The sequence below is a fragment of the Macaca mulatta genome, chromosome 20, assembly GCF_049350105.2.
Source record: "Macaca mulatta isolate MMU2019108-1 chromosome 20, T2T-MMU8v2.0, whole genome shotgun sequence".
NCBI lineage: Eukaryota > Metazoa > Chordata > Mammalia > Primates > Cercopithecidae > Macaca > Macaca mulatta.
The window spans coordinates 65813827-65958005 of record NC_133425.1 but is presented as its reverse complement, the minus strand read 5'-3'; the positions used below and the strand labels follow the sequence as shown (position 1 = coordinate 65958005).

At 39.7% G+C, this 144179-nt stretch overlaps 1 long non-coding RNA gene across 1 annotated transcript; it reads right to left on the bottom strand.

Moving 5' to 3' along the window:
• Nucleotides 1–77917: 77917 nt before the first annotated feature.
• LOC144337696 (uncharacterized) lies at nucleotides 77918–143510 on the bottom strand. The gene is made up of 4 exons (XR_013411127.1): nucleotides 143429–143510; nucleotides 116823–117075; nucleotides 82263–82401; nucleotides 77918–80331 (listed from the first exon to the last, which is right to left on the bottom strand). It is a non-coding gene; the product is annotated as an uncharacterized LOC144337696 (long non-coding RNA).
• Between the last annotated feature and the right edge of the window lie 669 nt (nucleotides 143511–144179).

Below are 144179 nucleotides of genomic sequence, written 5' to 3'. Positions count from 1 at the left end.
CCACAACATTTTCCATTCTACCTCATCAAAACTACTCTTGCTTGTAATAGTGGCCAAAAGTCCCCACGTCGTCAATTACAACAAGCTTGACCATGATCCTCTAAAGCTTTCTAAAACCTTCATAATCACTCTGGGAAGGGTTATGCTATCTTTTTCCTCTAGTTTCACATTTCTTAAATTCAGTAAAAACCCATGATAGCTATTTGTTGCACAGACTATTCTAAATAATCCAAAGTAATGGTTTTCAAAATGTTTTCCACAGAGCCCTAAGGTGCCTTGGTGTCTACCATAAGAATCGGATATGGGGTTCAGGGCCTCTCTCTCCTGCTTAGCCATAAAGTCTCTGCTTATATCTGTTTCATATATTGAATTTCCTTATAGGATTTGATTTGAAAAACTAACACTGAAATCATATAGAGTCTTTAGTTGCCTATCAGAGGGGCCAAACTGTTCACTTAAGAGTCCTTTCTGGAATAGAAGACAAAGCTTGCACTGGGCTAGCTTGATGAAAATAGCAGTAATCAGTAATAAGTAAAGTGGTCTACTATCAGCTGTTCTGGTTTACTCTGACAAGAGATCCCCAAAGTATTTATCCCATCCAATAACTATATATTGAACACAAACACTGGGAAGGTTTCTACCATAGGGTATAGAAAAGCATATGTTAAACTCCATCCTGTCGGGAAGCTCACAATCTAATGGGAAAACAGAGCACACATCCAAACAGCAGTAACAAAAGGAAGAATAGGATGCATGAGAAATGTAAACAATGACTATCAGATCTAGCATACCAGGAAAATCATTTTAAAAATAGTAACTGTTATTTATGAAAAGTCAGTAGGGCGCAGTGGCTCATGCCTGTAATCCCAGCACTTTGGGAGGCCGAGGCAGGTGGATGACCTGAGGTCAAGAGTTCGAGACCAGGCTGGCCAACATGATAAAACTTTCTGTCTCTACTAAAAAATACAAAAATTATCCACGTGTTGTGGCGGGTACCTGTAGTCTCAGCTACTCGAGAGTCTGAGGCAGGAGAATTACTTGAACATGGGAGGCAGAGGTTGCAGTGAGCTGAGATCATGCCACTGCACTCCAGCCTGGGAAACAAAGCGAGATTCCATCTCGGAAAAAAAGAAAATCTACCCTGATCCAGTTGCTCTATATCCATTAGTTCAAATCTTCACAAGAACTTTGCAAAGTAGAAGTCACTATCCCCATTTTACAGATACAGAGGTTTAGAGGAGTTAAGTAACTTTCTCAGGACCACACAGGTAACATGCAGTAAAACTAGGAGTTAAATTCAGGTATATTAGATACAAAAGCCAGTGGCCCCCTAAGCCCTTCACAGAGAGAAGAAAAGTCATTATAAGGACATGGGGGTGTCTCACAGAACCTGAAGGGTGTAAGGCTGGTAGGTTCAGAAAGGAATTAAAATGAGGAGGAGGAACATGGTAACGGACAGTGGTAGCCCTTTCTGCCCATTGCTTAACTTCTCTATGTACTCTCTCTTCTCCACATTTCCCATAGTGGGAGCAGATGACCGTGACATAGCTACTGAATTTACATGGTTCAGGTGCACTTGCTTGAAGAGAAAACGTCTAGCTTTACCTGGGTTCTAGTTCCTAATATTCAGGAAAAAAGCATGTTTAGGTCAGTGCCCACATTCATCCAATCAACAGTTGATGGGGAACAAGCGTTTGGTAGCACAGAGAACTATGTGGTAGCTTGTGGAAGGCAGAGAAATGTATTCTAGAATGTAGGTGGGTTGAAAGCTTTTTTTAAAAAATAATACACATTTCCTACAGAATCTGTCTCAGGCTCACAGAATTCAAGAGCTGATGAGGTTCTTATTGCTAAAGTCTGGCAGTATCTCTTCCTGATCAAGGTAACTGAGAAAAAGAAATTTTGCTAAAAGAAAAGAAAATTCGATATACCACACACCATCACTGTTCCTCTCTGAAATATCCTAACTTCATGAATGTTTGAGCTCTGTTGCACAACTAATTTTACCTGAGGTTAGAATTATATACTCAGAAAGGCCATGTATATATTAATTATAGAGGAACTCGGAAACAAAAAATGATATGTTTAGCTTTGTTATGCTCAGATACATGCAGGAATGAAGAATAGGCAAACACAAGATTAAAAATTTTATGAACCCTTCCAACCTTTTCTTTGGGTAACCAATATAATCTAGTTAGGACATGCCATAGGGCTATGACATATCTCAACCTACTCAATTTTCAAGATCAAATTTAAATCTTACAAAGCTCCAAGAATTCATTGCACTGTAAACATACTTACAAATACACATTGCATCAAACATTATACTTAGTAGTGAAACTCGGAAAGCATTCCTTTGAAGATGAGAAGCAAGGATGCCCACTATCACATCTTCTATTAATAATTGTATTGAAGGTTCTAGTCAACACAGGAAGAAAACAAAATGAATTACAAGTTATAAGGATTGAAAAAAAACCTTGTCATTATTAGCAAGATATATGATTATATAGAGAGAAATTCCAAAAAAAATTAGAGATAAAGTAGTTGAGTTTTTAAAATTTTATGGATTTCTAAAATTTTATGGATTTGCTATACTAGCAACAATTTGTTTTTAAAGTAATATTTTAAAAAAGAAACCATGTGACACCTCCTTTTAGCATTATGGCTATCCAAAAGCACTGAGGGGGTCCGTAATTCACAACTACTATATTCTGAATGGGACATTCTTAAGGCTTCATTGATCTAACAAGTCATAGAGAGGGTCTCAAAGGATCCAAGACTTCACTCTTTGAATCACAATCATTTTTTCAACACAACTTAAAAAACTATGTAAATTTAAAAAACAAAGGAAGTCCAGCTTTTATTTAAAGTTCAGGGGTACATGTGCAGGATGTACAGGTTTGTTACATGGGTAAACATGTGCCATGTGGTTTGCTGCATCCCATTAACCTATTGTTAATCATTAGAAAAACGCAAATCAAAACAACGAGTTATCGCCTTACACCCATCAGAATGGCTCCTCTCAAAAAGAATATGAAAAATTTACAACCCTTGTGCACTGTTAGTGGAAATGTAAAATGGTGAAGCCACTATGGTAGATGGTATGGCAGTTCCTTAAAAAAATAGAGATAGCATATGATCCAGCAATTCTACTTCTGGATATATATCTAAAAGAACTGAAAGTACAATCTGAAAGAGATATTTGTCATCCATGTTCACAGTAGCATTATTTACAACAGCTAAAAGTGGAAGCACCCAAGTATCAGAAGAACCAAGTCAATGGATGAATGGATAAACAAAACATGGTATATACATAGTGTGGAATATTATTCAGCCTTAAAGGAAATTCTGACATATGCCATAACATGAATGAAACCTATAAAACTGTCACAAGAAAACGAATACTATGATTCTACTTATATGAGGTATTTAGAGTACTTAAATTAATTGAAGCAAAAAGTAGAACGGCAGTTGCCAGAGGTAGGCAGGAGGAAGAAAGGGAGAGTTATCTTCTGGGTTCAGACTTTTGGTCTCACAGGAGGAAGAAGTCCTAGAGACTGGTTGCACAACAATGTGAATATACTTAATATTACTAAACTGCACACTTAAATGGTTAAGATGGTAAATTTTATGTTATGTATATGTTTATCAAAATTAATCTTTTAAAAGGATAGTAAACTCTCTTCTTCTAGTATGAATGTTAAGTAGTACAACCATTTCAGGAAAAAAAAAAAAAAAAAAAAAAGGTTTGGCCTTATCTAGTAAATTTGGTGTCCAAACTCTATGATGTAGGAACTCATTTCTGCATATGCCTTAGAGAAACCCTTGCGTATTTAACCAAAAGACATGTACAGGAGTATTTTTGTATGAATAACAAACAAATTCAAATGTCTATTAACAGTAGAAAGGATAAATTGTGGTCTATTAATAAAATGGGATAACATACAGCAATTAACTTGAGTTATTAGCTGCATGCAGCAACATCAATGAATCTCAAAAATATATCGTTAAAAAATGAAGCACTTTACAGAAGAATACATGCCATGTAATTTTATTTACGTAAAGTGCAAAAAACTGTGCAAAACCAAGTCATACATTGTTTTTGGATACATATATGTATTATAAAAAGATATATAAAATCAAAGGAAGAATTAGCGAAAGACACTGGCCACCTCCAGGGGACAGGGCAGAGGGTACACACATAAATAAAATGGATACATCAGTATTTGTTGTATTACTCATATTTAAGTTGCACATATGCATAATTTTATATGCTTTTATATGCATAACATGTTTCACAATTTTAAAAAGTGCTCTTTTTGGACTTCATTGTGTGTTCTAGTTCTAGTACAGAAAGTTATATTCATGATGTTGCCCAAAAATTACGAACTTTGAGATTAGACAAGTAAGTATTTAAGATACAATCCCTACTCTAAAAGAGTTCGTAATGGGTAACAAACAGATGCCCTCTAACTGTAATAGAGCATAAGAACTAAAATAGACAAAGAAACTAGCATAGTTACTTATCTTTAATAGCAGATGAACAATAAATATTTGAGTGGTTTATGGAGGCAAGCTTCTTGGAGGAGATGAGTCTCGTATGACTTTGAAATGGTAATGGGATTTTCTCGTTGATTTTAATGAAAGCGTGCATAAATGGCACTTTGTAAGTTTCCTAGAGCCTTGCTATTCTGTTTGTTTGCTTGCTTGTTTGTTTGTTTGTTTTGAGATGGAGTTTCACTCTTGTTGCCCAGGCTGGAGTGCGATGGCGCAATCTCGGCGCACCACAACCTCTGCCTCTCAGGTTCAAGCGATTCTTCTGCCTCAGCCTCCCAAGTAGCTGGGATTACAGGCATGCGCCACCACGCCCGGCTAATTTTGTATTTTTAGTAGAGATGGGGTTTCTCCATGTTGGCCAGGCTGGTCTCAAACTCTCGACCTCAGGTGATCTGCCCGCCTCAGCCTCCCAAAGTGCTGGGATTACAGGCGTGAGCCACCACGGCTGGCCGAGCCTTGCTATTCTAAATGGGGTTATGGACCAGCTATATTAGCATAATTTGGGAATTTATTAAAAACGCAGACTATTGGGTCATGCCCGCAAAACTTACCAAATCAGATTCTGCATTTTCGTAAGATCCCCAGGTGATCCACATGCACCTTAAATTTGAAAAGTGCTGCTCTATGGTACATTTATGTTATATTTAAACAGAAATAGCCATCTAAAATGTTTTCTCAAGAATGTCTAAAATGTTCATTTTGCTGCCTTGTCTCTGTGATTTGATTATACTTTATCTATATATACATATATGCTTCATTTAATGTATGTTATTTTATATATACACATATACATTATGGAAATATGCTATACCCAATTTTGGCTCCCAGATTCAAATCCTTCCTCCCAACCCTACTTCCATAACCTTTTTACAGTCTGGCTGACCACGAATTTCATTCCTTATTGTTTAAAAGAACACATTCCTTAATTCTTTTTTTTTGAGACGGAGTTTCACTCTTGTTGCCCAGGCTGGAGTGTAATGGCGCAATCTTGGCTCACCGCATGCTCTGCCTCCGGGGTTCAAGTGATTCTCCTGCCTCAGCCTCCCGAGTAGCTGGGATTACAGGCATGCTCCACCATGCCCGGCTAATTTTGTATTTTCAGTAGAGACAGGGTTTCTCCACGTTAGTCAGGCTGGTCTCAAACTCCCAACCTCAGGTAATCCACCTGCCTCGGCCTCCCAAAGTGCTAGGATTACAGGCATGAGCCACCGCATCCAGCCGCTACATTCCCTAATTCTACAGAACATAGTCATACATTGCTTACAGATAGGAATATGTTCTGAGGACTTAGTCATTAGGCAATTGCATCATTGTGTGAACATGTACTTACACAAACCTAGATGGTATTGCCTACTGCACACCTAGGCTATATGCTATAACCTATTGCTCCTCTACTATAAACCTATTCAGTGTGTCACTATACTGAATTCTGTAGGCAACTGTGAAACAATGGTATTTGTTTATCTAAATATAGAAAAGGTAATGCACTACACTACGACTTTCAGATGGCTAAGACATCACTAGGTGATAGGAATTTTTCAGTTCCAATATAACCTTAGAGAACCACCATCACATATGCAGTCTGCTGCTGAAGGAAACATAATGTAGTACATGACTATATACAAGAAGTTGTTGTCTGAGAACTTATTCAGAAGTGACTTGAATATCTCTTCTCTATAGAGCAATCCATCCATTAATTTTTTTCACTTATTAAATGTGACATGTCACAGACCTAGTCCAAGCTCTGGGAAAGCACCAGTGAACAAGACGGTGTCCCTGTTCTCATAAAGTTGGCATTTGGATGGCGAGTGAAACGCAAAAGAACGTATTATTATATTAATGTTTTATTCAATATGAAGGCAATATTTCAAAACTTAAATTGGCTGAGTTTTCAAAACAGAAAGTTAACAGGTTTGTAGATTTCTGTCTGACATGAACTCATAGGATCACAGAATCTTGGAGCCAAAAGGTACCTTAGAGAATATCCAATTCAACAGCCTATTTACACCTGATACTTAGAGATGTTAAAAAGCCAGACTGGGGTCCAAATTTTGTGAAATTACTATGAAGTTCATTTATTTAGATTATTAACTGTATATCTAAAAAGTCACGTTCAGCAGAATTTCAAGTCATAGCATTAGTAACATTCCAAGAGAATGTGTTAATTTCTTGTTCTTTTCTCTCAAGGAAACCGATTACACTAACTTTGAGTTACTTATATTCACAGCTAGCACTGAACAGATTTAATAAATATAAATTTGGAAACACAACCAAAAGCCACAGTTTGAAAGAAAAATTACAGAACACAGAAGGCTCTTTTGAATTGTCAAATCATAAAGAGGAAACATTGTTTTGTTAATTTAAAGCATGGCTCTTTGGCTATATACCCAGTAAAGGGATTGCTGGGTCAAATGGTATTTCTAGTTCCAGACCATGGACACAGGGAGGGGAACATCACACACCGGGGCCTGTTGGGGGTTGGGGAGAAAGGGGAGGGAGAGCATTAGGACAAATACATGATGCAGGCGGGGCTTAAAACCTAGGTGGTGGGTTGATAGGTGCATTGAACCACCATGGCACATGTATACCTATGTAACAAATCTACACTTTCAGCACATATATCCCAGAACTTACAGTAAAATTTTTAAAAAATTTTCAAAAAAGAATACTATGAAGAAAAATAAATAAAGTATAGCTCTTTAAGCTGAGCTGTTTTGCCTTCATTTAAGCACCTCTTTGTTTTTATTGGAAGACTAATGACTACTGGCATTAGAGGAACAGACCTTAATGGGGAGAAAAACAGCCTTGAAATACAAACTAAGCAAGATTTCTTGGGTCGCAGGTTAAGTTCATCACATGCAAGTTCAAGTTCTGTGGGTAAGATTCATTCAAAAGATTGGATGATATTTTCACATCATAAATATCTGAATTTCCACCTCATATCCCAAGTCGTTCCCAGCACCTGTCTATTTATCAGTTACTACATAATGCACCCCATTCTTTTCCCTAAGGTGAAATTACTTTGGAGGAACAAAGGAAGAAAATTTACACTAACACAAAAGTTGTGCTCTAGCATTTCTTTTACTCATTCATCACACACAAAAAAAGCCACAGTATTCTGATTTTAAGTTTTCCATTAACAAGAATCTTACATTTTTTATTTTCACATCACGTGAAACATAAAAAATGTTGAAATAATAAACTTCCAATCTTCAAAAAAAAAGGTTTTTTCATCAGTTTGTAGACATTTTGACTATTATTAGGTCCCCCAGGAACAGTGAACTATCCTATTTTTCTGTGGTTTCTGAAAATATTTATTCCCCTGGTTGGGAAGTATTCAACCCTCGCCATTTTTCTTGGGAAGAACCCATTATATAATAAGGTATTTGTCTTTCCCTCGGAGCTGGCTTCCCAAGAAATAAAGAAAACATGCAGAATGCTTTGAAATGATGGTGGAGCACATTTTTAAGAGGAAAAAGAAAAAAAAAAAAAAAGAACAGATTCTGAGAACATTAGTCTGACCCCAAAAGAGAGAAACACTTGTAATCAATTTTCTTTTCATTAATGCAATAAATGCCGCCTGCACTTTGTGTGCCTAAAGAGAACCATTCTGAGATAAAGGATGTCTCCCCAACCTTTTATACTGAACCGGTGGTTTCCCAAATTTAATATGCATGAAGAGTGCACGTGAGCCCTCTTAAATCCAAGAGCCAAACCCTGCCTGTGCAATAAATCTCACCACTACTCCACTATTAGACAGGGGATTAAAACTAATCTAGCAATCCCCAAACCAAGCAGTGAGTGGATTAAAATGCAAAACGCATGGGAGTAGGAAGATGCTTAATGCTAAATAACAAACATTTCAATCACAGAAATCATTTTTATCTTCTTGTTTATGCTAAGTAGATACTATTAGACTTAATATCTGTATTAACACAAGTGGAGAAAGGAAACAGTATTACCAAGACCCAAGTATTTTAATGCCTTAGAATAGCTGGCCCAAAAAACAAAAGCAAACAAAAATGAGCTTGATAAAAAGACTACACTGTGATCTTTAGATTAATTGTTTACTCCTTTAAGGTCAACTCAACAATGCTTGACCTTTTTAATTTTCCTTTAAGCCAATGCAGTACACACTATAAAGGTTGAATCAAGAAAGACAAAAAAGTTTCCAGGGTTCCCAGCCTGAAACTGGAGCAGGCTCTCTCTGAGTAATGCCTACGTAATATTTAAGTCAGCAAATGCCTTAAGCGTCATCTTCTTTGCCAGATTATCACAGTGCACAATAGAAGAGTCCCTGTTGCAGTGAACCCAGAAGAGGCCCTTATGAGGCCTGCACCCCGTAAAGCTGTAGCTGATTGCAAATGTAGGAAAGTGAACATGTGCAGGCTCTCATTAGCACTGTCTATCCAAAGAACACAACACACACACACATCTGGCATCTCCTAACGGCTGTGGAACCCATTACACACAAAACCAATGACTTCGCTCCAACTGCAATCCATATAATGCTGGAAGGAAATCCATAAAGTTTTATCTGAAATACTGTTGTACCTTTCAACTCTGTCATCTTCCTCAATTTTCCACTCCTGGGTTCTGTTATACCCTCTCTCAGACATCTGCGTTTCAACTTGAATCCCTCCCCGGGCCCTTCCCTACCCCCACTTCCCTATAAAATATTCTTCAAGTCTCCCCTCCTGTACCATGCTATGCGATTCCCACCAAGTCAGGCTCAGTCTTTCTTATGTAGAACAATTGCTACAAATGGTTGTAACACTGACATGGAGGTTGGTCCTGGGATGCTCACCTCATCTCCAGCATTTGTTTCCAAACACAAAATCTCGGAGAAAAATTGGACTATTATACATAAGTGCAGTATAAAATGGTAGGTATGTACGCAGTGCTTGGACTAGCCTAGGCATTCATAACTTGTTTTCAGTTTTCAAGTACTGGTATTCATTTCATTTCCTCTTAACCAAGTCCTCATGGTTCAGAAAGCCTTACACATTACACAGTAGTGAGGAGTTACGAATTAACACTTGGAGTTATAAAATAGGAATAGGAAGATATCTGATTTCAAGCATTGTGATGCATAAGTTTCTGCAGTGAAATCGCTAAATCATCTCATGTTTGTAACAACAGAAAAGAGAAGTTTAGATTCGATGTAATTTGTCATATATATGTGTATATTTATATACGTATACATGTATATATGTGTATATATGTATATATGTACGTTCATATATGTATATATGTATGTGTATGTGTGTGTGTATATGTGTGTGTGTGTATATATACATATATATATATAGAAAGAGAGAGAGACTGGAGTTCACTCTTCTTGCCCAGGCTGGAGCGCAATGGCACGATCTCGGCTCACTGCAACCTCTGCCTCCCAGGTTCAAGTAAATCTCCTTCCTCAGCCTCCCAATCTTCCTTATATTTTAAAGGGTCATAGAATCACTACATCTTAGGGAAACAATAAAAAAAAACTAGGTACTGGGAAATTCTTCAAGCATGGCTCATTCAAAATGATGTGAACTTTCATTTATGAGGACAGTTTTGTAAAAATATTCCAATGTTTCTAATTGCTGATAGCATATCTGTCTCATCAGTGAAGATCACCAACGAAGTCCAAGGGATTTTCAGAAATCACCCCAACCCCTCAAGAAAATGGACTTCTCAAAAAGCAGCTGATTTTGTGGAAGGACTTCCCAAATCCCAATCAGTTGTCCAGGGCTGGTCCATGATGAAACTTTCACCAGTCTTTACCAAGTTATCATAAAGCTAAATTTGTTTAGTATGCAGACAATAATTGTTTATTCTAAGATGATCTCCTTCCTATACTTCCAGTATTCAAATCTCTTTTGTGAAGAGATGATTACAATAAGTGACAGTTGGTTGATTTATTTTCTGTTTGCTTTCTGGGTTTTGTTTTTTCACTGGGACACATCTTTCTTGGAAAAATTTTAATTGACAACATTTTGAAATTTAATGATCCATGAAGTCCAAATTGCTGGGACTTTGTGGAATAAGAAAAATGTTCTAGGGACGAAGTTTTCATCTTGCTTTCCAAATACTAATCCATCTCACTGGTCTAGTAATCAGATGAGAGGATAAGAATAAATTGTTGTGTTGGCTTAGTTTTAGCTAACTTGGATTTAATAACCAAGAACAATCACCATGACAGAATATAGTTTTCTCATTGAGATCCTGATTGATAGATGAGTCAGCTCATGCAGGGATTGATTCTGTGATAGGAATAGAGAGAACAATAGGAAAAAGGTATGCAATCTGGGTGCATAAATCCCCACACACAACAATCTTGAAAATGTAGGCCTGCCATTGCTGATTATAAGGTTCCCCATCCTCTTGTTTCCACCTTCCTCATTGTTGCTTTGAGAAGCTGGAAGCTTACTTACCTTCTTGAGGTTGGAGCTGTGTGGCTCTCAAAGGCTTCGAGAATTTCTCCACGTTCTCATCTGCCTGCTGTGAATTTCACTGCACATATACTGCTGCTGACCCCATGTATCATGGATCTAGAAAATATTCACTAGAAACTCAAATGCCCATTTCTCATCTTTATGTGTTTTTTGTGGGTATGTGTATGTGCGTGTGATCTTACGATGCTGTTTTTAAGAAGATACCATTTGTCACTTAGAAGCCACGTAGTATTTTATTTTCAGGATCCTCCAAAAAAGCTGGGAAAATCTCATCTCCATTATTTTTAGGCACTGTCATAAGTTTTAATATGGTACGATACCAAAAATGATGACAGTGTAGCAATTTGGGGCCAATCTATGGGTATCCTTTATCATTGCCTAGTGCACCAAGTTATTTTAAGTGAGGGCATTCAATACCTACAGGCATTCCTAGTTGAAATTCCAATTAGAAAGGAAAATAAAGGACAATTGTACAGACTGTTAAAAGTTGGACGATTCCAAATAATACGGAGAGAAAGAATGTCTGATGGCTTTTTGGATCTCTTGAGTATTCCAGATGATACTCTCTACTTGCAATATGTTTTAAACCCCTAGGAAAGACCATTTCTATGACCATTGAAGATGTACGTAAAACATCATCCAAAGAAAAAGACATTATACAAAACTGGTCTTAAATACTTATTGGCCACCCTCACCGTGCCAAAAATGACATCCCAGTACCAATCAGGATGATCAGAAAGGACCTCTGGAATATGTGGCTCTTTGACGTGGTTTTTAATCAGATGTCCCCCGAACTCGGCGCTCATGAATCACAGAACTGAAAATGATCCTCAGTCATCACAGAATTCATTCACCTCCCTCTGAGAGGAGCAGCACAGAAAGCATTGAAATCAAACCACCTGGCCTTTCCTTTCAAACGCCCTGAGAATGTGCCACAACTCTGCTTTCATCCCGTATCCCAACATTTCACTGCTCTTGCTGGCAGAAGAGCATTCTCCCCACACGAGGACGTCTAACCTAAATCCTTCATGCTGCAATGTCCGTCCATTCCCTTTGTTCGAAATGACTGTTTCTTCTCACACCTGCTCCCCATTAGGTGACTATTACATACTTCTGGGTAATCATTCTAGAGGAGAGAAAGGCATAAACTACTGCAGCTGAGGGTAGTAGCATATTTTTTTCCATGCAGATGTGTGAGTCATCATCAAATTGTGAAATCTTTGTGAGTAGGAGCACATGGGAAAGATTGCCTTTTGCCAACTCTTCTCTGATTACATGTTATAAGGAAATAGACAACAGAAGTGCAGTTAGAAACAGAGTAACATTGGACCTACAAACACAAACACATACACACACACAATTTATGGGCTTTAGTTGGAATGAAACAAGAATTTATAAGCTGGTAAGTGCCTTCTGTTCTAAGCACTACTGGGTTTCTGATGCTTGGATACCATTTCTTATGCCTCTGCTATCTAAAGCAGGCTATCGTCATGGGTGCATGAAACCAGTCTAACTTGCTAATTCTGCTAAAACTCAAACCTGTCACTCTGGTTGTTTTATGCCATATGGTTGGAACAACCAGTAAATAGTATGCTTCATAGGTTAACTGTTCTGAAATAATTTAGATATAGCCTTGAGGAGAAAACGATATGGTTCTGCTTCCTGAGGCCATGGGGAAGCAGTGTTATCTAATACTGCTCACTAATGCACTGTGTGCCTAGATAATCCACATCTTAGAAACTCCCAATATGGGTCACAGATTGGCAGCATCAGTACCACCATGAAGCATGTTAGAAATAGAGTCCCAGGCCTCCCTCCAGACCGATGCATTTTTTTTTTAAGATGGAGTTTCACTCTTGTTGCCCAGGCTGGAGTGCAATTGCACAATCTCGGCTCACGGCAACCTCCGCCTCCCAGGTTCAGGTGGTTCTTCTGCCTCAGCCTCCAAGTGGCAGGGATGATAGCCTTGAGCTACCATGCCCAGCTAATTTTGTAATTTTTGTTTTTTCAGTAGAAACGGGGTTTCACCATGTTGGTCAGACTGCTGCATCTTAACAAAATCCCTAGGCACCTCATGAATACATTTAAATTTGAGAAGCACTGGCCTGCTTCACTCCTCAATGCGTCTATTTCCTCATCTATAAAATGGGTATTGGCCGGGTGCAGTGGCTCATACCTGTAATCCCAACACTTTCGGAGGCTGAGGCAGGAGGATCACTTAAGGCCAGGAGTTCGAGACGAGCCTAGCCAACATGGCAAAACTCCATCTCTACTAAAAATACAAACATTAGCTGGGTATGGTGGCACATGCCTGTAATTCCAGCTACTCAGGAGGCTGAGGCACAAGAATCGCTTGAACCTGGAAGGCTGAGGTTACAATGAGCCATGATCACACCACTGCACTCCAGCCTGGGTGACACAGTGTGACTCCGTCTCAAAAATAAAATAAAATGGGTATCAACTGACACCTGTTACTTACTTTGGAGAAAGAAGGATTAATGTCAGAGGGTTTTTTTTTTTTTTTTTCCTCTCCCAGGAATAGTCTCTACATAAACACAACATGGGGGAGTCATTTCATTTGCTGGAACAGGCAATGACTGAACATTTTTTGGAAGAAGAGCCAGGACTCCTTCCTAGATATAATACATCTGTCCTTCATCCAAACTTCTTTCCATGGCCTTATGGCTCCAGAAAGCAGCAGAGCCGTTCAACCCACTGCCTTTGGAGAAACAACCAAGCCTGATCCCAATGGAAACAGCTTTCCTGCTCCCTGTCTTGGCTGTCAAACACAAACACAGACACTCTGTGGGTGAAGTCAGCCCAGCTGGATGTCTGCTGCTGAGCCATCTGCAGAACAACTTGCAGACTAGTAGCTTGACTCTGGCTAAGACAAAAGGCAAGGGGGAAGCTGGGGCAGAAAGGCCACAGCCTGACTCCAGGGACTTTCCCTCTCAGTCCTTCCTTAATTCCTTCCCTCGGAAGGGACAAGAATGGAAGAAACAGATGAGGACTTCATGCAGCTAGAATGCTTTCATGACTGTCAGGCAAAACCCTAGCCAGATGCCCAAGGGACACTACAGAACATTCACATCACACCTACACCCCAAGAGCCATGTCACAGGGACAGAAAGGGGCAGCCCCAATAGCATAAAAATTCAGAAATCAAGAGGGCACTGAGGCCGGGCACGGTGGCTCACACCTGTAATCCCAGCACTTTGGGAGGCCAAGGCAGGTGGATACTCGGGTCAGGAGTTCAAGACCAGCCTGGCCAACATGGTGAAACCCTATCTCTACTAAAAAATACAAAAATGAACTGGGCGTAGTGGCGGGCACCTGTACTCAGGAGGCTGAGGCATAAGAATCGTTTGAACCCAGGAGGCGGATGTTGCAGTGAGCTGAGATCGCACCACTGCCCTCCAGCCTGGGCGACAGAGTGAGACTCTGTCTAAAAAAAAAAGAAAGAAAGTACTGAATCACTCTCTCCAGTCATAATCCCGACCCTCCCCACCCCCAAGTTTGTCCAGACACTAGACAATAAACCTTTTAGACTTACCAAGAAACAAAAACAGATTGAGCCCTTGACCTCCCCGTTACCAGTTCTCTTACATCTAAAGACCTGGGTTAGAGAGAGCACATGATTTCTCTGCCAGAGAGACAGTGGTAGACTCAATTTCTTTAGGTTGAAGTGACCTGAATAACAATATCAAAAAATGTAAGATCAGTCTTCCTGACTTTGGAACCACATAGACAAGATACTGTGAATGTGTCATTTGATTCCACTAGTGAGTAATAAAGGCAACCCTGAATACTAGTAAGGTAGGAGGAAACTAACATGGAATTCTGAGTGTACACACACACACATACACACACAACACAACACAGACCAGGCTTCCAGAGGTGCCACAGTTGTTCCGTTCAAGCCATGGAACAGACCTTAGCATGCTAACCTGCAGAATAACAGCCACCCAGATTTCCTCCCAGCCTGATCCCATTTCATTTATCCTCTTGACCTCCTTACCTCTTACTCTTTCCTTTTCCCTCCTTCATTTTATCCCATCAGATTTCAAGATTGAAAAAGGGGCAGCTTTGCGAAAATGAATTGCTATAATCAACAACCAAAACACCAACAATAAAAGGCTGGAGATCAAAGGAAAACACCCTCAAACAAAATGATCTGAAGAGTTTCAGTGAAAGGAACTATTTCCAGTCCAATGGGTTTTTTAAATAGACAACATGTTGTGTATTTATTGTGTACAACATGTTGTTTTGAAATACATATTCATTGCAGAATGACTCAACAAAGCTAACATATGCATTACCTCACATACCATTTGTGTGGTGAAAGCACCTAAAATCCACTCTCAGCAATTTTCAAAATAAGATACATTATTAATATCATCACCATGTTGTACAATACACCTCTTGAACTTATTCCTCCTAACTGAAATTTTATATTCTTTGACCATCTCTCCAACTCCCAAGTAGGCACCATTCTACACTCCAATGAGTTCAATTTTTTTAGATTCCACATATAAGTGGAGTGCTGAGGTATTTGTCTTCCAGGTTCATCCATGCTGTCACAAATCACAGGATTTCTTTTTTAAACCTGAATACTGTATACTAACTGGATATAGTATTATATATGTACACATCATACTTTCTGGATTAATTCACTCACTGATGGACACTTAGCTTGATTCCATGTCTTGGCTACTGTGAAAAATCCTGCAATGAACAAGGAAGTGCACATCTCTCTTCAACATACTGATTTCATTTCCTTTGGATATACACCCAGTAGTGGGATTGCTGGATCATATAGTAGCTCTGTTTTGAATATTGTGAGAAACTTCCATCCTGCTTTCCAGAGTGACTGTGCTCATTTAGACTCCCATTAGCAGCTCCAGCACAATGTTTCCATTCTGGCCCCACAACAGGACAGAAATCAAGATACAAAGGAAGAGAAACATGTATAGAAGAGATCTTTCCCCTTTCCTCCCTCATTAAACCATGGCTGCCTCCATAAATGGAAAGAAGACTGGATATGAGCGTTCTATGATGTTTCAGACGCTCATTGAAAATTACACAGTTAAAATAAAGACCAGAGTTGATGTTACCATTTCTGCCTGAAGCTTATCCCGAAAGTAACTCTGGGGGAAAAAGTGTTCTCTCTCTAGGATCCAAAAGTCATGGAGGTAGGTTTGATGTCCTACTATGTCCTACTACTTGTTGCCTCTAGGTTGGGAATTGTCATGTGGTTTAGATGCCTTAAGATTCTTCCAGTGTGAGATGTGGGAAACTGCCCCTTGTGAGTTGCTCTGCCTTCTTCCTGGTGCCAAATACCATCCTCAACCTCCAACCTCCCACTCCAGGCAGCACATCCTGTCTTTGGACAGTCCACCATGCCGGTGTCTGCCATCCAATAGTCGCAGGCCATCTTCCCTCAGGCTCCCAACAACCTGGGAGGCTTATTAAGGAGACAGAAACAGAGGCTCAGAGAGGTTAGTAATGTTGCTTTCAGCCACAAAAACAATTAAGGGGAGAGTCAGGGTGCCTATACTTTCAAGTTTGATGGGTTCCAAAGCTTGTCTTCTAAGCCCACAATGCTATCTCCTTAAAAGGACAGAAGGTTCTCCCTTCATCAGGGGCTGATTCATTCATTTTCTTCCCCTGAAAGCCTCCATGTCCCAGCCTGGAGTTGCGCATGCTGCATGATCTCGCCCTGGTCTCCTGGAGATAGCGTTTCCTCCTTGCTATCTTAGAGTAGGCAGGAGAATATGATGTTTACAAGAAAGTGCTTTTATGGGGGTGAGGGGAAAGCTTGGATTTGAATCTCAAGTCATCTACCTATTTGCTGTAGGACCTTACACTATACCTCCTTATACCTGTTTCCACATCCTTCAAGTTGGCATAGTAATATTCTATTTCATGGTAAGATACAAAAATCAGTTTTCATTCTAAACCTAGAATCTAAAACAGTGCCTGGCACAAAGAATAAAATATGTATACACTTAATAAATAAAAACTACCCTCCTTCTTCCCCAAGATTGTCATGATAGAAATGTGTCGTCAGGGAGCAAGAAAAAAAGACCCCACCACAGTTCAAGATGCCACTCAAAGCATAACACTCAGGCCACTGCCTATTTGGTTTCTACGTTGGGTCTGCCCCACCCACCTTTGGCTTTCACTGGACTAAAGACAAAAAGGGTCTAATGCATTCCTGGCGTTTTTTCAAAGCATGGCAGAAGTGAGTCGGGTTTATAAGATTAATTCTTTTCACTCTAGGCAGTGGGTCAAATCAGAACCTTCACTCAACCAACTCAGTGGATAATCTCCTTTTATTACTTTCAATCAAACTAAGTGTCTGCAATCTGTACAATGGCCACTAATTTAGTCAGAAACAATGATTTGTAGAGCATGATTATAAAAAGATGAGACAGAATGCAAGGTCCAGATAAGCATCCTGTAAGTTTGTCCCTATCTCATTGCATAGAAAGCTTCCATGACCCAAACTACACTGGGGACATACAGCTGTTCTGCTACGCTAAAAATCAAAGAAAGAAATAGACATTGTTCACAGATCAGTTTCTTATTTAAATAAGAGAAACAGCCTATTGGTTAAATTCATATCCTTTGTCACACTCACATGGAGCGATCCATCGCTCGTACAAGTTTAACATGAAAAGGTTGCATTGTGTAAAAACCAGAAGCTTCTTTTAAAAGATAATAAAATTCTAGTTACACAACTGGACAACATCACAAAGCCATCTGGATTGTGGAAACCACTCTCTTCCTGTGATGGATAATAAGGCATGGGGTTTTGCTTGCTTTGATTAATTTCAGAATATTGCAGAGAACCCGCATAATCCCTAAGATAGCAAAGGAGAGAAGGAGAAGCGATGGGCAATGATAAAAGCATAGTAATGGAGCAGGAGCTGTATTTCCTCTGCTGTAGGAAAGCTCCCCCCGACACCCCTTCCCCCCCCCCAACAAAAAAAAGAAACCAATTTCATTTTGGCAAGTACTAACCACAATAAGAGTCGACACACAAAAATGTCCTCTGGCTCTGGGGCTTAAATTATATGCACCGAGGCTGAGCAATGCAAAACAAAAACTATGAGATGTCTCCATGACTGTGATCAGATATATAACATAGCCGGAAAATGTACATTTCCCTTTTTTCAAATCACAGCAGCCATTATTTATACAAGTACTGAATATGGAAAAGGCTCTGACAAATTTACAGTGGTGTTTGGATGGATGAGGATGGCGGATGATGGATGAGGGAGATGGAGGATTCCCTTATTAAAGCATCAAATTCTTCCCTAAATATCAAATAGACATCTTAGCCACAACTGCACTGCTTCTTGCTCAAAATTACATAAACCAACCATGTTAAATGTTTTTCTTTAATAGGAAAAGGCAAGATTTTCTCCTAATAAATATTGTTAATTTGGACTCTGGCATTAAGTACCTTTCCTTTTTTGCATAATGTGGACTTCAAAGTATATGCCTGTCAAACAAGAATAAATGTGACAATTCACAAATATAAATGAATGCCAGCAAAAATCTGAGGTGCATGCAATCTCAAGCACGCTATTTTGTTCTAAACTTTTAGTAAATAATTTCAGTAGATATAATCTTCCAAATGTATTTTTGGTGTCTTTTTGACAGGACAGAAGCTCTGAAGGGGTGGAAACTCACCATTCACTATATGATTTTTTTTATCCTGTGCCCAGATTTTAAAATATACAGAACGTTAGAAGCACTGCAGTGCCCACTAGTGGACATATTAGAATCACAGCTGCATCCTGTACTCATTCAATGAAAACCAGTCCAAAGTCATTCACCATAGTGGAGTAAAAAACAGGAAGAAAGAGGATAAAATAAAAAGCATCTGCTTTAAAAACCGTTTCCATGACCATTCACTTCTTATTTTATCTTTGCAATGATAACAGAGGCATGCACAAAGAGAAAAACTTTCTTCTGCGACATTCAACTTTTCTATCATTTGATCCTATTGTAAAGTCAATGGTACACAGAGGTGTATTTGGCGGAACTGAAGATACTTTTTAAATGAATAAAATGCTCTGTGTCTAATGAATCTTGCCCTGGAAGGCGTTAGGATATAACATTTAAAAGTTCGTCTCAATAAAAAGAAATGCCTCTTTACAAATTCAAACCAAATCTATGCCAGTCAAGTTACCCCTTGTTACTTGGGGCAACCCTTGCTCTGTAGCGATTTGTTAGCACAGTCTCCTTTAATAGTAACAGATCCTGTCTACTCAGACTTTGTAATGACATCACTAGAAAAAAATCTCTGAGTATTAGCACAATGTACATGTAATCTAACAGCAATCTGATTGTAATTTACCAGCGAACAATGTTTACGCATTGTGTTACTGATTCCTTTTTTTAAAAAATGAAAACAAGCCTCATTTTGTATTTAAATGTTTCTGTTTAAAAACAATAGTGATTAAGTCTCATAAAAAATATATTTGACAGATAAACCAAAAGTTATTACTTTAACTTGATTTCTAACTAATTCGTTGATTTTTAAGCAGTTATATGAAGTCTCTTTTAAAAGAAATAGGAGATAAGACATTTATAAAACATCATCCATAAAACTGTAAAACAACACAACATTCCTAATTCAAGTTGACCCAAGACATCTTATTTAAAAGCATGAGTGTGTTAAAAGAACTAACACAAGCCATGGAAGCTAAGGCTATAATTGTTTTTAAGATTCTAGAAGTACATAGAACGTAGGCTAGATATTTTATTCTAACACATGTGAACTGGAGATATTATAGTTTATCAGCAAACCATCTGGGCTTTACTGCTTACTTTATCTGATAAAGCACTTTAATAGACTTAATCTGCATTTTGGAGAAATGAGGAAACATTGTAAAGACCAATGACCCACCCCAGAATTTATTCCTCAGGTCTAGTCCCCTGCGCTTTGTTGTACCTGTTTCTCTAAAAGGTCTCTGCCCCAGCAGCTTTCACATCCCTTAGAAGCCTACAATGAGGTACCATTCTACTGTAATAAACAGTGTCACGGGGCAGTGGGGAGAGGAGGGAAAATTAAAAAGCGGTCAAAGATAGTTTGGGGAAAGCTATCCTAAGAGAGAACCTTTTAGGAAAATTAGCCGGGCGTGGCAGCATGCGCCTGTAGTCCCAGCTACTCAGGAGGCTGAGGCAGAAGAATCACTTGAACCCGGGAGGCGGAGGTTGCAGTGAGCCGAGATGGCGCCATTGCACTCCAGTCTGGGCAAGGGAGCAAGACTCCGTCTCAAAAAAAAAACTAGCAAGCATGATCACTTTTCCCTCAGCCCTGTAAGAGTAGGGAGGACAGTGATCTCGCAATCCTGGAAAATTCAATAGGGGGCAGGTAGGCGGCGTGGAGCCTCCTCCCCTTTGCCTTGCCTTTGCATTTTGTTCTTGGTTCAAAGCAATTAACTCGTCAGACATTTTCATGGGTTGTTTCTGGTAAGGAATAAGTGTATGGAAATAACAAAATACATTTGAGGGGAAAAGGGGACAGGGAAAAGTCAGTGTATCTCCTAACAGCATTCCCCAAATTCCCAAAATACCATTCCCAACTACAATTGCAGTTACGTGAAGAAACAAGAACAGGCAGTAAATAAACTATGATAAATACCAAGAAATGAGTCTTCCTACCTTCAGGAAAAAGTCCAACAGGGCTTCTATGAAGTGAATCAAATTTTGCCTTGGCACCAGGCTACAATATCAGCACCAAAAATGGGACACTTTTACTTTAAAAAAACTGCCTCTGCTTTTTCAATGGTTTAAATTACCTGAATGTGTTTGCAATTGGTGGCAGCTGTTTGGCTAACGTATGGTATGGATTTTTTGATATACTTAAGGGATTTTTTTTTAACTAATCAGAGAATTCCCACCAATACCACTCTCTGTGCTTTAGCTAACCTCTGTTTTCAAACCCTCCATTAAGAATATATATTATTGGCATGTCTTCTTGTACTCCAATTCTTCCTGCACTATATAATTTTTACAAGGATTGTTCCTCAAATTGTCTTTTATGGAATACTAACTGCAGATTTCAATAGACATTCCTCAAAAAATGAGGGAGCTCAATGGACAGGTGAGTTTGGAAATCATTTGCTTAAACAGTTTGTTTACTACAGGTAAGAGCCTTGAATATACTAATAGAGGCTGTGAACCTCCAACAGGTTAGATAGAGTATGTCCTTGGACATTCATTTCAAAATAAAGCACACATTGAAAATTATCAACTTCAATCCATATAGTTCAATACCATAGTAATAGTAACAATACTAATAGTGATAATAGAGTAGCAAGTAGGCCCCAAAGAGCACAGCACTAGCACTGTTCTCAGCACTTTACTGACTTTACCCCTTTAAATCCTCACCACCGCCCCCAGAGGTTCCCTAGAAATGAAGAAACTGAGTTCCAAATAAATTAAGCTACTTTCCCTGGCTGCTGTGTGGTGGAGATGGGATTTCATCCCAAGCACATTTGGAGACTATGTTCCGAAACACTTAGAACACAGAGAGGAACTGGGCACAGGAAATAATTGTACACGTACACTGGCTGGAGTTGCCAGGTTCTTCTCCGGACCTACTGCCTATGTCTTAGCCTCCAATTTCTAGTCCTCTGCTCCACTCTCATGTGAGCAGCTGGACTCCAGCAGCAAAGCCCTCAGTGATGGCTGACCAGAAGCAGCATTGAGGATCCCCACATCCATGGTGCCTTCATCCACGGCAAGCAGAACACAGCATGATAAGGGAGGATCTTTGCTGGGCTTAGGGAACTGGTGGGAATGGGAGGAACCAGTGTGCGCTTCCAGAAAAGCATGTTTGACTGATCCCCTCATGCAGCTGCTGGAAGAGAAAGTCTTCAAGGTCCAGTGAAAGACTTGAAGACATGGAGAGCTATACTTTACTCATGGATGGCAAGACTCTATTTCAAGATGAAAATGTACCTTCCAATAATATATTAATTAAATAGAATATCAATCAACACTCCAGTTAGAATGGCAATAATTAAAAAGGAAACAACAGATGCTGGAGAAGATGTGGAGAAATAAGAATGCTTTCACACTGTTGGTGGGAATGTAAATTAGTTCAACCATTGTGGAAGTGTGGCAATTCTAGAACTAGAAATACCATTTGACCCAGTAATCCCATTACTGGGTATACACCCAAAGGATTATAAATCATTCTACTATAAAGACACATGCACACGTATGTTTATTGTGGCACTATTCACAATAGCAGAGACTTGGAACCAACCCAAATGTCCACCAATAACAGACTGGATAAATAAAATGTGGCACTTATACACCATGGAATACTATGCAGCCATAAAAAATGATGAGTTCATGTCCTTTGCAGGGACATGGAAGAAGCTGGAACTATCATTCTCAGCAAACTAACACAAGAAAAGAAAACCAAACACTGCATGTTCTCACTGCATGTTCAGTGGGAGTTGAACAATGAGAACACATGGACACAGGGAGGGGAACATCACACACTGGGGCCTGTCAGGGGGTGGGGGGCTAGGGGAGGGATAACATTAGGAGAAATACCTAATGTAGGTGACAGGTTAATGGGTGCAGCAAACCACCAAGGCATGTGTATACCTATGTAACAAAACTAAATGTTCTGCACATGTACCCCAGAACTAAAGTATTTATACATATACACACACACACACACACACACACACACACACACACAAATATATATATATGTGCTCCAACAGGGCATTTCTTAGCAACTGGCTAGCAAATCCTAATATTCATATTCATATAGAAGCAAAGAGTAAAGAAGAGTCAGGTAATTTTTAGAAAGAATTAATAAGGGAGATGGTCTTTTCTTCTTACCTCACTAGATATCAAGAACTTATTAGAAAACTATAATAATTAAACAACTACCTAATATTAACATAAAGCTAGATATGCAAAACTTAGACATAGACATGTGGGAACCTGTTATATGACAGAACCACACTGCAAATTGATGGGAGAAATTACAGACTATTCAACTACTGGTACTGCCACAATCAGCTCCCATGTACCAAAGTAGAAAATTAAACAACTTTCTTTCAAAACGAAAAAAAATGAGTTGTATGTGGATTAAAATTTAAACATGAAAAAGCAAAATCATCCAACATGAAGAATGTAACATGGAAGAACAGCCTCAGGACATCTCAAAGGGAAGAATTTCATTTTTTTTTTTTTCTTTTGTAGAGACAGAGTTTCACCATGTTGCCCAGGCTGGTCTCCAACTCCTGGGCTCAAGCAATATGCCCACCTCGGCCTCCCAAAGTGCTGGGATTACAGGCATGAACCACTGCAGCTGGCCTAAGAATTTTTTTTTTTTTTTTTTTTTTTTGAGTTAGAGTCTAGCTCTGTCACCCAGCCTGGAGTGCAGTGGTGCAATCTCGGCTCACTGCAAGCTCCGCCTCCTGGGTTCACACCATTCTCCTGCCTCAGCCTCCTGAGTAGCTGGCACTACAGGTGCCCAGCACCATGCCCAGCTTTTGTGTGTGTGTGTGTGTGTGTGTGTGTGTGTGTGTGTGTGTGTGTGTGTGTGTATTTTTCGTAGAGACGGGGTTTCACTGTGTTAGCCAGGATGGTCTCGATCTCCTGACCTCATGATCCACCTGCCTCAGCCTCCCAAAGTGCTGGGATTACAGGAGTGAGCCACCATGCCCAGCCCAGCCTAAGAATTTTTTAAGCTAGACACAGAAAGCACAAACCATCTCGGTTGCACTAAAATGTAAACGTTCGTATGATAAAACTCACCATAAACAAAGTGAAAAGACAAGCCACGGATCAGATGAAAACATTTGCCACGCATATGGTTAACACAGTATTGTGATGCAGAATTTATGAAGAATTCCCACACATTTATAAGAAATACTTGATTTTAAAAAATGGGCAAAGCAAATGAACAGGGAATTAACAAGTCTACATGAGCAGTTAGTTTACGAAAAGATAGTCAAACTCACTAGTAATCACAAATTAAAACAAAAATAAAATGCCATTTAAGGCTTAACGCCCATTGTTTTAAAGAAGAATAAGTATGCCTAATTACATCAAGTGTCAGTAAGGAAGGAGGAAATTTGAACTTTTACATACCAGAACTTTGCAGGGAAAGATTGGGGAGCATCTGGCAATTCCTTAAAACTAGTTTATTTATTCAATGGAATATGATATAGCAGATAAACTATTTCTAAAAGTGTAAACATGGATAAATCCCCAAAATAAAATGCTGAACAAATTTTTATTTTTATTTATGCATAATGAAAACATAAAATTTTTATTTTTATTTATGCTATCGAAAACATGAAAAAATTATAAAACATGTATTATTTCTAGATATATACATTGGTAGCAAGAATCAAAACACCCTTGGGAATGAGAGAGACAAAATTAGAATAGTGGGGACCTTTAGGGGAGAGAGAGGGGGTTTGGATGTCTGTAATGCCCCCCCCCTTTTTTTTTTTTTCTTTTGAGACAGAGTCTCGCTCTGTCGCCCAGGCTGGAGTGCAGTGGCCGGATCTCAGCTCACTGCAAGCTCTGCCTCCCGGGTTCATGCCATTCTCCTGCCTCAGCCTCCCGAGTAGCTGGGACTACAGGCGCCCGCTACCACGTCCGGCTAGTTTTTTGTATTTTTTAGTAGAGACAGGGTTTCACCGGGTTAGCCAGGATGGTCTCGATCTCCTGACCTCATGATCCGCCCATCTCAGCCTCCCAAAGTGCTGGGATTACAGGCTTGAGCCACTGCGCCCGGCTGTAATGCCTTTTTTTAAGCAAAGCAATAAATATGGCAAAGATCTATAAAAGCTAGCTGGTAAGTAATATTTTCTATTTCATATATTTGAAATATTTCACAATTTAAAACTTTTAAAAAGTATTAAAGATTCAAGGAAGTGTAGACAACACAATTATCTCTACAGTAGGCTGACCAGGAAAATAATTGTGTTCTTCTAGTCTGAGTGCCCAAAGGAAATTAAGTTTGTTGAGTCAAAAACAGGAAATCGTCTCTCACTAAACTATCTCAGGATTTGATGACATTTGGGGGAGTTTTGATGGGGGTCTTTGTTTCTAAGGGATATCTCGGCCCCTTTGAGAACTGCACAGTGATGATCCCAGGTGGAGAGAAGGCAATCATCTTGTTGAGGGCATAAGAGTCAATGTGAGAAGGAACTTTGTGAACTCGGCAAGCAGGTGAAGAACATGTGCTTCTTGACCCAAAACTGCTCTGTTTCAGCCACAAACTAGCTATATGTTAGTAAGCATGTCACTTAAGCTCTCTGAGCCTCAATTTTATTACATGGAACATGAAGGGTGTGGGAAGGGTGGTAAAAGGATTCACACAAGATTATTGCAAGAATTAAAGAATACTAATATATATAATGGCACTAACAGCTGAATAATTTTCCTGAAGATATATTCCATGTCACATGTTATTCTTACAATGTGACATTGACACTGTGCCGGGAGATGAGGTCTATGTCTCTACCCTCTGTCACTCTGGTGGTAGTGATACTGTGTGATATCTAAGGCTAAGTTATAAATGGAAATACAGCTTCTGCTTGGCCTTCCGTCTCAGATTCTCACCCTTGGGATCCAGCTGCCATCTTGGGAGGAAGCCAAACACCACGGGAAGAGACCATATGTACATATACTGGCCACAACCCCAGCTGAAGTCCCAACCAACAGCCAGCATCAACCACCAGACATGTGAATGAGCAAGCCTTAAAAAGATTCCAGCCCCAACCTTCCATCCATCCCAACTGATGTATGAGTGTCCCCAGGAAGCCCTGCCCAAACTGTAGATTCATGTGCAAATAAATGTTACTGTTATTTTAAGCTCCTAAGCATTAGGATATTTTATTTCGTAGTAATAGATGACTAGAACAGTGCTCCTAAACCATTATTATTATCATCATCATCATGTATGAAAACAAGAAGGATAGACTACCTTAGAATTCTCCAGAATTTAAAAATCCTGTCATGTTCATGGCTTTGATATAGCCTATACCATTTAAATGCTACTCAATATTTCTTCTTAGAACAACTCACTTTTTAAAACAATTATTTTTACTAAAATTAATCTTTAGAAAAAAGTTTTGATATCGATTATACTTGTCTAACATTTTGTTAAATACTATTAACTATTAAAATTTCTGATTTTAGTAGCTGCATTTTAAAATATCAATATTTAAATAAGTCTTGTCATGTATTAAGCTAAATATTTGATGGTTAAAATTTTAAATAATGTTTGGCTATAAGCGAGTCAAAATGATCTTGAATCACCAAGAACTAGATGACAGCAAAGGACAGGATTCATTTACCTCCAAAATTCTATGGATCATATCCTGATTCAATCATTCTGTTATAATCTTCCCTGGGTAAATATGTTTTACCTTTATAAACTGCTTTAATCAAGAAGCATACTTTCCGGGTATAACAATGCAGTCAGTGGCAGCAAGACTGCAAGGGAGGAAAAAGATTTTGGAGGTGGCCTCGAGGCAAGAAATGGGTCATAATACCCTGTCCTACCAATGTCAGGAGCTAGCCCAGCAACTAGAGGACATGGATTTTTCTCCGCAGGAATCAGGATTTCTCTGCCACAGCACCATTGACATTTTTGGACCGGATAATTCTCCGTGGAAGAGTGGATGGGCGCTGTCCAATGCATTGTAGGATGTTTCGCAGCATCCCTGGCCTCTACCTACTAGATACCAATTGTATACTCTTTCTCTCAGTTATGAAAACCAAAATGTCCATAGTTGGGAAGCAGAACTAGTTCCTCCTTGAGAATCAATGACTTACAATACAGTTGGAGGAGTGTTTCAGAGCCCCCACGCCTGTCCCTGCCCTCAGTAGGTACAAGAGAAATTTTTGATGATGATGTCAATGATGATAGTGACTTTCTCTTTCTTTGCTTCTTCAAGGACAAACTCGGTCTTTTTTTCTAAAATAAAAGCCAAAGATAATGTTAAAACTGTATCTTGTGTTGTCAGCTCCTTTTCCTTTTTTTTTACTTAGGCCTTGGCTAATAAACAGAGCAAGAAAATAGCCATTGGCTGATAGGCAGATCTTCCCACAATTGCATACAAAATCTGCATGTGTATCCTATCCACCATCAATATTCACTTGCAGATTGAAGGAAGCACAGCAAGGTGCGTGGGTTCCTTGCAGTCCTTATCTTAATTTGCCATACATTGGCTCTGTTGTTTGATGGAAATTTTGATGGTGAATGGAGTTTCATGGCTACAATTAAGTAATATTTTTCAAAGGAGACTGGAATAACCACTTCCAAAGGTACAGGCACCTCCTTGAAATTGTGTATTCAAGGGGAAAATTAGAAATGACATTTAATAAGAGAAGATCATGCCTCCAAAAAAAAAAAAAAAATACCTCAGTTCAGAATTGACAGACCCAGGGTCTGGGCTATCCAAAGTGCTGAACATTGTCATCACGGGAGGTTGAAACAGTCAGGGTAGCAGAATCTGCTGACCTCAATATCCCACAGCTCAGTAGCGACATGCCACACGTATGAGGATGTCAATGATACTGAGAGCCAGCATTCATTGGGTATTTCGCATGAGCCAGACACAATACCAAACACTTCACTTGCACTGTCTCTTAGCATCCTCACCACCCCATGAGTCGACACTGCCATCATCCCGTTCTCACAGATTAGAAAACTGAGGCTTAAAGCGCTTAAGTAACTTGTCCACGGTCACAAGTCTAATAAGTTATAGAGCCAGTTATACACACACACACACACACGTACATATACATACACATACAAATACATCCATACCCATAGATATAATGTTGACCTACATCAGCAAGTAAAACAAATCTCTTCCTAGACCAGGGGTCAGCAAAAATTTTCTATAAAGGGCCATATTAGTAAATATTTTAAGCTTTGTGGGCCATATGGCCTCTGTTGCAATTATTCAACTATCATGTATCTGCCAGGTAGGTCCATGCACATACTGCAAAAGCAGCCACAGACAACACAAAGACCAACGAGGACGACTGTTTCAATTAAACTTTATTTACAAAAATGGGCAATGGGCTAGATTTGGCCCATAGGCGGTAGATTCCCCACCGTTGTCCTAGACCAATAGCCCTCCAAGTGTGGCCACAGATCAGAATCACCTGGGCTATGTATATAAACTGCAGATTCCTGGGCTGTAGTCCAGAACCACTGAATCACAACCCACTTCTATTTTAACAAGTCCCCTGAGTAATTTGTGGACAAACAAACCTTTGAGGACCACTGTTCTAGACCCAGTTTTTCCCCAGTCCCCATTAAAGTTGTCCTTCCAGTTATCAAAGATAGAACACCATTCAACAGACAAGCAAGCCAAGTGATACAAACCAAGAAAGGAAAATTGGCTGCTTGTCGCCGCTCACCATCTTTATCAAGATGTCAAAATACTGACCCGTGGCCATGATTCTCCTAGCTGGAAGATATCCTTTAGTTTTACTGATAGAAAAATCTCATAAATCAGAAAAAAAGCTTTTGTTCCCAGTGGAATCACACTGATCTTTTAATCAACTTGTTGCACACAAACACACACACAAAAGACAGTTTTGCACTGCGCATACCTCGTTTTAAATCTGAAAATTCAGTCGTGCTCAAATGGCTTTCATGTTATTGAGGGGAAATGAACACAGGGCCTTCAGAAATAAGAGGGATGGAACAATACGTGAATTTGTACAGAATTCGCCAGTACACATGCTGCCTGCTTCATGAATACATGAATGCAACTCGTTTTATCTTTTCTTGTTTCAGAACTAAAGGTATTCACATAAATCTGGATCTCCTTTTCTTTGGGGAATTAAGGCTGGCACCATCACTCTGTGCCTTTACCTATATCAGCATGGGAGAGAAAAGGCCAACCCTTCATTGTCTTTTGATAAAGGATTGAAAAAAGTGAACAGGAGTGGAGAGAAATGAATACTAAGGCACACGCTGTAATAGAGCTGACCAGGTCGCCATCCACCTGGGATAACACCCCTTTCCAGCTGGCAGGCACCAGTGATCTGGTTTCAGTCGCCAGCACCCCAAACTTATTAACTCACTCTGATCTTCTCTGTAATGCCAGGAGCCTCCCCCACCCCACCTTGTATCATAAGACTTTAGTTTATAGACCCCTTTGCTTCATCTCACTTTTTATACCTTTCCTCTGATCCTACTCCACCAATGACCCAAATGCCTCCAAGGCACAACCCTGCCAGTGGCGATGGCAGTCCCCCTCTGAATGCTGCGCACAGCTGGGATGTCCAGGCCTGGTTGTAAAGCCTGACTCAGTCCCACCACCAGGGTCCCAGGGGACTGAAACGTGTCTACATATCAAACAGCAGTTGGCTTCCACTGCTTCCTTTTTTTCTCCCACTACTTTGTATCCCATGGCCACCACGGTTATTTTGAAAGCATATTTTAGAGCTGGGTGATGACATTTAAATAAAGTAATCTCAATGAGGAGTTAGGGATTAATAAAAATGTAGCAGAGGGCCCACAAGGTAGCACAATTGTAACAATTGGGGTTAAACTAGCACTGAGCTCATGATGCATTTTTATGTAAGTGAATCATGTCTTGTGTCTACACTGGCAAGTAAAGTGGGCCCTTCAGAGTTGAATTGAACCTGATCTTGGCTGTGCGTAATCATGAGTCAGTTAATTAACCTCTGTAATACCAGACCATTTGAGCTCCAAGGTTCCTTTCAACTCTAAAATTCTAGGCTCAGGTCAAGTCTATTTGAGTAGGCACACATCTCTTACAACTGGCTTTTCTGGTGAACTTCCAAAACATTTTTTTTAAGCAAAGAAATGCTAAAATGGACATGGACCAAGAAATTTGGTGGAATACTTTAGCAGGAGCAGCTACATTATCCTCAGATCTTTTACAAAACTGGATCGTTAAAGTTGTCCCAAACTGCAGCCTCTGTTACATGCTTAATTTTAATTGATAATGATTTTTTTTAAAATAGACACTGTAATTTTTACCAAATGTTTCAGGACAAAATGGAATCTTTTTCCTAAAATGAAAAGGTGTAGTGATCAAATAAGTGAAGGTCTTTAAAGAGTTGTTAGAGGCAATGCTGACGACCCAAGCTATCTGATTTTCCTAAAATTAGGGCTTCCTGTTAGTCCTTGGGACACAGTGGCAAAGCCACCGGAGGTTCTGTGAATATAAATAAATGCAGAATCATTATTCATTGTCACAGAGGGCCTTACTATATTCACTGTATCACAACCGCATAATAAAATGGGGTGTTATTTTAAAAAAAAAAGGCAATAGAGAAAAATCAACAGTAAGTCAACAAGTATTCACAGAATACCTACCAACAGCATTGTGTTAGATGTGGGATGAGTATAAAACTTTGACTTTGACTTTGTCTTCAAGGAGCTTATGATTTAGTTAGAACAGCGTAACAAATCTCCACCGAACAACACAATAGTATATACAATCGAACACTAGTGAAATTTTGTAGACACTGTTCCCAACTAATTCTACAAATAAGGAAATCATAAGCAAATCTGCCTGCTTTGCAGATTTAGCTAAAACCTTTTATTTTAGCACCATAGAGCCTCTCTTCCATTGCACAGCTTCAAGTATCTGCATTTAAAAAGAGGATTCTGGCCGGGCACAGTGGCTCATGCCTGTAATCCCAGCACTTTGGGAGGCCAAGGTGGGTGGATCACGAGGTCAGGAGATCGAGACCATCCTGGCTAACATGGTGAAACCCCGTCTCTACTAAAAACACAAAAAATCAGCCAGGCATGGTGGCGGGCACCTGTAGTCCCAGCTACTTGGGAGGCTGAGGCAGGAGAATGGTTTGAATCCGGGAGGCGGAGGTTGCAGTGAGCTGAGATCGTGCCACTGCACTCCAGCCTCGGCAACAGAGCAAGACTCCATCTCAAAAAAAAAAGAGGAGGATTCTATGGCTAAACCTATGGCCATCTGCAAAAATAAGCGTGAGTACTGCCAGATTCAAATATTCAGTACTAAAAAGCAACTCAGCTGACCCAAAGCCCATTGTTAAAATACCAAATTTAGCCCATATATGAATGGTAACACAACATTAAGGAGACAAAAAAAAAAAATGATAAGCCTGTCACTAGTCTTCTGAACTTACACGTTTTAACATTCTTAGAATTCAAACTTACTGGAGCATTTAAACATAGCTATATTATTTGATCCTTTATTATTTCATAATACCCTGTGATTCCTATTCATAACTTTTCTGTTTCCATAAGCCTTCGATTTGCAAGAAAATTTAACACATAGCAACAAAAATATCTTAATAACTATTTAGTGCTTTTGTGAACATTCTCTTACAGAAACCTCAAAACAAACCTGTGATGTATCATTATCCACCTTTGCAGGTTGCTGAAAGAATCCACAGAAATAGGCCGGGCGCGGTGGCTCACACCTGTAATCCCAGCACTTTGGGAGGCCAAGGCGGGTGAATCACGAGGTCAGGAGATCGAGATCATCCTGGCTAACACAGTGAAACCCCATCTCTACGAAAAATACAAAAAATTAGCCGGGTGTGGTGGTGGGTGCCTGTAGTCCCAGCTACTCAGGAGGCTGAGGCAGGAGAACTGCGTGAACCCGGGAGGCGGAGCTTGCAGTGAGCCGAGATCACGCCCCTGCACTCCAGCCTGGGTGACAGAGCAAAACTCCTTCTCAAAAGAAAAAAAAAAAAGATAATCCACAGAAATAAAAGCTAATGTTTATGGAGCAAGTGCTGTTTTAAACCTGCACTGTCCAGGACAGTAATCACAGTCCCACATGGATATTTAAATTTCTTTTTTAATTTTTTTTTTTTTTTTTTTTTTTTTTTTTTTTTTTTTTTTTGAGACGAGTTCTTAGTCTATCAGCCAGGCTGGAGCACAGTGATACAATCACAGCTCGCTGTAGCCTCAACCACCTGGATGGACTCAAGCTATCCTCCCACCTCAACTTTCTGAGTAGCTGGGACCACAGACATGTGCCACCATGCCTGGCTCATTTATTATTATTATTATGTGTAGAGACAAAGGTCTCATTATGTTGCCCAAGCTGGTCTCAGACTCCTGGCCTCAAGCAATCTTCCCACGTTGGCCTCCCAAAGTGCTGGGATGACAGGCATGAGTCACCACACCTGCCCTAAATTTCATTGTCTATTAATTAAAAGTAAACAAAACCAAAACTTTAGTTTCTCAATCACATCAGCCACATCTTAAGTGCTCAATAGTCACATGTGGCTTGTAGCAACCATATGAGCAACGCAGATATAAAACATTTCTATCACAGCAGAAAGTTCTACTGGACAGCGGTGTTCTAGTCATTCTACAAAGTGCTCTATAGGCATTCTCTCATTCGACTATCCCAACAACTGCAACTGCCTCAAGAAGAAGGTACTATTATTAGTACTATCATGATTATTATTCACTTTACAGATGAATTAAGTGGAGTGATTTGGCCAAAGTGAGAGTGGGGCAGAGATTCTGAGTCTACCCCAGTGCTGCTCAAGAATTCCCTGCCATGACAGAAATATTCCATATTTGCAATATCTAAGATGGGTGCCACCAGCACCATGTGGCTATTGACCATCTGAAATGTAGGAGGTGTGACTAAGGGACTGGAAGTTTGATACTTTTAATTAATTTAAATACCAGTAGCCACACAGGGTTAGTGGCAACCACCTTGGGAAGCTCAGATCTAGCCCCTTTTCTGACCCTTCACCCCCACTGTATCTAATGCACTGGCCATCTCATCATTCCTACTAAGTACATCAGAGGAAAGACGATACAAAAGAAAAAAGAATGAGCCTGTTCAAACCATAGCTTGGTGAGAAATTCCCTGGAGCTGAGCCTTCTCTTTGATTTCAGGCCCTAAGGCAATCTATGCTGGGAGAGGTAGGATTAAATCTAGAATGGGGCCTGACACAGTGGCTCATGCCTATAATCCCAGCACTCTGGGAGACCAAGGTGAGAGGATCACTTGAGTCCAGGAGTTTGAGGCCAACCTGGACCTGGGCAACATAGCAAGACCACATCTCTTAAAAATATAAATAAATAAATTAAAAAGACTAGGCATGATGGAGTGTGCCTGTAGTCATAGCTACATGGACAGCTGAGGCAAGAGGATCACTTGATCCCAGGAGTTTGAGGTTGTAATGAGCTATGATTGCACCACTGTACTCCAGCCTGAACAACAGAGTAATATCTTGTCTCAAAAAAGCACAATCTAGCATGGAATCTCTTTTCAATATTTCCTCGATATTCTGGAATTACCTTTTTACACGAGAGCCGATAAAAGTGCACGTAGCCTATGTTTTCCATGAAATGCAATTGTTACAGAGCAACCCGATGAATGACAACATGGGTCAGACCACAATTCTCCAGCGTGCTCAGAGGACCAGGCCAGGGGAGCTGCAAGCCAGACACACAACTCCACAGTGGTTCCGGCAAGGAAGGCGAGATGGGCTGGCCTCAGTTCTGCAGACGCTTTCCCCAGCAACCTGAAACCTTTGCTTTCTTATGTTTTAAGGTATCTAGAGCCACCTATTTGGCTTCCCTTGGGTCATTTGTTCTGTTATCCACTTTTTATCTGCTTGGCATTTCACACAGATCTTCTAGAAAACGTTGCCATGGAATATTTAACAAGAGGAGGAAGCAAGCTCAAAACTTTCTACTTACACACGGATTACTGCACGTTTACGGAGGCCCAACAGTGTTTCTTCCTCCAAGTTTTATTATCGGATTGTGATTTTAACTATCCCTCCCAACAGATCTTCTGTCTCTATTCAGCAAATGCCATTCTGGAAATTCACATCAAATTCTAATGATAGCTTATGCGCTTCGAAGCTGAAGAAACAGAGCTGTAGCTGGTAGAACTGAGAGGGACAGGCAGCTCTGCCATGTCAGAGGGAATCTGCTCCTGTCAAGCTTCCTCTTGGGTTCCCCCCTCAGCAGAATTAGCCACCAACATGAATGTTAGAAGTGAAAATGCCAGCCATCATTTTTAATTTCAAGCATGATAAGGTTGAAATAATCCAAGAGCTCATTCCAGACATTTGGGACATTACCATTTGGCTATGATGGACCCAACCTTTGGAAGAACAGGTCGGTTTTGCCTCAGAGCCTTGGCATAAACTCCATCCTTATTTAGCCAATTCTAAAGAATAAGCATAGCAACATCTTACAAACCTACCTCACTTCTTAATCAAGAATGCCCTCTGAAAGCCAAGATTAGAACAGTTAAATGCAGTGACCTAGCTTGCACAGCGTATGTCTAAGTTGAACAGATCGGGGGAAAAAATATAAAGGCTTCTTCTCCAATCCTACCAGCCTATTACTTTTCAATAGATGCATACACACACAAAGGGTTTTCTGAATGTAGGAAAACAAGTTTATAATTACATAATTATGCAGACACACCACAATTTTTCTTTTATGTTACCTTTATCTTTAAAAGGCAACAGACACGGCTGTACTAAAAAGCAATAAAGCATGGGTAATTTAATACCAAATTACATCCATATTGAAAAGTTTACATGCAGTTGAGAGCAGACAGAGGTCAGGTTTTCAACAGGACTGTCTTTAATTGTGGCCATCAGTTTTAGCAATCCCGATCTCCGGATCAAAGACAGATATAATGGGCTTCCTCAACGCTGAATAGTGAAAGCAGACAGCAGGAATGGCGCTATCTGGCACCCAAAGGTCATAAAAAAAAATTACCAGAAAGGTAATGTGTCTCATTGTAAAATTATATACCCAAGGTAAAATACATTTTTTAAATCATTCTCCCTTGCCCAGTTTCCAATGAGCTACTTGAAGTGAAGATTTTTTTCTGGTGGGGGAAGGGTCACTCCATCACAGGTGCAAGGTTTTCCCTCCTTTTCCTCTAATAAATGTACAACCTTTGCATAAATCTTTAATTTTTTTTTCAGTTGCTTTCAATCATGATTTTCTCCAACCTGTACAGCAATCCCTCTTTCTTTGAGGAAGGGTAGGTGAGCTGAGACGGGGTTTTTTCTTCCCCTTTTCCTTCCCTCCACCAAATCAAATGAGAAGTAAATTATCAGCAAATCAGATAGAAACAAGTTTCCTGGATCTGCAGATTTATTCTCTAAATGAAGCAATTTCATCTCTGCTGGCTCTGGGGTGGGAGGTGCTAGCATGGGAGGGGGGATTTTAAGTAGCCGGGGGGACTAGAACAGGGATGCCGGCTGGCGAAGCATCCCCACGCTTACGTGCACAGACCACTCAAATCTGCACCAAGAGACTACTTGAGAGAATCCATCTTTTTTCACTTAACAAGATACAAAATATAAAACACATTTGCCTCTTATTAAACTTCTGCTGTAAGTGGTTCCAGGTCCACCATTTTTAAAGAGAGGAGAGGGGAGCTGAGACCCCCTTGGGAATTTCAGCAGAGTGACTGGAGATGAGGCACAGGCTGTGAGCCTTTATTACTTTAATTTTATTTTTTTTTCTAAAAGCACAGAAGGAATAACATTTTAAATCATTAGTGTTTGCTTTAAGTAGTTATTTCTTCCAACTGTAAGAATCTCTGCTCCCAGCGTCCCTCCCCATTAGCACCCCTCCCAGATCCTGCACAAAACTGCCCAGATGAAATTTCCCTCCACCGTGCAAATCTGGAAGGTGCTTTTAAAGAATTTCAGGTTCTGAATCAAGGCAGCCATGGAAGAAACTGTAATCACAGTTTTTCCTTAAAGCACTTGGAGAATAAGGCTCTTGTATTTGTGGCACCTGAGACTGAAAGCTAACTATGTCATCTCAAAATTACTTCAGTGGCAGCAGTTACTGTTATGATAGAACACGATCTTCTCTGTTAAAAAACAGAGTTCTCAGTAGTTCCCATTCAACTCAAAATGCTTTGTGTGAGTGACATGCAGAGCGCTTTTAAGTGGTAAAGTGCAAAACCTAAAATTTTTTTTAGAAATCAAATGAAATCAGGCACCTTATTTAATTTAAGACGATTTACAGTTTCTATCAAGGGAGCAGCAAAAGGTGAAGAAATTTGCAAAACCAGGAAAAGAATCTCAATTCTATGCTTCTCAAGTTCAAAATGGCAGGAGGCCATACGCAGGCACAGACTTTTTTTTTTTTTTTTTTTTAATGTTCAGTGTTCCCTTTCATGATCTGGTGGTTGGTTTGCTGCTCATGACCCAAAGATATAAAATAAATCGCTGATTACTTCTGCATTTCAACTTTGCTCTGCCAAGAGAAAGATCCTCCTTGAGGCAAGGTTATTTTCATCATCGAAAAAGACCACGTACCAATAGTGCCATGTGACCAGCAAGGCCTTTAGTGATGCTGCACAGCGAAGGCATCCCTTTCAACCATGTTTCCTCTGATATATAAAGGACCCACAAACCAAGCCAGAATTCTACAACAGGTCATCGGGATGGATGAGCTGTGTTCTTTTGGCCAGCAATAATCAGATGCAATTACCAAAAGTGGGGTGTAGTGGTATTTCACACTCATCAAGATTTAACAAATGCAGTCTGGCCTTGCTATACTACCCAAACCACCAGGCTAATGGCACGGATACGCCTCCTGCACCACTCAACTTCAACACCATGACAGAGGGAGGTAATGGATGGCTCTCCGCTGGCCTGCACATTCTCATCAGCATTGGAGCTTACTTGTTGGGCACCAACAGGGCATCCAGCACCATCCAATATGCCCCTGCAGTCATCAGGCCTGAAGCGAGGCATACCTTCCATCTACCGCACAGAGAATGAAGGCCGTTCCTGTTGCAAGCAGAGCAGGAGCTAATAAAAAGCGCCAAGCTTGGGTACAGATACCAGACATCATGCTTGCACAATGTGTGGAAATAAAGAATTGTAATTATTGAGAGAGTGCACAAGGGAAAAGGGAAATAGTTTCTTACAATAGAAAGAAGAGTAACTTTGTATGACAATTTAACAGAATTCAAGGGAAATGGAATTCAAGAACAAAGAGCCAAGAAAGCTGTTCGGGACAAAGCGGCCAGTGCCATAAATGTGGAGGGCAGGGATCAACAGCCCGCCTTTGCTCCAGGGAACCCCCAGTTCCTAAATGGATAGGATGGGAGGGATGGCCAAACTCTGTCCCCTGAAAATAAAGACTTGCTTTTTTTTTGTTTTTGTTTTAAGCATTCATTTCATGTTTAAATGACTTGGGAAATTTAAGAGAAATCCAGTCTTGAGAAGCTTAATAATGCAGAATATAGGCTTATAATTTCATGTGGTTACTGAGTCCACGCCTCCCCGGTACCTGCATTTCTTCATGTTCTGAACAGGAAGAGATCATGAAGAACCAGTGTGTAGTGATATCAAGGAACAAGATCTAATGACTAGGACAAGGACATGGTTTAAACATAAAATACAATCAAGGCAATGAATTAAAGGCAAACGGGTCTGGCAAGCTGGAGGCAGGCTGAGGACTCATTTCAGAGAACCCAGCACTGAGGAAGTGGTTCCTATCTTGGTAGAAGACCCTGCCACATTCATCATGGTCTTCGGTAAGAATGTCCGTGCTGGGATCTGCACTGTCTGAATAACAACAATAGTAGTAACTTAAAACAGTTGTCGCTTAGCATGCACATCAAATGCTTCATATTATCTCATTTAATTCTCAAGTAATTCTGTCAGACCAGTACAATCTTTATGCTCCTCTCACAAAAAATATAGCAAAAGCTATGATACCATCTGGAGATTTCAAAGACCTCTGTTAAACCTGAACTGACACAAATGAGGTCAACCCATCTGGGGTATTTAGAGCAACGAAAAAGCCAACCTAAATTTATTCCAAAACCTGGCAGATGTTTGTGACACCACTGACTTCCTTACTCCCCACGTCCAATCCATCACCAACTCCCATTAGTTCTACCTCTAAAGCAAGGTTTCTCAACTTCTTTAAAAGACTGAAAATTATTAAGTTAAGCCTCCAGTTTAAGAAAGTAGAAAAAGAAAAATCCAAAGAGAGTAGAGGGAAAGAAACAATACAGATAAATGCAGAAATTTGGTAATATTTTTAAAAATTTTACATCAATAAAACCAAAAGGTGTTTCACTGGATATTCTGTAGGTTAGCCAGGTGATGTAGCTACCTTAGCCCAGCTTGGCTGAGTTTGCGGTAAGCTGATGAATCAGCTGAGCCCTAATGGTCTCACTCATATGTCTGGTGGTTGCAGCTTGGGACCCCAGCTGAGATTGCTGGTCTCTGCTCCATGTGGTCTCTCATCCTCCAGCCTGGGCTTCTTTGCATGGTGGCCTCAGAGTTCCAAATGGCATCCAGAGAGGGAAAAGCTTAAACGTCTAAGCATTTTTCAAGCCTCTGCCTCTGTCACATTTGCTGTCACACCATTGAACAAAGCAAGTCACACAGTTAAATCCACAGCCAGTATGGGTATGATAATGGGAGGCAGGAATATTACTGCAACCATTTGCCACACCCACACCAGGTAGCCGTACCACTGGTTCTGCCTCCTTGCATAGCTATTCAGGGGTGAGTTAAGATCTCTGAGAGTCAGTTATGATCTCTGCCACCAGACCATAACTGCTGCTTGAGTCCAGCCACTTTAGAATTAATCATGGTAAGTATTCTACAATGGAGAGTATAGAAAAGCAAAACAAAACTAGAACTATAATTTTTAACTTGCTGTAGCATTTTCAAGGAAGCGATGTTGAGTTCATTGAAAAAGAGAAATTGGACCCAAAAGTGAAAAATTCAAAGACTCATGGCTGCAAGCCATAAATAAATCTGATACCTCTTTTTGAGGAAGGCCGTACTGGCTCCAACTCTGAAAACAAGGATGAGAGATACAATTATTTGTCCTGGATGCTTTAGGTGTTAGTCCACTTCAGTGTCAAAGGGTTAAGCAAGTACTTTCTCCTTGACCTTCAATCTGATAGCAAAAGGAAGCCTAACCTTTTCAGGCAGAAATAGGTATGATTGACAAGTCAACCATGTCAATTGCAATATCAAAAGGATGCTTTTGTTTGCCCTACATATTAACTGGACTTTTTTCTACTTCAGTTCCAATTGTATATTAACATGCTGTTGAAAACTAACTATGTGTAGCTAACATAAAAACTTTTGTATCTATTCAAAGAGGAGGCTACTAAGGATCACAATTTCCTTTTACAAATACCAATGTTTAAGGTCAAGTGCAAGTAGAGAGCTCAGAACTACTGGTATTCATTGATGATGTTCAATGAAGTCAATTTGGAAGGTGAATTTGAGGAATTTTACTAGGAGTTTTCATTCAACCTGAGTAATTCACCCATCTTTACTCATTACATTGATTATCAACTATCTTGAGTCTAGTTTTTTTTTCCCCCTAGTGCTGTCAAATACTCTATTAATGGACTTTATACAGAACAACTGTGACATCAAGTGGCCAGCATACATCTCCGTCTACTGGCAGTTCCATCAAAATGGAATCCAGGTTCAATTTTCTGTAAGCAGAAAACTAGACAGATCCTTGAGTCACCATCAATGGTTTTCTCAACCAAGAAAGAGGGTAACATGATGTTAAAATTTTCTCCAAAAATTATTTCGATGGTCAAAAAAAAAAAAAAAGTCTGCTGTGCTCAAAGAAGCAGCTAATTTGGAACACACATTTTTCTGGCAGATTTTATATCAGCAAGCTTTGAATCTGAATATAAAAAGCCAGGATTTGCTTTCTAGACAGAATGCAATTCTAAAATGTCATGCAAATTTCTTTTTGGAGGAACAAATGCAAACATTTTGAGAAGACCTCTCAATATGCACATGGCTTTGGGGAAACCATGTGTAAAATACTATTTTGCCTGAGGCAAACTATCTCCCACATTTGTTGAAGAAGAAAATAATAGCCAATATTCTGTATGACTGGTGATGGTATGAATGGTTTTTATCTGCATGGTTCTACAATACATTGTCAGCTGCTTTTCTGGGAGTTCTGAGAAATCACAGGATCCACAAACCGTGCACTAGAGCATGTCTATTTTTAATATGTACCCTCAAGCACCTAGTATAGAACTGAACATCCTAGGGACACTCAAATACTTATTCCCTAACTACCACGTTTACCAATACTTCCTCCCCACAACCTCCTGCTGCTGCTTTCCATATGCTGAGATGAAGAGATCTTTCCTTTGTCTCCCTCTTCCCCGATGTACAAACACTCAATAATTTGCTACCTCTCCCCACATGTTGAAGTACTGGATTCATTGGTATTGCTTTCTGTTCCACTACCTCATTTTCTTGATTCCTTTTTTTTCACTCTTTGGTATATGCACAGGTAACAAAGGTATCAGACATTGGACACAGGCTGTCTAGCTGTCCCGTTCAATAGAACCTCTGCAGTGACCGAAACGCTTCACAGCTCCACTATCCAGCACGGCTGCCACCAGCTACAGGTGGCTATTGAGCATGTGAAATGTGACAAGGGTGACTGTTAGAGAAGATAGTTAGGCAGACTAAGCAGCGCAGGAGAGAGCCTCCCCCACCCCAGGAATGTCAGGTGACCATCAGGAGATGATCAGGCAGTTGTTAAGCTGTCTCTCTAAAGTAATAGTTGGTCACAGCCAGCAACAGGGAAAGGCAGTCGATAGATAGGCAGGCAGGCAGGCAGGCAGGCAGGCAGACAGACAGGCAGGCAGACAGACAGGCAGGCAGGCAGACAGACAGAGAGGCAGGCAGGCAGGCAGGCAGGCAGGCAGACAGACAGACAGACAGACAGACAGACAGACAGACAGACAGATAGATAGATAGATAGATAGATAGATAGATAGATAGAGAAAGAAAGAAAACAAACATACACGGAAGCTGGTGATCAGCAACCTCCAGATAAGATCTCAGGAGGTGGGTGAGTGGGCTCAAGCATGCACACTAAGAGGCAAAATGGCAGCGTTTAACTGGTACATGATCTTCCTCTAGGAACACTCAACCGATAAGGGAAAAATGCCGCAAATGAACACGTGCACAACCTGAGTAAACACACTGTGCTCGCTCTCCTCCCACTTGCCAGCAGGCCCCTGTGTGTGGGAACAGTCCACCCAAAGGGAAGAATCGGAGGGGAAGAGATACAAACCGGGGGATCATGCCAATGTATTAAAACCCTAGGTCGGCCGGGCCCCCTGGTGGCTCACGCCTGGAATCCCAACACTGTGGGAGGCTGAGGTGGGCGGATCACCTGATGTGGGGAATTGAGACCAGCCTGAGCAACATGGAGAAACCCTGTCTCTGCTAAAAATACAAAATTCGGGGAGCATGGTGGCACATCCCTGTAGTCCCAGCTACTCAGGAGGCTGAGGCAGGAGAATCGCTTGTACCCGGGAGGCAGAGGTTGTGGTGAGCCGAGAGCGCACCACTGCAGGCCAGCCTGGGCAACAAAAGCGAAAATCCGTCTCAAACCAACAAACAAAAAAACAAACAAAAAACATGTCAAAGACTAAACAGCACACTTGGATCTCTCAAGTTGCCCACCTGGCCCTCCTCTAAGTGTATATTACTTCCTTTTGTTCCTGCTCTAAAACTTATTAATGAACTCTCACTCCTGCTCAAACCTGCCTTGATCTGTCACTCTGTCTTACACCCCTCGGACAAATTCTTTCCTTCAAGGAGGCAAGATTCAAGTTGCTACATGTGGATTCGCCATTACCAATATGACCAAGGAAATAATTTTTGAACTTCATTTCAACATAATCAGCAAAGTTAAACAGCCATACGTGGCTAATGGGACACCATATTGAACAGCACAAATTTATACTTTCAGATTAAGAATTTCCAGAAGTTAACACTGATGGTAGCAAGAGTATTAAATTGGAGACTCTGCTCTGCTTTTCTCTGTATGCCCCTGGGCTGGCCACTTAGCACCTGTGATACCAGTCTCCTCAGCCATAAAATGGCAATAATAAAATATGCTTACATGGTTATTGTGACAGTTCAAGAAATAAATTTTGTAACGTGGCCAGCATATAGCAACTGAGCAATAAAAATAGTGTCCTTTCCTTTTCTGTAAATCTACAAAATGAGATTCAGAAAAAGATGTTTTTCAGGGTAATCGTAATAATCATACGAAATCATGAGTACATTTATAAGCCACAAAGCATTAAATATGATGCATTGTTAATTTCCTTAGCTGGAAAAAAAGTTTCATGTACATTTTTTATTTTTTTCAATGACCATTATTGTCTTAATTTTTCTATTCTTTCTAGAATTTTGGCATCATTTTTAAACCCAAACGTTGTATTTCCTTCTGAAAATTTTAGGGTGTCACCTTTGCCAGAGACGCCATGAACCCTGGTGTCTCCAGCCCTCCCCTGCATTCACTTGCACCTCCTCACATTCTGCTACTCTGATCTTCCTGTGAGTTTAAGCATCCACAAGTACGAGAACTTTCTCAGTCATGTAAAGAGATACCATCCCATAACAACTCATTCAATGCCAAAGATGATGGTAGCAACATTTCCTGGAACTCATGTATTAGTGCACAAAAAATTAGTATAACATCTCCCCATTTATCCCTAGTGTTCCATTATTGGAATGCTAAGCATGTAGGAGTTATTTATATCCTACTGCTCAAGCTCATTTCCTCAGGCATAAATGGGTTAATCCTCATCTTTTCCATCTGCTGGTTCAAATGTTTCCTCTGTTCTTTTCTAAACTTTAGTTTTCTTGTGTGAAAAAATGGAGCTTCTGAGGTGTACCTCTTAGAAGACAACTGTAATAAGGGTATTTTTAAAGTAACTTGGGAAATGTGGAAAGACTTTTTTGCAAATGGGTCTGCCAACATATAAAGAAAAGCTTCATTCTGAATGTGGAAAATGCCCTGCCTAAGGCAGGGAATAAATATTCTAATTGTCTCATTCAGCTTATAAACAGGTAACCATTGATGAAATAGATAGCCCACCAAGGCAAAGAGAACTACAAAACACAAAATATGAAATAAATATGGCAAAATGATAAGCTCTGAGGAATCTGATTTTAAAACATAAGAGTTTATGATCCCTTAAACATTTTGGCATATTAGAAGTATTTCAGAATTAAAAAGCAGACAAATTTATAATGCATAGCTTCTCCCTGTTCTCTCAGAGAATTTGCTCTACATAATAAAGTAAAAAGAATCTTCATTCTTCATTTATTACCTGGCAGTTTGAAAGGGAAGGGTGATCAAAAGTGGGCTGGATATTTCACACTTATTAGGATGGCATCAAAAGAATGGAAAACAACAAATGTTGGTGACGATACAACAAGACTGGAACCTTTGTGCATTGCAGGTGGGAAGGTAAAACGGCACAGCCATTGTGGAAAACAGTAGTTCCCTACAAAGTTAAACATGGAAATGCCATAGGATCTAGTAATTCTGCTTCTAGATATATATCCAAAATAATTGAAAATAGGAACTCAAACAGATGATTGTATGCTAATGTTCATAGTAACATTATTCACAACAGCCAAAAGGTAGAAACAACCCCAATGTCCATCAACAACGGACAAAATGTGGCACATACGTTCAATTGTAACAAATCCTTTCCAGCATTTGTTATTTGTTCGTCTTTCAGATTATAGCCATTCTGCCTGGGGTGAGATGATTATCTCATTGAGGTTTTGATTTGCATTTCCCTGATGATAAGTAGAGTCGAGCATTTTGGGTGTTTGCATGTCTTCTTTTGAGAAATATCTATTTAGAGTCTTTGCCTATTTTAAATCATGTACATGTACTACAACATGGACAAACCTTGAAAACATTATGTTACATGAAATAAGCCAGGCACAAAAGGATATTATACAATTCTAGAATCAGATACCTAGAATAGGCAAATTCATAGAGATAGAAAATATAATAGTGGTTACCAGGGGCAGAAGATGAGGAGAATGAGCAGTTACTGTTTAATGGTTATGAAATTTTTGCTTGGAATGGTAGAAAAGCTGGATACTCATGGTTGCCTAACACGATGAATGTCCTTATTGTCACAAAATTGTACTCTTAAAAACAGTTAACATGGCCAGGTGCAGTGGCTCATGCCTGTAATCCCAGCACTTTGAGAGGCCGAGGTGGGTGGATCACCTGAGGTTGGGAGTTCGAGACCAGCCTGACAAACATGGAGAAACCCCGTCTCTACCAAAAATACAAACTTAGTCTGGCATGGTAGCGCATGCCTGTAATCCCAGCTACTTGGGAGTCGGAGGCAGGAGAATCACTCAAACTCAGGAGGCAGAGGCTGTGGTGAGCCAAGATCACGTCATTGCACTCTAGCCTGGGCAACAAGAGCCAAACTCCATCTCAAAAAAAAAAAAAAATTGTACATTTTATGTTATCTATATTTTACCACGATTTTTAAAGATCAGCACTCAGGAAGGAAAAAAAAAGAACTAACAGAGAGGCCTCTCTCCCTCTTTGGGAAGCCTGGAATGGAGAAAAGAAAAAAATACAAATGAAGGAATTGATAAAGAGAGAGACAGTGAGCAGCAGCAAGCCAGTAACACAGCTGGGCTTATGGTGAAAAACAGCTGGTGACAAATCCTCAGGCAACCTGGGAACATTTACAAAGAGTGAATGTTAGTCTAGAATTCCAACTATTCCTCACTGTGCAATATAATCACTCTCCCTGACCCTCAAACCTTGACTGACTCTGCCGCACACAGCAGCCATGTTTTTCTGGTGATGTAGAAAGAAAGGAGAGAAACAATGTCCAGCAAATAAGCAAAGTGGAGGCAGGAAAAGGATGGAAACTAGACTGAGGTGCCCCGGAAATTCTGAGAATTAACACTGAGTGTAAGACCTCAAAAACCCTCAGAAAACTTGAATGGACATGTATTAGTCTGTTTTCATGCTGCTGATAAAGACATACCTGAGACTAGGCAATTTACAAAATAAAGAGGTTGAATGGACTTACAGTTCCACGTGGCTGGGGAAGCCTCACAATCATGGTGGAAGGCAAGGAGAAGCAAGTCATGTCTTACATGGATGGCAGCAGGGAAACAAAAAGTTTGTGCAGGGAAACTCCCATTTTTAAAACCATGCGATCCCATAAGGCTCATTCACTATCATGAGGACAGCACAGGAAAGACCTGCCCCCATAATTTAATTACCTCCCACTGGGCCCCTCCTACAATACATAGAAATTCAAGATGAGATTCGGGTGGGGACACAGCCAAACCATATCAGGGCATAAGATTTGAAACAGACACAAATTAAGATTTAAGTACAATTCCAGGCAACAAGACAATGAGAGAAGAGTAGGACAGAGTGACGCAGGTGTCTGGGAAGTCCAGGCAACGAGTAAATATCAAAACATCCATACAAGATGAGTGGAATAAAGCAGAGACAGTAGCAGATTCAAGGTACTCAAAATTGAGGGAATTTGCCCGTTCTCATATAAAATGGATTAGAAATGATTAATCTCAACCTCAAGGCAACAGTTATGCCCAAGGTAGAAAACAGGCAAACAGGAGACTCTAGCTGAGGTGAAATCTACTTTTTAAGATAAAGTAACCCATTTGGCAGGAAGATCTCAGCCACTAGATCCCTGTGCTAAGCTATGGGCCTTAGAAACAGACACCTTGGTGGAGAATCATTGAAAGGAAGCGGATAGTTCTACAATATAAGCAACTTGCCAGAGCAGCGAAAAGTTTAATAGAAAGAACCAGAGAAGAGAAGAGGTCTCTTAGGATCACATCAGCTCTGGGGAATGGGAAACCTATGTGCATGCCCTAGGCTACATCAGCTCAGGGGCAATCAGAGCCAGGCACGAGGCAGACTCGAAAGTACTCTCCAAACTGCACACAGACCCATCATCTAGGGAGGGAGTCTCACCAGCACATATGCTTAAACACAACCTTTGACCAAACACCGAATGAACAGTCATCTACTGTAAACCGGGGCAATCCTAAGTAGCCAGGCTAAAGGACTTTTTTTAAGGGGTGAGGAAAGGTAAGTCTTAGCAAGGCCATCAGAGAATACACACTGCAAGAGACATAGACTTTGCAGAATTATTTCAGCAAAGTCACTAAACAAATTTTTAAAATGGCCAAGTAAACAACAGCAAGAACCCCCAAGATGAAGGTGTCAATATCCAAATTTGCTCCATTATCTGATCTTCTCCCAAAAATTATGAGACATGCAAAGAAACAAGGAAGTGTGATCCATATACAGGGGGAGAAAATCAGGAAATAAAAAGTGCTTTCAAGTGCCCCAGATGGTAGACTACGCAGACAAAGACTTCAAAACAGCTATTATATGTTTGAAAATTACAGGAAACCAGTCTAAAAGAACTATAAGAAGGTAAGATGACAATGACTCATAAAATGGAGACTATTAATAAAGATATAAAAACCATTTAAAGAATCAAGTGGAAATTCTGGAGTTGAAAAACACAACAATCAAAATGAAATATTTACTGGGGGGCTTAAGAGGGGCTGGAAGAAGAAAAAATGTGCAAACTTGAAGAGATATTAATAGAAATTATGCAATGTGATAAGTAGAGGGAAAAAATGAATAAAAATAAAAAGAACTTCAGAGAAATGTAGAATACCACTAAGTGCATCAATATACACATCGTAGACTACGAGGAGAGGTGCGAGAGAGAACAGAAAAAATATTCAAAGAAATAATAGCTGAAAATTTCTTACAGTTTGTTCTGGTTTTTATCATTTTTAGGTGACATATAAAACTTGTATATATTTATGGGATTCAGAATGATGTATCAATACATGTATACAATGTATAATGAACAAATCAGGGTAATTAGCATATCACATCAAACATTTATCATTTCTGTTATGAACATTCAAAAGTCTCTCTTCTAGCTTTCTGAAAATATATATTATATTATTGTTAGTCATACTCACCCTACAGTGCCACAGAACCCTTGAACTCATTCCTTCTTTCTACCCGTAACTTGTATCCATTATCCAACCTTTTGCTATTTTCCCCTCCCCCAACCCTTCCCAGCCTCAAATAACCACAATTCTATACTATACCTCTATGAACTCAATTTTCTTTTAGCTCCCACTTATGAGAGCATGCAGTATTTATCTTTCTGACTTATTTCACCAAACATAATGTCCTCCACTTTCATCTATGTTGCCACAAATGACAAGATTTCATTGTTTTTTATGGCTGAATAGTATTCTGTTGTGTATATATATATGCCATATTTTCTTTATCCATTAATCTGTTGATAGACATTTAGGTTGATTCCATATCTTGACTATTATGAATAGTGTGACAATAAACACAGGGGCACAAGTGTCCCTTTGATACACTGATTTCCTTTCTTTTGGATAAACACCCAGTAGTGAGATTGTTAAATTTTATGGTAGTTCTATTTTTAGTTTTTTGAGATACCTCTATGCTGTTTTCCACAATGGCTGTACTAATTTACATTCTGACCAACAGTATGTAAGACTTTCCTTTTCTCCACATCCTTGCCAGCATTTGTTATTTTTTCATCTTTCAGATAATAGCCATTGTAACCGGGGTGAGATGATTACCTCATTGAAGTTTTGATTTGCATTTTCCTGATGATAAGTAGAGCTGAGCATTTTGGTTGTTTTGCATTTTGCATGTCTTCTTTTGAGAAATGTCTATTTAGATCCTTTGCCTATTTTAAATCAAATTATTTAGAAAACTTCTAAAATTTGACCAAAAAACACGTTAATCCATACACAAAGAATCTCAACCAACTCTAAGTAGGAACAACTTAAAGAGGTCCAAGCCAGACATATAATCAAAATATTGAAATCCAAAGATTAGAAAGAAATCTTGAAAGCACAAGAGAAAAACAACTCCTCATAAACAAGGGAATCTTAATATGATAATGCCTAACTTCTCATGAGAAACAGTAGAGGCAGAAGGCAGTAAGATGACATTCAATTTACTAAAAGTACAAACTGTCGACCAAGAATCTTAAAACCAGCAAAACTATACTTTAAAAATGAAGATAAGAGATATTCCCAGATGAACAAATACTGAAATAATTTGCTGCCAGTAGACCTGCCATACAAGGAATACTAAAATAAGTTCTCCAGGCTGAAAGCCAGTGACTGACATCAGATAGAAATTCAAAATTACAAAAAAAAAAATTGAATGCCAGTAAAGGTAATTATGTGGGTAATTGCAAAAGACAATATAATTCCATCTTTCTTGCCTTAACTGATTTTAAAAGCAACTGCAAGTAGTAAATATATAATTGTATTGTTGGTCCTGTAACATAAAAATAACAGCACAAAGGAGGCAGGTGGGAAGACTTTATATTGGAGTAAGAAAATAATATCAGATGGCAAATCAAGTCTACATAACAAAGTAAAGAGAAGCAGAAGGAGTAAATAAAAAAATTAACAAGTTCTATAAACATAATCTTGCCATCCTCCCCTCTCTCACTTTCTTTAAAGGAGATACAATGTAGTGTTGGATTAATAACATGTATAGATTTAATATGTATAATAACAGCACAAAAAAGAGGAGAAAATGTTCCAAATTAGGAAAAGTTTTTAGAGTTCATTGAAACACAGTCAGAATAAATCTGAAGTAGATTCTGATAAGATGTATAATTGTAAACCATATAGTATATACGAAATAATGCAAGAAACAGAATTTGAAAGTCTTTAATATAATTAAAATGTTACACTAGAAAATAATAGTTAAAAAGAACACATGGAGGAATACAGAAAAAAACACATGAAGCATATAGAAAAACAGAAAAGCAAAATGGTAGATTTAATTTCGATGGTCCAAACAGATTGAAGCAAGGTAACAGAAAAAGATACATCATACAAACAACAACAATAAAAGAGATGCGATATGGAATAGCGACCTTAATATAAAATCAAATTGACTTTAAAAACAAAAAAGTTTACTGCAGATAAATAGGCATATTGTATGCCGTTAAAAGGGCCAACCAATAAGGAATATGTAGCAATCATAAACATGTGTGCCTAACAACAAAGCCCCAAAATACATGAAGCATAGTCTTCAAGTTTACAAAATTAAAGGGGAAAATGGACAGTTCAACAACAATAAAGATAATCTTCAATATCTCATTTTCATTTATGCAAAGAAGATCCACAAGGAAACAGATATTTGAACAACACCATAAACCACCTAACAGATTCTTATAGAACACTCCACTCCACCCAATAGCAGTCAAATTCACATTCTTCTCAAGTACACATTCTCCAAGATAAACCATATGCTAAGCCATAAAACGAATTTCCATACATTTTAAAATACTGAAATTATACAAAGTATGTTCTCTGACCATAATGGAACTACATTAATCAATAACCAAAAAACTTGGAAAATTCAAAATATATGGGCGTTTAACAGCATGTTCCTAAATAGCCAATAGGCTAAAGAAGAAATCACAAAGAAAATTAGAAACTACTTTGAAATAAATGAAAACAAAGACACAACATACCAAAACTTATAGGATGCTGTTAAAGTAGTACTCAGAAAGAAATTTATAGATGTAACTACTCATATTATAAAATAAGATAGATCCCAAATCAATAACCCTAGGCTTCCAATTTAAGAAACCCAACAAAGAAGAGCAAACTACTTTGGGAGGCTGAGGTGGGTGGATCACCTGAGGTCAAGAGTTTGAGACCAGCCTGGCCAACATGGTGAAACCCCATCTCTACCAAAAATACAAAATTTAGCCAGGTGTGGTGGTGAGCACCTGTAATCCCAGCTACTCAGGACACTGAAACAGGAGAATCGCTTGGACCTGGGTGGCAGAGGTTGCAGTGAGTTGAGGTCATGCCATTGTACTCCAGCCTGGATGACAGACTGAAACTCCGTCTAAAAAAAAAAAAAGAGCAAACTAAACTAAAACCTAGTAAATAAGTGTAGAAAATAATGAAGACTAGACTTAGAAGCAGATAATAAAATAATAGAGAAAATCAAGACAGCCAAAAATTGTTTATTTGAAAATGTTTTAAAAATTGACTTTTAGCTAGACTGGCCAAGAAAATAAAGAAGACATAAATTATTAAGATCAGAATGACAGAAGGGATGTTGCTACCAATGTTAAATAAATAAATTTTTCTTTATTTTAAGGGAACACTATGAACAGCTGTATGCCAAAAAATTAGATAACTTAGATAAAAAGAATAAAGTCATAGACACCAATTACCAAAACTGATTGAAAAAAAGATAGAAAATCTGAATAGACCTCTAGAAAGTAGAGATCAAATTAGCAATTTTACAACTTCCCACAAATAATGCCCAGGCCCACACGGTTTTACTGATGAATCCTACCAAACACTCAAGAAAGATTTATTACCTATTCTTCACAAACTCTTCAAAAAAGAGGAGGGAACACATTTTCACCAAGTGTATGAGGCCAGCATTACCCTGACACCAAAATGAAAGACTGTTAGAAAACAAACCACAGACCAACATTCCCTATGATTATAGACACAAAAATCCTCAACAAAATACAGTTGGCCCTCCATATCCATGCGTTCAGCATCCATGGATTCAACCAATCACAGATCAAAAATATCCCCAAACATTAAAAATAACAGCACAGCAATAAAAAATAATATAAATTAGGCTAGGTGCAGTGGCTCATGCCTATAATCCCAGCACTTTGGGAGATCAAGGTGGGCAGATTGCTTGAGCCCAGGAGTTTGAGACCAGCCTGGGTAACATGGTGAAACCCTGTTTCTACCAAAAAATCTTTCAGAATTTATCCAGGTGGCATATGACTTTAGTCCCAGCTGCTTGGAAGGCTAAGGCAGGAAGATCACCTGAGCCCTCTGGGGAGGTCAAAGATGCAGTGAGCCATTATCACTCCATTGCGCTCCAGCCTGGGTGACAGAGTGAACCACCTAAGTCTGGGTAATTTAAAAGAAAAGAGGTTTATCTGGCTCACAGTTATGCAGACTGTACAGGTTGTGGGGAGGGCTCAGAAAAGTTACAATCATGGCAGAAGGCAAAGGGGAAGCAGGCAACGTCTTACGTGGCCAGAGCAGGAGGAAGAGAGCAAAGGGAAAGATGCTACACACTTTGAAACAACCAGATCTCATGATAACTCACTATCATAAGAACAGCAAGGGGGAAACAGCAAGGGGGAAATGTGCCTCCATGATCCAGTCACCTCCTACCAGGCCTCTTCTCCAACATTGGGGATTACAATTCAACATGAGATTTGGTCGGGGACACAAATCCAAACCATGTCAGCATCTGACAAGGGTCTAATATCCAGCATCTATAAGAAACTTAAACAACTCAACAAACCAAAAACAAATGACTCTATTAAAAAAGTAGGCAAAGGACATGAATAGACACCTCTTAAAAGAAGACATATAAGCAGCCAACAAACATATAAAAAAATGCTCACATCACCAATCATTAGAGAAATCAAAACCACAATGAGATACCATCTCACACCAGTTAGAATGGCTATTACTAAAACGTCAAAAAATTACAGGTGCCAATGAGGTTGTGAGAAAAGGGAACACTTTTACCCTGCTGGTAGGACTTCAGCCATTGTGAAAAGCAGTCTGAAGATTTCTCAAAGAGCTTAAAACGGAATTATCACTCAGCCCAGCAATCCCATTACTGGGTATATACCCAAAGGAAAATAAATCCTTCCACAAAAAATACACATGCATTCATATGTTCATCGCAGCACTACTGATAATAGCAAAGACATGGAATCAACCTAAATGCCCATCAATGGTAGATTGGGTAAAGAAAACATGGTACATATATACCACAGCCATAAAAAAAGAATGAAATTATGTCCTTTGCCGCAACACAAATGCAGCTGGAGGCCATCACCCTAAGTGAATTAATGTAGGAACAGAAAACCAAATATTGCATGTTCTCACTTACAAGTGGGAACTAAACATTGGGTACATAAAGACATGAAGATGGGAAAAACAGACACTGGGGACTACTGGTGGGGGATAGGGTGAGAGGAGCAAGGGTTATAAAACTACCTGCTCACTACCTGGATGACAGAATCATTCATACCCAAACCTCAGCATCATGCAATATACCCACATAACAAACCTGCGCATGTACTCCCTGAATCTAAAACAAGAGTTGAAATTATTAAAAAATTAAATAAAGTACACAGAAAGAGGCATGTAGGCTATATGCAAATAATACACCATTTCATATAAGGATCTTGAGCATCTGCAGATTTTGGTATCCACGTGGAATCCTAAAACAAATCCTCTACAGATGCTGACAGACAACTGTACTAGCAAATCTATTAGGCTGGTGTAAAAGAAACTGCAGTTTTTGCCATAATAATTTAGCAACATATAAAAAGAAATATACACTATAACCAAGTGGAATTTACCCTAGGAATACAAGGTTGTTTTAATATCTAAAAAATCAATTAACGTAATATACCACATTATCAGAATAAAGGGCAAACATAATCATCTCAATAATAGATGCAGAAAAAGCATTTGACAAAGTCCAACACTGTTTCATGATAAGAACAAACTAGGAATAGAGGGAGTTTATTCAACCTGATAAAGGTCATCCACAAAAAATCCACAGCTAACATTGTACTTAATGGTAAAAGACCAAATGTTTTTCCCATAAAATCAGAAATAAGACAAGGATATCCGCTCTCACCACTTCTATTCAACATCGTACTGGGCGGTCTAGCCAGAGCAATTAGGCAAGAAAAGAAATAAAAGGCAATGTAGATTGAAAATCAAGACACGAAACAATTTGCAGATGATATAATCTTATATATAGAAAATCCTATGAAATACACTAAAAATTATTAACATTAATAAACATGTTCAACAAGGTTGCAGGGTACAAGGTCAATATTAAAAAACCAATTGTATTTCCATACACCTGAAATGAATGTTGCAAAAATTAAATTAAGAAAATAATTCTATTTACAATAGCATCAAAAGAATAAAATACTTAGGAATCAATTTAACAGAAGAAATGTGAAACTCATAGACTGCAAACTAGAAAACACTGCTAAAAGAAATATTTTTTCTTCATCTGTAAGAGACATGGTCTCACTCTGACACCCAGGCTAGAGAGCAGCGGCATGATCATGGCTCACTGCAGCCTTGACCTCCCAGGCTCAAGAGATCCTCCCACTTCAGCCTCTCAAGTAGCTGGGACGACAGGCACATGTACCCATGCCCTGCTAATTCTGAAATAGAAAATCTCCCTTGACCCCTTTGTGGGCCTCATGACAGGGGTGCCTCACTTACTCAGCCTGCAGCTCTCAACCCCTTGTGGGACAGGGAGCAGGCAAGTGAGCAGGTGCAGGAGCCAGAGTGAGCACTTTTGGGCACTGACAGGAAAAAAACTTCATACAGGTCCCACAGCAGCATCTGAGGGGGAGTAAGTCTCAGAGGGCATGTGTTACAGTGTTCATTTAGTCTTGCTGTCCACAGATGACTTAAGTGTTTAACAGCTCAGTAGACCGACCCTCTGCCTTTCTGTGAGGGCAGGTCAGTATGACAGCTTTCTGTATCCTGAGCTTTCTGTATCCTGAGCTCTTGTCCAACCTCCAGGAAAAATCAGGATACACAAACAAATTGAAGTGTGGTGAATGTGGAAGATTTTATTGCCAATGGAAGTGGCTCTTAGCAAAAAGGGGAGTTGGAAAGGGGAGGGAGCCGGAAGCTATTCTTTCCCTGAAGTCCCACCATCAAGCCATTCCTCTCAAATCAAACTGCTTATCTTCAACATTCAGCTGCTACTTCTCTTCTCCCCTTCTCTGCTCTCTGGCAGTGAAGCCTGGGGTTTTTATGGTTATGGGAAGGGGAGCCAGGGGTGGTTTTGGAAAAGGCAACATTTCAGTAGGAAAATTGGGATGTAAAGTTCTCACCTTGGGCTGCAGTTCTAGGCTTGAGGGTAGGGCTTTGCCAAGGACCCTGACCTTTTCTACCTAGAATTTCCCTACCACCTGTCCCTATCAATTTTTCTTTTCTAGAGACAAGGTCTCACTATGTTGCCCAGGCTGGTCTTGAACTCCTGGCCTCAAGCAGTGCCCCCACCACAGCCCCACAAAGTGCTGAAATTACAGGCATGAGCCACTGTGCCCAGCTCCTGGAAATGTTTTAAAACCTAATGAAACGATATTCCATGTTCATGGATTGAACAATACTGTTAAGATGGCAATGTTAACCAAATTAATGTACAGATTCAATATGATCCATATCAAAATCTCAGCTGGCTTTTCATAGAAATTGATGAGTTGGTCCCAAAATTCCTATGCAAAAGCAAGAGATCCAAAATTGTGAAAACAATCTTGGAAAAGAAAAAGTTCCTACTTTTTCTTACCTACCCACTTCCTAATTTCAAAACTTACAATGCTCTACTAATCAAGATATTGTGATACTGATAGGAAGATAGATATGTAGATTAGTGGAATAAAATTCAGCATTTAGAGATAAACCCTGACATTTATGGTCAATTGACTTTTGACAAGTGTCAAAACAATTCAGTGGGGGAAAAGAATGGTCCCTTCAATAAATGCTGCTGGGACAATTAGATAGCCACACCAAAAACACTCAGAAAGGGGCTGGGTGTGGTGGTTCACGCCTGTGATCCCAGCACTATGGGAGGCCAAGGCAGGCAGATCACCTGAGGTCAGGAGTTTGAGACTAGCCTGACCAACATGGAGAAATCCCATCTCTACTAAAGATACAAAATTAGCCGGGTGTGGTGACGCATGCCTGTAGTCTCAGCTACTCGGGAAGCTGAGGCAAGAGAATTGCTTGAACCCGGGAGGTGGAGGTTGTGGTAAACTGAGATCACGTCATTGCACTCCAGCCTAGGCAACAAGAGCGAAACAAAAAAACCTCTTAGAAGAAAACACAAAGAGTAAATATTCATGATCTTGGATTGGGCAACATTTTCCTGGATACAAGAAGAAAAGCACAAGTAATAAATTTTTTATCCAGCCTATATAAGTAAGTATTGCAACTCAATAATTGAAAAGCAGCCCAATTTTTAAAATGGGCTGGGGATCCGAATAGACATTTCTTTAATGAAGGTATACAAATGGTCAAAAAACACGTTAAATAATGCTCACCATCATTAAGGGAAATTCTAATTAAAACCAAAATTAGAGACCATTTTACACCCACTAGGATGGCTATAATCAAAATGACAAAGTAAGTGTTGGTGAGCATGTGGAGAAACTGGTGCCCTGATACCTTGCGAGGGAGAATATGAAATGGCGCACCCACTGTGGAAACAGTTTTACAGTTCCTCAAAGCTTGTCATACGGAGTTACCAAATGATCCTGAAATTCTACTCCTAGGTATATATTCAAGAGAAATGAAACATTTCTATTATTCTCTCAAACTTTGCCTCAAAACTTATTTCATGGTCACAAGATGGCCACCTCATTTCTTGACATCACTTCCACATTCCAGTATAGAAGAAGGTAAAAGCAAAAGAACAAACTCCAACACATGCTTACTAGTTAGGTATGCCACTTTTTGTGTGTGTGTGTGTGTGTGTTCATTGAGTAGAATGTCCATCATATGGCCACCCTTGGATAAAGAAGACTATGGAAAAGAGGGTGTGGGTTCAGATTGGGGCAACCATGCAACACTGTCTGCCACCATAACTCATTTATGCATTGCTTTATTTAGCACTATCTTATACAGGTCACTTCTCCACTGGACCTTGCAAATTTACATAGAGTTAGGCTTTGGTGACAACCATGTGTGGGGTAGGGTTTTAGATATCATCTGGCCTAATATGCCCCACCTCATTATGGGCAAGGCATCATTCACGTATCACTTGAACAACTTTACAAATCACCATTTCATTGGGGAGTCCATCCTGGCCATAGACAGCTCCCATTACAAAAGTCCCTGATTGTTTTTGGTTTTTTTGCTTGTTTGTTTGTTTGTTTTTTGAGATGGAGTCTCACTCTGCTGCCCAGGCTGGAGTGCAGTGGCATAATCTCAGCTCATTGCACTATCCACCTCCTGGATTAAAGCGATTCTCCTGCTTCAGCCTCCCAAATAGCTGGGACTATAGGCATGTGCCACCATGCCCAGCTAATTTTTTGTATTCTTAGTAGAGACGGGGTTTCACCGTGTTAGCCAGGATAGTCTCGATTTCCTGACCTCGTGATCCACCTGTGGATGGGTCTCCCAAAGTGCCTCCCAAAGTGCTGGGATTACAGGCTTGAGTCACTGCACCTGGCCAAAAGTCCCTCTTTAAGCTGTATCCAAGCTATATCCACATGGGTTCATTTATCAATAATATTAGTAATTACAGGCCCAGAGTAATTAAGATATAGTTCTATCTCATTTAAACCTTGGAATTGCTATTTAAACTGATAAGCAGGCATCACTCATCTCATCTACCCAAGTGGGAACCTCAGCCTCAGCAAATTTCAGAGACTTTAATACAGGACTGTGCAATACTGACTCTAGGCCAGTTTCTTTCTATGAGACAGCACTTCATATATTTCAAACAGGGGTTCTTAAGTTGGGGTTCACAACCAACCCATGGATCAGTTTCAGATGGTCCATGAAGCTCTGAAAATGATACTCAATATTGCATATGTGAGACTGTTTTTATAGAGAAGGTCTAAAAGAACCTGTGACTGACCGAAGAGTTAACAACAATTGATTGAAAGATGATGATAGAGCACTTTTTCCTGGAGTCTTTACTTCCCCGCATGAAACATCTCCACTTTCTCCAATCAATCTCTTGATTGCCCCTATACTACCCCCACTGAGATGTGTCCTTCCCCACTGCATCAAGGGACAGTCACCTGAAAGTCATGTTTGATTCCTCGCCATCTCCCACCCTACCTGCATTTTAACACAAAAGCTGCCAATTTTTCTTTTCAGTATATATGAATTCACATGCATTTCTTCATCTCAGCTACCATGGCCATTTCCAGCCTGGGCTCATGTAATCTCTTAATCGCCCCCTTCCTGCCTCACCTTTCTTCAGTCATTCTTCATGTGGGAGCCAAGAACAGTCTTTCTAAAATGTCAAGCAGATCATGTCACTCCCTTGCTTGAAAACCCTCAGTGGCTTCCCATGACTGAGTAAATTTCAACCTCCACTTCAAACCTTGAGTGGTATGACTGAAGCCTTCCTCTGTGATGCTACCTCAGTCTCCCTTCTCCCCGCCTTCATTGCATTAGAGTGATAGCAGCCTGCTTTCAGTCCCTCGGGCATGCCAAATTTCTTCCCATCTTAGGACTGTTACATTCTTCCAGAATGCTCTTCAACCTGTTTTTCCCATCCTTCCGCCCTCAGTTTAAATATTATTTCCTTCTAGATGTTGCCTCTGATATATTCTAAATTAGGACCCATTCACCCCTACCTGTATATCCCAGCTCCCTCATAAGTTTTCATTAGCTAGATAGATGGCTTGTGTGTGTGCTTGTTTAATGATTTCATTTTCTCCTTTAGACTGTAAGCTCCATGAGGGTAGTTTTCGTATTTGTCTTTTACCACTGTATTTTCAGTGGTTGGTACAGTGTTTGGTGCATGATAAATATTCAAAACTTCACCGAAGGGAGAGTTGGCTTCAAGTCCTCTCACCATCCTGGACATACGCTAATTTGAAATATACAACTTAAAATGTGGTCCCCAATACTAAACTCAAATTTGCAGGTGTATTCTATTTCAGAGGGGTCTAGGCATGCCACATTTACCTAATTCTTTTCTCTTCTCCAGGATCAGAATAGTCCACTTTATGAACCTAAACATATGATCTAATAAGGTCTGTAGCTGTGTGTCTCTGCCATTGATAGATGTGACCATTCGCTTATACAGCTACTATAGTCTCAATATCTGTGTCCCTGTCAAACTCATATGTTGAAAACCTAACCTCCAAGGGGATAATGTCAGGTGTGGGGTCTCTGGGAGGTGATTAGGTCATGAGGGAGAGCCCTCATGATTAGAATTAGTGCTCTCATAAAAAAGGCCTGATAGAAACTCCTCACCCTTTCTACCAGGTGAGGACAGAGCAGGATGGCACCACCTATGAGGAAGCAGACCCTCACGAGACACCAAATCTGCCTTGATCTTGGATCCTCAGCTTCCAGAACTCTAAGAACTAAGCTTTCGCGGTTTAGAAGCTACCCAGTTTATGGCATTTTGTTATAGCAGCCCCAATGGACTAAGATACCAGCAAATCACAAATTAAAGAAGGATTCTGAATAAAACACCAGCACCAGAACGCAAGTCTCTGGCTCACAATTCAGTGCTCTTTGTGCTGCCTCCCTGAAGTCAGGTGAAATGTCCTCAATTAAACTTTAAACCCCAAGTAAAAAGTATTTCAATATCTTAGCCATGGGTATGTGTACAATGAAGAACTCTATTTCTATGATCTGCCTCCAAGACACGTGGATGGTTCATCCCATCCATGTTTCCCCTTCTTTCTCCATGCTGCAAAGCACAAAGCCACCAGGAGTCCCCAGTATCCAAGGCTGGACACAACAGATTCAGCTTATTTTCTGAGTGACAGGGGTAAATTCAAAAGATGTCCTCTGATTCAGATATGGAAACAAGCTAGAGCTGGAAGAGGCTGCTGAGAAATCGACTTGCCATCTCAGCTTTGTGAGATAAGCAAAACACAAAATCAAACCAGTCTGCTGAAATTATTACCATCTCCACACTCACCAACAGTGATCTAGTAGATGGCAGGGGAGCATTCATCACCTGCAAATATCTAATCACAGTAGAGACCTTTGATATTATCATTAAAATTCTGAACTGCCCCCAGCCTGATTTCTTTTAAGCAAAGGCCCACAGGCCTTACACATTTCATGGTTATTTTCTCTGGTTATGGAGGCTGTATTATTTTCCAGTGTCTCGTTTTTGTCCTCCTCCTTTCATTCTTTCAGTTCAAATGGACACAACCTGGTTCCTATCACCTAGAGATGAATTAACCTTTCCAAATATCCTGACATTGCCTTCCTAGAAAAGTTCCCTGCAGCTCTGTAGCTGTTGGGGAAGAGAGGCAGCTTAGTTTTGACTTTAATATACATTTTGAAATATCTTTTGCAGGACGGCTGGAAATAAGGAACTAATAACAAAGCACTTCTAAAATTACCGGTACATCTGAAGCATTCCACCTGGTGCACGGCCTTTGAGAGTCTTTAATTCATCAATTAAGTGATCAAAGATCTTGTTCAAGATACGATTACATTTCTTTTGTTCTGTTTGCGCAATCGTACTAAAATTGATAGCATTCCGAAAATCAAACGGGTTCCAAAGCTAAAAATAAAAACAGACAAAATGACACCCAAACATTCATCACCTTCCAAAAGCAAGGCTATGATTAGTCCTTAACTATCCTGGAATATGAATGCTAGGACAAACCATTCCACGATGATGATGTCAAAGGAGGAACTTGAAGCTTCCACGCTCTTTAAAGCAGCTACTATGCATTTAGGTTGTAGCCAGGTCCTTTCAGAACCAGGATGTGGTAAAAGACTAGACAGAGAAGTCCTGGCCACTGGCCAAAGCCAGCTCCAAGAGCAAATAATTTCAGTAATATAGAATAGAGGTCTCTGAGTGACTGCCGAGGACCTTTGTCACGTACACAGGATTAGTCTTCCTTATACCACTAAAATCAAAACAATGCCATGGCCCAAGATTCAGAAGGAAATGTTTCTTAAGTTACCACAATTCTTCTTAATCCTTGTTCCCCAAGGGCCAGTTATTACGATTGCATTTTGTCTGAATATCCTTGATCATCTAAAAGAGGAGTTAGTAAACTATGCCTGTAAAAGTTAAGATAACAAAGAAACTGTGGGCCCCTCAGTCTCTTTTGCAACCACCCCATTCTGCAATCATTTCATGGAAACAACTATAGATGACATGTCAATGAAGGAGCATGGCTGTGTTCCAATAAAACTTTATTCACAAAAATAGGCACTGGTCTGAATTTAGCCCGTAGTCAGTAGTTTGCCGGCCCCTGCTCTATAACATGGTCATGACTGTAATCCACACTTGGAAAGTTTAGTCTACATCACTAAGTTTGCATGGACTGCAAGAGCATTCTCGTTCTCATGCTGGGTAGTTGGAAGGAGGATGTTTGCTAAGTGTGATGGTTTGGGGACAAAAATAGAATTGGTCTGATAGGGGGAAATGTTACTGAGCCACCAGTGTAACTTCGTATGGTTTCCTCTTCAAAAAGTTCATTTTACTCTCCAAATTTTTAGGCAACATTGTTTCTTTTTAAAGAACATGAGATTTCACATTGCATCCCAGTTATTTATTACCTGAGTTTTGGTCTTAACAAATAGGATTTTGTTATTTTCTGTCATCAACGGAGCAAGCACATGTGGTTCTGATTGACAAAATTGTGATAAAATTCACTGTATCCTTAAAAAAAAAAGTGATTGAAAAATTTTCAGACTGCTGCAGAGAATGTAGGGGGGAAACGAGGGGATTGAATTTCAACAAAAGACACGCCAGATTTTTTTTCTTGCTCTTAATATCCAACATTCTCCCACTACTCAGTATCTAATTAGATACTGGAACAATGCAGCGATCATGTGTTTCTCTTTAAGCTTTTGGCACAGTCCATCACACTATAGTTAGCACTGGATACACTGAGGTGTCCCTCCAGAAAACAGCACTGGGTGACATCACGGGCTATGTCACAAACAATGGAACATAAATTAAGTGCGCATGCTCTCAGACATTCAAAACACTTGCAGTCATTTCGGTTTTCCCTCTTTTCATTTACTTCAAATCCACATTCATTTTGATGCTCGAAAACTCTCCCTTGTCTCCCAACTCTTTTTCAGAAACTGTTATCCCTTGCTACCCAGAATATTTTCTGCTTCTCAGAAAAATCACAATGCAACTTATTTTAAAAATCATACGGGCCACCTAATAGTTATTGTTTGAGCTCTGTGGAAATGATTGGCTTGACTTATGACGAAGAACAAAACGCAGTGAATTTATTGCCAACACCATGGCCAGTCACCATGCAACATATGTAGGTCCTTACAGATAGTCAAAAAGTGAGAATGGTTATCAAAGCTGTCTGCTATGTGATTGTTTCCTTCACAGACTGACAATATGAATATCTGAGAACCAATATCCCATCTTCATGCTATACCCTTTCGAATAGAGAACTAGAGAAGGAAATTACGTAACTCATCAATTGCTAGGGAAATGGTGAGGACACCAAAAAAATACACAGACATAGTCAGACCTTTTTAAATTTGGAAACATGTGTTGTTTGTGAAGAAGCATAAATATCCTAAAAATCTCTTCCATATGTCTGCTTTCCTCCCATTGGGCTACATTCCCAAGAGGCTCTAGTAGTTCCAAGTTTGGCTTCTACTGTTTGTATCTAAAATATGAAAAATTAATGCTGAGCAGGCTTTATAAATGGTTTTCATCACAGTAATATTAAAACATTGCATATAATTGTGTTTTAATTAAAATGATGGCTTCAAAAAATTATACATATTTGTACATATTTATGGGATGGATGTGATATTTCAATACATGCATAAAATGTGTATAATGATCAAATGAGAGTATTTAGGATATCCATCCTCGTGAACATTTACCATTTCTGTGTGGTGTGAATATTTCAGATCTCCTCTTAAAGATTGATTTTAAATATACATTGTTAATTTTAAGATATATGTTGTTAACTATAGTGACTCCACTGTGCTATCAAACACTAGACTTATTTCTTTATGTAATCTTATGTTTGTACCCATTAAACAACCTCTGTTTATCTCCCATCCCCACCCCACACACACCCTTCCCAGCCCCTGCTATCATTCTACTCTCTACCTTCATGAGATCAACTTTAGCTCCGACACGAATGAGAACATGTGTTATTTTTCTATGCCTCGCTTATTTTACATAACATAATGACTTCCAATTATAGCCATGTTGCCGCAGATGACAGGATTTCATACTTTTTATGGCCAAATAGTATTCCATTGTGCAGATACACCACATTTTCTTTATCCACTCATCTATTCATAGACATTTGGCTTGATTTCATATCTTGGCTATTGTGAATAGTCCTGCAATAAACATAGGGTGCAAGTTTCCCTTTGGTTCACTAATTTTCTTTCCTTTGGATAAATACCCAGTAGTAGGATTGCTGAAATGTATGGCAGTTCTATTTTTAGAGCTATTCTATTTTCCATAATAACTTACATTCCCACCAACAGTATCTAACAGTCCCCTTTTCTCCACATTCTTGCCAGTTTTTATCTTTCTGATAATAGCTATTCTAATTGGAAAGGATTATCTCATTGTGGTTTTGACTTGCATTTCCCTGATGATTAGTGATGTTGAGTATTTTTCTATATACTTGGCTATTTGTATGTCTTCTTTTGAGATATGTCTATTTAGATCCTTTGCCCACTTTTTAATGTGATTATTTGGGGTTTTGCTTTTGAGTTCATTGTATATTCTAAATATTAGTCCCTTGTCAGATGAATATTTGTGCAAATATTTTCTCCCATTCAACAGGTTGTTTCTTCATTCTATTGATTATTTCCTTTGCTATGCAGAAGCTTTTTAGTGTAATATAGTCCCATTTATCTATCTAAGTTTTTATTGCCTATGCTTTTGGGATCTTAGCCATAAAATCTTTGCCTAGACCAATGCCCTAGAGCATTTCCCCTATGTTTTCCTCTAGTAGTTTTGTAGTTTTGGGTCTTACGTTTAAGTCTTTAATTCATTTTGAGTTAACTTTTGTCTATGGTGAGAAACAGGGATCTAGTTCATTCTTCTGCATATTGATTTCCAGTTTTCCCAGCATCATTTATTGAAGGGCGTGTCCTTTCCCGAATATATGTTCTTGGCACCTTTGTCAAAACTCAGCTGGCTATAAATTCAATTGGATTTGTTTCTGGGTGCCCTGCACTGTTCCATTGGCCTTTGTGTCTGTCTGTTTGGGTTACTATAGCTTTGTAGTCTATTTTGTAGTCAGGTGGTGTGACACCTCTAGCTTTGTTCTTTTTGTTCAGTATTGCTTTGGCTGTTTGGGCTCTTTTGGGCTCTTCTGATTCCATATTAATTCTACAATTGTCTTTTCTATTTCTGTGAAGAATGTCATTGGTATTTTGCTAAGGATTGCATTTAATCAGTAGATTGCTTTATTGTATGGTCATTTCAATAATGTTAAGTTTTCTGATCCATGAATATGGGATGTTTTTTCATTTGTCTATGTTCTCTTCCATTTATTTCATCAGTGTTTTGTAGTTTTCTTTGTAATGGTCTTTCACCTTCGTGGTGACATTTATTCTTAAGTATTTTATTTTTTTGTAGCTACTGCAAATGGGATTGCCTTCTGGATTTTTTGGCTGTTCATTATTGGTTACATGTTTGGCTGTTCATTATTGGTAAAAACGCTACCAACTTTCATACTTTGATGTTGTATCCTGCAGCTTTACTGAATGTATTAGTTCTAACAATATTTTGGTGGTGTCTAGGTCTTTCTTTATGTAGGATCACATCATCTGTAAAGAGGGACAATTTGACCTCCTCTTTTTCAATTTGCACGTTTTCTTTCTTTTGCCTGATTGCTCTGGCTAGAACTTCTAGTACTATGTGGAATAGAAGTGATGAAAGTGGACATCCTTGTCTTTTTCCTCTATGAACTCATAGAGGAAAGGCTTTCAGCTTTTACCCATTCAGAATGTTAGCCATGGGTTTGTCATTTATGGCCTTTAATATGTTGAGGCATATTTCTTCCATGCCTAACTTGTTGACAGTTTTTACCATGAAGGGATGTTAAATTTTATCAAATGCTTTTTCCATATATGTTGAGATCATCTTGTGGTTTTTGTCCTTCATTCTGTTGATGTCATGTATCACATTTATTGATTTACATATATTGAACTATCCTTGCATCCCTGGGATGAATCCCACTTGACCATGGTATATTATCTTTTTAGAGTGTTGTTGGATTCAGTTTGCTAGTGTTTTGTTGAGAACTTTTGCATCTATGTTCATCAGGGATATTGGCCTCTAGTTTTTTTTTGTTGTTGTTGTGTCCCTGTCTGGTTTTGTTGTCAGTGTAATGCTGGCCTTGCAGAACAAGGTAGGAAGGATTCCCTCCTTTTAAATTTTTTGGACCAGTTTGAGAAGAATTGGTGTTAGTTCTTGATAACTTTGGTAGGACTAGACAGTAAAGTCATCTGGTCCTGGGCTTTTATTTATTGGGAAGTTTTAAAAATTACTAATTTAATCTCATTATTAATTATTGTTCTGATTAGGTTTTCTATTTCTTTATGGTTCAATCTTGGTAGATTTTATATGTCCAGGAATTTATCCATTTCTTCTAGGGTTTCCAGTTTGTTAGCATATTCTGGCTTATAATAGTGTCTGATGATCTTTTGCATTTCTGAGGTATCAGTTGTAATGTCTCCTTTTTCATTTCATTTCTGATATGGGTCTTCTCTCTTTTTCCTGGTTAGTCTAGCTAGTAATTCATAATTTTATTTTTTAAGAAAACCAACTGTTCATTTTGTTATAATTCTTTTTAAGTTTCTAAGAAAATTTCAGGTCTGCTCTGATTTTTATTATTTCTTTCCTTCTAATTTTGGGTTTGGTTTATTCTTGCTTTTCTAGTTTCTCAAGGTACATGATTAGGTTGTTTATTTGAAATCTTCCTACTTTTTTGATACAGGCATTTATTGCTATGAGCATCCTTCTTAGTATTTTTTTTATCTCACAGGTTTGGCTAATTTGTGTTTCCATTTTTAATTGTTTCAGGCATTTTATTTCCTTCTTAATTTCTTCATTGATCCAATGGTCACATTCAGGAGCATATTGTTCACTATCCATATATTTTTACAGTTTCCCAAGTTCCTCTTGTTATTGATTTATAGTTTTATTCCATTGTGGTCTGAGAAGATATTTGATATGACTTCTATTTTTTTTTTTTTGACTTGCTTAATGGTCTAACATATGTTCTATCCTGGAGAATGTTCCATGTGCTCATAAGAATATATATTCTGCAGCTGTTGGATTAAATGTTCTGTAAATGTCTCTTAAATCCATTTGGTCTACACTGCAGTTTAAGTCTGATGTTTGTTCATTTTCTGTCTAGAATATCTATCCAGTGCTGAAAGTGGGGTGCAGTAACCAACTACTAATGTAGTGAAGTCAATCTTTCTGTAGATTTAGTGATATTTGCTTTATATATCTGTAGCTCCAGTGCAGGATGCATATTTATTTACAGTTATTGTATCTTCTTGCTGAATTGATCCCTTCATTTTAATGACTTTGCCTTTCTTGACGGTTTTGATTTAAAGTCTGCTTTTCCTGATATAAGTATAGCTACTCCTGCTCACTTTTGGTTTCTGTTTGTGTAGTACATCTTTTCCCATCCCTTCAACATTCAGTCTTATGTGTCTTTACAGGTGAAGAAAGTTTCTTGTAGGCAACATATAAATAGATAATGGTTTTTAACCCATTTAGCCAATCTGTATCTTTTAAGTGCAGAATTTAATCCATTTACATTCAAGACCATTACTGGTAGGTGAGAACTTATTTCTGTCATTTTTTTAATTGCTTTGTATATCCTTTCTCTTATCATTTTGATTTGCTTGGTTTTCCACAGCCTTAACAGTTGAGACCTTTCTGTCATTTAGGTGTCTGTTCTACTAGTGAGTTTATAATTTTTTTTGAGACAGAGTCTCACTCTGTTGCCCAGGCTGGAGTGCAGTGGTGCAGTCTCAGCTCACTGTAACCTCTGTCTCCCAGTTTCAAGTGATTCTTGTACCTCAGCCACCCAACTAGCTGGGATTACAGGTGTTTACCACCATGCCTGGCTAATTTTTGTATTCTTAGTAGAGACAGGATTTTGCCATGTTGGCCATTCTTGTGGCAAACTCCTGGGCCTCAAGTGATCTTTCTGCCTCAGCCTCCCAAAGTGCTGGGATTACACGTGTGAGCCACCACACCCAACATGTTTTATACTTTCATGTGTTTTCATGATGGTAGGTGTTGTCCTCTCACTTACAGATATAGGACTCCCTTAAGCATTGCTGGTAGGACTGGTCTGATGGTGATGAATTTTCTCAGTTTTTGCTTATTTGAAAATGATTTTATTTCTCCATCATTTTTGAAGGATGGCTTTGCTGGGTACAGTATTCTTGACAGAGTTTGTTTTTTGTTTTTTTTTTTTTGTTTTATCCTTTCAGCACTTATACTATATCATCCCACTCTCTCCTGGGCTATAAGGTTTCTACTGAGAAACCCATTGTTTGTCTGATGAGGTCTCTTTTACATGTAACTTGATTCTTTACTCTTACCATTTATAGAATTTTCTCTTTGTCTTCACTTTTGACTGTTTGACTATAGTGTGCCTTGGAGAAGACTTGTAGGGTGGAATCTATTTAAGGATCTTTGAGCATCCTGTATCTGGATGTTTATATTTCTTGCAAGACTTGAGAAGTTTTCAGCTAGTATTTCATTAAATCAATTTTCTATGCTTTCACCTATCTCCTTTCGTTTTGTAACACTCAAAATTCAAATAGTTGGTTGATTTATGGCATCCCATGTCATATAGGTTTTTTTTGTTTGACTGGGTTATTTCAAAAGACCTGTATTCAAGTCCATATATTCTTTCTTCTGCTTGGTCTAGTCTACTGTTGAAGCCTGACTGTATTTTTATTTAGTTCATTCAATTCTTCAGTTTTAGGATTTCTGTTTGATTATTTTTTATGATATCTATCTCTTTGTTGTACTTCTCATTCAGATCTTTTTTTCTGGTTTCTTTGTATTGTTTATCTGTGTTATATCTCATAGTTTTCTTAAATCATTACTTTGAATTATTCAGGCATTTCACAGATTTTTCACCGGAATCTGTGGGTGAAGAAGTATTTTTTTTCCTTTGGAGACGTCATGTTTCCTTGCTTCTTCACATTTCTTCTGTCTTTACATTACTACATGTACATCTAGTGTCATAGTTGCTTCTTCCAGTATTTTGGATTGGCTTGCATAGGAAAAGACGTTTTTCCTATCAATTTATCGACAGTGTTGGCTAGGTAGGGAACTCTCACTCTGATTCTGGGTGCGTGTAGTGTGTAGTATCCATATGATTTCTCCTGCTGTAATCAGCAGTAGTGATATCTCTGAGTTTTTCAGTTGCTCCAGCTGTTAGCGGAGGCTGTGGTGAGGCTTTGCTGAGAATGGAGATGCCAGGTTGGACAGTTTTCAGGCCCCACTGGTGGCAGTGGTGGGCTGATCATACCCATCCTTGGGCCCCAGGTGGCATACACAGGTGTTACTATTAGCAGGTCTAGATGGGCTGATTCTTGGGCCTCCAAGTGGCTTGCTTGGGTGCTGACAGTAGCAGTGTTGGTTCAAGGCAGGTGGGTGTGTCCTTGGGCCCTTGAGCAGTGTGTGTGGCATGGGTAATGGCAGTAGTGTTGTCAAGCCAACCCTCAAGCTTCCAGGGGCACATGTGGGCACTAGCAGTGGCATGGGCAGGCTGGGTAGGGCAGTCCCCAGACTCCCAAGTGGTGTGGATGGGTGGGTGCTGGGAGTGGTGGTAGTGGCAGGCTGGGTGGGCCCATCATCAGTCCCCTGGGGGGGAATGTGCAGGCACCAATGGTGGCAGGTTGATCCCCAGACCCCTGGATGGTACATTTGGGCACCAGAGGGAAGCAGACTGGGCCTGTTGTCAGGCATGTGATAACACATGCATACACCAGAAGTAGCAGGCAAGGTTCCTAAATGGCTCACTTGGTCACTGGCAAGGGCAGTACCAATAAAGGAAGACCTATCCTCAGTCCCACCCCCACCCTGCCCCAACGGTGTGCATTAGCACAGGCTGTGGTGGGCAAAATAGGGCAATCCCCAGGCCCCTGGACAGTATTCTTGGACGCTGGTGGCAGGCAGGCTGGGTCTTCATTAGGCTTCCCAATGGTGTGCCCACATACTAGAAGTGGGAAGCAAGGCAGGTCAATGCCCACATCCCCAGATGGCATCCTCAGGTACCAGTGGCAGGCAGGTTACGCCTACTATCCATGCCCCTGATGCTGTGTGTGTATGCCAGAAGCAGCAGGCAAGATGGCCCAATCTCCAGGCCTGTGGCTAGCATGCTCAGGCCCTGGCAGCAGGTGGGCTGGGCCTGCTGATAGTGGATGCATGGATCAGGAGCAGCAGCCAGGGTGAGTCAATTCCAAGGACTCCAGCTGGCATGTTCAGGCACCAGTAATAGTGTGCAGTGTGGACCTCTCCTCAGCCTTGGGACAGTATTCATCAGACCAGTCTCCAGGCCCACTGAAGGCACATGCAGGTGTGCAGCTGCCCTGCTGCTGGAGGTGGGATGGGTTCTGTCAGTAGAGCAGCCCCAGGCAGGTAGCTGCCTTTGGCCACCTTTATCCCAGAGCCGTGTCCCCCATGAGCTGCACTGCCTGTTTTCTCGGCTGTAAGGCATCGTTTGGGCCAGAATGCTGGGGACCCCACTACACCATGGGGTCTACTTGTTATCATGATGCTGTAGCACTCTGGGTAGATACAGCAAGGATGTCAGCAGGGATTCAGAGATATGGAGATACAGGGGCTGTTGGGCCACAGAACAGGATGTGGTCTGGTGTGGACTGGACTCTCAAAACGCACCATACTATAGCTGCTTTGGTCTCAGGGTGGTGTGGGACTTGGAACAAACTCTCCCTCTGGAATGACACTATCACATGGACATCAGGCAGCTCCCTTTACTAGCCTCGGGATCGATCCTCAAGGGCTCAGGGGCTCTCCCATAGCTAGGATTGCAGAAGTTTGCAGTAAGAATATGGACAGCTGACGATCTCTCACTTATCTTTTCCATGTACTGCAGAGCTTCTCCTGGCTCCCAGTCTATCCCAGCCAGGCTGGCTACCTCACTTCTTTCTGTGCATCATTTCTTCACTGTCACTTCCCTGCTAAATTCCAGTGTTCTCTCTTAGATGTTCTAATTGATATGTGATGGTCTACTCACTGTTTTGGTCCTTTTTTGCAGAGGAGGCAAATGCCAGGTGGCTCTACTCAGCCATCTTGAAGCCCCTTTCCATTAAGTTGTTTTTAAATTAATTTACAAACAATCAGAATTTCTTGGGTCATTTCCGATTTAAGATACACTTTGAAGAGCCACTTATCAGATGATCTTCATCTACTGGTATTAGGGAATAAGAACTTTAAGATTATACCACTTAACAACACAAAACATCTATTTAGTAATATTGCCCTACAGCTACAAATATTGGACTATTAATAAAAATTCTTCACATAATATATTAAACATTTTATATTTGATGACCTCTTACAAAATATCCTTTTCAGAGTTGAAAACAACAATAAAGTACAGAACCTTTCACTGGGTCGTCATCTATATGCAAAATATTATGGTATATTATGGTCCTGCAATGCACATGCATTCTGGTATCAGACTTCTTTGCTTACCAACCCCAGAAGGTAAAGCCATATCACTTACTTGGCTTATTCAAAAGTCCTAGTAAAGTGACTGTCACCCCGTATGGTTCCCACAAGCCACACTGACCTGTTCAAGAGACCTACCACTAACTAATCACAGTTCTCCATTTCTTACTTGCTTTTCAATAGCTCTTTTCAATTATTTTCTCTTGTTCTCTATCTTTATTTTATGCTATTTCCTACTATCTCCAAAACAAAATGTGGGCTTTGAGCATTTAAGAAAAACAATTTCAAAACTGTATGAAGTGAATTCAACTCAAAGGATAGGCATAGTTTTGGTGAAAATATAAAGACTTTTGATCCTTTCTATCTCAAAAGACTATTGCCAAGTCAAGTATTTAGCCAGGGCCTGATTCAAAGCAAAAACACAATAAAAAATGATCTCAGCTCATCTTCATCTCTCTGGTCGAAGGAGCAATAATAGCTATATCTAATTTTTATAGGAGTCAAAGAGATGCATGTAATGATTCTCCTATATATATAAATTAACAGTGTTTTAAAAGGGAATTAATTATGTTATAAACAACTAAAAATGTATATAAAGCAGCTTTCTTCGGTCCAGAGTTCTGTCCTGTGAGTGGAACTACCAATCTATTATTTTAAAGTTTACCTTTATATTGAAGTTTCTTAACTGCTTTTAATTATTTTCATTTTTCTTCCCTGAATCTTTTCTAGGTCCATTACACTTTTACTCAATTACAGCAAACAAAGAATATAGGATGGCTATTCTGGCAGCAGATACATTATGGTCTTAAAATAGTATATTGTTATATGCTAAAAGGCATAAGTCCTATATACAAGTCTCTACAAAATCTCAAGTTGTTTTCTGCCACAATTCTCAACTGCAGGAATAGGCTCCTATAGTAACTGGCAAGAGTCAAGATGGAAAAAGGTTTCTTTCCCTACTCATTAACCCAGAGAATGCTGCCAACTACTATTTTGTTTAAGCTATTATTTTGGTCAGCTTTGAAAATTAAAAAAATATATATAGTAATAAATGCTTTGGGAAAAAACATGGTCACCACTTATAGAAAATATATAGCATATATTGCAAAACTCTGCCTAAAAAAAAAAAAAAAAAAAGCCGATGAAAATTAAAATGAGTACACCAGTCATGATTCAAAAGATAGGAAACAGTGAAAATACATTCTAAAAAGCTCCAAAAGAAATCAGAGTAATATAGATTAAGCTATCAATCATAATTATACATATAAATAAGTTATACACTGAGACAAAAATTATTAGATTACATTTAAAGAAAAAATACAATTTACCTAAGCACTTACAAAGTGACACAGAAAGCTGAAAAGTAGAAGGGTAGAAAAAGATATGGCAGACCAACATAGACCAAAAGAGAGTAATACTTTCTATATCAGTAAAAGCAAAAAACAAGGCCAAAAGTGTTCAATGAATAAAAGAAGTATTTTCTTCACAAAAGGTACAATATATATAAAGCTGTAATAGTCATTAACATTTATACATGGAAAAACATTGCCCTGAAATAGAAAAATAAATTTAAAAGAAGGAAAAATTAACAAACATAAGAAACACCAGGGTATAAATATGACACATTAGTCAAAATGTAAGTAATAATACCTTCACACAAATCAAACATTTTAATAACCATGGAATTTAACATTATTTTGCCATATTACCTATAAAGAAATACTAAATTCCAAACAGTAAAAATTACACAGGAAGCATTTTCCATTTTCTGTCCACAGTATAATAAACATTTAAGCATAAGCAAAACCAAACAGAACAAAACAAAAACCTTCAGCAACTTGGAACACCTTTTTAGACCTCCTAATAGAAATTCTCAGATTATTTAGGAACTAATTACAATGATCATACCACCACAGCAACACTTAAGATGCACCTAAAGCTATGCCCAGAGGCAAATTCATAGCCTAAATTGTTAGCTTATTAGACATTAAAGACTCATAAGAAATGGCCTAAAATATTCAAATCTAAATATTATGTAAGTGTGTGTGCATGTATTTAATGCATATGGTATAATTTTAAAGAACCCCATGTGCTAGCCCATCACAATCAACTAATACTCACACGGGAAATATTAATACTTTGTGGTCAGCTGCTATCTACTGTCTGTGGATGGAGAAAGGAAGACCTGCCAATAATATACCACTGATATGCTTGGAGAACACTCTAACAAGAAAAAAATGAAAAGAAAAAATACCACTGAAGCCAAAATGAGCCTACACTAGCTATAAATACTAAAAAACCTGCATCAGAAGTTCCCAAACACTGTTCTATACAAATATATCAAAGTATTGGGTACCTATGGTAAAAAGTAACATTTGCATGTCTTTCCCTGGAACTTTCAAATTAGAATCTCCACGGGTAGTACCGTCGAGGTCTGTATCATAGTTACTTTTGGCAACCCACTAGATAAGATCTTAATTTGTTAGTATCAGGCAATAAGGAAAATTTACCTCATGTTAATGCAGGAAACAATAAAGAACATTTCATTTCAAGTCTCACTGAGATGAAAGAGGCTATTTCATCACTGAAGAAAGAGTAGAATAGAAAAAAGGAAAAAGGAGAAGGAGGACGTGCCGCCATCATCTAAGAACAAAAATGAACTCTTTGAAATAAAAAAAAGGATGGGGTGTTTAATAATGGCAGTGAAGGGCAAAATAAAACTTATGAAAACAAAATGAGTGAATCAAAGGCCAGGAAGAATTCTCCATACATAAGAGTTCTTAAAAGAGCGACTAGAAGAGTATGATGGCTTTGCAATGTGTTGGTTTGGCGAGACTGAACTACATTTCCCAGAATTTCATTTCTTATATATACGTACATCCTAATTATGTACCACTGTTCTAAGTAATTACCCATCTAATCTTCACAGCCATCTTACAAGCTTGATTCCATAACCATCCACATTTTATAGGTAAGGAAACTGAGGCACAAAAGTTTACATGGTTTGCTCAAGGCCTCACAGCTAGTAAGTGTTGGAACTGGGTTTGATACCACCTCCACTGACTCAAGGTACATCTTTTTAATTACTAGTTAAACCAGTAAAACTATTCATTGTCTAAATACTTTTTGCTAATGTGCTCCTGAAATTTAATGTATTTAGTCATGAGCCACATTATGACATTTTGGTCAAGGACAGATGTCTTATGGTGGTTCCGTAAGATTATAATGGAGGTTGGACATAGTGGCTCACACCTGTAATCCCATTACTTTGCAAGGCCAAGACAAGTGGATTACTTGAGGTCAGGAGCTCCAGACCAGCCCAGCCAACATGGTGAAAACCCATCTCTACTAAAAATACAAAAATGAGCCAAGAGTGGTACCGCATGCCCGTAATCCCAGCTACTTGGGAGGCTGAGGCAGGAGGATCGCCTGAACCCAAGAGACAGAGGTTACAGTGAACCGAGATTGTGCCACTGCACTCCAGCCTTGGCAGTAGAGACCCTGCCTCAAAAAAACAAAAAAGTTAAAAAAATAAAAAGATTATAATGGAGCTGAAGAACTATCACCTTGTGATGTCTTAGGTTGGAATATAACCTTTTCTATGTTTAGCTACATTTGGATACACTAATATTATCTTTGTGTTACAATCATCTGTAGCATTCAGTACAGTAACATGTGGTACAGGTTTGTAGTCCAGGAGCAATAGGCTAGACCATATGGCCTAGGATTACAGTAGGCTGTACCATCTAGCTCTGTTTAAGTACACCCTATGATGTTCACAGGACACCAAAATCACCGAGTGAGGCACTTCTCAGAGCATATCCCCATTGCTGGGCAACACATGACTGTATATAGCAAGTCTACTGTGTTTGTGTTTTCCAATTCATTAATTTCTATTGCTGCAATGTAATTAACATGGTTTGTCATTTTCATTCCTATATGTATTGTTTTTCCTAAATGGAAAAAGAAAGTATACTCCTAAAAAATTCAAACTACAAAGAAATGAAGAAAGCGAAACACCCCATCATTCCTGCCTCTGCTATCACTTTGTTGTATGTAATTCCAGACATTTTTTATGCATACCGCTAGAAGGAAGGCAGGGAAAGAATTTGGGGAGAGTTACACAAGAGACTTCATTGGAATGATGAGTATATAGGCATTCATTTAATTATTATTTATACCCTCTAACATTCCTTTGTAAGAATAATTTGATTGAAAAAATAAACAAGCTGCCTTTCACCACAAATGGCATGCTTATTAATATAGTCACTGGGTTTATTAAACTTTCTAACAGTGATCAGATACAAAAGTACATCTTGCTACTCTGCAATTCCCGGGATTACCCTTAGAAATCTGAACTGTATGCTACGGAAGTGCTTAAACGATAAGTAAAGAATGCTTGTACTCAGAATTGCCAATTACAACTCCATAACTTCATGAACTCCCAGGAACAAAAAGACAACATATTCTTTTCCCGGACATTTTAATAACAATAATAAGAAACAGTCGTACGCTATGATAAAAGCACAGTTACTCACTCTGTGCTCAAACACTGAATATTCCCATTGTGCTGCTTATTTAAAACAAAAACAATAAAAACAGGATGTGACAGGCACAGATCTAAGAACCTTCATACATATTAGCTCATTTAATCTTTACCCTAAAAAGCTGAGGTGGGGAACGTGACTCCCATTTTACAGATAAGGAAGCCGCCACTCAGAGAGGTTAAATCATATGCCCCACGTTATATGGCCACTAAGTGACAGCTCCTGTTTCCAACCCAGGCTCCTGCCTGCAAGTCCAGTGTTCCTTCCATTACATCATTGAATAGGTTGGTTTTCCTAGTGGGAAACAACAGAAGCCAACCCTGGCTGATGAAAAATGAACAAGGATAATAGCTAATGCAGAGAACTTGGGCAATAGAGACAAAAAGACCCCAAATCACACCACAGAGCCAGTGGAGAGAGGGCACTACTGTCACTGCTAAGCACTAAAGAAGGTAGGCAGGGAAGGCAGGATGTTCTCACTAAGGCACCAGCACTGCTGTTCCAGGAACACAGGCTTCCTGCAGCCACTGCCCCTACCAAAGAGATGACCTTGAGGATGTGCCTTCCTGTGACTCTGAGGGTCACCCCTGGACTCTAGATGATGCCCACTTGTACTCCAGCTGCAAGAGGGCCAAAGGTGATTTGGTAGGAAAACAAATAACTGGCATTTTCAGCAAGAGGTAGACACCGCCTGCAATGAGACTCAGTAAGATGAGAGAGAACCCAAAACATGGGAAGGAGACCCAGATACTAGGCAGTCAAAAAAGATGACAAGTGCTCACTGAAAGACTACCCTTTGATTGGTTCACATCAACAAACACTTTTCTTCCTCATACTTTTTCTCCCCACCTCCCAAAATAAAGCTCTTGCCTAACATAATACAACCACCCTTATCTAATCTAAAAGCATTCCTAGCTGGGCGGTGTGGTGGCTCTTGCCTGTAATCCCAGTACTTTGGAAGGTCAAGGTGGGTGGATTACCTGATGTCAGGAGTTGAAATCAGCCTGGCCAACACGGCAAAACCCTGTCTCTACTAAAAATACAAAAATTAGCAGGATGTGGTGATGTACACCTGTAATCCCAGCTACTCAGGAGGTTGAGGCAGGAGAATTGCTTGAACCCAGGAGACAGGGGTTGCAGTGAGCCGAGACTGCCCCATTGCACTGCAGCCTAGGCAACAGAGCAAGACTTCATCTCAAAAAAATAAAAATAAAAATAAATAATAAAAGTATTCCTTCCTTCCTTCCTCCCACGATGAAAAACCCAAAGGCCTTTCAGTTGATGCCTCCAGCTATAAGTCCAAGATCTTCTCTGGTACTCTCACTCTTCAATATTCTATTATCTATAGACTCAGCTGTAAAGTTAATCCCTAACATACAGTGTCAGATAGTAGAGAAAAGAAACAGGAAGAGAGAAGAAAATGCGTTAAGATATAGAAAGAAACATGAGACATAGCAGGTAGGAAAATATGGACAGATGCTACAGTCATCTGCAGATGGATGTGATGCTGTAGTGGGGGGCTTCGTCCCTTCCCCTCTTTTCCTTCCACGTTCTCTTCAATTTCATTCTGCTACTCAGCTGACCAGGTTTACCTACCCAATATGATGACCTGATATTCATTCCCGGGGGATTTGAGATATTGATGTGTTCTTCTATTAAATTTTAATTACTGGAACAGTACAAGGCGGCATCCCAAAACATCCCTTGGGTTCCATATACCTCGTTGCTATTACATAGTAGTAACCTTATTGACCAGAACAATCTCCCATGCCAACCCAGAACAATCTCCCATGCCAACCCAGAACATCCTTTTTTACAGATTTGGCCAATGGCACGAGAAGTCTGAGATAGCTGGGTGAGTTGGCTCAACCTCTCATTCAATGCAATCACTGCTGTTCCCTGACAGAAGCCATCTTCCTTTGGGTATTAAGCCTCTAAAGCAGCAGATCACAGGGTTTCTGAGATGGGAAATGTCCCAAATATAATTGCTAGGCATTCACCATTCCAACCATTTCTTTATTTCAACTACCTGACTCCAGAATTTTATCTACATGGGATTTTCTTGAACTTAACTCTTCTTGAAATGACTGACTCTTACTTCTCCAGTCTTCTTTTTTTTTTTTTTTTTTTTTTTTTTTTTTTTTTTTTTTGAGACAGGGTCTTGCTCTATAACCCAGGCAGCAGTGCAGTGGCATGATCATGGCTCACTGCAGCCTCGACCTCCCAGGCTCAAGCAATCCTCCCACCTCAGCCTGCTGAGTAGCTGGGACCACAAGTGCATGCCATCACACCCAGCTAATTTGTTTTATTTTTTTGTAGAGATGGATCTCTCTATGTTGTCCAGGCTGGTCTCAAACTTCTGGACTCAAGCAATCCTCCCACCTCAGCCTCCCAAAGTGCTAGGATTGCATGCATGAGTCACTGCACCTGGTCTCCAATGATTTCATAAGCATCCAGTTACCTGCATGAAAGCCCTTTCTGCCTAAAATACCTGAAGTGATTTTTTGTCTCCTGCACTGAACCCTGACTAATACAGAAAGTAACTTTTGTCAGTGGGTCATTAGCTGTACTTGTGAGAGATACCATTGCCTTTTTCTCTCTGTTGGTTCCCAAACTTACACATTCGTTGTATCACAGGCACAGGATCACATGCTTATCACTAGTTCAAAGCACGCATCACGTCCCAGAGGACAGCACCCCAACTTCACAAGGTAGTCTCTAATCTGAAGCTCTAACAGAGTCATCAATAGGCCTTTCTACCATTCTGGATGATTGCATAAATTGCAGGAAATGGTTGATCAGTCCTTAGTATCCATTCCTACCATTTCAGATATGCTTTCCTAAGCTACAGAGGTTAGAAAACTAAAATTTTATTTTACAGACTCCACTCCAGCTTCTGGGAGACTGCGTAAATCTTATGTGTTATGTCTGCTGCCTTACTTCTTTCAATGTAGAGAAACTATATTTAGAAACTATGTGCTGTGGGACACCAGCATGGGAAGTAAAGCCTTCAATCTAAGAATGATAGGCTGGCTAAAGCATAGCAGGCAAGGAATGCAAATGCAAATTCAAATTCAAAATTACTTTTGCTCCTTGATGATCTCTACTGACGAATAGTTAGGTTCTAGATGGTCCCCAGTGGGCATGGTACCATACTAGGGGGCTACAGCTAGCAGGTTGAGCATTCATTAATGGCAGTTGACAATGGTAGTTAAGGTAAAGTTTACAAGTTGAGGCCAGGCTACCACTAAATGTATTTATAATGCTAAAATAGTCCTCTTTGCGTTGGTACTAATTTGTCATGCAAAACCAGGGGTAAATAAGTGTCCACTTTTCCCCTTAATCAGTCATAGGAACCTCCCCTTGAAAACACAAGTGTAAGTTGAGAAAAATTTCCTTGAGCTAGATGCCATGTATGGCACTGATATGATTTGGCTGTATCCTCACCCAAAAGTCATCTTGAATTCCCACCTGTTGTGGCAGGGACCTGGTGAGAGGTAATTGAATCATGGGGTCAGGTCTTTCCCACGCTCTTCTCATTTTAGTGAGTAAGTCTCATGAGATCTAATGGTTTCATAAGGGGGAGTTTCTCTGCACAAGATCTCTTTTGCCTGCTGCCATCCATGTAAGACATGACTTGCTCCTCCTTGCCTTCTGCCATGATTGTGAGGCCTCCCCAGCCATGTGGAACTGTAAGTCCATTAAACCTCTCTTTCTTCTGTACATCACCCAGTCTCAGGTATGTTTTTATCAGTAGTGTGAAAACAGACTAATACAACCACCTCTATTTGAAAACCCATTGTAGTTTAGTATACCCAAATACATGGCTAAGTGACTCATGTGACATGCATCATGGGCAGCTCAGATTGAATAGTTACCTAGTAGGTCATGGTTAAACATTTAGTCTCTGTAAGACCCTTGAAGCATGGGGAGAGCTGTTTCTCAGAAGACTAATTGCTTGACTAAGAGAAAATGGCTTTAGTCCCAAATCCCAGGGCTTTTACTATGCTTCTCCTAATGAGACTTAATACAGTCTTCATACAGCATCACAATATGTCAAGACACTTAGAGTAATAAGCAGTAAGGTATGTTCTAGCAGTTAGAGAAATCCCTTAGGAAAAATAATTTCAGTTCTGGAAGTTGCAGTTTTGAAGTAGTGAGGGGTTATGGGTGAGGCCCTGACAGCACTGGCTATACCTAGTAAGTAGCTTCAAGCAACATAGCCCAGTGTGGGATATGCTGCCTTCAAAATGAAAATAGACCCATTAGGTGCTGTTTCTTTGTTAGTGGTAACAGTTTCAAACTGCAGCATATATTGCGAAATGTTCAAAACCAATGAACCCTCAGAAACTTCACTAGCAACTATATCCTTGTATTTTCAAGTATACATCTCTCATTCTCTGGCATGCACGTGTGTTGCCAGAGTATCTAGAGTGTCTACCACTTCTATTCTCCTGATCCCATCAGCATAGTGTCATTGGTGTCCTGGACTAATCTGATATCTTTTGGGATAATGAGATGATCAAGTTTCCTAGAGATTACATCATGGCTTGAGGTCAGAGAATTTACATAACTCTGAGGCAAAGTGGAAAAAGTATATTGTTATCCATGCCAAGTGTAAGCAAAATGCTACTGATGCTCTAAATTTATTGTGATAGAGAAAACAAGATTTGCAAGATTAGTAAAGGCTATGTTCTTTGGCTTCAGTAAAGACACCACATTTGGAACACCTGATTTAATGGAAGTCACCACTTGTTAAGCTTGTAATAATCTACCAGCATTCTCCAAGTATAGTAGAGAGTTGGAATCAGTATCTCCATCTCTTTCAAGCGGCTTCTTATGACATTTGTCACTATGGTTCCCCCAGGGATGTGGTATTGCTTTTCATTTACTCTTGGTATTGAGAAGAATTCCAGAAGTTCCCATTTAGTCCTTGCTACTATAATAGGTGAGAAGCCAGTATGGGGTTCCACCATTGTTGATGATATATATTCCAATGGTACATTCATGAATTAAAGAATTACAGTATGTATTCAAGGTCCTACTGGGCCTACAATGAGACAGATTTGAGTTAGATCTCCATCATGTGAATTCCATAAAACTCATACTCAGAACCACAGAAGAACCACAGTGTGTTCTGAGTCACCAGGACTTAGTGCTAGCCTAGAGCTAATGTCTAACACTTTCTGAAAGGTCTGAACATTTCACTTCTCCCCACCAAGTTCGCATTTACTCAGGTAAATGGCTTAGGTCCCTTTGTAAAGGATAAGAAGATGTATAGCCACTAACTGAGATGTTATTGTAGTTTGCTCTCTCTCAAGGGTATTTGACTTCCCCTTTATTTAAAGAAGTCTGGAACTGTAAACTTTTATATAGATTAGGGACTTTGTTGAGAGGTCATAACCATTGTGATAATTCAAGTCAGGCCTTGATTTATCAAGTATACAATTTCTGTTACTCTTATTGAGAAGAACCTAATTGGGCTGACCATCTATTCTAAATCTAGCTACTTCCAAATATTAAAGTTGATCAAACCATTATCCCACCAGCTATGATGCATATTACGATAACCATAACCACCTTGTCTCTAATGGTTTGGAGCTGCCACTTAGCCTCTGCGGCCCTGGGATCCAGTAACCTCCCTGAAATCATGGAACCTTTTGCTGTATCTCTCACCAGCATCATTAGCTTACAGAGAATGGCCACTTTGGCCCTCTTCCAAGACCTGGAACACTCTCATTCCTGTATTTCTAAATAACTGAAGAGACTGTCTTCTGAACCCTCTTAGAGGACGTGGTACAGTTAGGCAAACATGATAAATCCATTCCAATGTTTCTAACTTCCTGAGGAATTGAATGCCTAGTGTGGCATCTAGCACACTCACTCACTTGAGCTCCCATATTGAATCCAGAATCCATGGTAAGTCAATCCATTTCAACAAATTCAGCCAAATTTAAAACTATACTCCTTTTCCTTGTTCATTTGCCTTCAGAATCCATTTATCAGATTTTTGCAAATAAAAATTATCAACATCTTGCAGTGTTGACTTTGCAGTTGGTATTCCAAGGCATGCTGAGATCTGTCTTTAGATAGGGATCTGGGGATGGTGCCTGATGTTGAGAATGGGCCACAAGGAGGATGGACTTCCCTTTGTAAAGGGGGTCATTCTGGTTTTCGAGTAAGACAGGCAAGAAGGCTGCTCCAGTCAACAAATGAGACTCATGGGGCTGGGATCTCATCATACTCTGCTCCTTCCCAATATCTCTACCCCAGTTCTGAGGTTCTTCTCTCTCAATCAATACACTTTCACATCTGGCTGTAAATTCAACTGACTTGGTAGCTCAGCAACCTTGGGATTCAAATCTTAAGTTTACTTTTAATTTCTTCTGCTCTGTGCCCGCAAGAGAAGATATTTTTTTGGTGCTATAATAGAAAGTCTCTACCTAAGCCAAGAATTTAGGACTTCGAGCTTATTCTTTGTTTTGTTTTGTTTTGTTTGTTTGTTTTGATACAGAGTTTCACTCTGTTGCCCACACTGGAGTGCAATGGTGCAATCTCAGCTCATTGTAACCTCCACCTCCCAGGTTCACGCCATTCTCCTGCCTCAGCCTCCCAAGTAGCTAGGACTACGTGTGCCCGCCACCATGCCCGGCTAATTTTTTGGTATTTTTAGTAGAGACGGGGTTTCCATGTTAGCCAGGATGGTCTCAATCTCCTGATCTTGTGATCCACCTGCCTCAGCCTCCCAAAGTGCTGGGATTACAAGTATGAGCCACCATGCCCAGCCTGAGCTTATTCTTTTGCCTTTAACTGTCCAGTATATTAGAAGCAACGAGGCTTAGTACTACTTATTTATTTATCCATTAATGTCTTAAGTTGCAAGTAACAGAAACCTATATTGACCTACCAGAGTAAAGACGATGCTCATTAAAAACTATTATCTAGCTCACAGAATGGTTGTGGCAGCTGAAGATCCAGGTTCTGAGATACGAAGCTAGGTTTAACGCTAGCATCACAGCAGAGAACTCTTCTAGTGAGGACCTCCCTGCTGCCACTGCTGAGTCCTGGTCAGTGCAGTCTGCACTGCAGACATACCCATCAGTAGACACTAGATGCCATGATCAGCACTATCGCTTCTGCTCCCCAGGAACTCAGTCTTTCTACAACTCACCTCAACTCTGAAATGAGGGTGTCTTATGAGCAAAACCTGGGAACATACTTGTATTCTCAGTGTCAGACAGCTTTGGAAGTGTCATTTCTCTAGTGGGAGGCGAGCGCCACTAAGACTCATAACATCGCAGAATTCCCCCAAATAGAAAAGAGATCCTGATAATAGAGATTTATCAAAACACCAATTATATCCCACAGAATAAAATGAAAACAAAAAAATTGTTAAGGGGTTTCTAGAATTGACGATGATGCATGAAAGTAATAATTTGTCCATAAAATCGACAGATTTAAAAAACTAAAACACTCAATGCTGGTAAGATGTGGGGAAATGGCATTCTTACACCCTATAGAAGTGGGAGCTTTCTGGAGTCATAAAGCAGCACAGTGCTGACCCCAAAGCCTTTCCATTCCTTCTTTTGTGCCCATCTGTCATCTCCATACATTTTCTACCAAGTATTATTTAACCCCAGAGAACATAATGTATTATTACTCAAAAATGTAAGAAACATTACCAAGCATTCAGGCAACACAAAGTTCACATTCGGAACTTCTCTTTTGGAGAAACCTATCAAATACTATTTCTTTCTTTTTTTTCCCTTATATTCATGCATGCATTAAGCAAGTACTTATTGAGCACCTGTCCATCTACCTCATATCAGCACGTGGTGATTGTGAAGATATTGTTTTGTCAACCATATTTTTTAAATTGGTGGAGAAACCAGGATGCAAAGTTGACAACTTCACATTCTCAGGTTGAACTTGAGTTGGCATCTCAAGTCCTAAACATTTTTAATATACTCCAATTGCTCTGCTACAAATTAAAGTGACAATGAACTCTGGGTATTTGTAGAGCGTAGATCCTCCCAAGTATTAGGAGCTGAAGCCCCAGAGATCTATGCATTTCTAAGCCCCAAATTTATTGCCAACAACAGCAAACTCTACTCAGGGTATATCTGATTACACATGTGAAGTTCCTGAGCTATTGTCCTTAGACAACACAAAAGGTCAGTTGCAACGTAAATACTGTATTTTAACAGAGACTGATTTCACCTCTAGCCACCACCCTCCAGGTAGTGGGTTCGCTGGTGTCCAGCGCTGACAGAATAGCTCCACGTTAAAGAACTCTGTAAGGAATGTTGAGAGTGTGCTTACCTGGTCTGGGGCTTTAATATTTTTTGTGTGAAATTGGTGAGTTCTTGATCATTGTTTTTGTTATTTGAAATTCTTTTTGGAGAATTCGAAATTCGGTAATAATTTCAAGGAGGCTTCCTGGCATGTGTTCTAGATGGCTCTGCACATGAAAATGATAAATCAAGAGATTTATTTCCTCCATAGGTCAAAATCATCATTACCTTCCCCTTGCCTTTTGGAAGAAAGGGACTTTATCCTTCTATGTGATTTATTCTTTTCATGGGCATCCTTTCAGCACAGAGCTATTGTTTCAGAACAGGGAAAATGTATTCCTTTTACAGGTTTATTCCTCCAACTGGAATTTGTTTAAGTAGGTTCCACTGCACAAACACAAAAAGCCCTAATACATGCAGACTGGGTCGGCCTCATGCCATCAGATGTCACCGCTGATGGGTGATGGCACTTATATAGATTTACACAACAAAAACTACATTAAAAACGTTAAGGTGATGAGACAAAGGCACAAAGGCCTAGAAATTCACAGCTCAGGATTTAAACATACTATATCTAAGAGGAATAGAGTGCATTAGGGTAATGGGAAGGTGACAGCGGCCCTATTATACCTACAGTACCAGACACTTAATCCCTTACTGAATTTCCTGGTGGTGCTGGCTTTGTCTCATTCTTGGGGTCTTATGTTTTTTAATGACATTATTGTTGTGTAAATGTTCTTGTTTTATAAAGTAATTTCAGGTTGATTATCATCTGTTTATGCAATTAGTGTAATTACCCCTAATTACAGAGTAGAAACAAATATATAATCAGTTTATTAGAGGTATAACTGTGATATGTAATGATTTTTAAATCCTTATGAAACTTTGTTAACAAATATTCCACGCATGTGAAAGCAAAATATTGAGATGTCAAGCTCTCTTACCTTATATATTTTTTTCATATGCTCAGTAATCATTAGATTTATTGCCTGTCATATTTAGTGTTAAAAATCATAGCGCCATATTAGAAGGAATACAAATATTAAAACTGTGCTTAAGAAAATTAGAAACACTCTCGTGTTTTCCTTATGGTCTGGTTTGGTAAATGTCTCTTCCATTAAGATTTCTTACCTACAGAGCATCACCCTCAGGTGAATTTTGATGGTAGTTAAAAACCTAGTAAAGAGATTTATATATAACATCATGACATATAATACACACATGTTCTATTACATTCCTAACAAATGAAGAATATTACCCCTGATCCCCATATTGGATTTCTTCCTCTGCCTCTGAACCAAAGGAGAACTAGCTGATGAACCAAAAATGCTTTGACATTAAAGAAACACTGAAGAAACAGATCATGAAATAAGATGATACATGCTTCCAAAATCAGTCAAGAGTGCTATGAAGGAAAGTTGAATATAGTTGCTGAAAAACTAAATTCAAATATAAGAAATGCATATTAATGTAAGTAATCACCATTTATTTCCTGATTACATTTATTTCTCTGTTATTGGTCACTTAAGAGAATATTATTTAACCATTCCTTCACTCCTCAAAATATTGAAACTAAAAAATGCACTATAAGTCAACTGAATGCAGAGATCAGCTGCTTTTGAATTATGCAGTACGTTCTCCCATGTGGATAAAAACCATCAAATATCCTCAATTATTGCTTACTGCTGAGACAAGGATTAGAAGGTCTAATTTACACCATTGGAAATTTCAGCAATAATATCAGAAAAGAAACACTAAACATTAGCAGCACATTACTGTAAAAATGCTATGCTTCTTTTGGATGCAGCGTAACTTTCTGAACAGTGAATTCCATCTTTATCAGAAGGCAAATACTCTCAGCATTTGGTCTACAAACAAACTTGCATGAAAATGGTGCCTGGGCCTCAATTATTATTGAAGCAAAATATCAACTTAAGATTTTAGTCTTTTAGCTAAGACAACTAACTTTTTAGAATCACTCTAAGCATGTCCAACACGTAAGTTTATTTAATGAATGGAACAAAATTTCTTAAAAATTAAATGTCAAAAGTTTTTAATTTAAGATTAATGGGGACAGTTGGGCGCAGTGGCTCATACCTGTAGTCCTAGCACTTTGGGAGGCCAAAGCAGAAGTTTGAGCCCAGGTGTTCTAGACAAGTCTGGGCAAGATAGTTGTCTCATAGTGAGACCCTGTGCCTACAAAAAGTAAATTTTTTAAAAATTAGGTTGGTCGCGGTGGCTAACGCCTGTAATCCCAGCACTTTGGGAGGCCAAGGCGGGTGGATCACCTGAGGTCACGAGTTCAAGACCAGCCTGGCCAACATGGTAAAATACCATCTCTACTAAAAACACAAAAATTAGCTGGCTGTGGTGGCCAGTGCCTGTAATCCCAGCTACTCGGGAAAATGAGGCAGGAGAATTGCTTGAATCCGGGAGGTGGAAGTTGCAGTGAGCCAAGATCAGGCCATTACACTCCAGCCTGGGCAACAAGAGCAAAACTCCATCTCAAAAAAAAAAAAAAGAGCTGGGTGTGGTAGCATGCACCTGTAGTCCCAGCTATTTGGGAGGTGGTGGTAGGTGGTGGGAGATCACTTGAGCCCAGGAGATGGGGGTAGCAGTGAGCCATGATCACATCATTGCACTCCAGCCCGGGCAACAGAAAAAGACTCTATCACCAAAAAGAAAAAAAAAGAAAAAAAAAAAAAAAAGAAGACGAAGACAAATGTTTTCATTAGTTTCTTGATCTCTCTGTCAAAACAAAAAAAAACTCTTGATCTAGAAATTTTAGTTAACATATATGAAAATTACAACACATCCATAGAAATGATGCATATTAGGGAATACATTTTATGAGGATAAGGACCATGACTTGCAGTTCTTTTTTTGTTGTTGTTCTTGTTTTTTGTTTCTTTGAGACGGAGTCTCGCTCTGTCACCAGGCTGGAGTGCAGTGGCGCAATCTCGGCTCACTGCAACCACTGCCTCCTGGATTCAAACTATTCTCCTGCCTCAGCCTCCCAAGTAGCTGGGACTATGGGCACCCGCCACTACGCCTGGCTAATTTGTTGTATTTTTAGTAGAGACAGGGTTTCACCATGTTGCCCAGAATGGTCTCAATCTCTTGACCTTGTGATCCACCCACCTCAGCCTCCCAAAGTGCTGGGATTCCAGGTATAAGCCACCGCGCCTGGCCTGACTTGCAGTTCTTTTATTCCCCCGTGATACTCTGTATGAACATCTTGCATAAAGGAGATACCCACTATATAGTTATTGAATGAAAAAAATGAGTAAAGGAATGGATAGAAGATCAAAACATCCAACCATTTTTTCATAGAATGAACTAGCTGGCAGTAAAGCTTTCCTTCTTTTATTTTCTTCCTACTCTTCTTTTTAGAAGGATCAAGTAGGTATTTTAAAAATCAAATATTCAGATTTTTCTTCCCTCAAACGCACGAAATTGTATAAAGTAAAGCAAAATTCTAACAACGTGTCTGGCATAAAACAATCATCAAGAAATGTTAGTCTATGAAAGTTCATAAAGAGACACCAGTTCCCTGAAAAGTTCTTAAAGCAGTCAACAAAAACCCCTTCTAATAAAGACACGATCACAACAGTTCAAAAAAAAAAAAAAATGAGTACCATTTGGTCCTGGCAATGCCTGGCCATTAACAGGCGCTTAGTAATTATTCATTTCTTCCCATCCTCTTCCGACTTTACAATGGGAAGCAGAACCCATGCGTTCCGGGTAAAGAAGGTAAATTCATACTTTTATGAATTTAAGCCCCCAGTGGCTCTCTTGAGCCCTCCGTAGCTCAGTCTCCCTCTGTACACAGTGCGCTAAGAAAGTGAACCAGGCAAGGAAACACAGAATCTCTGCCTGCGACTAGAAGGAGGCAGCAAAAGGAGATTAGCTTGGGAAAGAAGAACACACGTGACTATGCAACAGCTAGACCCAAACATACTTGTTTTTACTTTCCTGCTTTACCCATAAATGGTTAAAAACGTAACAATCAACCTGCAGTTGGCATTAATTTGTAAAAGTTGACGTAGATCAAGCCCAAAGAAAAATGTCTTTTCCACCTGGGCTTTGGAATCCTAGGGCAAAGTTAGCAGAATAAGGAACGGGGTATGCAAGACCCACCCTCATTTCTTCGCCTAGGAAGTGGATATTCCACAGTCGTGCCTAGGCCCGCCATACAATACACTACCCTCTTCCATCCTGTGGCCCAGACTTGAACCCTGTTGTGCAGATAAAGGAGGCGGCAAATGCATGCTTTTCAGACAAAAGTAACACAGCCAAAAGTTTGCTGACTTATTTCAGCTGTGCCCAACTTCTGGGGAGGTGGAGTTACCCCAACTTAAAATTTGCACAAGGCCTAAGCCAGATGGGATGGAATTCACAGATAGTACTGACAGCCAAGCGATTAAACAGAAGCTTCCATGATTCCCCACATAAGAACTGCATTTAGAGTGCGTCTGACCAGTTCAGTGATTAAAAAAAAAAAAAAATCTTGTGTGATGTCCTAAGAGGAGATGAGGCAAAAAAGGGCTAATACTCACTGGATCACATTAGGTCTTTTTATGCACTTCAGATGACAAACGTATTGCTTATCTTTGTTCTTTGAATTAGATCCGTAAGTGTGAAAATCCTAACAACTTCTGGAAGGTTTGTTAGTTTCTACCTGGTTCTGGAAGTACTGCCCCTTTCTGTCTTGTTCCATCACTACTTTTTGAAAGATGTCCATTGCCCAGGACAGCAAGATATTAGACTTTGAAAAATGCCTTTCCATATTTTCTCCCATAAAGGATCAGTTTAAAAATTGGAGATTAAAAATGGAAACATTTTGCCGGCTTCATTCTAATGTGGCATTTACACATTCTTCCATACTATTTAAACGCACTCACTAGACTGGCATCCATTCTAAGCACAGTGTAAAGCCCAGAAAGGCATTTTATTCTTTCCAGGTGTGCTTGACTGGTTTATTTATGGTCTGACTTCCTTTCATAGTGTGAGAAACTTTAGCCTTCTGCCAGCTGCAAAGGATTGTTCAGAAGAAGCATTTTTAAGTTAAAAAATATAGAGCAACACTTTTTTCTCCTGCCGCCCTCACCTCCCCCAACCCCCTGCCACACTTCATGCACCTTCTTGCATTGGTTAGTCCGTGACATGTCTAAATAGGCATTTAACTGTACTCTCCATCAAAGAAGGTGCCCCATGCAGGCAACAGTATATTAACTTAATGAATACCAGAAAGGATAAGAAGGAGGGTATGGAGCTGTTCACTCCAGCCCAAGTTATCCTTCCTGAGAGCACTCATCACATTCAGTAGAAACACACACACATACCCACACACACGCACAGAGAGACAGAAAGAGAGAGAGAGAGAGAGAGAGAGAGGGAGACTTTTCTCTCATTCTTCGGTTCTGGAGAAGCTGGGATGATGTCCCTAAAGCACAGCTGAAAGGCACAGCCCAGATTTGCAAAAAGGCTGTGTGATGTGAGATGCTTCTGTTCTCTGCACACAGCCACACAAACTAAGTCTAAATGTTTTCTCATTCATGACTAACATCAGAAGGTCCCCGGCAGTATTACCTTGCCTGACTCCATAAGGAGGTCCAATGAAAGACCATTGTTTACCTCTTTGGTGGCCACATGATGCTCCAAAGAGGTAGGTATAAAAAGATAAAGTGATTCTGAAAGATTTTTTACTGCATAAAAGAAAATGGTATTTCCTAATTTAAATAATTTTCCACTTATTTGCAGAACTAAATAATTTGGGCTGAAATAACTGACTCCACCCTCAAAAAATTGTACTCAATACAGACAACTTTCTAAATGTTTCTGAAATGACTAGGGTTTTTCAAAAAATTATTTGACAGAGTCATTTATGACAACTATGACTTTAAAAAGAAGCAAGCATGTGAATGACAGCAAAGATGAGACATAATTGACTCTTAGCAATAAAAAGGGTGACAGGACTTGAAATTTTTAAATAAAAAATTATTGAATCCAAACAACATAGATCCCAGGAAAATTTGAGTGCTTCAATAATAAGATCACAGAGTAGGTATGTTTCTTGGAAAAGAAAACTCGCTTTTATTGGGTAGGCGTGGTTTTGAAAAATTACCACATAATTTAGAGATCCACGGGAATCTTTGGCATTTCAAAACTTGAGTGGAGCCTTTGGAAAAAGCTCATCACAGCTCTTTTTAATCTTTGAGGAAGCTGGCACTCGGCGATGGAGTTGTTAAACGCCTGGCCATGCCAAAATTCATCATAGCACTGCCCCAGGGAGGCTGCTAGCTGCCTGACCCCAGCAGTTCAGAGTGGGACTGGAACAAAAGGCTAGCATCCATTTCAAAAAGAACCCCAGGAAGCATCTGCGGGAGGATGAAGAGTGTTGAGGTGGAAGCCAGAAGACAGTGGGAGTGAGGAAAGCACTAGCTAAGGAAGCAGAGAGGGCCGAGGAAGGAAGGAGGCTGAGCCAGCAGGTTTATTGGCAGAAGTCACACACATGATTGCTAGGCAATGGTCAATTTCCAGACAATAACCACAGAGTTACAGCAAAGCAGTAAAGAGGAGAGATGGTGAAGAATGCACCTTCATACAGAGAAACGACAAAGAGAGGAAAAGGGAACAGGGAGGAAGGCATGGAAGGAAGGAAGAAAAAGAAGAAAGGGAGAGAGAGGGAGGAAGAAAAGGAGAGATAAGAAAGAGGGAAGGGGAGGGAAAAAACAAGGGGAGGAAGGAAAGAAAAAGGAAAGATGAGTAAGGGAAGAGAGGAAGGAAGCGAAGGAAGAAAAACAATATGAAAGTAGCAAAAGAGACATTTGAAGAAAATAAAGTTTATCAAAATGAATTAGCAGGAAATCTTTATATTTACAGATTGTAGGATTTACCTAGGCTGGCAAATGGCATGCTATTCCTTTTTTTGTGCTGTCAAGAAGTGTTACCACTTGTTAATAGCATTAAAATCTTTATCACTTAATTTATTTTATTAATCCCATTCAGGTTTAACATTACTAGCACATGACTGTAAATAGCAATAGTAATGCCACCGAGGCTGGTATCAATGATGCTGAAGATTATCATGAAAAATCCAGCCTACCAGCAGCGAGAAAAGCTCTTGCAAACTTTTACATTATATGAAGGAAAAGCCTTGCACAGATCCACAAAACTGTGATCTTAATATGATACAGCCTCCCCTGTCCTCTGATGAATTATTTGTCATTCTCCAATATTTAAAAAACAAATCTCAACATCCAAGAAGCATCTCAAGAAAGGGTTAATGTATATTTAAGTAATGTAAGATCTTTAACCCTTTCCTTCTGTTCCTGCTCTTCTTCCAAAGTCAAAGCAAGTTTTTTTTTTTGCATAAAACGTTATCAAATACATTTTTTAAACAATAATGCCAGTGTAAAATGGGGTTATTATTTTAGATAATTATTTTCATTGATTGATTGATTGATTGATTTGAGATGGAGTTGCCCTTTGTCACCCAGGCTGGAGTACAGTGGCATGATCTTGGCTCACTGCAACCCCCGCCTCCCAGATTCAATCGATCCTCCTGTCTCAGCCTCCCAAGTAGCTGGGACTACAGGCGCATGTCACCATGCCCAGCTAGTCTTTGTAATTTTAGTAGAAATGGAGTTTCACCGTGTTGGCCATGCTGGTCTCAAGCGCCTGATCCTAGGTGATCTGCCTGCTTTGGCCTCCCAAAGTGCTGGGATTACAGGTCTGAGCCACCGCACCCCTCCTAGATCATTTTTTAAATTGTTCACTCCAGTATTTTATAGTCACTTAAGTTCATGCAATTAAGGACTTGAACTGTCTTTGGGGGCCAGGGGCAAGGGCTGGGATCCTTTCAGGACACCTCCAATCCCTAGTCCAAACAAATTGGGGGCAGCCATTTCAGCACAACCATCACCCCAAAAATGTCATTCTGCTTTTTTCTGTCAAATTTGCAGAACTTCTCTGAATTTTTATACATCTTTCTTCATAGATGAGACTTGTAAGTGAAAGCCATTCTGATCAGTTCCATGGGTTTTATCTAACAGGCTGCATCATAGAACATGTACAGCTTCCTTCATTCTAAAAGTGAGGCTAAAGGGTGATTTTAATAAGATGAATAAATCGGAGGGTGGGAATTAAGAAATCAGCACAGTTGCAAGCAACTATCTGGACAATTAAAAACTTCAGCTGTGGTGAGGTTTTGCTAAAATATAAAGTTTACAGAAATTCGATTTGGGGAAGTGAGGTGATTTCACTTAAGGAAGGCTCATCTGTGATGGAGAGTAGCAAATAAACCTTGAAAGAGAACACTCAAGAGGTGTTCAAGGCGGTCCAATTAAGTTGGTCAAGGTATCTGAGAAAGCACTACTAAGGAGAATCGGTTTTTTAAAATGATGAATCTACTATATAAACATTCAAACTGCACTAGGGACTCATTCACTTAATTATTTTATAGTTTGCCTCAGCACCGAGTTTTGGAACTGAGGTTAAATTCAGATGTGACTTCTACAGAGAAAGGGAGAAAGCTCTATCTGGCCATTTAAAGCTGTTTCAGGTGACTTTTAAGTCTGGCACTGTCATCTTCCAACATATCTTCTAGTATTTATTCAGAAGTATCTCTATTTTTAGGAGCTTATCCTAAACGATACAACTCCCTTGAGAAAACAGCTGCTTAGGCTAGGCTTATTGTCATTCAACTGAGGCCTCATCAACCAATGCTTATGAGTAGAGACTAGAGGAATTACAGCTAACATTGCTAGTTTACCAAGTGCTATGATAGGTTTTTATTTTATTACATTTCACCAGACTCCAGGTGGATTTTTGTCCCCAAAATTATAGACAAGTTGAGGCTCAGCTTAAGTATAAGAGTTATCAATTTCCCTGATGTCACACCAACTCAAGAGGCAAGATTGGACTTTGAGCCGGGCTCCAGCACCAAACCTTCAGATCTCCTGGGACGATACGAAGCAGTCCAAACCAGGGTTCCAGGGTTTGGTGACTAACAACCAGGCTGTGAAAAGAAATATGGTAAACACTACATAACATGAGATGTAAATCACACTGGAAGGCACAATACATGTCAAAGCACTTTGCATCCACTTTGAAACCAAACACCACCACTCCACTGGAAACAGTCTTCCAGTCCATCTATTTTACTTAAAAGAAAAGGCTGAATAAGTAAACAAATGCCAACAAGCATTGTTTGGCTAATGCAGGGAGGTGGTCTTAGCAATTGCCTAGCCTCTGAAATGTTGCTAACTGTTTTACCAAGAAGAAACTTAAGTCTCTTTCTAGCACCATCTCGAATAAGTATTGCCACGGGAAAGCCTGGGTATGCCACTTTTTATAGCAGTTGCACAGCTACTGTAAAGTATGCAGAGAGGAATTTTTGTAAGCAGCTGCCAACCACACCCTAACCCCAGGCAGGTGTCTCACTTTATGAACTACTGGTCATGACAAGAAGTGTGAATGGTGGATAAACCATCACCGTTCAGACAATGCAAAATAAGTTTTCCCAAATGTGGGCGGAGGTGGACATAGGGTTCAGGAAATTATATATAGATCCACTCTTGCCATCTAGGAAGATAAATGCCAGGGATTCATACACATATGCTAACTTAAATGTCATTCTTCAACAGACTAGTTAATCAAATGATCCTGTTCAGCAAATCATAATGAGGCACACACGTTCCAAGTGTAAAGAGGGAGCGAGTTATTTGCCCTTCGTCCTTCTAAACATATCCTAAGTGCTGTGGCCAGAAAGCAAAGGGGAGAAGCAAGGGTAGACTCCCGGCCACTCTGGTAAAACCTTCCAAATCACCAATGCAACCTGCATCTTCATTCACCAGTCCCCCATCAAAAGACAAGGTTGGGCAGGGGGCAACCTCTTGCAGGACTCCAACAATTAAGAAACAAAGCAGGAATCCTCCGTGGAATTCAGGACTCCTCCATGGAATTCAGGAAGGCACCTGGGTAAAGCTGTTTGAGAGCCCGGAATTCCTAGTCACATCTTAGGGCAGAGTGCCCAGGGGCCGAAGGGCTATGTCTGGCTTGGTGCACCTGGGCCAGGTGATTTACTGTCCTCACCCCTTGATTTCCAGGGACTTGGGGAAAAAGAGTCCAGGCTGTGAAATGCCTTTCTGCTCATTTGTCTCTGCCACAGCATCAGAGGTTACCAAAGTCTGTAAAGACACAGAATGTAAACAAAAAAAGGTTTCCCGCTGCAGATGTGGAAAGCTGGGCCCCTCGAGTCCTGCCTGAGTGGGCCATCATCAGAAGCCCTTCTCCTTTTGTTCCATTTGCTAGGCCTTCCTCGAAAGAACTGAATGAGATAGACGGGAAGGGGAGGGGGTGGGCCGGGGTGGGGGAGGGAAGGCTGGCTGGTGCAAGAATATATTTTCTGTGTCTGGATAAGGGAACAGGATTCTAGGTAATTGCCTAGTTTTCTCATTGTTCTCGGCTGCCATGCCGAGATTCATAGAGAGGCTGAAAGGATCTCTTATTTTTTTTTCTTTCCCTCTAATTCTTCACTCCCCCAACACACACACACCCTCCAAATCACTGCTCCCCCCCTTAATCCTTTTCCTTCCCCTCTCTATGGTGCTTATTCCATCCTAGAGAAAAAAAAAGTAATTTGTCTGTTTTATTTATGATGCAATGAAGGTATGCTGCTCTCGTCGGGATAGCCTGACACTGGTCAAACTATCTGACAGCCGAGAAGAACTGCCTTCATACTCCAATGAGTGTATATTTTAACCATTTGTCCACCAAACTACACCACAAGGTTTTGTCAGGATTCACAACACACTCTCTTTTGTTGTTTAAGTCTATTTTGTTGCATCCCAGTTAAAAATCAGAACATGAAGTGTGTTCATGGACTATCGGGTCTTGCATTTGCACTCTAAAATACAGAGATGCTATATGTCATCTGGCAAAAAGGAAGATTGTCTGAATATTCTAGGGGAAGACAGACCACTGGGGATGGTCTTAGAACTACTCTAAATTCAGAAACCTAGAACAGTCATGCTCCAAGTCTTAAATCAAGACACCCCATTTAGTTACCACGTCCATAAAGTGGGATTAGCTCAAATGAAATTGAAATTCCAATCTCTTCCTTCCAGAATTAAAAGTAAAAGCACAGGTCAAAGAGCTAGGGTAGCCCTGTTATGAACAAGGTTAGAAAAAAGCACACGTCTAAGTAAAAAGTCCTCAAGCACGTAAAGACTTGTTTCCCAGGTGGGACCGAAGTTGCTAAGTAGTTGATATTCCGTCTTCTAAGTTTTAATCAGAAAGTTGTATCCACCATTTGCAAATTGGGACTTTTGAGAAAGAATCTGAGAGCAGCAAACGCAACAGCCAAAGAGACGGTGGTTTTGTATGTATTCCTTCTCGGTTCTCATTGCACCGTCCACACCGGGTCCCACGATCTACCTGCCAAATGTACACTCACTTGTATACACTCTGAAGGGTATTCTCCTTTACTTTCAACCACAAACCCTCTATTCCAGAGGGCCTGCCTCACATTCTGTCTCTCCCTCCCTCCCATTGCCTTGCCACCAGCAATTTAATTCTCCTTTTCAGACATAAAAGGACACACCGGGTTTTAACAATTATACTTTTGATTTCCTCATAAAAAAACAATGCTCAGAATTAGGCCCCAGACAATCTGTTCTTGTCCTGCAAAGGCCTGTGAGGCAAGATTTCCAGAAGAACCAATGGGATTTCTGCTGACTGAAAATATTTTTAATAAACTACAGAAGAAAAATGCTAAAAAAAAAAAAAAAAAAAAAGAAAAAAAAGAAAAAAAAAAACACCCTCACAACAGGTTCAGAAATGTAATGTAATGCACCCAGCATGAAACAGAAACAAAGACCCAGCAGACAGGGAGTGTGATGAATGGTCCTAACCATATCGTATTTATTTATTTTTTTTTAAATCTGCATTTGTCTTTCATCTGCAAATGAAAGGAATAGGGAGAAAGTGAGTAGGCATTCCAAGGAATTTCTTCGGTGTAATAAGAGCAAACACAAATATTATAAACTCCGGCAGAATTAGAGTCTAGCAGCAACAAAGATATAGAATGGCTGAAAAAATCAGAGTTCCCACTGTGTTTTTTTGCACTCAGCTGCGGAAGGTGGCAAGAAAACCCAGTACCACGCAGACTCAAGACAGAGCAGTGACCACAGCGCTGGATGCTTCTGCTTTTCCCATCAAATGTGAAAGTTAGTTAAATTGAATTTTCATGAAAGGACAGGAAAAAAAACTTTAGAAACATTTATGAAATGCTTTTTCATAATGTAAAGGTATACTTAAAATTCTCAACAGTTCTTTTTAAAAATTAACGTGGTAAGATCACTCAGTAACACATACAGAAACGAGTTGGAAGATTCTGTAAAATTTTCAAGCCATGTAAAAGTCACCCACCTCCTCCTCTGTACACATTGTTCCCAAGGTGTCAGGAGGCACCGGGTGAACCCAGCTGTATTATTTCATAGTGTGCATGGTACACTTGATAGACCGTAGAAGTTAACATATTTTGTCAAGGGCATTAATTTATAAATAGTTGATTAAGTGTACTTCATTAGCCATGGAAGAAACTAAGCATATGTTTTGGTAGCAGAGGGTGTTATGCATTATATATGTTCAAGCACACATACTTTCATATAGATACACAGAGAGTAGACCCTTTTCATCAGTTGTATCAATATTCATAACAAAATGCACATGAATTTCCCAGGCTGGAAGTCTTCCATTTTTAGTGAAAAATAACCAGTTTAACTTTATAACTCTTTAAATATCTGGAAAACTTAATACTTTACACATTTGTTATGATATTTAATTTTTCATATTCAAGGAGTTTTAAGCAGTGTTCATTTCAAACAAAAGGATATGGCACAAATAACTTTTTAACATTCATTTAGATTAAAGGGCAAAAGCAATGTTTAACTGTTAATGCCAGCACAGGAAAACATACCCCTCAAAGATAAGCTAGTTTGGTGTATATAAACATTTTATAACTATTCTATAGTTCTGGAAAAGAGTTATATGTTGGGCTTGGCAATGATGATAGAACAATGTCAACATCAAGATCAAGAATAGGCTAGTTGATCATAATAAACTTGATAAAATGAAATTCTTTCTTAATAGTTGACACTAACAGCCATGATTGTATGAGCAATATCCATATAACATAGAATGGGTCATTTGGTTAAAATAAAGTTGCTTATACTGAAATTCATGGCAGCAAAAATAAACATCTGGATGGTAATATATGCAGTTCTGACTCTCCCTATGTTTTACATTTTGAAAGGTTTATAATTTATATTTTCAAAATAGTTTCAGAATGGGCTAACAAGATAGATCACATCACTCTATGTAACCTGATTAAATTTCACGTTGGAAACTGACAGAGGCCTCTCTATGATCCTTCCTTACAGTAATTGTCCTGCCATTTTGCGGCTCCTGCTCCACCTGGCTCAACTGCAGCCGTCATAAATCGCAGACTACAAAGCTGCATGATTTGAGAGCCAGCTCCAGAAACGCAAGTTTCAAAAACTGAACCACTCACACTTCCTCCTCTTCATTTTGAGACAATAAATTTTGTGCTTGCGTTATCTTGTTATATAATTGCCCATTAATAAAAACTAGGTAGTGAGAACCAAATAAATAAATGGTATTTCACAAAATCATCTACACACAAACACACTCTGTCTCTCTCTCACACACACACACATTCACATTTTCAAACTGCTTTGGAAAAGAAATGGAGAAAATGCTTTCAAGTAAATAGGCAGGCAGGCAGCAAAAGAAATTCTCAAAGGTATTTCCAAACTTGCGTTCACAATGTGAAAATCGGCGTGAGCTGCAGATTCCTGGAGTATTCCCAAGACAGAAGTTTTTGAGCATTATCCCCTTATATTAGTTATTGTATTTTTAAGGAGTTATTTTACACATTTCTTTTTTGTTGTTGTTGATTTTCAATAAACAAAAAACGCTTAATTTTGGGGGAGTTATGAATTTCTACAACAGGAAGGTGATTTTTTTTTTTTTTTTTTTTTTTTTTTTTTTTTTTTTTTGCCCATTGAAGTTGATGTATTGAAATGAGCATTTGCAACTTGATCACTTTTTTCATGTGCCCTTAGAAGAAGCCTTAACAATATCTCTAAGCACTTTTTCCAGGGTCAGCAGAAAGTGGGACATCTCCTTTAAAGTCCTGGAAAACCACGATTGAAATGTTTGAGAATTCTGTTGTCGCTTATTTATCTGTGCATCAGTTACAGGCATTTCAGCGCCTCTTGAAAAGGTCCAACTCTCCTCTAGACTACTTGCCTCTATTTAATTCATTCCTCTCTCAGACAGAGATGTACATCAAACAGGAGAGAAATATTACTGGAAGAAATACCTATTTTCTCTCCCTGTTCAGATTAAACATCTCCAGCCACAGATAGAAACCTCCTTAAACTGAAATTAATTTCTGTATTTAAGAAAATATATCAGGAGGTATGTTTTACTTTCATTGCGTTTGTGGTGCAATTGGCAGACCCTCAAATTCTTACTATAAATGCATTTTTAATCTACAACCCAGCCTGATGTTTCTCTTATTCTCCCGATTATCATTTCCCCCAGTGTGTGGGACCTTGTTTGTTATCTCTCTTGCTCAATGCTCATTTAAAAATGCCTTCAATCTTAAAAAACTGGTCAGTAAGACAATATATAAAAGGCTGACAGGAAAACACACACATAAAGCTATACACAATCTATAATTTTCTAATATTAGGAGATATTTTCCCCATAGCCTCATCCAAAAGAAAACGAATTATTTACATTCACAGCTTAAAAAATAATTATACATACTTATTCTCTACACTCAAATGCTGCCGGGGACTGGGTGTATTTTATAGAGGCACACTGCCCTCTGCAGGGAAAAACAGCTTTTTAACAACTCTTTGGGGTAACCTCAAAAAAACAGTATCACTGTGGGACTGAAAATATAAACAAATAGTTTCTTAAATGGGTTTGCTAATAAGCAATTAAACTGTATGTATTCACCGTAAAATATACTTGTTCACACTCTTATTTTTCTTAAGTGTTGGCTGATCCCATTAAACGTCTAATAACACAATAGGGAGAGGGCAACCTTTTTTGTCACAAGCTGAGCCACTTACTGAATGGAAAACAGAATTGTTCCAGTTTCATTTCTTTCCCAAATTACAGTAGACTCCAAAACATTTAATAGTCATTCAAGTGCCTTGTGAACAGTGTGCAACAGGGCCCTGAATTTTTCAAGGAACCTCTCTACATTTCTGCTCTGGGCCTGGGCTGTGGGTGGTAGAATGTCATGATTCTTAAATCCCTAGGAAACTGCTTTGTGGTTCTTGTATTTTCACTTTAATACTTTGGAAAATGAGATGAGCTGATACTGATAACGCCTCATTGTATGTATTTTGAACAATAAATTAAGATGCTAGTCAAGAGAAAGTTTGATGATTGAGTCGTAACTACTCAAAACTTAAATGTTATGGTGGAAGTTAGCAATAGTTAGGAGCTACTGTATTAAGTTCATCGAGGTTTTCATTCTATCTTGGGTCTGCCTGTCTTTGCCAAATACCTGAAAACCTTTTCCAGCAATTAAATGAGAAGGGTTATCTTTTTTTTAAGGAATATTTTTAAGGTTGTCATGGAGAAGATTCTGTAAATAGAAAGTGGGTGAAAAGATATCACCGTTTAGCGGCATTTCCCAATTCCCAATAAAGTCTTAAGGGGTAATTCCTTCCACCGAAAAAGACAATTGTGACTTCTGCCTTCATTGTTCCACCTCCTTTCCACCACACAGCTCTGCCATCCCCACAAGAGCACACTTCCTTCTTCCAGTCTCTAAATGTGACCAGCAGGGGGGCTGATGAAGTGCTCATTTTTTACATCAGTCTTATAAATTGCTTTCCCCATTAATTGTGTCCATGGAAACAATACATTTGGCTGGTAAGGGACTCCTGAATAAAATGTAATGGGATTCTCAAAAAAAAAAAAAAAAAAAAATTGCAGGCTGGGGGGACATGCTATGGCTGGCCATTCGAGCAATCTAAGTTTTAGCCCAGTGCATGACTAATTTCTTGTCTTCAAAAACTGTAATGAACTGAATCCCAATTAAACTGAAGACTAAAAATGTTCCTTTACCATCTGGAAAGGAAATTTAAAGAAAAGGGCAAATAAAAATTACACAGCAGTTCTGGGGGGAAAAAAAAAAAAAAAACCAGCACTGAAAGAAAGAAAGAATTACCAAAACCTCCTAGCAAAGAACAATCGTCAGTGCTCGCCATTCAGGCGATGTTTAGTACCCAAGTCCTGGTAATATAAGCATGGTTTGTTCAGGATAACTGATCAGATCTCCTAAGCAATCATCAGGCACTTGCAGTATTCTAAGACCATCCCTGCAATCTCCTCCCTGTTCTCCCCTAAGTGGACATTCTACAGGGTCACACACATTCTCTCTCTGTGGCTTTTTTATTCTCACCTCTCCCTCAGTGCTTATAATCCTTAGGGCAGTTTTGGTTTTATTTTTTTTTTCCTTAGCAGGAAAAGTGTCTGTATTATAGGATCTTAAGCCAAGCCTGCGTATACCCATATTTAATTTGGAAAATATGTGGGTAAAATACCACTCGTTATGGGATTAGTTAACAGCTGCAAGTCTACCACTGTGAAAAGCCGATTTGTTGTTGTTGTTTTTCTTAAGTGTCATTTCTTTACATTAAAAAAAGAAATCATTCAAACTCCTTGGATGTTTCTCCTAGAATTAGACTGATACGATCTAGATGAAGAAAGATTTGACTTTAAATAGAATAATGCTGCATGGATTTCAAATTACCTGTCATTATTTTTTCTGTGCCTCAGATCATTTCTGCCTCTGGGTAAATAGGTTAAATTTTTTAAATATATAAAAATTCTATTTCAACATTTCCTTTTATGCAAATTATCCTTTCCCCGAAACCAAATGATGATCTCACTCTATGAAGCCTTTCTGCACACATGAACTGAAAAAAGGTTTGTTACTGCTGTATTCACTGTTAAAGGCTGTTTTCCTCCAACCAGAACCCAAGGTTAGCCTGTGAGAAAGGATATGGGTGCTGGTTCTTGAGTGTACCCCTGGCCAACTTCTCTGTCCCTTTCTCTTTAGGGAAAGGTCACATGTAAATGAAACTCAGGACATGTAAATCTGGCAAGAACCAGGGATACAAAAGGCCCTGCATGACAGAATCTCCAAGGAGCTGAGACCCAAGATACAGTGTGTGAAAGCCAATTCTCTTAAACAGCATGGTGGCCTGGCTCTGTTATCCACCTGATTTGATTAACCTAGTGGGTTTTTGGTTTGTTTCTGCTGTCATCCAAAACTCTTTTTCTCAAAAAGGAAAAAAAAAAAAAGAGTCTTGGTCTGTCACCCAGACTGGAGTGCAGTGGTGCAATCTCAGTTCACTGCATGCTTCGCCTCCTGGGTTCAAGTGATTCTCCTGCCTCAGCCTCCTGAGCAGCTGGGATTACAGGTGCCCGCCACCACATGCCCAGCTAACTTTCTTTTTTATTTCTTAGTAGAGATGGGTATTTTTATTTTTTTATTTTTTATTATTTTTATTTTTTTTGAGGCAGAGTTTCACTCTGGTTGCCCAGGCTGGAGTGCAATGGCACGATCTCGGCTCACCGCAACCTCCGCCTCCCAGGTTCAAGCAATTCTCCTGCCTCAACCTCCCTAGTAGCTGGGATTATAAGCATGTGCCACCAGGCCCAGCTAATTTTGTATTTTTAGTAGAAATGGGGTTTCTCCATGTTGGTCAGGCTGGTCTCAAACTCCCGACCTCAGGTGATCCACCCGCCTCGGCCTCCCAAAGTGCTGGGATTACAGGCGTGAGCCACTGCGCCCAGCCTAGAGATGGGGTTTTGCTATGTTGGCCAAGCCAGTCTCAAACTCCTGACCTCAAGTGATCCACTGACCTCGGCCTTCCAAAGTACTGGGATTACAGGTGTAAGCCACCGCACCCGGTCCAAAATTCTTAATAGAAGGATTCATTTTCTCAGCCATCAACAATGATTCAACTGCAACTAAATAGATATTTCTTCTCCATGATCACAGGTACATTTATAAATTTATCTAAAGCAAAAATATACCAAGGACCTTGAAAATGTTTGTACCTTTAACCTAGTACTTCTTAAGGAATTTACCCTAAATAAGTCTTTGCACAGTTGACATATCATATGCAAAAACATCATAGTATTAGTAATGCATAGTCTCTAAAAGCAAATTAGAAACTACATGGCTAACAATGGGTTAAATAAACTATAGTACTTTCATAAGACAGAATCGTTCACAAAGCAATTAAAATTGGGTTTATTAAAACTTTTTGTGCCAGGCGCTAATGGCTCACTCCTGTAATTCCAGTGACTTGGGAGACTGAGGCAAGAGGAGAGATTGAGTCCAGGAGTTGAAAGCACAGTGAGCTACAATGGTACCACTGCGCTTTAGCATGCAGGACACAGCAAGAGCGCGTCTCTAAAAATAAATTAAATATAAAACTTTGTCATGGCAAAAAAAAAAAAAAAAAAAAGCACCCACAATGTGTTAGGGGGAAAAAAAGCAGGATTTACAAGTCGTTTATATAATATACACAGAGAAGAAAGACTGAAAGGAAATGCAAACTTTTCACAATGATGATTCTCTTTGTACTTTTCTATACTTTCTAAATGTCTACAATGAGTATCTATTAATCTTCTGCAGTAACAGAATCAAAGTTACCATAAATTGATATGAATATAAACACTATTGATCTTAAGGCCCACCCTTAGCTTAGTCTTTTATAAACTGAAATGATCAGAATGAGCAGAGAAATATTTCCTGGAAGCTAATACAAATTCATTTGGTAGATGCAATGTGGAGGAAGACTGCCTTGGGAAACTCTGTTGTTCTAAAGATGGGACAGCCATGTAACAATAAAACAGAGTGCCTAAATCTAAATTTCAGCACCAGAGATACAGACATAAATGAGACACAATCCCTGCAGTTCAAGAGAGACTGGAAAGTTATCAAATAATTGCTATGTGGTGTGAGAAGTGTTGCAAAAATGACTTTCAGAAAGCAGTGGTCTTCAAATTCAAGCTGTGCAGGGGTATTTCTGGAGTTACAAAAGCTCTTATTTTAAAGTCTTCCTCTAAATAGTGCTTATTTCTGAGATGGATGTTTTAAAACACGCATACTCGAGATTATAGGTCAGTGTTAACATTTCTGAAACTTTCAATACATTAAAGTGTACAACCCAATTAACTTGCTTTTCTGCAGACATTGAATAAAGGTTTTTTTCATTCTTATTTAGGATAAGAAACTAAAGACTGCAAAGCCAACTGCATAAGCAAACAAGATCCTTCAATTTGCAACTATTTATCATGAATCACAATTCTTTCAATATGGGAATTTTTGTTAAAAAAAAAAAAAAGCTAGAGAAATGAGTCGCTTGCTACAGATGACTTCAAACTGCAACAGACATGCATCTCCAATTATAAATTTAAAGTTACAAAATCAGCTTAATCTAATATATTATGACTTTTTGGCAGGAGAAATAGGTGTTATTTGGATTTTTATTTATTTATTTATTTATTTGAGACAGAGTCTTGCTCTGTCGCCCAGACTGGAGCGCACTGGCATGACCTTGGCTCACTGCAACCTCGCCTCCCAGGTTTAAGCGATTCTCGTGCCTCAGCCTCCCAAGTAGCTGGGGAAATACATTTTTTGAAGCTTGAAAGTAAGTGAGGAGCAAGACACAGTGAAGGCACAAAGGGAATATGTCACAGAAAAACAGCAAAGGATAAAAGCTGTCACTTCACATTTGAAAACAAAGTTTTTGCTTTTCATTATGTTTGGCCCCAAATGGTTTTTATTGTGTTTTTCCCCTAATTTTCATGGCAAAGGAATTGAATAGGAGATACATGGATTATTTAGTACTGTGTGCTAGCAATAGTCTTCTTGGTTTAGGTCATTCGAAAATCAGCTGGGAACCCTATGTTTAGGCTGAGAAGGGAGCACTGGAAAGAGATTGTATATGTAAGAATGCAAACATCCACTTATTCCAGTAGCTGTCCAAAGGCAATAGACAGAAAAGCAGCCCAAGTCACCTAGAATCTTTTTTGTACCTCTGCATGAGACACCTTAGTAGGCTTCAGCCATTGTCCTGAGGCCACAGTAGAATCCTAGGGTACAACTCTGAAGCCTCCCCAGCTTACCTTCTGCGTCAGTTAGGAAGATTTTGGCTTTGGGTAATAGAAAACATAATTCAAACCATGTGGGCATTTATTATCATAGTGTTTTAAGGCAGGGCAGCCTTCAAGTTCCTCCCTTCCCTCTTAAGGTTGCCTTCTCACATGTGTTGACATTAGCCCAAGACTGATCACAAGATGACTACAATGGTTTCAAACACAGCATCCAGACCCAACAATGGCCAGTGAATAAAGGACCTCCCATCTTTCCCCTCCTCTAACAGTGAAGACACCTTTTCAAGAAACCCCTCAAGAAACTTCAATGTACCTCTTTTTTGGTGGGGGTACAGCATTCAATTCACAGCACAATTTTTTCAGCAATATTTTCCTCCTGCCTCAATTACATCATGTGTCTCTATCTAGAACAGTCATGAGCAACAGGAATGCTCTGTGATTGACTTGGAGTCACTGGAACCACAAAGCAGGGGATGGGCCTAGCTTCCTCTGGAGCATAGGGCCATGCATAGGAGGATGTTGGAAAACCGGAAGAATTGCATTTTCTGGTGGGAAGAAGAAAGGAGGGAATGACTGCTAGGGTGTGGCTGCTGTTAGGAAGCTAGAGAACAATATTGGTAGTGTTGTTCTGGCTGTTCGCGTGTTGACAAACCATTTGGACTGGGAGTGAGCCCTGGTAAGAGGCCATCCACTTCTACAAGGAAATTCTTGTTGAGATAACTATACTCACAAAATTCTTAACAGAGGCAATTATTCCTCCTATAACCATGTATGTGTTCATGTGTTGCTTAAGCTTTGTGTGTGTTTCATTTTACAGGTCAATCATCATTTGATATATATCGTCCCATCTCCAATTTGAGTAGATCTTTCAGATCTCACACCACTTTCTTGTTACCTTTAGTAGATACTTATTTATGTCTGTCTTTTTATTCGTTATTTGTACTTCTATTTATCTTCATTGAGAGTTCACCTTTACTCTTCCAAAGGACAGTAAGCATGACTTATTCAAGATCCCCCCACCCATTTGTTATACTTGACATAATGTCTAATACTTGTATGAATGAACTAAACGAAAAGAGATTTGAAGCTTGCAATGTATAAAGTTCTAATTTGTTGCACTTCCATCCTCTTTTTACTTATCATTTTCTTAATGTTTGGAATTCACATGACATACCCATTTCATACACACTATTACTGTTTCAGTCATTCAAGTTATGGAGCTCCTATCCTGCTATATGGTAATTTTTTTCACTTCCAAGAAGACAGCCCTAGCAGAGATGCTCACAAAGATATATAAAGATGTTCACAAAAGCATTATTTATAATAACAAAAAATGGAAACAACTAAATATGCAACAGTCAGATTGCCTAGATAAATGATACACCCATTATGTGGAAAATAACTACTAAAAAGTTCTGGTTTGCTTAACGATAAAAAAGATTCGCCGTAAATTCTTAAATGGAAAAAAACAACATATATAGTAGAATCCAAATCTAACGAAAAGAAAATAACACAATAAAAATGGGAGGCTCTTCTAGCCAAGAGGGCAGATTGAGGTGAGGTATAAAGTCTCTCTTCCCACTTTAAACACATCTAGAAGGCCTAAATAAAATTTAAGGAAAATTTTCAAAGCCCATAGCTGGGCTTGAAAATAAGAAAAATACATTTATAGGGGCCACAAAAATAAGACTTTGTGTCCCTCACAAGAAGTAGTGGAGGCAGATTTTAGCCTAGACACAGAAAATCAAGACGACAAACCCTGGCCGGGCACGGTGGCTCACGCCTGTAATCCCAGCACTTTGGGTAGCCCAGGCAGGTAGATCACAAGGTCAGGAAATCGAGACGATTCTGGCTAACATGGTGAAACCCCGTCTCTACTAAAAATACAAAATTAGCTGGGCATGGCCGGCGGCTGTAGTCCCAGCTACTCAGGAGGCTGAGGCAGGAGAATGGCCTGAACCCGGGAGGCGGAGCTTGCAGTGAGCCCAGATCGTGCCACTGCACTCCAGCCTGGGCGACAGAGCGAGACTCCGTCTCAAAAAAAAAAAAAAAAAAGAAAAAAGAAAAAAAGAGAAAAAGTAAATAAAAAATAAAAAGATGGTGAATCCTGGGCTTCCTCCCGGAAGCAAGACAAGGTGGCCACTCTAACTGGAAGGCCTCTTCCCATTATCCTAAAGACGAGACTTACTTTAAGGAAGCAGAGTCAACTATAACAATTTGAAACTCCCCACCCTGCATGGCTTGCAAGTACAGGGCAAATTTTGAGCCGCAAGGAAACCCCAAATCCATTAACGTAAAAATTGGCCCAAAGCTGGGAAACCGATACATCCATAACAGAGTAAAGAACAAAACTGCCCCATAAAGATTCTTCCCACAAGTCAGCACATAACCTATAAATATATAACTACTACTGAACCCAAATGAAAACATTGCAGAGAAATCCAATACCGTGAGAGTTTGTAAGCGCAACAAAAGGTTATACCCAAATAACCTGTGATAATAAAACCACGTTAAAAAACTTTAAAATAAGTGTTTCTAACCATGGAGGAGATGAAAAAGATAATAGATTACACATAGTAGAGACAAAGTGTTACCAAAAATAGAAAATTTGACAAAGAATTGTGGATTTAAAACCCTGCCACTGAAAGATAAAACAAGGATATATTAAGCATCCAAGACGTAGAAGAAAAAATTTAATAAACTGGAAGATAAATCTAAGGAAATAACCTAAATGTATCACAGGAAGTTAAAATATGGAAAATATAAGAGAAATTTAGATGGAGAGAAGAAAATGAAAAATCCCAACACATGATAGAGTCATGTGAGAAAAGGAGTCTAAAGAGAATGAAGAAAGGGATAAATATTGAAATTCTCCAGAACTAAAGATATAAATCCTCATACTGAAAGAATTCATCAACTCTCATACTAAATAAGACAAAGTCAAAGCAAACACTATAGTGAAACTACACAACACCAAGAAAAAGGAGGAAATAATTGTGAAAGCTATAATAGGAAAAAGATTATCTTCTAAGGAACAAAACTCAGACCAACAGGAGTCTTAACTATCAGCAACAATATGTACACAAAGACAACAGTAGCCTCAAAGTACCAGGGAAAAGTAACATAACCTAGAATTCCATACCCAGCTAAACAGTCACCTAAGAGTTAAAACAAAAGACTTTCAAAGATATAAAAACTGAAAGCTCACTAAGCACACACTCCCTCTAAAAGAACTACTAAAGGATGTAACCAACCAAAAGGAAAATGAATACCACAGGAAGGAATAGGGTATAAGAAATGATCAGAAGAAGAGAAATTGATAAAATGTGTTGGTAAATCTAAGTCAATAACTAATTTGGGAGAATTTCAAATCACAATGGAATTCTTGGTAACGTGAGGTAGAAAATGAGTGTTAGCTTCTAGGACTCTTGTGTTATTTAAGAGCAGGACAAAATTTTCAACTCTCTACTTTCTTATGAAAATCAAAATTTAAGTATGCATCTTAAATATTTTAGAGTAAATACTGAAACAATTTAAATAGAATGCAAATTTAAAATTCAGTAAAGGAGAGAAAACGTGCAAGAGAGAAACAATTCAACTAAAGGCAGGAAAGGAGAGGGAAAAGAAGCAAAGATATAATATAGTAAATAAAAAGCACTTTTCTATTTTCTAGTATTTCACTAGTAGTAAGATACTAAATTCTGTACTACTAAATTAGTAACATAAAAAAATTACGTACCATTATCAAAATAAATACAAATGACTTAAATTATCTTTTTAGAAGACAGAGACTCTCAAATTGAATCAGAATTAAAGTACAGTTATATGATGTTTACTTGAGAGATTCCATGGCATAGCCTGAAAGATTAAAAATAGGGTGATAAGGAAAGGTGTGTGAGGCAAATGCTAACAAGAAAGTGGAGATGCTAGGAGAGAAATGACTTATAAGCAAATGCTAATAGTGATTATCTCTGTGGGTAGTGCTAAATGATTTCTATTATGTTTTTATATCTTTCTGTATTTTTCAAAATTCTTAAATGAAAATATATTTTGTAACTGAAAAAAATGCAGTATCTTTAATTATTAAGGAGTTTACTAATATGGCATAATTTAGAATAAGCAGGACCATATATCATTTTAATCCCTTTACTAGGTAACATGTATTAAGTCATTTTATCTTTATAACAATTTAATGAGGGAAATACTACTTTTGCTTTATTTTGTAGATGAGACAATCAAGCAAAGAGAGATTTCAATAATATATCTAAGTCAAAGAGTTAGCAGAGACAAGAGTAGGTAAGAAATATCACCAGTTTTATGCCCTGGAGATATTAGATATCTACACACAGGATAAGCATGGGATCCTAGTTATAGGCCTATCCCAAGTCCTATAACTCAGAACTTACAAAAATTACTCTTTTATCTGTATAGGCAATTATTTTACAATAAAAAATATTTCAATGACAAAATATATTTAGCACTTACTACAAATAGCAGACTTCACAGACAAGATAGAGAAAATTCCTTTCTATAATTTTGGTTCATGATTTACATTCTAGGACATCATAACAAAAATACCATTACGTCTACCAATGTATACGTCATGGTTTCTTCTAGTATGTACCATTTTTATAATAGATATGATCCTATTTTTGTATCTTGATTGCTTCCAGATGGCATTAGCAAAGTGAAGTTTGAAACATATTAATCAGCTTTTAATAATGAAGACTTAGAGAGTATTTCCAATCATGTTTTGAAATTGTGCCTATATAATTCATGACTAGAACTATATTCTATTTGGATATGGTTGTCTTTCTCAGATTATACTTCCCTTTTCTTTTAAGCAAATATACAGTTTAGAGTAAATTTTAAGATAATACGTAGTGTATTTTGAAATAATTTCCACAGCTACAAAAATAGGAAAAAAAAACCCACATTATTAGAAATTACCTTTTACCTGTATTTACAGTAGCCAAAAAAAGAACCATCATTTATAAGTAATGGATGCATTTCTAACCAAATGGATTTTGAAAGAAAAAGGGACATTTTGCAAGCTCTATCACAAAAGGCCTTGCAAATAGCATGTAGACAATTACATTTCTGGGAACATTCAATTGGACACCTATCTTGGCTGAATTACAATAATGTGCATTTTGGCAAATCATATCATTTTACTAAGTCATTTTAAATGTACACCGTACATTTCTTCTCTTACCTCTCAAAATACTTCTCTAGAATGCTTCAAACTTAAAGGAATATACAGATACACCCTGGATACCCCATCATAACCAGGCCTGCTTTGTAGGAAGCCATAGGAAGCCACAGTATCTTTCTCCAGCTAAACCTCATATTCCTAGAGGGTACTAACTAAGCTAAGACCCACCTCTACCTACACTGTCACTGCCAGGGTAGCACGTTAAGCACGTTAGAGTGAATGACATTTGTCAGAGGCCCTATTTAATGAAATAAAGACAGTGGTAAATGGTTGATCAACACCTCTCCTTCCGTTGTCTTAGGCTGTCAGGAAATTGTCCCTTCCATGTCAATGAGCGAGGTTTATCATTTTCAAAAGCTAAGGGCCTTTTGTACAATTTCATTCGCTACATAATACTGGTTCATATTCATTTATGATATCACATTATAATGTATGAAAAAGTGATTTTGAGAAATGGGGATGGAGGCATTCAAATGCATAGCTATAATAGATGTGCATGAGGCCCTGGAATATAAAACTAATGATTTCATTTGTCTACTCTTGATGTTGTTGAAGAGTATTATCTTATGCATAATTAACGAGGTTTTGAAAGGTTGAATATAAAACATTACAACGTTTGGCAGCTTACATCGGGAACTCTGCTGTGACCGATACAAATAACCTATAAGTGCTTTCTACCTAATCTGAAAAAATGATAAATACTATTCTTTACTGGTGCATCTTTATTTTCACAGGTACATGCTCTCTCTCCATGAGTAACTATAAAGAGTGAAATAAAATCTATCTGAACACTATTATAAACTCTGGTTCACTTATATTTCACAAGTGGCACCATCTATTGACCTTAAAATTGTAGAAATTAAATTATTGGCATGACCATAGGAATCTCACGTGCAACTATCCAAAACCATAAGCGTCTTGCTCACCAGCAAGGGTCTCACCATGTATGCCACTGGATCAGTCGAGTAGGACTTGGTAAAAGCATCATCAACCACATAAAGCGTATTCATAATAGATGAGGCAGCTCATGAAACCTTACCAACAGCCTAACTTTCATTCACAAATATGGTCACCCAAAAATACTACCTTCTGTTCCTTTCTATTCAAACTAGTCAACGCTTTCAAGTCTTATATCTATCTTGCAATTATTACTCTTAAAACTGCTCACTGTGGGCGAGACAGTAACAAGCAGATTGAATGGTCTGGGTCAAGTTGGAGCAGAAGCACCAAGACTGAAACAAAGGCCCGGGGAGCAAACAGATGGCCAAGGAGAACGGGAATGAAACTGCTGGATTCTTGAGTCTGGGACTAGGGCACACCCAGCGTTCAACAAATGTGTGTGCCAGGCACTCTTCTACATGCTGTTTTCAAACATTTGAATGGGGTAATTTAGGAGAATTAGACTTCCTGTAATTGTACATAAGCCAGTATTTTAAATCAAAACATTTTCAAAACCTGAAGTCAAGGATGACTCTAAGATGAAATATGACTTACTCAAAACAATTAAGCCTAAGCTTTTAATTGGAAGAGATGACAAATTTGTAGCAGTGGAAACATTTTGATTAATATCTTGTCCCATTTTAGAAAGTGGAAAATAGGAATATTCTATAAAAACCATCTTAGTATGGCACAAGTTTGCTTTAAGCCTACTTTCTTTCAAGAACAGGGTTTGGCACTTAGTAAGTAGTTGTTGAGTGAATTTAGTACGTAGTTGTTGAGTGAATAAGCACATGTTTTAGCAACTTTTTATTTATCAAAATAAAAATGTGACATAATGTTCATTTCAACAGACTTCTGAGCAGGTAATTATTGGATGTAGAAAACAAATTAGGACACAATTTTACTACCAATGTTTAGGGCAAGACAGACAGCATAACATCTTTTAATTTCAAAATACCCCTGTAGCAAGAAGGCTGTTCAATTACGATATTGTGAGAATTTCAGGACAAACTTCTGTTGCCTAAATAAAAGTCATAAAAAGGAAGGATGTTTCCTATTTCAGTGAGAAAACATCCATTTTTGTAACAATGTGTAACCTTTTAGTAACCCTGGGTGTGCAGAAGATAAAGATTACTCCCCTAGTTTTGGACATGGCCCTGAAAAACTTTTAAAAATAACAGGTATACCCCATGAGAAGTACTGAGCAGGCAATGATACAATAAGAATCCACTTATGCCACGCATAAATCACAGAGATGACCAACTCACACCTTTTCTAAACCATTCACGACAATTTTATTTTTCATTTTATAAAGCCACACAAAGGAAATTCTAGCTACTAACTGCATAAAAACGTGAGGTATTTGCTGGAGAGCTGACAACATTGAGGGTGAAAAAAAGTCAAACATCCTTGCCTAGTGAAAAAGCATGAAAAAAAAAAAGTCTGACTCTTACAGTTACCTTCAAGGTAAAATTAATTATTAATTGGAAACGCCTGGATATGGAATGATTGCTATCAATATTTTAATACTTTGAGTGCTAATTTCATTCTCACCATCATAGTTTGTCTGCTGAAGAAGAGAAGTCTGTTTACTTTCAGGGAGGCTTGCTATAATGATCACCTTAAAAAGGTTTCCAATATTTTGAAATGCTTTGAATCTTCCTCTTCTTTAATTTCTAATATTAAGCAAACTGAAAAAAAAAAACTCACTTCATTCACACAAATGAACAATTCTACCATTCCTGGCTGGCTCATGAAATATTATTAGATTGCTAATTTCTGAACAACATTAATTTTTTAATTCCCACCCACCAGTGCTGCAATTCACATTGCATTTAGATTTCTGCTTTCTCGTAGAGGTTTTGCAGTGGTTCATAAAACTTGAACTTTGTGAAATTAGAAGGTGAATGTATCAATTAGCTGAATTCAACCTAACTCATCTCCAGAGTCAAGCTCACAGAAAAGCCTAGCTAAAAATGCACTTTTAAATCTAGCAGAATGATTTAAAAGAAACCTTCACATGTTGAGGATTGGATGTGTCAAAAATGGGATGTGGACAAATAGGAAGAATTAAGCACTCTCCACTTTAGCTCCTCAGGGTTCACTGCTGCAGAGGGAAAAGATGCTGATGAATATCTTTGAAACCTGGAGGTATCAGCCCAAGAAAATCTCAGACTCAAGGGTGAGGTCCAATTTTCCTCGGGGATAGAGCCACTACCCTAACCGCTAATACCAAGATTCCAGGGCAGAAAAAAGGAGTGTCAGAGATTTTTTGAGACAGGGTCTTGCTCTGTTGCTCAAACTAGAGTCCAGTGGTGCCATCACGACTCACTGCAGCCTCAATTTCCTGAACTCCAGTGATCCTCCTGCCTCAGCCTCCCAAGTAGCTGGGACTACAGATGCACGCCACCATGATGGCTAATTTTTGTATATTTTTTTTTTCGTAGAGATGGAGTTTCGTCATGTCGCCCAGGCTAATCTCAAATTCCTAGACTCAAGTGATCCACTTCAGCCTCCCAAGGTGTTGGGATTACAGGTGTGAACCACTGTGCCTGGCCTCAACAGAAAGTTGGCACTGCCCGGGGCATTTAAAGACTAGAGGAGTTTTTCCAGGGATAACACTACTAGAAAAGTATCATACTAGGATTTTTTAAAATTAGAAGGCTGCCTAGTGCTGCACAGAACCCCATGAGTGTGGGGGCAATGTCGTGGGCTCTCCTGGACACTGGCCCCAGATTTGCCTTCATCTTCTATTTTTGACAGCACGCACCTGTTGCTTCTACACACCCTCCTGTCCTACAGCCTGTGACTAAGCACCTCAGTCTTACCTGAGATGCTGTCTTGTTCCAGACAACAGCTTGCCTGACCACATTACTCCCGTAAGCCCGTGGTCTACTACAATACCCAGCACCTGTCAGGGAGGCAGGCAGCATCCTGGTCAGCCACTGCCAGCAACCTGGCCATCATGTCCAGCACTCACCTCTCTTGCACACCACATTTCAACAACCACTAGTTGCTACTGATTCTATCTGCTTAGTGGGTTTCAAATCTGTCACTTCCCTATCCCCATCAGCATGCTAACCTGGGGCAATCTGGTCACCATCACCCTTGACCCTTTTATTATTATTTCAATAGTTTTGGGGATACAGGTGGTTTTTGTTAAACGGATGAGTGGTTTAGCGGTGAATTCTGAAATTTTTGTGTACTCATCACCCAACCAGTGTACACTGTATACAAGGTGTAGTCTTTTATCCCTTACCACCCCCAACTTCCCCCTCCGGCCCCTGCCAAGTCCCCAGAGTCCATTATCTCTCTCTGTCTTTGCATCCTCGTTGTTTAGCTCCACTTGTGAGTGAGAACATATGGTGTTTGGTTTTCCATTCCTGTGTTACTTTATTTAGAAAAAATGGCCTCCAGCTCCATTCAAGTTTCTGCAAGACATTTCGTTCTTTTTATGGCTGAGTAGTATTCTGTGGTATATACATTCCATATTTTCTTTATCTACTTGTTGATCACCCTTGCCTCTTCACAGCCTCTTGACTCACTTCCTGTACCTGTCAAGGCCCCTCCAACTTAAAATCCTTCAGGGCCTCCCCTGTTGCCCTCAGGACAGGGCTAAGCTCTCTATCATGCATTGAAGATTAGCCCCAGCTTACTTACCCAGCCTCACCTCTGTACTTCTTAAACTTGAGGCCCCTGCCCTCTCTCAACTTTAAGCTTTTTGTGCTTAGTGTAACCTCACCTTATGAGGTTAAAGTAAGACTCTTCCAAGACATGAACTGCCAGACACACACATAGCTCAAGTTTTGTTCATCTGTTTGTTTGAGACAGTCTCACTCTGTTGCCCAGGCTGGAGTGCAATAGCACAATCTCGGCCCACTGCAACCTCTGCCTCCCAGGTTCAAGGAATTCTCCAACCTCAGCCTCCTGAGTGGCTGGGATTACAGTGGTGGGCCACCACGTCCAGCTAATTTTTGTGTTTTTAGTAGAGATGGTGTTTCACCATGTTAGCCGGGCTTGTCTCAAACTTCTGACCTCAGGTAATCCACCCACCTCAGCCTCACAAAGTGCTGAGATTACAGGCGTGAGTGACTATGCCCAGCCAGCTCATTACATTTTGTTCATGCACTAATCTTGTTCGTTACAGTACTCTACTATTGCCATGTCATTGGAGCTAAAAGTTCTCAAGACAAGAATATTCATCATCTATGCATAGAAATTCTAATTAAAATTTATCGAGCACCTACTATGTTCTTGTCATGATTCTAAACAGTTATTTATTTGCATTAACTTATTTATTCCTTTGAGCCCTACAAGTTGATGTAGTTATTCCCATTTTATAGATGAGGAAACAGACACAGAATGATTGAGCAAAGATGACACAGCTAGTAAGTGCAGAAACCCAGATTCCAACGAAGGTCAGAAGCCTCCAGAGTTAACTACAAAACTTGACTACTACTCCAGAGACAGTCGAGAGTACAAACTATGTTTGAATTCATGATAGACAATGACAAATGTATGCCAACTGACAGTAATAAAAATCTTTGTGTCCTGGTTGAGGATGGTAATGACGACCTGAATGTCTAGGCTGCAAATCTCTGTAAGAGTTACTTCTGCAAAGCAAACATTACATCCTCCTTCCTTAGGGCACACCTCACCAGGGTATATTTTTCATATAATACTAACATTTTAGGGCCGGGCGCGGTGGCTCACGCCTGTAATCCCAACACTTCGGGAGGCCGAGGTGGGCGGATCACAAGGTCAGGAGATCGAGACCATCCTGGCCAACACGGTGAAACCTTGTCTCTACTAAAAGTACATACACACAAAAAAAAATTAGGCGGGCATCTTGGCAGGTGCCTGTAGTCCCAGCTACTCGGAAGGCTGAGGCAGGAGAATGGCGTGAACCCGGGAGGCGGAGCTTGCTTGTGGTGAGCCGAGATGGTGCCACTGCACTCCAGCCTGGGCGACAGAGTGAGACTCCGTCTTAAAAACAATAGATAAATAAATAAATAATAACATTTTAGGCCTATTTTGAAAAATAAAGTACCAATATCACACTCTAGAATTATGTTGCTGCCCAAACTAAAAACTACATAATTAATGTTACAGAAACGTGGGTTCCTGGTGCTTTGAAAATCCAAACTATATGTCTACCATTTATAGTTTATTAACAAAATTAGATGCAGCTTTTTTATATTAACTGCTATACATTTTTCTGATGTTAAATCAATAGTTTCCATTTTTCATCTAACAAAAATTTAGAAAATTAAATACATCAGACAAATGGTCATAATGTAACCATAAAATGAAATCTGAAAGATTAAAATGATGGTTATTATTCATCATGCATATTTGCATCCTCAAATGCAAAAGTCTTAATTGCTTGCCTTAGGTTTTGATACGTATAAAAGTAAAATATGGATTAACAGATTGGCCTTTTCCTTCTTCCAGGAAAAAAAAAAAAAAATCCTGGGCACAGAATACGTGGTCGATAAATAAATGATTGATTGATTCCTATAATAAGCTTGTTTAGTTGCTAGAACATCTGACGATATTTTAAGCAATGGGGGGAGAGGACACAAACTACTTATATCCGGTTATAGTGAACCATAATTAAAAACATTTTAATGTTACAGGGAAAAACAAAGAGCATTGTGGAAATTAACTGAAAACACGGCTAACTGAATTCACTGAAACACAGAGGAAAACATCTTTATTGAGCACATACCATGTGCTAAGCATGGTACTAGTTGCTCGACAAACACCAGTGGGTGAACAGACTCTGTCTTTGCAGAGTTTATGGTCTAGTGGGAGATTTACCATCACACAGTGAGAATCTCAACATGGTAGGTCACCACCATGAGGTGAAACTACCAAACCATGAAGTCACTGGAATATGTCTTCCTACCTTCCCTTTCTGAAATTCCAAGTTATACTCTAAGCACAGCCTAATCTCCTTTACAGGGAGTTTGTACTCCAAAACCATACTTCTCTCTCTTATTCCAGATTTAAATTCCATTCTTTCAAAGCTCAATTCTGGACTGGGAAGGAACCACAAAATGATTTGCATCAGGGCATGAGTGACTGACAGCTACTTGCATTTTTTCTAATGGGGTTTGCTAAGAGGAATGACTCACTAAAAAATGTAGGCAATAGTAGCAAATGTTATGGGCAAAATAGAGCTATTTGGGGAAATGGGTTTTCCGGATCCTGCAACATCTAGCTAGGAATTTGTTCTGCCTCTGGCTATGCACAGGTTTACCTTGAAGGGCATCATCTTTATGAAGAGGCTATAACCCCAACTGTCCAGGGGAAAAAAAGCCATCAGAGAATGGGAATAAAGAGTGAAATCCCTAATGAGTAAGATAGGAAATGTGGACAAAGCAGACCATAATCACCAGTAACAAAACAAGCCCAGAATAATGTTTCCACTTATTTGAAAATTATGCAGCCAGGCCAGGTGGCTCACGCCTATCATTCCAGCACTTTGGGAGGCCAAGGAGTTTGAGACCAGCCTGAATAACATAGGAAGACACAATCTCTACAAAACACTTAAGAATTAGTTGGGCATGGTGACATGCAGCTGCAGTCCCAGCTACTTGGGAGGCTGAGTGGGGAGGATCACTTGAGCCGGGGAGGTTGAGGCTGCAGTGAGCCATGATTGCACCACTGCACTCCAGCCTGGGTAACAGTAAGACTTGTCTCAAAAAGAAAAGAAAATCATCCAAATATGCCTCTTGGTCCTAACATCTGGCTTTTCAAGCATCCCTTAAATCCATTTTATTTTATTTATTTATTTATTTTTGAGACGGAGTCTCGCTCTGTCACCAGGCTGGAATGTAGTGGCGTGATCTTGGGAGGTGGAGGTTGCAGTGAGCCAAGTTCAAGTGATTCTCCCACCTCAGCCTCCCAAGTAGCTGGGACTATAAGTGTGTGTCACCACGCCCAGCTAACTTTTGTATCTTTAGTAGAGACAAGGTTTCATTATGTTGACCAGGATGGTCTTGATCTCCTGACCTCTGATCTGCCCGCCTTGGCCTCCCAAAGTGCTGGGATTACAGGCATGAGCCACCGCGCCCGGCCCCTTAAATCTATTTTAATTTACTATCAGGGTCTTTTAATCCCAAAGATTTGGAAATCAGTAAGATAATTTATTTAATGCTCTAAACTGAAAGCGGGCTCTATTTAGAGGACAGGTGTTTTTCCTTCTGTTGAAAACTGAACATGTGACTCTGAAATCCTACCAGCCTGACAATGGTATTAAATCTTCAGGTTGCTCAGGTGCCATGAATTCAGGGGATGGATAATAAGTATAACGTATTTGAGATGTGTCCGCCACCAAAAGAAAGTTCCTTAAGTGTCATCCTATGGCTTCCTGACTGTTCACAACCTTGCCAACTACCACAACAGCATTACTATTATGTCCAGAATTTTCTTTTTCCTACAATTAAACTAAGTTTTATTGTAGAAAAAAGTTAGGGCAAAGTCACCCATTGAGCCCAGGATAACCACTGGATAAGCTACCAGCACTAGCTTTTCTAAGACTCAGCCTTTTTCTCTTAAAAAATGAGTTCCAGGAAAATGTTCTATTTCACAAAGGCAGTTTTCCTCCAACTCACTAATGTTTGTTGATCTGAACAAACTCATGCTTTGTTAATAAATTAAGCAAAAATGCTTTTAAAATTCAACCACAATGAAACATTTCATCCAAACCTCATTATTTGCCATTTCCATGCCTCATCAGTTTCTGAGAACTCCCCCGTGTGCACCTAAGTGACAGCAGAAAAATCTGTTCTCGAGCTACTTTTAGCCAAGTAAATACTTGGAAATTCACTCTGTAGCTAAGAAAGCATATTATTATGGCCTTTCCAAAGACATCTGGTAAACATCCAGCACTGAGCACAGTAGACAAGCTCTTATAGAAAGGAGGCGAGCCCTACTTTCAATTGCAGTGAAAGCATAGCCACTGAAAAGAGCCTCCTGTATCTTCACCCTGAACTATCTCAGGGGAATACTCATCTTTATGTATGTTAACTGCCCCCTCAAATTACCTGTATAGTCTACTAGATTGAAAGGCATGGGCTTGAGGGTATGGACTATGTCTTGATCACTATCGGGAACAATGTACCTAGCACACGGTAGGCACTCTATAACATTTGTTCTGTGAATGAATACCTCCCATAGGGGCGATGGAGAAAATTAACATCAGATAAGATTTAAAGGCACTCTAGAATCCAAGCTCTCTGGACCTCAGGGCCCTTTTCTTATCTTCTGGGGCCGACTTCCTCTTAGGGCATCAGCAAATTAGTGGGGTTGGCTTTCTGAGGGGTCAGAGGCTGGTGATGACTCTTGGCAAGCCCTCAGACCTGTTGGCAGTCATGGTTTTCTTAGCAGATACAAGACGCTGGTTTTTTGGCTAAACCAAGGCCTAGGAGTAAAGAGAGATAAGTAAGAAAGGAATAGATCCATTATTCAAAATCTGAATTCTCAAATTTAGAGGCCACATGTGTTGCCTGATTAATTTTATAATTCTGAAGGGCCAGATAAGCCTGTAGGCTTGCCACATCTATCACTTGGGGTTATTATCACAACGTCTTCTTCCTTTTGAATTTGTAATCAAGAACTGACTCTGTAACATATGCTAAGTTAGGAAAGGGTCTAGAAAGATTTTAGATAGGAGGAGGAGGAGGAAGAATAAGAAAGGGCAAGAAGAAATAAAAGGGGCAGGAAGAAGAGGCAGCAGTAGTGGAAGGAAAACAGGAAAGGTGAGAGAAAGGAGAAGAAATCTCAGTTGCTTAGAGGGTGACGTCGGCCATAATTACATTTTTTGCAATGTCCTCCAATCTGGTGCTGAAGATGAGGTTGGCATTTACTTTGCCAAAATCATAAAATCTTAACAAGAGGCCAAACCATGAGCTCAAAGAGTAAGAAGAGAGTAGAGAGCTTCTAAGAATATGAACCGTGGCTATTAGAAGAGCACCAAAGACTGAATCTTGCCTAACAGAGGATTGACTGGGTAAAGGAGATGATCATGACAGTGATGGTGCTTTGGTAACCATGAGCTTACCATGGCCAGGTAACCCCTTTGGTTCTCACAACTACCCCCATCAAGTAGGTTTTATTATTGTTATTCCCATTTTGTAGTTGAGGAACAGAGAGGTAAGTTAAATATACATGGTCACACAGCCAGCAAATGGTAGAGCCAACCTATTCATCCAGGAAGTCTTGATACAATGCTCTCACACATTGTATTCATTTCTTGTAGTCACTGTAACAAATTTCCACAAACTTGGTTGCTTAAAACAAAGCTCTTCTCTCATAGTTCTGGAGGCCAAAAGTCTGAAATCAGTACCACTGTGCCAAATTCAAAGTGCTGGCAGTGCTGTGCTCTCCAGAGTCTCTCTCCAGAGTCTTCAGAGGGTAATCCATTCCTCACTCCTCCTGGTGGCTGCCAGCATTCCTTGGCTTGTGGTCGCATTGCTTCAGTCTTTAAGGCCAACATCTTCAGATCTCTCCCCACTCCAAATTCACATGCCCTTCTGCTCTCAGTGTGTGTGTAAAATCTCCCTCTGTCTCTGTCTCTTCTAAAAACACTTGTGATTGCATTAAGGGCCTACCCAGATAATCCAGGATATCTCCCCATCTTAAAATCCTTGACATAGCCACATCTGCGAAGACCCTTTTTCCAAATAAGGTAATATTCACAGAGTCCAGGATTAGGACGTGCTATCTTTTTAAGAGGGAGGGCATTTTTTAGCCTACCACACCCGTTCTGCTCTGCTGTAACAGTTTTTAATGGCAGGTATACACTTTTTAAAAAATACCTATGGTTATTGCCAATAAATTAATTTAAGGCCTCCATTATGGCAGATAAAAAGGCAAATATGAAGCTGCGGTGATAATAGTTTTTCAAATTATGTCAGCATTCTGAAGACTCTGTACTATAATGCAACACTCTCCTTTAGATCGCCGATTTGTCCTTTAAAACCTCAAATATGGATGATAGTGATAGGTCTTAGGAAAATGTTATCTCGGCTCCATCCTTAGCCACTGTGTCAATTAGCAACTGCCATAATAATACCTCGATAGCATTTATCGTATAATCCAGGACTCAAAACTCTTCAGGAGCATCCTAGGATGAACAGTGTAGTAAATGCCTCAGCGTGGGAAACACCCATTGTGATGAGTGACCTCATCAACAGGCACCACCTACTCCCCTCTCTACTACCTTACCATCCCCTTTCCTTTTCTCCCCATTGATATGTCTTTTTCCCTGTTTTTCTCAATGCCCTTTGCTTACTTTGGGATACCTTTTCATCGGTTCAATTCCATGATCTTCTATAAGCTTAGCTTAAAACTTACTTCATATGAAAAGATGTTCAATATCACTAATCATTAAGGAAATGCAGATGAAAACCATAGTAAGATGTCACTTCACTCTCATCAGCATGGTAGCAATGAAACTAACAAAATAAAATAAAATAGAAGCCAGGAACAGAGGCTCACACCTGTAATCCGAACACTTTGGGAGGTCGAGGTGGGAAGATTGCTTGAAGTCAGAAGTTTGAAACCAGCATGGTCAACATAGCAAGACTCCCATGTCTACAAAAATAAAAACTAAAATGTTAGCCAGGCATGGTGGTGTGTGCCTGTATTCCCAGCTACTTGGGAAGCCGAGGTGGGAGGATCATTTGAGTGCAGGAGTTCAAGGCTACAATAAGCTGTGATTGCACCACTGCACTCCAGCATGGGTGACAGAGAAAAATCCTGCCTCAGAGGTGGGGGCAGGAAGCATTGGTAAGGATGTAGAGAAAAGGAGAAATTGGAACCCTTGTGCACTGTTGGTAGGAATCTAAAATGGCATAGCTAATATCGAAAATATGTAGGTTCCTCAAAAAATAGACTTACCACATGATTCAGCAATTACACTTCTGGGTATCCAAAATAATGAAAGCAGGGTCTCAAAGAGATATTTATACACCCATGTTTATAGCAGCATTATTCACAATAGCCAAAAGGTAGAAACAACCCAAATGTTCAGATGAATTATGAACAGATGAACAGACCAATTATGGTGTGTACACAAAATGGAATATTGTTCAGTCTTAAAAAGGAAGGAAACGTTGGCACGTGTTCCAACATAGAAAAAACTTGAGGACACGCTAAGTTAAAAAACAAGCAATCTCCCAGCACTTTGGGAGGCCGAGACGGGCGGATCACGAGGTCAGGAGATCGAGACCATCCTGGCTAACACGGTGAAACCCCGTCTCTACTAAAAAAAAAAATATATATATATATATATACAAAAAACTAGCTGGGCAAGGTGGCGAGCGCCTGTAGTCCCAGCTACTCGGGAGGCTGAGGCAGGAGAATGGTGTAAACCCGGGAGGCAGAGCTTGCAGTGAGCTGAGGTCCGGCCACTGCACCCAGCCTGGGTGACAGAGCGAGACTCCGTCTCAAAAAACAAAAAAACACAAGCAATTGTGCGCGCACACACACACACACACACAAATAGTTTATGATTCCACTTATATGAGGTACCTCGAGGAGTCAAATCCTTGGAGACAAAGCAGAACGGTGGATGTCAGGGGCTGGAGGGAGGGGAGTTACCATTTAATAGGTATGGAGTTTTTTTGTTTTTTGTTTTTGTTTTTGTTTTTTGAGACGGAGTTCACTCTTGTTACCCAAGTTGGAGTGCAATGGCACAATCTCGGCCCACTGCAACCTCCACCTCCCACGTTCCAACGATTCTCCTGCCTCAGCCTCCTGAGTAGTGGGGATTATAGATGCACGCCACCACGCTTAGCTAATTTTTTGTATTTTTAGTAGAGATGGGGTTTCACTGTGTTAGCAAGGCTGGGTCTCAAACTCCTGACCTCAGGTGATCCTCCCGCCTTGGCCTCCCAAAGTGCTGAGATTATAGGCATGAGCCACCACGCCCAGCCCTGGAGTTTCATTTTTATGAGATGAATAAGTTCTGAAGATTGGTTGCCTAATAAAATGAGTGTACTTAACTGTACATTTAAATGGTTAAGATGGTAAATTTTGTTATGCATATTTTACCACAATTTTTTAAAGTTAATGCAAAGAATATTGATTTCATTCAAAAAGCTTGTTTGCCTAATTCAGATGACTCTTCCTTGTTTATGCTGTTTCACTTTAATTGTAGAGAAGAAATTTGAGGTCAAGGAATTGACGCCCGCCTGAATAGGTTTTCCTCTTTCTCCCTAAGGAAAAAGATCAGGTTTTCTCCTTCCTTGTTCTCCTAAGTACTCAATGTGGCACTCTTCACATGGAAAATTGAAATGTTACAAAGTGATCAAGTCAAAATAAAATGTTATAATGCCTAAAGACCACAGGAGACTGAACGACGACAAAATTGGCCAGGAAAAAAAAAAATTCCTAGAGGAATGCAAGTGTTAAAAAAATGATATAAAAACTAGGAACACTTTTTTTTTTCCACTACTTACCAATGATAAAGGAGCAAAAAATACTTGTTAAGTGGTTATGCCTATGGAAGTGCCTAATTTGTGTTTACAAAGGAAAATCTGGTTCAATACTGATACGGTTTAGCTCTTTGTCCCCACCCAAATCTCATCTCAAATGGTAATCCCCACATGTCAGGGAACGACCTGGTGGGAGGTGATTGGATTATGGGGGCAGTTTCCCCAATGCTGTTCTCATGATAGTCAGTTCTCACAAGATCTGATGATTTAAAACTGTCACTTCCTCCTTTGCTCACTCTCTCTCTCCTGCCACCCATGTAAGACATGCCTTGCCTCCCTTTCACCTACCACCAAGATTTTAAGTTTCCTGAGGCCTCCCCAGGCACATGGAACTGCGAGTCAATTAAACCTCCTTCCTTCATGCATTACCCAGTCTCAGATACGTCTTTATAGCAGTGTGAGGATGGACTAATACAAATACTTAATGGTATAGTGAGATCCGTTCTCAAATTTCGCCTGCCTCAGAATCACCAGGAAGACTTGTTAAGGCACAGATGGCGGAACCTGACCCCTAGAGATTCTGATTCAGCGGCACTGGGGTGAGACCCAAGAATGTTAATTTCTAGTAAGTTCAAGTGATACTGATCCCATTGGCTCGAGGACCACAGCTTGAGATCACCGGTTTGGATCTATATTTTCTTGATGAGGACACCAAAAAACATGAAACTGGAAATGTCAGTCCAGACTGGGCTCCATGCAAACTCAGAAGAAGACCCTTTGCATCTCAGTAGGCTCTTTCCTCCATCTACATTTTTTCTTTGGCAAAATTCGGAATTTTAAAAGCAGCATAATATATTTAGCAGTTGCAGTTTCAAGTAAATCAGAGATGGTTTTATTCAAATAAGGTACAGTCCTTCACTTTTAAAGGAAACTCAAAACAGGACTTCAGCTAGATTTAACTGCAATGAGATGCATTTAAGTGAAAAAGGATTGCAGCACCTCTCCCAGGATTAAAGGGAATTCAGGACAGCAGGACCATTATGAGAAATTAAAACCAGATACCTTGATATCCAGAAAGTGGTGATTTTCCACTTTGATGGCTCCTAAGTCAGAAATCATGCACTTAATGATACTTTTCTTAAAATTACCATCATGTCGGCTGGGTTTGGTGGCTCATGCCTGTAATCCCAGCACTGCTGAAGCGGGCAGATCATGAGGTCAGGTGATCAAGACCATCCTGGCTAACATGGTGAAACCCCTTCTCTACTAAAAATACAAAAAAATTAGCCAGGCATGGAAGCAGGTGCCTGTAGTCCCAGCTACTCAGGAGGCTGAGGCAGGAGAATGCTGTGAACCTGGGAAGCGGAGCTTGCAGTGAGCAGAGATGGCGCCACTGCACTCCAGCCTGGGTGACAGAGCAAGACTCTGTCTCAAAAAAAAAAAAAAAAAAAAAAAAAAAAAATTACCATCATGTCTAAAATAAGGCTGGTTGTGGTAGCAATAAAACAGAATAATACTATATTTAAAAATCAGGAACAAAACTAACTTTGAAAGAGAAACTACTCTCTTCTGCATGAGAAAATAATTCAATTCATAGGTTAAGTGGTACATGAAGTCACAAAATATGGTGCATACATTTTTATAGAATATATAGTGAGTTCATGGACACCATCATCTATTGAAATCTATATGGGTATACCTGGACACACACAGCATGACTTAAGAGTACAGTACTGTATACATCAACAAAATTCCAGTTCACATTATCATAGCTAGAGAGACAAGACTGAGTAGTTTATGGTTACATTAGACTCTTGAGATGTGTCCATCTTTTAGTCACCATTTTCTATGATTACAGTGAGTACAAGTATATAAACAGGTTCCTACAGAATTGAAAGTAAAATGTGGGGCTTCTATTAAAACTCAAGTGAGAAATACACCCGAAATCAACGACATTAATCTTTTAATGGAAGATTTCACTTTTGGGAAACTCTTTGCCAAAAATATTAAATCTGAAGTTTATTTCCTAGAGTAGTTCATATACGTAAAAGCAAACAAAATTTACCATGTATCTTACTGTTGCAAGGATTCAGTTAGAATGAATCAAGTCACGTGCCACCAAGCTTCCCATTTACACAGAGCAACTCTCACACTGTAACCCAGCAAGTCCATAATAGAACAGGTGTTACTCATTCACCAGCATTATAATAAGTTTCTACTGAATTCTTATTAATGGAAGGGACACCATTCATGATTTCTATGCTATTTTCTGCATAGGGATAGAAAAGAACAAGACCTGACAGTTCTAGCAGTTCCGTTTAGGAAACTGAATCACAATGACAAAACTCTCTTAAAACTTACAAACCAGGAACTGGGCATGGTGGCTCACACTTGTAATCCCAGCACTTTGGGAGGCCGAGGCAGGTGGATCACTTGAGGTCAAGAGTTTAAGATCAGCCAACACGATGAAACCCTGTCTCTACTGAAAATTAAAAAAAAAAAAAAAAAATTAGCCAGGTATGGTGGTGTGTGACTGTAATCCCAGCTACTCAGGAGGCTAAGGCAGGAAAATCGCTTGAACCCGGGAGGCAGAGGTTGCAGTGAGCCGAGATCATGCCACTGCGCTCCAGCCTCGGCAACAGAGTAAGACTCTGTCGCAAAAGAAAAAAGCGACTTACAAACAAGGATGTGAAATACCAAGAGAATGAATGGTTGACATAGGGATTTGGCTAACAAGAATGACACACACTTGCTCTAGAGCATACAAAAATTGCCTAATAATAGCTTCCCAATAAAGGGAAAGGATGACTAAATAGACCAGTGAAGACCAAGAGAATGCCTAGAAACAGATCCCCACATTTATGAAAACTCGATAAAAGGGCAGGTTCTACAGGCCAGTAGAGAAAGGATGGAGTATTTAATAAATGTTTCTAGGTTAATTGATTATCCATGTGAGGGCAAAATGAATTTGGATTCCTACCTTATACCATACACAGGCACCACTCCCAAGATGATTAAAGGTTTTACCATGTGATATAGTTTGGATCTCTGTCCCCACCCAAATCTCATGTTGAATTGTAATCCCTGATGCTGGAGGTGGGCCTTGGGGGAGATGATTGGATCATGGAGGTGGATTGCTCATTAATGGTTTAGCACCATCCTCTTGGTGCTGTACTTGTGAGACTGAGTCAATTTTTTGAGATCTGGTTGTTTAAAAGTATACAGCATCTCCCCACCCTCTCTCTCTCTCTCACTCCTGCTTTTGCCTTGCAACATGCCTGTTCCCCCTTCACCTTCCACCATGATTACAAGTTTCCTGAGGCCTCCCTAGAAGAGGAGCAGGTGCCAGCATCCATGCTTCCTATACAGACTCCAAAATCATGAGCCAATTAAATCTCTTTTCTTTACAAATTGTCCAATCTCAGGTATTTCTTTAGAGCGATACAAGAATGGCCTAATATACCAGGAAAGGCACAACTTTAAAATCTTCAGAATTCAAAACATTTCATAAAATATTGGAGACTATTTTTATGAGTTCAGTGTAGGGAAGGATTTTTTTTTTTAAACAAGATTCTAAAAAATCCAAACCAGAAAGTGAAAGATTGACACTTAAGAATGTATTAAAATTAAAAACTGTTCTTTATCAAAACATATAAAGAACATGAAAAGGCAAGCAACAGAATGGAAAAAGACATCTGCACACACACAACTAACAGAGTTAATATTCAGAATATGTAAGAAAATTCTACACAATGGTAAGAAAAAGACAAATAACCTTGTAGAAAAATGGGTACAAGACATAAACAGGCCCTTTTCAGAAGATAAAACATATGGCTAATATTCATATGAAAAGATTCTCAACTTCACTAGTACTCAAGGAACTATAACCACAGTGAGATACAATTTTAGATCACCAGACAGACAAAAATTCAGGATTCTGATGGTTCTGGGGCTGGCAAGGATATGGAACCGTGACAACTGTTATGTAGTGCTAGTAGGGATGTAAACCAGTGCTACCATTTTAGAAAATAATTTGGCATTATCAAGCAAAGTTGAAAATGTGCATATCCTACAACCCAGAACTTCTCATGTGAGACACATGCGCTGAAGAAACACTCACACTTGTGCAAGAATGTTCCTTGTGGCAATGTTGTGAATAGCAAAAAGTAGAAGCAACACCACCGTCCATCAGCAGGGGACTGGATAAATAAATTGGGCCACATTCATTAAATGAAATACTTTCTAACAATGAAAATAAGTGAAGTTAGCAATATGCAACAGTATGGATGAATCCTAGAAGTATAAATTTCCATGATAAAAGCAAGTTTCAAGAGAGTGCCTAAAATAGGATACCATATAAAGTTTCAAGATAAGCGAAATTAAATGAGGCTTTTAGGAACACATGCATATCATCCCTATATATCACATGGTTGTACTGTGTGTGTGTGTGTGTGTGTGTGTGTGTTAAGGGGCAATATCATAAGAAAAAAGAATTCAGGATGCTAGTTACTTCTGGCTAGAAAGAAAAGATAATGAGTCCCCAGGGAATTTTTAATATGCTTTGCTTCATTTAGATAGAAAGGGTTTAAAAAAAAAAATCAAACGTGGTTTTTATAAATCTAATTGCACATATATAAAACCAGAGGTGGTGGAAGACAACCCTGGGGCCACACAAGGGGAACTTTTCTTGGCTGAGCTGATACCAGCATGAGAAGTCTAGCCTGTCTTCACACTATCCTGATAAATCCATGCACGAGCCCCAGGGATGCACCCCTTGCAGTCCACGGCTGCGAGAGAAGTCAAAGCTCTGGAATATGGTTACACTCTGTAATGGTGTCCAGGTAAGAGAGGGAGCCGGGGTCCCTCACTCCCACCCAAGAGTCTCATCATTCTTATCGCTATTGAAATCAAACTTTCAGTCACTGCTGGCTACTCAGAATGTCAAACGCAGCAGGCATCCATGGTTGCAGGAGTTGGGGAGGGAGAAATACCAGAATACATTCATAGAGATGCCGTGACGATTACCAGTGGGCAAAGGGGAGAGAGATTAGGATAGTCAACCATGATCGAATGTTATGTTTTCATTCTACCATCTAACCCTTGTCTCTGGCCCCAGAGTCATTTTATTCCATTCTTGTCCTTCGATTTTAGTCAGGTCATCTCTCAAACTAGATACCATGTCAAATATATTTTAGCTCCTTTCACATTGACGCCTATTTTCTTTGGAAAATACTTGAATTGCATTTCAATGTCAACTATTTAATAGAAATGGACATTTCTGGGATGATGCTGGAGATGCAGAAATGAATCAGACATGGCTCCTGCCCTCAAGTAACTTACTAGTTTAGCAGAGAATGGCAGACAAGTACCAGCGACCAAAGTATTGAATATGGTATACTAGAAATACATGTGGGGTTGGGGAGGAGTACTCAGGAGAGCACGTCGGGTCTGTATATGAAATATGAGTACAGAAAGAAGAAAACTGCAATAAAAATAAAGCAAATTCTGAAAGTCAAAAATATAAGCCAGTAATGTGGAATATGCTGACATTAGGGATCCCTAAAAATATCCTGTACCTTTGCTAGGATTTATTCTGCGAAAATGTTAGCTACATTATTTACTCTTCTGGATCCTAATACCAACAAACATTTGGTGGATTAAACTTGAGTGATCATCTTCTATCTCTATTAAATGAACAGATCTAATGAAATCAACAGTTTGTGTCTTTACACATCAGATACTACACTAAGTATATAAAAGCACACAAGTCATGGTTCCTGCCCTTAGAGAGTTCACACTAACACACCCAGCATTTTAAGAAAAAATATACCGTACAATGGGGTAAAAACGTATTTATAAGAACTACATTGCCTCTACTAGACTCAAGACGGCACACAGATGACTCAATTCTTTAAAAATAATGCCTTCTAATTCACAGCTAACTCAAGGGGAAGGAGAAACGTGTACACACACACCACACACACTCTCGTTTCAAATCTCTATATGACATGGCAAACCATCTACCAATTATTACTTATATTTGAACCTGCTTTCAAATGATTAGGTTCCCATCTATTTCACTGAATATATACTTTTAAATGGTAGGTCCCCAAACATATCTTATTTTGAGCTCTATTTTTAATGTTACAGAAGCAGCAGGGGGCAATCTAACTAAGGAAACCTGCTGTGAAAGTGATGGGGAATAAGCAAGCCTGCATCCTAGAGCTGCTCGGGGGAAAAAAAAAATCTCCACTTTGCTGAATACAAAATATGGTGTAGAGGGAAAGCTGAAACATACATTGGAGAGAACACATCCAAGGCAGTTAAAAGACCAGAAGGTGAAGGGTCTACTCTGGGATAAAATACAATGAAACCAAATGAAATGAATATAAAATAAAATAATTTAAAAAAAAAAAAAAAAAACCTGCTACAGGCTAAGAGAAATCTATGAAGGCATATAGACATACTGGGATTTTTGTTTTAACTTTGCCTGCAGGCACTTCGGAGCCCAAATAACTGCAGATCTGGGAATAACAGGTGTTTATTGATTTCTTTGTGATTTTTCTCTTTTTTATTTCTTCCCCTCCCTCTTTTTCTTTTTTTTTTTTTTTCCTGTGGTACTGGAACAGAAAGACATATGTATTCCATATGTAACACTTTAGAAAATGAAAGGCAAGAGAAACATTGAACAGATGTATGGAGCGGGAACCCACTTTCCCCAGTGCAGCTTAATGTCAATATACCAACTGCTTTCCCTATCTTATCCTAAAAAGAAAAGGCACCCAAAGTTCCCCATAAAATATTAACTGACAAGAAGCTTGCATGTTAGCGTGGACATCAGTACTAATCAGAAAGTAGCAACTTTATCTTTCTCAGTTTAATTCTTCCTTTTAAAAGGCTTACATGAAATACCATGGAATCCTTAAAGGGCCATCGCTAGTTTGGTTTTACATGTGTTCGAAGCTTAAAAGAGAAAGACCAACGGGCCTCCAAAAACATCCATTTTTTTAAATCTTTGATTGTTAAGTTGAGCTACAAAAATCACACATCAAGGTTGATTTAGTCTGATATGTACCAAAAAGTTCAAAAGATAAGAAGTTCTCTCTCTAGTTGATAAATTATCGACCATAATCTAGTCTTTCTAAAATTTATCTGCAGGCTGCAGCCTTCCATCTATCAAATCAAGATGGGTCCCTCTTATAGTTCAAGTATGCAGTAATGTTTAGAGGACAAGTCAACATACCCAAACAAAACACATCTATTTTTATTTTCCCCCAAAATTTAAATAATCTCTCTGGGCACTGGGTTTAATTTTAAGAGCAAGGCAAATTATCTATTTTTATTTTCCCCCAGTTTGGGGAAAAACTTCATCATCTCTCTGGTTACTGGGTTTAATTTTAACAGCAAGGCAAATTACATCCCATGAGAGAACAAAAGCTACTGAAACTAAAAAAGAAAGGAGAAATTGGAAGTTTAATGCTGATATTTTGCAAAAGATGAAGAGGTTTGAAATAGAGGATGGAAGGCGGGAACGAGCAGGAGATGGTGTTTTCTGAACCCAGTTTGGGAGACAAATGGAAATCAGTGTAGAGGAGCTAGTCACAAAGTGAAGAGGCAGGTGGGGGTAAGCATAGACAAGCAGCTCACAGGAAAAAAGGAGGGCAGAGTGCGAGGGGTCCCATGGAGTCAGCAGGAAGCCCCGTGCTTCCGAAGATGAAACAAACTTCTCTAGGGGGAAAAAATTTTTTTTTTGTTTAAATATTCCTACATATGTCAGATGGTGAACTTAGGCAGCAAACAAACCGCAGGGAAGACTAATGACAGACGGTGCTAAACAGCAGTGGAAGAGTACAGTGGTCTGTGAGGAAGAATTCATTGTTCAGGAATTACAGTTTCATAAGGACCCAGATTTTTTTTTTCTCCAAAGGCTACGGCAGCTGCAGTCTGCAGATGTGGTTAAAAAAAAAAAAAAAAAAAAAAAAAACCCTGAGCAGAAGGTACATTCCCTTATGGCACGACCGTATTTTCTATAGCAATAATCTTCTGTCCACAAAAGGAACAAGAGAATAAGAGAAGACCACAGGAGACAGATACAATTTTATTCAAGGGGAAAAGCGAAGGCTGTACAAGCGGATTACACAAAGGCGTGTGCTGGGGCTTTTGTTTATCATGCTTTTAAATGTTGGTAGAGGGTTTATACCCACTGGCTTGTGTTTTGGAATTGGTGGAAGATACTAGAATCTTCGAGGAGCAAAAGAAAAGAAATTGATTTAAACACACACACACACATTCACAATCCTAATCCAGCTGCAGTTTCTTTAAAAATAAATAAATAAATAAATACAAAAAACCTCCTTCAAATTGTTCAGGACCACTCCAATTTCCTGTGTAGACCTAAACATTTGTATGTTGTTTCTGTGTCTCCTAAGTTACCCAAGTTACCTAATACACGCACAGTATGAAACATTTTTAAATGAGTTAGTCTTTATTGAATTATGATTTCCAGCGAACACTAATAACAAAATTCAAATTGCTCTGGCAGATGAGAATTTTTAGAGTGTTGGGACATAACTGAGATTTTAAGAGCATTCGAAGAGCCCCCCACCAAGTGTGTGTAGTAACTGGGTACCGATTGATGAAATACTTCAAATAGTTCATTAGATTTGCCAAGAAAAAAAAATCAATCGTTAAGAGTCCACACTTTAGGAGATACAGATGATAAAGAACTTATGGGTACACCTAGGGTGTAGTGGAAAGTAAAGCTTAACAAAATAAAGTTTTCAGATTTCCATCGCACCGTCTGCATCAGCACAATGCAATTAGCAACACATCAGAAGGAGGGAAAAGCGACTTTTGCCCCATGATTTCTTTTTTCTCAGGAATTTCTTTAGCCTGCTTAAAAGGCATTTTGCAAGCAAGGAATAACAGAGACACTCAGATTCTATCAGGGGTTGCATCGCCTGTGAACACCTGCAAACTGAATTTGCTCTGTTTTGCTAACCATTTATTTTGTCTTTACTGGGTTTTCAAAGGGAAATGTGATAACCCCACTGTTCTTTAGACGCTCAACAGGATGTTTAATCTAATAAAGCTATTGCAACAAAATGGATTAAAGCAACATGGCACATTTGTAATTTGGGATCTGTGAAAGAATTTTAACATTCGGGCGCTGTGAGCTCAATCTTAAAAACGTTATTGGTAGATGAAAGCCGAGCATCTAAGTAACATCTGCTTTTCTTCTTTAAGCATCTTCATATTGCTACTGCTTACATGAGGCCAGGACAAGAACAGCTGCTGAGATACCATTCCCTGTGTCTTTGCATCATTAAAAAAATAAAAAAAATAAACACACTTGAAGTCCTAGAATTATCATCTGGCAGAAACATCTAAGAGTAGGGAGAACACAGAAATGAAATGAGAAACAGGAATTTGAATATAAATATGAGGGTATTTTACCCTCAAATTGAAAGTTGTCACCCAAAAAAGGTATAAAATTTACTTACAAATTTTTAAAAATCAGTATTTCCCCAAATATGTTTTGCACTGAATATGTCCCTCCGGCTATGAAATGTCTATTACACATCCCGCATCTGACCTCTATTATTTAATGTGTTGGGATTTTTATATTGTTGAGAAGGAAATGGTGATAGCTATCACTCTTCTTTGTACCACTTATTTCATAAATGACCAGCTAATATCAAGCAAATCTATCTAGTACAGGGTACAGACCAGTGATAAGCAACAGGAATATAACATGAGTATAATGGTAAATTTTGGGGGGTCAACTTGACTGAATTAAGGAATACCTACAGAACTAGAAAAGCCTAGGCCAGGCGCAGTGGTTCACGCCTGTAATCCCAGCACTTTGAGAGGCCCGAGGTGGGAGGATCACTTGAGCCCAGGAGTCAAAGCCAGAAATTCATGACCAGCCGGGACAACAACAACAAAAATTAGCCAGGCATGGTGGTACACATCTGTAGTCCCAGCTACTCAGGAGGCTGAGGCGGGTGGATTATTTGAGGCCAGTAGTTCAAGGCTGCAGCGAGCTATGATCATGCCACTGCACTCCAGCCTGGGCAACATGAGCGAGACCCTGTCTCAAAAAAGACAAAAAAAAAAAAAAATACTAGTAAGGAAGTACTTTGGAGTGTGCCTTCGAGAATGTTTCCAGAGGAGACTGGTGTGTGAGTCTGAGCTAAGTGAGGAAGATCCATGCTCCGTGCAGGCAGGCACCATGCAATCTGCTGGGAGCCCACATAGAACAAAAACAGAGGAAAGGCAAATTGGTCTTTCTCTCTCCTGGACCTGGGATGCACTCTTCTCCTTCTGCCATTGAACCTCAGAACTCCCAGCTCTCTACCCTTTAGAGTACAGGACTTAAACCCAAGCTCCCTGGGTTCTCAGGCGTTTGGACTTGGACTGAGCCATGCTACTGGCATCCTAGGATTTCCAGCTTGCATGCAGCCTAATGGTGGACCTTCTTGGCCTCCATAAGTAAATCACCTCTCATATATATGATATATCCTGCTGACTCTGTTTCTTTGGAGAATCCTAATATAGTGAGTCAAGCGTTAATTTTAAATTTTCTAGTAGCCACATTCAAAAAGCTAAAAAAGTGAACTTTATTTAACTCAATATTCTAAAATATCTTTTTAACACAACTGACATGAATGTATTAGATTTGTATGCACTAGTTTGCACTAAGTCTTTGAGATTAGGTATATATTTGAGACTTACAGCCTATCTCAATTACAACTAGTAACGTTGCAAGTACTCAGTAGCCAACATGTGACATAGTGGCTACCATAATAAATAGCAGAGCTCTAGATACGTAAGAGGGACTGTATATAAAAGGGACTGTAAAGGGAAGGAATTGAAGCAGGCACAGAATGATGTGCTAACTGGGCATGAACAGCAGAAGACAAGTGCCCAAATCCCCTTCTTGTCTCCCTCCTTTCTGTCCCCATTTCCTCCTATGGGGGTTTCCCAAAGCCCCAGGCTTCATCCACTGCCCTTCTCCCTTTAGACGTTTTCTCTTGGTGAGCTGAATCACTTACTCACTTATTCATTCAATCAACCTTTCCTGGGTGCCTATGATGTGCCAAGTACACTGCTAGGTGCTGAGGTTACAAGGACAAATAAGATAAATACACATCAATGCACACTCGGGGTATGCATTGTGCTACAGTGGAGGATGCTAATGGGCATGTGTTCGGGCATAGGAGTATGGGGCAGGGGCAAGGAGAGGAGAGGAAGGTGGCTTACAGCTCAAATGTTATCTCCTAGAAGGATTTCTGCTGACTGTTACAATATAGAGCAAAGGTCCTCACCCCCTCTCCAGGCATCCTCTATTGCATCACCTTCTTTCATTTTCTTTAGAGCACATATCCCCATCTGACACTTTTCTTCATTTATTATTTATCATTGCCTTTCTTTCTAGAAAGCAAGTCCCATGACAGTAGGACCTTGTGGATTTCCTTCACCCCATGCCTTCGACAGACTAGGCATAAGTCAATAGTGGTCCATCCATCCATCCCTTACCTTCTTTCTTATACTGCCATCTCCAACTGGACATCTTATTTTAAGACTGATGATAACCTGTTCTATGTAACAGACAACTCTATGCAGTCTTTCCTCTAATTTGTCCTAAACACGACTAGATTAACCACTGTAATGAAACAGTGGTTTCATTACATAGATCCTCTGTTCAAAATTCACCATACTTTTTAGGAAAAAGATCTCAACACCCTAATGAAGGCCATCTAAGTTTTCTATAATGTGGTAATAAGGTTTTTCCCTAATCCTGCTCCATTCACACCTTCCCTCATTTACTCTACAAACAGAGACTCTCTTTCCAGGGATAAGGAGAAATTGATGGGTGCCAACTATTTTTCTACTATCAACTCATCAACAAAACATAAAAGTAAAAAATAAAAAGGCATTCTTCTCCTCTGCTTTCATTCCACGAGGATAGTCCGCCCAAAATTCTCTGTTGTCCAGTCTTATTTTACCCCCTGGTGAGAACTGTTTCCAGGACAGAGAGCAGGTTCCACGGGTAGCAGTACCTGGCAGGTAACAGAATTCAGATGGCAGTGGCAGTGTGAAGATCTACGATCCATACTCTGTGTCACGGCCTTGGGAGCCATGGATAGGCTGGGTGTGAACACTAGCCAGAGAGTGGACCTCCTCTGAATGGCCCCAGAGCATGTTCTCAGTAGTGCCTTTGATGGATTTGACCAAAGATCCCTTCTCTATTTGTCCTGGATGGCAAAAGTCATGATCTCCTGATACAATCAAAGGAAAGTTATGTGAAAACTTACATTGAACCTCTCACCATCTGCGGCCAGTAGAGAACCTGATTTGATATGGACATGAAATAGTCATCCTATTTATACTGCCCACTAAGAAGCCATCAACACTCCCAAATTCCAGGGGTTTCCTCTAACTCCTTTCCCTCTTTGCCCTTGAAATGCCTGGGCATTGCAGGATACTCAGGCTTACTATCCTGTTAGAATAAGGGAATAGGAGAAGAAGAATGCTTTTATTTATTTATTTTGTGCGGATGACTCAACAGTAGGAGAAAAAAGTTAAGACACAAGTAGCGTGTTCTATCATTTCCTGGCTCAACAGGGAATCCCACATCAAGTACAAAATAAAAAGTAGCTTTAAAAAAAAACAACCAATGACCCAGCCATCCCATTACTGGGTATATACCCAAAGGATTATAAATCATGCTGCTATAAAGACACATGCACTCGTATGTTTATTGCGGCACTATTCACAATAGCAAAGACTTGGAATCAACCCAAATGTCCATCAGTGACAGACTGGATTAAGAAAATGTGGCACATATACACCGTGGAATACTATGCAGCCATAAAAAAGGATGAGTTTGTGTCCTTTGTAGGGACATGGATGCAGCTGGAAACCATCCTTCTTAGCAAACTATCACAAGAACAGAAAACCAAACACCGCATGTTCTCACTCATAGGTGGGAACTGAACAATGAGATCACTTGGACTCGGGAAGGGGAACATCATACACTGGGGCTATCATGGGGAGGGGGGAGGGGGGAGGGATTGCATTCGGAGTTATACCTGATGTAAATGACGAGTTGATGGGTGCTGACGAGTTGATGGGTGCAGCACACCAACATGGCACAAGTTACATATGTAACAAACCTGCACGTTATGCACATGTACCCTAGAACTTAAAGTATAATCATAATTTTAAAAAATAAAAATTAAAAACAACAACCAACACTGAAAATAAAGGATTAGGCTCCAGTAACTAGGAGCAAGGTCACATTCCCACCCCTTGCTTGGGCTTTACGCTCTAAGTATAACACTAAATACTGATTGTAACTAGACTGAACCATGTAAGAATATTAAACTAAGTGGAGGGACTCTGCAAAAAATGTTCTTAGCTTCAGTATCTGTAAAATCAAAAGAAGGGACTGGATAATTTCTAACCACATTTATAATTTTGCTCTACTCACTTCAGGCTCCAGACCCCAGAGGACCCACTTTCAGCATGTATAACCCATTCTGTTAATTATTTTTCTTAATTAAATAACACCTCTAAGAATTACTTAACTACTGAGTGTATGCCTCGCCTCCATATGTAAAGTCCTCCAGCGTAATTCAACAAAAATATATTAAGTACCTACTGGGTCCAAGTCATAGTACAGGGACAGGGATTTCTCCCTAGGTGGCTGGCACATTCCTTCACACTTAATAGCATTCACTGTCAATATGAAAGATTTCCTGACTCAGCTCCATTGCAGTACTTGTTTAGCTTTTTTTTTCTTACGAGCAGAATACCTGGTATAATAGACAGATGGGGCTTGGAGAGATTCCAAAAAACAAAAGAACATATGTGCCATCCCAGACTATCTCTAGAGATTTCTGAAATCTGTGATTTGTTGTGGAAATCACTGGCCTACACTGCCAGCTGTTCTCCTTATTTTTCTTTTGTAAACAAAACCGATTATTATTATTTTTTTCTTTTTTTGAGATGGAGTCTAGCTCTGTCACCCAGGCTGGAGTGCAGTGGCGCAATCTCAGCTCACTGCAACCTCTGCCTCCCAGGTTCATGGGATTCTCCTGCCTCAGCCTCCTGAGTAGCTGGGACTACAGGCATGCGCCACCATGCCTGGCTAATTTTTGTATTTTTAGTAGAGACGGAGTTTCACCATGTTGGTTAGACTGGTCTCGAACCCGACCTCGTGATCCACTCACCTCAGCCTCCCAAAGTGCTGGGATTACAGGTGTGAGCCCCCACGTCCTGCCAACAAAACCAGTCTTGAGCACGCTCTAATGTGATGGAATGCAGCACTCTTGCTTCTGCCTTAAGAGTTCTTTGGAATGAGGCTAGGTAGGCACTGCCCTAGCTTGTATTCCCCTGAAATCAAGCCCTGAGCCACCAAAGACTTGAGCACAGGTAGTTTATTCAAGGGATGATCCAGGAGATACAATTGCAGGAATGGGGGAAAATGAGATAGGAAAGAGAGAAAAGCCCTAAAAGGTGTATTCACAAGAGCTACTGCCATGGGCGACCGCAGCTCAGTTCCACTGGGGACCCTGTGAGCTTCCATGTTGATCAGAAGTGCTCCTGTCAGGGATGGAAAGGAAGGTGGGAGCACTTATCCGCTGACTCCTGTCTTAGTCGCTGAGGTCACTCCTGGGAAAGTTAAATCACTGGCTTCCAGGCAGCCCTGCATGGAGCTGGAGAAAGTTCACAGGCAGAAAAGCAGAGACACACAGAACTGGACGCTGTCACTGTGCACAGGAACCAGCCACAGTAACCACAAACAACTCAGCTGCCAGTCAAGGGGACGCAGGGCAGGGTGTCAGCTGCATTTGCCACGTCGTTCATTCGTCTTCCTCAACCATCAAAGCCAGGCCAAAGGCCCCCAAAACCTGGTTTCTAGTAGGGGTCCTATCAGCATCTCCCGATTGACTTGGGATTGATGTTACTTACACCCCTCTATCTCAGAGATCTGTTCTCCAAATGGGAGATGATGAGGACTTTTACCATAAGGCGCAAGGAGGCAGAGATGTGACTGAGCTCTTATGTTTGATGGGGCTCAGGTCAGGGGTCACAAACGCAAATGCCTTCAATGGCTTTGGCTTTATGAGTATCATAAACAGGGATAAAGGCACAGTGAGAGGGATCCTGATGGCTCCAAGGGCAGGGTAGAAGGAGCCGCGAGAGTGGCAAGGTGGGGAGTGTTGAGGGAGGGTGGGCGGGGGTCTTGCCAAAGGCGCACAGTTCTAGAGCTGCCACATAACTCCTGCCAACTCCTGTCATTCAACCGACACCGAGTGTCTAGCAACACTCCAGAAACCAGGCTAAATACTCATCATACAGCTAGTCACGATCCCAACCCTGGGGAATGAGAAGCGAAATCGTATGATAAATGCTCATGAAAAAAGTCCTTCACCAGCCTGAAGTCTATTCTTAAAAATCTATTTTATAGTGGAAGTGACATGTAAAACACCTTATAGAAGTTTACATATGGAAAAATAAAGTCAGAGAACAAAAGCGCCAAGTTAACCTATGGGTGCCCTTATAAATATTTCTTACCACTTCTAATTTACTAATAACTGAGTCCCCTAAAAATGTTTAACTTGCAGATCACAGATGGGTCAAAACTTAAACTCAAATAGTTCAACTATAAAAGCCTACACTCCTCATACATTATCAATGAAATGTGATTAAAATGCAACAAAGATAGCAAATCAAATGAACAGAGTATGAACTATATTTCATGTAGCAAAAATATATAGAGGTTACTATATTATTAATTTCTGGTACAGAACAAACCACCTCAGAACTTAGTGACTTACTGCACACATTTATTATTTCTCATGCCTCTGATCTGGGCTGTGATCTGGCCACAGCTAAATGGGATGAGATGGCCTCACTCATGTCTATAGCCTCAGCTGGATGGCTTAGATGGTTGGCATCTCATCCTCCAAGAGGCTGGCTGGTCTTGGTCACATGGGGGCAGAAGGGTTCCCAGCAACTAGACATGTTAATCCTAATCACAAGTACTTTTCCAGGCTCTGAATCATCTGTGTTATCCCAAAAGCAAGTCACATGGCCAAGACTAGAGTCAGTATGGGAGTAGAGCTGGGGAGGCAAGAACGAATTGGGAGTCATCTACCACACAATTCCCTTGTGAGTTCCATGAAATACTTGTCAATTCATTTTGCTTTGCAGCAGATGTATGAACAAAGGGACTATATTCCCTGTCAGTCATTCATCCAAATATTCAATCCCTTCCCAATTTTATAACTCAGAATAAATTTTTTCCAGGTCCCACATAGTAACCAAGTTACAGAATGACTGCACTAAGAAGGTGATGAGGAAGAGAAATAGGAAGAAGGGGAAGAAGATGAGAAAGCAGAGAAGGAGCTACCACTGCTGCTACTACTGCAGGTAACATTTATGTAACCTACTCAGCATGGTGTGTATTTCTGAACCTCCCCACAACCCTCAGGGATTGTCCTCCCAGGCTGATTCTGTGCCCTCCTCCCACAGCACCAGGGATGCGGCCTTAAGAATCAGGGTACTCCCTCCTCAGCTTCCCTTATGTCTTCTAAGTTTTACTGTTCACACTTCCTACTTCCAAGCCCCGGTTTCCACTCTTTCAAATACCAATAACAAGAATGATTCATGGCTCATATACTGGAAATGCTCATGGTTGCTAGGAGTGATACAGAAGTATAACTCTTCTACTAGAACTTTCCAAAGGGAAATGGGAAGGGCTGTGTACCCAGACTGCTTTAAGAGCAAGGTGGAAAAGATGCTCAATGTGCTGGGGAAGGGAGGACAGGATTCTCAGGCAGGTTTCATGACGCAGATGAAACGAGCTGCACCAGTGTGTGACTTTGGCCAGCGACGCCTTTATGTCCTCCAGTTTTCTCATCTGAAAAGTAGAGATGATCAGTAATAAGGAGGTAATACACTGAAAGCATTTGTCCCAGTCCCTGAAAACGACAAGGTAGCTGACAAATACCGGGAACCACTACACTTCACTCTCAACTGCACATGGTTTCACATTTAAGTGCCTCCAATTGAAATGGATCTTTCAATACATACCAAAAGAAACTTAATGGTCAGACTAAAGGGTTAGCTGTCATCAATATCTTCCCAGGCTGTTTCTGCACCATGTTAATACGTAGAACCCTCCGGCAAGGTCCCTAAGCCTAGGTAGTAACTTCTATCTAGCAGCTTCCCAGGCAAGGAGGAATCTCTCCTCCCCTTCCTTCCTCCTCTCTTCCTGTGGCAAACTCCTCTAGTACAACCATTTTAAGAAAGCAAAAGCTAGGAAGAAAATCATTAGCGCACACGTGCCCATATGCACATGCACACACGCACATGTGCACACACACTTCTCTCTCTCTGTTTTTTGCCCATAACTCCAACCTCCCAAGGCAAAGGAGAACAAAGAGGCCTGGTTACCATCCCTGCAAGAATATAGGGAAAAGGTCTCAACTAACTATGAACTGAGTGCTTATGTCCCTCCAAAATTCATATATTGAAATCCTAATCCCCAATGTGATGGTATTTGGAGATAGGGGTCTTTGGCAGATGATTAGGTCATGAGTGTGGGGCCCTAATGAATGGGATGAGTGCTCTTACAAGGAGACACAAGAGAGTATGCCTCCTCCTTCCCTTCCCCTTTGCCCCTCCATCCATCCCCCCTCCACCATGTGAGGAACAATGAAAACACATCTGTCTGCAAACCACGAAGTGAGCCCTCACCAAACACCAGATCTGTAAGCACCTTGATATTGGACTTCCCAGCCTCAAGAACCGTGAGAAATATGTGATTACTGTTTAAGCCACCCACTCTATGATAATTTGTTACAGCAGCTCAAGCCAACTAAAACAAAAAACAAAACAAAACAAAATCCAAATGGATTTCTCAAATGTTATTACTGCCCAGGACAAGCCAAAGAGTTTGGACACCATCCCATGGGTGACTGGGGATCATTGCAACATTTATGCAGGGCATGAACACATGCGTGTTTGCTTTGAAAAACTAGGGTGTGTGGCAGTGGGTTGAGGAAGTCAAAAGCAGTGGTTCTCAAAGTGGGATCCCCAGACCGCAGCATCAGCATCACCTGGGAAACTTGTTAGAAACAATTCTCAGGCTCCACCTCAGACCTACTGAGTCAGAAACCATGAGTGGGACCCAGCGCTGCTGTTTAACAAGCCCTGCAGGTGATTCTGATGTGCTGAAGACGGAGAGCCCAGAGTGTAGAGGGAGGCAGACCAAATGGAGTCGCATGGAGCATCTCTGAGTAAGACACCTTATCTCTGCTGCTGAAAGCCCGTTGAAGTGATACTAAAGAAATATTTAATTTTTTTTTCTTGAGATGGAGTCTCACTCTGTTGCCCAGCCTGGAGTGCAGTGGCACCATCTCTGCTCACTGCAACCTCCACCTCCCGGGTTCAAGCAATTCTCCTGCCTCAGCCTCCTGAGTAGCTGGAACTACAGGCGCCTGCCACCTCGCCCCGTTAATTTTTTGTATTTTTAGTAGAGACGAGGTTTCACCGTGTTAGCCAGGATGGTCCTGATTTCCTGACCTCATGATCTGCCTGCCTCGGCCTCCCAAATTGCTGGGGTTACAGGCGTGAGCCATTGTACCCAGTCAATAAATATTTAAATATTTTAAGATACTGATGAGAGCAAAGAAAATGAGTAGGGGGAACATACACAAAAATGAAAGATGTCATACAAGTTTGGAAGGTGAAAGGAGGATTGAACAGTGAATATCACTGTAGGAGCTGAAACAAGGGTGTGCAGAAGCCAAGAGAGGGAAGTGAGATGAGCCATCCCTCAGCTCCCTGGATAGGTACAAGAATTGGTGATGAAGAGGTTCCTAAAGAGAAGTCATATTTTAGCATCTGCCCAGAGTATGGAACTTGGAAAGGAGAGAGATCTCAAAAGACAAGCGTTAGAAAGCTTTGCTCAGGGTCTGTCTGTGCAAAATCCTCTATCGTGACCTCTCTAGGAAACATCTCATAAATAAAGTTACTGCAAATATGACATGTGAGATGGAAAATTGTGCAAACAGGAGAAAGTTTTTCTAGAAATGCTTGTTTCAAAATATTGCTAAAACATGTTAATTTGTTTTTAATTCTTCTATCATAGACTGCATAATATTTGAATTCAGTTTTGCTCAGATAGATCATGTAGGTTTCCTGTTATACTCACTCCAATTACCTTGGGTTATGCCTAAGATCAGCAGTAAATAGGACTGAGGACCCAGCTGGGGAAGTCTCCAGTTTGCCTTAGGCTTAGGGGTACACAGATGATCATAGAACATATAAAAGACTTATATGGTATCTTTTCCAGGGGTGGATTCAAGTTTTGTGACGCCAAAAGCTTACAGAATTTGTTAAGAAAAAAGAATACAGAATTATCAGTAGAAACTGCCCTGGGCCCTCAATGTAATTTGAATAAAAACATTTAAAGACATGCAAGACCTAAAATTATTTAGCTCCTGTTCACTGTTTCTCAGGAAACTATTGGAAGTTATGCTCCAACACAAGAAAGGAAACCTAGATGGAGGGAGACATGGGATCTAGAAAACAGGATGACCCAATGAGATATCACTTTATACCATCTAGAATGGCTAACATTAAAAAGTCAGATAATAACAAGTACTGGTGATGATGTAATCAGAACCATCCTACACAGCTGGTGGGAATGCAAAATGGAGCATGCTCTATGGAAAACAGTCTTGCAGTTCTTCAAAAGATTAAACAGATTGCCATATGACCTAGCAATTCCACTCCTTGGTGTCTACCCAAGAAAACTGAAAACATAAGTCTACACAAAAACTTGTACACAGATATTCATAGCAGCATTATTCTTAGTAGCCAAAATGTAGAAACAACCCCAACGTCCATCACCTGATGAATGGATAAACAAAATGTAGTATATCTACACAACAGAATATCATTCAGCCATAAAAAGGAATGAAGCGCTGATACATGCTACAACATGGATGAACCTCGAAAACATGATACTAAGTGAAAGAAACCAGGCAAAATAGCACACATTATTATTCCATTTATATGTAATGTCTAGAATAATCAAATCCATGCAGACAGAATGTAGGTGATTGTCAGGTTGGGGGGACATCGCAGGGAGTGAAACAGAGCAGAGAAGTAATCACTAAAGAGTACAGGACTTCTTTTTGAGCTCATGAAAATGTTCTCAAATTGACTGTGGTAATGGTTGAATGTACCTGTGAACAAATTTTAAAAATTAATTGTGCACTTTAAATGGGTGAATTACCCTGGAATACTATGCAGCTATAAACAGAATGAAATCATGTCCTTTACAGCAACATGGATGCAGTGGGAGGGCCATTATCCTAAGTAATTTAATGCAGGGACAGAAAACCCAGTTCCACGTCTTCTCACTTATAGGTGGGAGCTCAACATCGGGTACACAGGGACATAAAGATAAGAACAATACAAATGGGGGCCTGCGGGGGAGGCAGGGAGAGGAACAAGGGTTGCAAAGCTAACTACTGTGAACTATACTCACTATCTGGATGATGGGATCAGTCATACCCTTCGCCTCAGCATCATATGATATATTCATGTAATAAACTCACACATGTACCCCTAAAAGTTGAAATTATAAAAGGAAGTTAAAAATGAGTGAATTATATGGTGTGTGGCTATGTCCTAATAAAGCAGGAGGAGGGAATGGAGGATGGGAGGGAGAGAACGATGGAGACACGGAAGCCAGGAGAAACAGAGTAGCAGGGGTGAATGACACCAGGACATGAGAGAATGTAATTGGCACGGTATGTCCCTCCCTCCCTCCCTCCCACTGCTGCTCTAACGTTTGCAAAAGCATCTCAACACAGACAGTCTCCCTGAAACATGTTACTCTGCCCACGGCCAAAAACCAAACCCCCTCCCCATGACCCCAAGTCGAAGGAAATTCCTAAAAAGATGGTGAACGTAAGTCCCTGAGCTCCCAGGCTGAGCATCTGTCCTAGAAAACAACTGGCTCAGGTAGGGCCAAGAGAAAGGCCAAGGCCAGGAGAACCACCTCCCTCCCAGTCCCCACTCCTTCCCCGGTCATCACCATCACAAAGCCATTAGACCACTTGACATGTTTGGCCATGTTCAGAGGAGTCTGGTAGCTCTGAAAGAAAGCTGGTGCAAAGATTTAGTGACCCATACCCCAGAAACATAAGCACAAAACAAAAACAAAACAGTCAGTTAATATCTCTAGGAAAACCAAAATGTAGCCCCAGAACGGAAATCCAATCGCCAAACATAGTACGGCTCAGCTGAGAACAGTATTTACACAGTTAATATAAGTAAGTCTCAATGTCACCAAAATTATGGCACCACTATATTTGGAGAAGAAAGAAAGAAATGAATGGGTATCAGATGGGGAGGTGAATAGTTTAATAAGGCTAAAAACTCATCTTCCTACTATTAAATCCAGGATAATGTCTAAAAGTTGGCCAGAGAAAGGGGGCAGCAGTAGCGATGTATAAAAATGATCGAGAAGAAAAATCCTGAACAAAATAGCTAAAAGAGTTGGAAGCAGCTGCTTTCAAGGGGTGGAAATGGGGAACGCAGAACTACTTACAGCTGAACAAATTTATAATCCTAAAAATACAGAGTTAGACCCTTAAAAAAACTGTATGCATTATACTTTGGGAATCCGACTAGAAGCCATAGCTGGTGGCTTTATTAGCATTTAGTTGCGGGAAAAAAAATTACAAGGCATCCCATAATGGTCACGCATGGAAACATCAGGGGGCAAAAAATTACCCAACTGTTTTCCCATATGTATCTCTCAGGAATGTGCTTTTCCAACTTTGTTGCTTATAGTGGCTACTTTGGAATGTTTAATCCAGAAACCACAGGACTACCAAAGTTAACCCATTTATCAGAAGTTACCTGCACACCTCTGAGTCCAAATAAGAATCCTGGATACGTCTGAAGTTTGTGCTAAGATTTCACCACTACAAAATTTCATTGCTTATCAGAGCATGAATCTCATGAGGCTATTCCAATAAGAATAAATGAAAGAATTTGACAACAGCCTAAAAGTCAGATTAAATTTCACAATATTAATACTCAATACTCATTGCAAGTTTTAAAGAGAGCAAATATCCTTCACTGCAACTCACAGAAATTTCTCATCAAAAACAATGAATTTCTGTCAGTGTGCAGAACCATAAATCTTCATAATACTATCAACTCTTTAGGGTGATGCAGTATTTAATGTAAGAAACGTTTGTCCTAGAAGGATGGAAAAATTCACAAACTCACCCTTCAAAGGTCTTTCTTTTCCCCTGGAAGACAAGGAGGTAACGCTGTTTTTCCTCTTCCTGGCTTTGAAATAGCCTACTTAAGTTCTCCTAGAGATAAGTGCTTGCTACCTCTTCTCCAGTTTGCAACAATTACTAAAAGATGTGGAATTAAATACAAGTGTGTTTTGTGACAGTCAATCCAGGCTGGAAATGGTACAGATGAAAGCAATAACTATCAGCAGTTAGTTATTTTCCCCCTTTTGTGGGTGCAGAAAGAGAAATGAACAAGTCAGTCTTTTCATTCAGATTGCCTCTAGCGAGTTTATCCATCGAGAATTGGTGCCATTAAGTGAAATTCTCATGGTTAACTTGAGTTAGTTACAGTTTGGAAATCATAAGACAAATTACTTTCATCAAAGGCAACGAATGACCACTTAAGCATTAAATTGGGGGAAAAAAATGGTTTGAGAAGGGTGTACTGTATCCATTCCCTCTAAATAAGTGCAAATTCTAATTCTTCAACTATTAACAGTTGAAAACCAGATCCACAACAGGAGTTTCAGAGGTACGAGTGAACACCGGGGGAATTTCTATGAAGAGCAGCTTTTCTGACACCTATTTGCAATCAGAGAACCACTCTTTCAGATGAGAGATGCTCCCACTTTCGTGTGTGTCAGGATCACTGCGGGCTTTTTAAAACACACAGGGCTGGGCCCCACCCCAGAGTTTCTGATTAAGTAGGTCTAAGGCAGGCTGGGTAATCTGCATGT